The sequence below is a fragment of the Coregonus clupeaformis genome, unplaced genomic scaffold (genome assembly GCF_020615455.1).
Source record: "Coregonus clupeaformis isolate EN_2021a unplaced genomic scaffold, ASM2061545v1 scaf0079, whole genome shotgun sequence".
Classification (NCBI taxonomy): Eukaryota; Metazoa; Chordata; class Actinopteri; order Salmoniformes; family Salmonidae; genus Coregonus; species Coregonus clupeaformis.
Genome location: NW_025533534.1, coordinates 214,712 through 341,807, shown reverse-complemented (window position 1 = coordinate 341,807; position 127,096 = coordinate 214,712). Strand labels below are relative to the sequence as shown.

The 127,096-nt window shown below is 44.6% G+C and overlaps 2 protein-coding genes and 1 non-coding gene across 6 annotated transcripts; 1 reads left to right on the top strand and 2 right to left on the bottom strand.

The window, feature by feature from the left end:
- Positions 1 to 6,716: 6,716 nt before the first annotated feature.
- Positions 6,717 to 14,764, top strand: LOC123483318 (INO80 complex subunit B-like). 3 transcript variants are annotated; one of them, XM_045213107.1, is made up of 5 exons: positions 6,717 to 7,291; positions 10,666 to 10,915; positions 11,252 to 11,391; positions 13,177 to 13,355; positions 13,604 to 14,764. In XM_045213107.1, the coding sequence occupies exons 1-5, from the start codon at positions 7,249 to 7,251 to the stop codon at positions 14,069 to 14,071; spliced, it is 1,080 nt and encodes a 359-aa protein (XP_045069042.1). In that variant the 5' UTR covers positions 6,717 to 7,248; the 3' UTR covers positions 14,072 to 14,764. The 3 variants fall into 3 exon arrangements, with proteins under 3 accessions (XP_045069042.1, XP_045069041.1, XP_045069040.1); XM_045213106.1 differs by having other exon boundaries at positions 6,719 to 7,291; positions 11,237 to 11,379; XM_045213105.1 differs by having other exon boundaries at positions 6,719 to 7,291; positions 11,237 to 11,391.
- Positions 14,659 to 65,522, bottom strand: intu (inturned planar cell polarity protein). Of its 2 annotated transcripts, none has more exons than XM_045213104.1 (17): positions 64,977 to 65,522; positions 60,810 to 61,399; positions 59,887 to 59,972; positions 41,126 to 41,344; positions 34,240 to 34,358; positions 31,722 to 31,811; positions 31,517 to 31,594; positions 28,910 to 29,093; positions 28,046 to 28,099; positions 27,587 to 27,649; positions 26,027 to 26,275; positions 25,501 to 25,715; positions 21,160 to 21,469; positions 20,877 to 20,971; positions 20,442 to 20,631; positions 17,887 to 18,026; positions 14,659 to 16,438 (listed from the first exon to the last, which is right to left on the bottom strand). In XM_045213104.1, exons 1-17 carry the CDS (start codon positions 65,066 to 65,068, stop codon positions 16,327 to 16,329), a joined length of 2,886 nt encoding a protein of 961 aa, XP_045069039.1. In that variant the 5' UTR covers positions 65,069 to 65,522; the 3' UTR covers positions 14,659 to 16,326. The 2 variants fall into 2 exon arrangements, with proteins under 2 accessions (XP_045069039.1, XP_045069038.1); XM_045213103.1 differs by lacking the exon at positions 64,977 to 65,522 and adding an exon at positions 64,032 to 64,311.
- A 176-nt stretch (positions 65,523 to 65,698) lies between these two features.
- LOC123483340 lies at positions 65,699 to 65,917 on the bottom strand. The gene has a single exon (XR_006658194.1). It is a non-coding gene; the product is annotated as a small nucleolar RNA U3 (small nucleolar RNA).
- Between the last annotated feature and the right edge of the window lie 61,179 nt (positions 65,918 to 127,096).

Below are 127,096 nucleotides of genomic sequence, written 5' to 3'. Positions count from 1 at the left end.
CAGTTCGGGAGAGCCGAGGTGGACTTATTCGCGTCACGCGTGAACGCGCATTGTCCCCTATGGTTCTCTCTGAGGGAACAGGACGAACCGCCACTGGGAAGGGACGCATTTGCGCACCAACCGTGGCTGAGAGTTCTTCTGTATGCATTCCCACCGCTGTCCTGCATTCTCCCACTGTTAGCCAGGGTGAGATCAGGCGGGCTGTCAATAATATTGGTGGCCCCCGATCGCCCAGGGGCTACATGGTTCGTGGAGATGAGTCAGATGTTGATTGCGCCACCTTGGCCAATTCCACATCGACGGGACACGTTGTCTCAGGCGGGAGGCTCGACAGGGCGATTGCCCATAATCGGCCAACCACTGAAGGCTTGGCTCCTGAGAGGGACAGGCTAGAGCACCGTGGGTTATCTGATTCAGTAATCAGGACCATACAGGGTTCACGTGCCGGTTCCACTTCCAGGGTGTATGCCAGTAAATGGAACGTCTTTTTCACAATGGTGTGTCACAGAGAATGTAGACCCTATGAACTGTCAGGTTGAGAGTGTTCTCTCCTTTCTGCAGTTTATGTTTGATAAGCAGCGAACGCCCGCCACCATTAAGATGTTTGCAGCGGCGATTTCAGCTTGTCACGAGGGGTTTGGCAGAGACACTGTCTTCAGCCACCCTCTAGTGAAACGTTTCTTATTAGGAATGTGGCGGCTTAGGCCAATGCCTAGAGCCACGCTTCCTCAGTGGGATTTGGCTTTGGTACTCGAAGCTCTCTGTGAGTCGCCGTTCGAGCCATTGAATCAAATACCCCTCAAGATGCTGACTATGAAGACGGCACTGTTGCTCGTCAGTGATTTGTGTGCTCTTTCGACGAGACCCGACTGCCTTGCCATTAATGGCGATTTGAGCAGAGCGGTGTTACGTCCTAACCCGGCATTTATGCCGAAGGTTATTAAGAGCTCATATAGATCACAGACCATGGAGCTGTGGGCTTTTCTCCCCCTCCCCATGGGGAGAGGAGAGAGGAAAGGCTCCATCGCCTGTGCCCAGTGCGCGCTTTGGCGTGTTACGTTGAGTGCACAGCAGCGATTAGGTCATCGCCTCAGCTGTTTGTGTGTCACGGTGCGGCTGCACTAGGTAGACCACTTTCGAAACAGCGTCTGTCTCATTGGCTTTGCGAAGGCTTTGAGACAGTTTATGAGGCAGCGGGGCGACAATTGCCTCAGGGTATTAGAGCCCACTCCACTCGTGGAGTAGCGGCTTCTACTGCCCTTTTCAGAGGAACAGGGGTAGAGTATATCTGTGCAGCGGCGTCGTGGTCGTCACCGTCTCCATTTATCAGTTTCTATCTCTTGGATATGTCTTCTAACTCTTTGGCTCAGTCTGTACTCAGCGTGGCTGAGGGAAGGACTTGAGCTAAGAGAGAGGAATGCAGGACCGAAGAGACAGGTCTCTTTCAGGTCCGCTTCTGATATAAGGACATATTATAGCATGATTCCTGACTGACATGTTCAGTACAGTAGAAGGCATGTATTGATCTGCCCACCAGTGAATAACTGGGTTGAGGCGGGATGATGAGGGATAATAGTAGTAACCTTGGTTACGGTACTATTAGACCGGTCATGACAATTTTGACGGAATGTGACGTCATCTATCTGCTTGTTCAGATTAGTATGAATCATGTAATCATGTTCTGGGATCTGCCCACTAATCTTTGGGGTTCCATTGATTGAGTGGGGCGGGCTACCGTGTACACAATGTAGAGTGACACTTTGTGTCATTCCATTAGTGGTCGGTATTGTTGTAACAGGATATTGAGGTACCATCTATCTGCTAGTACAGATTAGTATGGCCCGTATTCTGGTGATCTGCCCACTAGACATTGGTGTTGCCATTGGACTAGGTGGGGCGGATTTGGACCGATGACGCAGTATATTGTGACACAGTGTATTGTGATACAGTGGGTTACAGTACTGCGGGACTTGGTCGCAGCCATTGCTAGGCCCGACCTTTTCATTTCGATGGGAAGTGTTGGGCTCGGCAGGGAGTACATTTTGGAGTGTTGCGCTCCGCCTTAAACCAATAGGAGCAGAGCTCCCCTATGGGGTGGAGCTCCACGATATAGAACGATAGTTACCGGAGTGTAACTCCAGTTCTATGAGTGGAGCAGAGCCCCATAGGACTTAAGGCCCTGCCGACCCTCTCTAGTCTCGCTGAAGATAAATATCTCGGGAGGTTGATTGAGGGGAAGCGTCCCCTCTTATAGGGACACCTGTACTCCTATTGGCTGCAGGTGTGTGCATAATTTTGTCTCAGGCTGTTGCTGCCTTAGGGCAGTGGGTAAACCAATAGGAGCAGAGCTCCCCTATGCGGCTCCGCTCAACTCAGAACTGGAGTTACACTCCGGTAACTAATCGTTACACTCTGGTAACTATCGTTCTATTAGCTATGCTGACTATGATGTTACTTTAGCTAATATTTGGTGTGTTCGTAAATTCAGAGCGCTGTCAGATTGTCCGTTCTTAAATTCTGAGCGGTTAGCTCTCAGAGCGTTCAGAGCGCACACTGGACGCTCTGGCCGAGGAGCACGGTTGATCCAAGCGTTCTGACCTCACAATGGCAGTCAAGCACCCAAGCTAACTGGCTAACGTTGGCTAGCTACTTCCAGACACAATTGAGGGTTGGTATCATTTGATTTACACAACATGCCTACAATTTTGAAGATGCAAAATATTTTTTCTTGTGAAACAAACAAGAAATAAGACAAAAAAACAGAACTTGAGCGTGCATAACTGTTCACCCCCCCAAAGTCAACACTTTGTAGAGCCACCTTTTGCAGCAATTACAGCTGCTAGTCTCTTGGGGGTATGTCTCTATAAGCTTGGCACATCTAGCCACTGGGATTTTTGCCCATTCTTCAAGGCAAAACTGCTCCAGCTCCTTCAAGTTGGATGGGTTCCGCTGGTGTACAGCAATCTTTAAGTCATACTACAGATTCTCAATTGGATTGAGGTCTGGGCTTTGACTAGGCCATTCCAAGACATTTAAATGTTTCCCCTTAAACCACTCAAGTGTTGCTTTAGCAGTATGCTTAGGGTCATTGTCCTGCTGGAAGGTGAACCTCCGTCCCAGTCTCAAATCTCTGGAAGACTGAAACAGATTTCCCTCAAGGATTTCCCTGTATATAGCGCCATCCGTCATTCCTTCAATTCTGACCAGTTTCCCAGTCCAATTTTAGTCTCATCTGACCAGAGTACCTTCTTCCATATGTTTGGGGAGTCTCCCACATGGCTTTTGGCAAACACCAAATGTGTTTGCTTATTTTTTTCTTTAAGCAATGGCTTTTTTCTGGCCACTCCATAAAGCCCAGCTCTGTGGAGTGTACAGCTTAAAGTTGGCCTATGGACAGATACTCCAATCTCCGCTGTGGATCTTTGCAGCTCCTTCAGGGTTATCTTTGGTCTCTTTGTTGCCTCTCTGATTAATGCCCTCCTTGCCTGGTCCGTGAGTTTTGGTGGGTGGCCCTCTCTTGGCAGGTTTGTTGTGGTGCCATATTCTTTCCATTTTTTTATAATGTGGAGTGGAGTGCGATTGAGATTGCGTCATCTGTGGATCTGTTGGGGCGGTATGCGAATTGGAGTGGGTCTATGGTTTCCGGGATGATGGTGTTGATGTGAGCCATGACCAGCCATTCAAAGCACCTCATGGCTACTGATGTCAGTGCTACGGGGCGGTAGTCATTTAGGCAGGTTACCTTCGCTTCCTTGGGCACAGGGACTATGGTGGTCTGCTTGAAACATGTAGGTGTTACAGACTCGGTCAGGGAGAGGTTGAAAATGTCAGTGAAGACACTTGCCAGTTGGTCCGCGCATGCTTTGAGTACACGTCCTGGTAATCCGTCTGGCCCCGCGGCTTTGTGAATGTTGACCTGTTTAAAGGTCTTGCTCACATCGGCTACGGACAGCGTGATCACACAGTCGTCTGGAACAGCTGGTGCTCTCATGCATGCTTCAGTGTTGTTTGCCTCAAAGCGAGCATAAAAGGCATTTAGCTAGTCTGGTAGGCTCGCGTCACTGGGCAGCTCACGGCTTGGTTTCCCTTTGTAGTCTGTAATAGTTTGCAAGCCCTGCCACATCCGACGAGTGTCAGAGCCTGTGTAGTAGGATTCAATTTTAGTCCTGAATTGACGCTTTGCCTGTTTGATGGTTTATCTGAGGGCGTAACAGGATTTCTTATAAGTGTCCCACTTCTTGAAAGCGGCAGCTCTAGCCTTTAGCTCGGTGCGGATTTTGCCTGTAATCCATGGCTTCTGGTTGGGAAATGTACATACGGTCACTGTGGGGACGACGTCGTCGATGCACTTATTGATGAAGACGATGACTGAGGTGGTATACTCCTCAATGCCATTGGGAACATTTTCCAGTCTATGCTAGCAAAACAGTCCTGTAGCGTAGCATCCGCGCCATCTGACCACTTCCGTAATGAGCGAGTCACTGATACTTTCTGCTTTAGGTTTTGCTTGTAAGCAGGAATCAGGAAGATAGAATTATGGTCAGAGTTGCCAAATGGAGGGCAAGGGAGAGCTTTGTATAAGTCTCTCTGTGTGAAGTAAAGGTGGTCTAGAGTTTTCTTCCCTCTGGTTGCTGGTAGAAATTAGGTTAAACGGATTTAAGTTTGCCTGTATTAAAGTCCCCGGCCACTAGGCGCGCCGCTTCTGGATGAGCATTTTCTTGTTTGCTTATGGCGTTGTACAGGCTCCATTCATTTTCAACAGAGGAATTGCTGAGCAAACCAGAGGTAACTTATTTCCGGGTTTTAGGACTACAAACTGGCGAGCTCTATATAGAAACAAATAAGAACCTTATGCCAGACAAAATTAAATGGGCCTATTTATATAATGAATATGAATTTGGAGGGCAGAAATGATTAAATATTAAAGCATTAAACCTCTCGCTAATGGCTTCAGTCATTAAAAAGTTATACTTAAATCCGAACTGGTTCTCCAGCAGATTTGTAAGAATGTCTCACCCCATGTTCAAGAATGGCCTTTTTCCCTTTATTCAGATTACAACTAACTTTCGGTTATTTGAAAATGAAATAATCTCCAAAATATCACTATTCTTAAAACAAGCCATAGGAAGTTGGTTGCAATTTCAGTTTAATACACCAGAAAAGACAGAACAAATATTACAACAAATATTATGGTTAAACTCAAATATACTAATAGATAAAAAACCAATATGGTGGTGTTATGTCTCACATGCAGCTAACAAACATATATGGAAATGTCTGCTCTACTCAAATTACAACCAACTAATTACAGCATTACAGCAAAAATGGAGGAGGCAAGTAGAAGTGGGAGAAAGTAAGAAACTTGTTTGTTGGCCCTGCATTAAAGAGCAAAATTGGCTAAAGAAAATTGTGATAAGTATACAAGTTTAATATAAGGACCAAAAAATTGAGAGCTGTGCCATATAGATTGCAAAATAGTTGGGAAGAGATTTTCAATGTACCGATTCCACGGCACATGTTTTATGAACTGATACACAAAACAACGCTGGATTAAAAACTTAGAGTTTTTCAATTTAAATTATTATACCAAATTATTGCAACCAATACAACCACCCCAGCTCTGCAGAATTTGCTGCGAAGAGACAGAATCATTAGATCATTTGTTTTGGTACTGTCCATATGTAGCTTGTTTTTGGTCGCAGGTTCAAGAATGGCTGAAGAATTGCAACATTTATTTGGAGCTAACTCTGCAAATAGCACTGCTTGGTGATTTAAAAAGTAATAGTCAATCGATCAATAATATAAGACAACTCTTAGCCAAAATGTTTATCTTTAATTTACATGTAGAATCTATGAAAATAGAAAGGTTCAGAACTTTTGTGAAACATCACAGCACAGCTGAAAAAGATATGGCAAATATAAATCAAAACTGGATGGTGTTCAGAGATAGGTGGGAGGGGTTGAGTGGAGCTGAAGGATGGGACTAAAAACAAACAAAAGATAACTATGTAAAATATACTGTGTCCGTAAAATGTATATAGTATGAATAAGCTGGAAGTAGAAGCCTAAGAGTTGTTGTACATTAGTTTACTCCAATTAGGGGAGGGATGGTAGGGTTAGAGGAAAATAATAAAGGAAAATATATATAAAAATATATATATATATTTTATATATATTTACAAAAAAATATGGGCGATAGAAAATGATGCAGACCATTACATTGATGGAAGCCACAATCTATCTGCAATATGAAAGCTGATCTAACCCCCCAAAAAACAATAACAAATAAATAAAATAAAGAACAATAATGCACGGATTAAGACTGAAACAGTGCACAAAAATCGTATCATAGGAATACATTTGAGCAGACCATCAACCGATTAACGTTACAACCACGTTTGTTTTTTGACTGACCTTGCGTATTTTACGCTTACACGTACTGTGGCTACTGGATAAGGTCGTTTTCACTGGCAATTGTCCACTGGAGCGTGTGGACTTCATTACCCAGGGGTCAGAATAATAATAATATCATTTTGAGATTACTGTACAAGTAATTCTATGTAAATCAACTAACTGCATGAAGATTAAAAAAATAAAAGAATCCCTGATAATAAAATCGAAACAAATGATATCCGATAATTTATTAATGAATCTGATCAATGTAACAGTCAAGGCTAGACAGTACTTCCACCGCCGCACCGGTTGGTGGTAGCAGCGTACCCGAATACACGCAAATAATCGTATTGAAAGCCGCGAGGAAAAGATTCCCTTGCTGCTTGCACGTAGCTAGCTAGCTATTTGTTTTGATTTCTCTGTCTTGTGTATTTTCAAATAATGACTCAATCATTACTGTCCCGTTTGTACAAATAACTAGCAACTTAACCGAAGGAAAGCAGCTGCATCCGCACCGTGAATCATTGATTTGTGAGCAACTAATGTATCTAAAGGATGTTAGTTACAGTAGCTAGCTAATCATTCCAGCTAGCTAGCTAGTCAGTTGTGTTTTGTCACAGCAAATGTGCTTGCAAAGGCGTTCGTTAGCAAAGTATAATATTTGCAATTTACCAGGCTATCAAATCGTGTGAAAACTCTCGAGAAGGTTGCTCGTGCGTCGAGGAACTATCGCTTCAGCTAATGCGTTTGATAACACGACTCTTCCGCATATAGCTAGATCAAGGCCAACGACCGTGCTGGGATGTAAACTTGCAGAACACCTTTGCTTGTTTTGTCTGACATACAGTCGTTTAAATGGGGAAAAGGAAAGACATGATCCACCCAAGGTTTCTTTTAGGTGAGTTTTTATTTTTACTGTTAATGTTATGCTCCCATGACGCAAGTATGGTTGTTTTTCTTCTAGTCCCCACCCCCTCTCTCTGTTACTGGTCTAACCTGTAATCAATTGGATACAAATGCCTGGTTGGTTGTTTGTGAATTGAAGATTTGACACCATCATATTCACTAGACATAAGAAGCCATTAGCCATTATTGAGTCATACATGGCATTATTATAATAATATATGCCATTTAGCAGACGCTTTTATCCAAAGCCACTAACAGTCATGCAGTAGGGCTGACCCCCTTAGTCGACTGGTCAATTGTTTGGTCTATAGGCTGTTGGTCGACTGAGATTTCTTTAGTCAAGCAGTCAAGAGAGAAAAAAATCCATGGTGCACAAGACACCTGTCTGATTAGTGCCTGTCTCAGTGGACTAATCCATTGCAGAGGCCATGGGGATGACACAGTCCATCACTAAGAGACAGTTTAAGCTTGATCCGAAAATGTGGTCGGAGGCGCTGTATTGATGGTGTGACGCAATTGCGGAGCCTCCGGGGGCACGCAGAGGCCAAATTGAGCTCCATACCGCGTCGCCATGCGCCTCTCAAATTTTGTAGCAATGCAGAGGGCTCCATATAGCTAGGCATTAACATGATTGGTTGATGGTAGGTGAGGTCTGGAGGTCCTGTATAAACACAAACTCACTTCCTTGACAACTTACTTCACAACAGGTCTGCTCCGCAAAGCGCAAGAAGTATGAATGCTCTGACTTCTGTAGAGGCCGTATCACAGTAAATGCTGCACGGCCAATGCAGACGTCAGATTGACCATGCAGTGCCTTTTAAAGCCAATTTATGCTTGATCCGAAATATGCTTGATCCGCAATGTGGTCAGAGGCTTTCTATGGAGGGTGTGATGCAATTGCGGAGCCTCTGGAGGCATGCAGAGGCCAAATCAAGCTCAATACTGCTTCGCCATGCGCCTCTAATTTTGTAATAATGCAGAAGGCTCCACATTGACATGATTGGTTGACAGTAGGTGGGGGCGGAAGGTCCTGTATAAACACAAACTCACTTCCTTGACAACTTACTTCACAACAGTTCTGCTCCGCAAAGCGCAAGAAGTATGAATGCTCTGACTTCTGCGGAGGGCTGTACGGCCACTGCAGATGTCGGACTGACCATGCAGAGCCTTTTAGACATGTAATACTGAAATTGTAAATGGTCATACTATGTAAGAATAATGGTGCAACACTAATAAATGTAATATTATTTTATAACAAATGCGCTTTTGTCCCGCGATGGATCGCGGTTGCTGTCAGCGGTTCTGAAACTACATCTTCAGTGCACTGTTGAATTGGCACCTTTCCCTATATGACCTATGTACATATTTGTGTTGAGAACAATGCTGTGGAGGCAGCAGCAGAGTGAGGAGACAAGGAAACAGCCCTTGCCTTAATTGTCTAAGATAATTGAGGAGAGAGGAAACCTTAATTAGGTCTGTAATCAATAGCCTAACTGTTAAACGTGCCTGTCTTTATAAATCATCCATATATATCAACAGAAATAAGACAGATCCTGCATCTTTAGCCAGTTTAAGTGTTTGTTTAATAGCCTACTGATTCCGTGAGCACCAAGCCTCGTGCAACCGCAAAATGTTGGATAAAGCAATTTCACGAATTCGGCTGTTTTTAATATTTGCTATGCTGTAATAAAGTCTTTTTTTTTTTTTTTTTTAAACGTTAGAACAGACTCTCTGGTAGTACTTATAATTGATTTAGTGTTGTTTACACTGTTCCAAACAAGCAGAAAAATTATATTGTAATCTAACAGCACCTGTTTGTCACACATAATATTCACGCTGCTCTCGCTCCTATGCCCTCACTTTTCTTCATCTCCTTCTTCTTCTTCTTAAATTACAATTATTATTATGGTCATCATTATATAATAAGTAATGTCATTATTATTAGTAGGCTTAGTATAGCAGCCTTGTATAACCACGGTCGAGCTGTAGGCCTAAGAGCGCGTCCTGTTTAGTCTTAATACCGTAACTTACTTAGGCTTATATTTCAATATATAAGCTACTGTATTAGTCAATGAGTCATTCATTCGTTCATGTCATCACACAACATACAAGTCATTCATGCTGTGAAATGCAATCAAGCATTTTAGTTTAAAATGAAATAACAAAGGGAGCTTTGGATAATCAGCCTAAACAATAAATTAACCGCAATTCACGAATGCATGCAACTGTTTTTAGTCTTTGCTGTAATAAATGCGTCATTTTTTCTTTCTCCATTAGAACACTCTCTATGGTACATTTATACTTTATTTAGTGTTGTTTATACTGTTCCAAATGGTCAGAAAAATTATCATATTGTAATCTGAAAGCACCTGTTTGGCACACAATACTTATGCAGCGCTTGCTCCTATATACCCTCCTTTTTCTTGATCTCCAGTAGTTTCCACAACTAAGTCAAATGTCTTCCACACATCTGACTTCCCCTTTACCTCCTGAGCAGCCAGTAAACATTCCCCTGTTTCAAGTTTCTTTTTCACATCCTCCCCATCCATTTTGCTGTCACGTGTTACAGTGTCGGAGTTTGTTATAACCAATTTATTGATGTGATTATGATGGGCTATAGGTCAGGCCCTATTGGTCAAGTGCATGCGATGGTTACATGTTTCACGTAAAGAGAGCAGGGGTTGAGGGAATAGGGAATGTTTTTCCTAAACAAATGAGGTATTTCGGTAATATAACTTTTCAGTCAGAGAAACAAGTAAGAAACTGAATGACTGTAATTATGTTGCAGATACAGCATGGACAGTGCTATAAACACTTGCTGTGCTGTGGTGCCTGTTCGCTGCAGCAGGGAGGAGAGAGAGACAACGTGCGCCAGTCACACAGGCACTCGCTGTAAACATGTTTTAACACAGTGTGGCCATTAGGCTCCCCCTTGAGTCATTTGTGTGTCTTAATTATTTAATCAAACACTGCGCTTAATGCATCAGACAAGCTCAGTACATATAGTTGATTTTATTCAAACACATAGGGTGTGTCTATATATGACAGCCATACATACAATGTTCTGATGGGTGGCCCCAGCAGAAATCAAACCCACGATCCTTGGTGTTGCAAGCGCCATGCTCTACAAACGGAGCCCATAACAACACCAGTGGAGGCTGCTGAGGGGAGGACGGCTCATAATAATGGCTGGAACGGAATGAATGGAATGGAATCAAACACGCTCCAGCCATTACCTCCAGCCCGTCCTCCCCAATTAAGGTGCCACCAACCTCCTGTGAACAACACTATATACACTTCTAAATAGGTCTGATTTCTCTTTGTCTCTATTTTGTCTACATCTCTATTGGTTATCTGTGACTACAGGTGATGGAGACCACCTGGGGTTACACAGCCTCCATAGGAGGAAACACAAGAAGCACAAAAAGCACAAGAAGAAGCATCACCGTGACGACGGGCACAACTCCTACTCCGAGGCCCTGGAGTCATCCTCTGGCATCCTGGTCAAGCCCCCCACGCAACTCCGACTCAAGCCCCCCACGCAACTCCGACTAAAGCCCCCCACGCAGCTCCGACTCAAGATCAAACTGGGAGGCCAAACACTGGGAACCAAAAGGTGAGACCTCGCTGGCTTCTACTTTAAGAGTGACACAGGATGAGACCACTGAGCTTAACAGGGGTAAGTTTCTCCAAAAACATAAAGATCATCTTTAGCATTAAGATCATGGTTCGCCCATTGCCTACCAATGGTTTTAAGATGATCTTAGTGCTAAAGATGATCTTTATATTTTGGAGAAACTCACCCTGGCCCTAAACAGTTCCTATTGACTTCAACATTGATTGAGACATCTGATACAAAATATAGGTCCAGCGTTCACGTGACCTGATATTCGAACCTCATAGGTTCTCGTTATCTCTCCTTTTTTTAATGAACCAGTGTGCCAACATTCAGTGTGATCCCTGGTGTAGCCCGCTCCCCGTCTCCTCTGATGATCGTGGACGATGATGACGACTCGGATGATGATGACGATGAGGAGCCTTCTGAGGGCGTCCCACTCGAGCAGTACCGGGCCTGGCTTGGTGAGTGCCAAGGTCTGTCTCTTAATCTCATCATGTCCAATCATATTCAATATAAAAGTCATTTCCTGCTTAATGTGATTGATTTACTATTTACAGTGCCTTTAGAAATTATTCATACCCCTTGACTTATTCCACATTTTGTTGTGATACAGCCTGAAATCAAAATTCATTAAATATATTTATTTCTCACCCATCTACCCAATAATGACAAAGTGAAAACATGTTTTTAGAAATGTTAGCAAATTTATTGAAATACAGAAATATCTAATTTACATAAGTATTCACACCCCTGAGTCAAATCATGTTAGAAACACCTTTGTCAGCGATTACAGCTGTGAGTCTTTCTGGGCAAGTCTCTTAAGAGTTTTGCACACCTGGATTGCACAATATTTGCCCTTTATTATTTTCTAAATTCTTCAAGCTCTGTCAAATTGGTTGTTGATCATTGCTAGACAACCATTTTCAAGTCTTGCCAATAGATTTTCAAGCAGATTTAAGTCAAAACTGTAACTCGACCACTCAGGAACATTCACTGTCTTCTTGGTAAGCAACTCCAGTGTAGATTTGGCCTTGTGTTTTAGGTTATTGTCCTGCTGAAAGGTGAATTCATCTCCCAGATTTTGCCTGTGCTTAGCTCCATTCCATTTATTTTTTAATCCTGAAAATCTCCCCAGTCCTTAGAGATTACAAGCATATCTATAACATGATGCAGCCACCACTATGCTCGAAAATATGGAGAGTGGTACTCTGTAATTTGTTGTATTGGATTTGCCCCAAGCATAATACTTTGCATTCAGGACAAAAAGTTCATTGCTTTGCCACATTTTTTGCAGTATTACTTTGTTGCAAACAGGATGCATGTTTTGGAATATTTTTTATTCTGTACAGGCTTCCTTCTTTTCACTCTGTCAATTAGGTTAGTATTGTGGAGTAACTACAATGTTGTTGATCCAGCCTCAGTTTTCTCCTATCAGAGCCATTCAACTCTGTAACTGTTTTAAAGTCACCATTGGCCTCATGGTGAAATCACTGAGCGGTTTCCTTCCTCTCCGGCAACTGAGTTAGGAAGGACACCTGTATCTTTGTATTGACTGGGTGTGTTGATACACCATCCAATGTGTAATTAATAACTTCACCATGCTCAAAGGGATATTCAATATCTGCTTTTATTTATTTTTACCCATCTACCAATAGGTGCCCTTCTTCTTTGCGAGGCATTGGAAAATCTCCCTGTTCTTTGTGGTTGAATCTGTTTGAAATTCACTGCTCGACTGAGGGACCTTACAGATAATTGTATGTGTGGGGTACAGAGATGAGGTAGTCATTCAAAAATCATGTTAAACACTATTATTGCACACAGTGAGTCCATGCAACTTATTATGATACTTGTTAAGCACATTTTTACTCCTGAACTTATTTAGGCTTGCTTTAACAAAGGGGTTGAATACTTATTGACTGAATACATTTCAGCTTTTCATTTTTTATTAATTTGTAACAATTTCGAAAAACATAACCCCACTTTGACGTTATGGGGTATTGTGTGTAGGCCAGTGACACAAAATCTAAAATGTAATCGATTTTAAATTCAGTCTAACACAACAAAATGTGGAATAAGTCAATGGGTGTGAATAGTTTCTGAAGGCACTGTATAAAATATTGGAATTAAACCTTATGCACTTCTGTAATAATAAGTACACGATGCAAATGGTTAATGTGAAATTTGTGGATTTCATGGATCGTAGCCATGTCTTTCTAATATCTTGACCATGCACTTTTCTTTCTGTTCCTTGTCTCTAGATGAGGACAGTAACCTGGACCCGTCTCCTCTGCCAGACATGGACTCTGACTCCCTAGGGGGACTGGGGGGGCCGGTGGACGAGGAGGAGAAGTGGCTGGACGCCCTGGAGAAAGGCGAGCTGGACGACAACGGAGAGCTGAAGAAGGAGATCGATGAGTCCCTGCTCACAGCCAGACAGGTAACAGGGTCCGGACAGACAGACCGAGCAGGGCTCCAGGCCTAGGCTAGTCTGACATTATGTAAAGTAGAGTTCTGAGTTTTTCTCGAAAATGTGATTTAAGGTTACGATATGATCTGAGAAATTGCTATTGGTTAAAAACTTGGAAGATTACAGAAATGCCCTAACCCTATAGATTTATGTAAAGCTTTAGGTCTACATCCTACTGTACTTGACTATGTGTTTGTGTGTGTGCTTATGCCTTACAGAAAGCCCTCCTGCACAAGCAGCAGAACCAGCCTCTCCTGGAGCTGCCCATGGGCTACAAGGAGAAGGAGATGACCGCCGAGATGATGCAGAAGAGGGAGGAGCGCGCCCGCAAGAGGCGCCTGCAGGCTGCCAAGAAGGCAGAGGAGAACAAGAACCAGACCATCGAGAGGCTCACCAAGACCTCCAAGGCCAAGATCAAGAGCATGAGGGAACGCAAGTCCAAGCAGGCCCAGTGTCCCATGGTCCGCTACTGCGACTCGGCCCAGGGAATGGGGATTTCCTTTCCCAAGGGGCTGCTAGCCCCCACCCCTGCTCCCCTGTGCCCCCCTCCACCGGCACCGGTAGGGTGCGGGGTAAACGGGTGCAGTAATCTGAAGAGGTACTCGTGCTCCAAGACGGGGATCCCTCTCTGTAGTCTGGAGTGCTACAGGAAGAATCTGGTCCTTGTTGTGGAGAGCGCCACTTGAACTTCACCGCTTTGGAAGGTTTAGGCTTGCTGGCCGTACAGACTCTAGGGCTAAAGGACAAGGTGGATCTTTTTTATTTAGCAGAATTATAAAAAGGTGTTGTTTTTTTGTGACATGTCCAGAAATGGGTCATTCCTCTGCATTTCTGGTGGCGAACTAATGACATAATTATGTGTTCTTACAAAAGAGATGAGCGTTGTTCAAATCAATGCATCAGTCAGACAGACAATTTAGCCCTGATAACACACATCATAATGATGAAGGCTACAGCCACATCCGGCAGTGTGCATTTCATTTCTAGATCCTCTGTTTGTGGAAATCCACTTGATGTAGCTTGTATAAGAATTTAACAAGGCACCCTTGTTTTGTGAAATGAATCTGCTGAAGTAAATCAGCTTTTTCCTAAAATTAGAGTGCTCTTTTGCCTGTTGATCATGAAGGACTTTCATTTGTGTAAATATATCGTTAATGGTTTTGTATTCATTTTGGAAGCCTTAAAGCACTGTGTAACACAGCGGCATGTTCATTTAACATGTTACACTCTTGTTTGTTTGATCAATTGAGAAAATTACCCCAGGAAACCAAAACAAGTTTATTTTATTTTAATTAACAGCCACAAAGGTGCATTTGTATCACAAATTATTTGACTTCTATACAAAATACTGTACATCTTAAATAAAAGATCAAACATTTCTCTCCTCCTCCCAAATCAACAACATATAGGAATAGAACTCCACTTAAGGCTGTTGCCATGCCAACATGGAGAGGATAGCAGGCAAGAACAGTCACATTATTTGGTCAGGCACACTTAAAGGTGCTACACATAGGAGTTTTGCATTGCAATTTCAGAAAATGTCCATAATATATCTGCAGTAATAGTGGAATGATTATGTGAGGGAAAACAAGCGTTGAATAGTGTAGGGAATCATTGTACCATCTAAATCGCTGTGAAATATGTTTTCAATAAGAGAAAATATTGTTTTTACAGCTGTTTGAGTACTAGTCTCTGCCATGTTACGGGGAAATGGAATGCGGGGGAGATTTGTTTTGAATGCAGCCTAGTGCTAAGTGAATTGCAAGATATTTCACAGCGATTTAGATTGTACAATGATTCCCTACACTATCCAGTGCTTGTTTTCTCACTTTAACTGAAATTGAGCGAACAGTGTAGAATTCTTGCAACCAGGAAATGACAGAGCGATTTCCACTAGATAACACAGCCAAAGTCAGAACCGCTTTCCCACTTTGACAACAGATGCTGCTCCGGCCGGACAAAATCAATAGGCAAATATCACAGCCAATCACAACACTGGCGGGTAAATAGTACTGTGAAACACTGTCATTTCACTATTACTGCAGATATATTATGGACATTTTCTGAAATTACAATGCAAACAAAAAATAAAAATCCTATGTGTAGCACTTTTAAGCGAAAAGCAATGTCAGTACGAACCACTGAACTAGAATGACATTCTATTTCTATGGTCAGAACAGCAGCAAAATGCTTTCCCTGCAGTCACATCTGCCCTTTATAAAAAATAAAACCCAGCCTGTTTTCCGAGGTGTTATTGAGTTTAGTGGCTTGTCCTACCTTCGACACTCATGGCACACCATTCTTACATAGTGCACTACTTTTGACCAGATTCAAAAGCTGTGCACTTAATATGGAGTAGGTTGCCATTTCGGACACAAAATTGTTGCATCCAGTAAACCCAGGGCTTTGTTCAATAGGCAAGTGTAGTGGGACGTTACAGAGAGAAATTCCATGAATAGAGCTGACGTGATTCCTTACAATAATATTCTACATGTCAGAGAGGTATGTTTGTTCTATTTAATATAGTTCTATCTGAATGTTCCACAGCGTTGTGCCCTGCTGTTCCACTGGAGCTGGTCCAAGGCTAACTGAGAACAACCTTGTTCTTTCCTTTTATCTGCTGTCAGGTGATCAATGTCTGTCTGGAACAAGGCACAAGAGGGAGTCTTAGTTCCTGCAATATCTCAGACAGACAGTAAGCAGGCGTTGAGGTCGACTATGAAACTTTGAAGGCCAGGGTCGTGTTCATTAGGGTGCACCGTAGTAAAATATTTTGTGAAACATAAACAAGCGGTTCTTATTGGAGTTTAGGTAGCCCCTCCCTGTTTCCATCAGTTTTCTCCCGTTTGGTGGCTAATGAACAGAACCCAGGGTTGTGCACCTCTGTCTGTAGGTAGTAGTGTTATCAGAGTTCATTAAGAGACTGTTGGCAGACGGCTCGTCACAAGGCCAGGCCGAAAGATAGGCGGAAGGCCATCTCCACGGGAACCTCTGCCACGGAGTCATGGAAACACACATAGAATTCCTGAGGGACGGGTTCTAGAAGCATCCGGCTGGAACACAGAGAGACAACACAGAGCTTCAAAGTGAGAAAGAGGAGGAAAATAGCAGAGTGGGTTTCTGGGGCATCCTAAAAATATCTACATTCTCCTGAAGTGTGCACTTGTTCACTTCCCTTCATGGATTTTAAAGGAAATTACTGGTGTATGGAAACGCCCTCTAGTCCATGCCTCCACCAATCCAAAGCTTTTAATTTTGTGGGGAATAGTGAACGAGTGCACACTTCAGGAGGAAGGAGATATTATTGGGACAGACCCAAGGTAGAGGAGCATAGGTAGGCAGGACATATAATTGCTGAGTGATTTAAAAAATCTAACAAAAAGCCCTAGAGGTCAGGAGAGTAGGCAATATAGCACCACCTTGATGAATGAAGATCTCTCTGCCCAGTATGTCTGACTGCCACTGAAACCTAGAACCCAGCTATTACATGGTGACCTGTTACTCCAAGCCTCTCACTCAAAGTTAACTCCAGTGTTTTACTTCCCTTCTGTACTCTGCCACCCAGACAGTTTTACTTCCCTTCTGTACTCTGCCACGCAGACAGTTTTACTTCCCTTCTGTACTCTGCCACCCAGACAGTTTTACTTCCCTTCTGTACCACTCCAACAGACCTCTCTCCCTGAGGGCCAGCTGTAATCGCACACACACACACACACACACACACACACACACACACACACACACACACACACACACACACACAGCCCTCTCAAACCTAGGAGCATGTCCAAAGTCAACAGCCGAGACAGACCCAAAGTGCCATCAGTCCGTTCTACAAGGACAGACCACCATCCCTACACTACAAACCCTACATTCATTACAGACATCACTCATAATGTTGCCAACACACACAAAGCCATAACTCATAACACTGACCCTGTATAGCAACAGAGGCTAAATAAATATCATAATTAATAGGAGACTCAATCATATACAGTGGCATTGGGTGGGCTCTCACACTATGTAAGCTAAGCACAGACACAGTTGGTTATGTAGCTCAGTTGGTAGAGCATGGCGCTTGCAACGCCAGGGTTGTGGGTTTGTTTCCCACGGGGGGCCAGTATGAAAATGTATGCATTCACTAACTTTATGTCGCTCTGGATAAGAGCGTCTGCTAAATGACTAAAATTTAAAAAATTTAAAATGTTATGTCTTAAATGGCACCCTATTCCCCATATAGTACATTGGCTAGATCTCTAAACTGTGCACTACATAGGGAATAGGGTGCCATTTAAGATCAGACTAGAAACACTTTGTTCTCTCACGTACACTATTCACCATATGCTGTACTCTACATATGACCAGAGCGCCCCAGTGTGCACTGGTAGTGCACTATATAGAATAGGATGCCATTTGAGATAGCAGTATTGACTCTTCACACATTTTAAATAGTGCACTACATAGAGAACGGTACCATTTAGTATTTTATACTGTCATATACCCTATCACCCAGTAGGTCATGGTGGGAGCAGGCTTCCTCTGGTCGATCCAGTTCTCAGGTTTACATTGGAACAGAACCCCGTGTTCTTTCACTGGGCCCAGCCCATGGGTCCCCTGGGGTCTGTCTGCACTCCGCCTGCCCTGTTAACAGAGATAAACACACATATATAGAGAGAGAAGTCTATGATTTTATACATAAACACACTACCTTTGTTTTGGAGAATGTTGTATTTCAAAAACGGTTTGAATGGTTTGCTGGCGCCCAGCTGCAAGATTTTGATAGGATGTTACATTTCAAGAACCCTCCCCCACACGCCCATAGAAGGGGTGCTGTGTGTTATGTGCGTCACTGTCTGCGATTTAAATATATTGAAATTGAGAGTGGATTACGCTGGTAAAGTCAAACGTCCTAGCACGTTCTAAACCGCTCTGGTAACAAACTTACTTTTTTCCTTGTCTCCATTTATGGCTGCCCATTATTTTGTTTTTGTAAGGAGCAAAAAAACAGAGGCAATGGGAGAACCTATTCAAGTAAGTAAATACATGTTTTAAATGTTAAAAAACAATGCATTATTCACTAGCTAGCTGGCTACAGTAGGCCACTTTGTAGGCTAACTTAACTGAGCTGCTAGCTAGCTAACTTTACACACTGTTTAGCTAAGTTAATTAAATGTCATCAACTAGCTAACTTCCTATTAGCTAGCTATCTTGATGTAATTATTATACATTAAAAACACAGTCTCCAAATGTATTTGTAGATAACAGCCATGGGTGAAATTGCAGCTCCAGCTGTCAGTAAAGGCTACTGGATAGGGAAGGTAATTTTGTGGGAGGACATTATGAAAATATTCTCCAGTTCCAGTCCCTAGAGAGGACAACTTTGAGGACAGAGAGATAATAGCAACATAATATTCAGTCAGTGCTGTCTAATTTGAGTATAATGAAACCTGTTTCTTTGTGATGTTTTGTGTCCTCAGATATGGAAAGCTGTGAAAGCCTGTTTGCAGATGAAGAGAGAGGTCCCAATGAATATCCCAAGAGACTAAGGGTATATCCTACATATTAGCAAATGTTGTATACAAAAATACAGTTAAACATTACACACAATGTATAAACCTATTAGAATTGGAGCAGGCCAACCCTGCTGGAGGTCTGCTGGGTGTGCAGGGTTCTGTTTCAGCCCAGCAATAACACACCTGATTCAACATATCAAATCTAATGAGTTGATAATCAAGTGTTCTATTGATGGGCTCGAATAGAAGTCTTCTCACCCAGTAGATCAGGGATCAGCGGAGCAAGGTTGGCCATTACAGGAATGAGCATTACAGGTATGTTTTTATTTTTAGCTTACGGCACCTGGTATTCCCAGGCGGTCTCCCATCCCAGTACTAACCAGGCCCTGAACAGGCCACAAGCGTATATTTGTTTTACCCCGTTTTCTCCACAAATTAGGTCCCTTGGCTTATCTCTGCAACTCCTCAATGGGCTCGGGAGAGGCAAAGGTCGAGTCGTGCGTCCTCCGAAACATGACCGGCCTGGCCGCCTACTTCTTATCACACTGCTCCCTTAACCCGGATGTCAACTGCACCAATGTGTCGGAGGAAACACCGAAGTCAGCTTGTAGGCGCCCGGTCCTGTCACAAGGAGTCGCTAGAGCACAATGAACCAAGAAAAGCCCCAACGGCGAAATCCTCCCCTACCCCGGACGGCGCTGGGCCATCCTATGTGGCTCCTGGTCACAGCCGGTTGTGAAACAGCCTGGGATCGCCTGCGGTGCAGTGCTTTTGACCGCTGCGCCACCCAGGACCCCTACAGGTAACATTTTATGAGGTTTATTTTATTTTATTTCATTCATTTTAGCAATGTTACTTGCAAAATGATTGCAGTTGTTCCCATAGATAGACAGCACATGGTTGCTCTATGTATCACTGACCCTGGATAAGCTAGCAACTGGGCTAACACAGCTAACCTTTTAGGTCAATAATATGCTGTTTTTATAAAAAATGTGTAGGCTTTATAATCGTGAGAGAAATTTAACTAGCTAGTAGCTAGCTAGTTAGTTATACCTAGGTAGCTTACAAGGTTAGCTCACTTTTCTCAAAACAAACCGCATTGTGGCAAGCTACTTCTTGTTCCTCATGCTAGCCTTTACAGCCAAATATTGATATGGTCAGCATTGTAAGCCATTTCTCTCCTCTTGCTGCAGCTTTAGCTCATCTCGAAATAACAGAGAAATGTTGCTCCTACAGCACTAATTTGATTGGTTTGACATGTTATGAGGCATCACTGATTTACACCGGGTTCCGACCCCTCTTTAGCTGATTTCTGCCATGGAACTTCCCCAGGCTTCCCGTTTTAGGGAAACCTGGTTCGCGGCGAGGCTATTTTGTATACAACTCAGACACATTGTTACATATGAGGATGTGTTGTGTTTGTGTGTGTGAAAGAGAGAGAAAGCGTGAGTGTGTCTGTGTGTGTGAGAGCATGCGCACGAGTGTGTCTGTGAGTATGTGCGTGCATGTGCATGTACAAGCCTGTGTGTGTGTTGTATCTCACCCTGAGCGGTAGACTCTGCTGGAAGGCGGCCCGTATGGAGAGGCAGCAGTGGTGGAAGTTACGTATGAGCTGAGGGTGGATGGAGCCGCTGAGCTGGGCCAGCTCCCTGTGTGTAGGAGCTATGAAGATACCCTGCACTGTCTCCATCAGCACATAGTGGAACAGAGTGTTCTCTGCCCCAGACGTCAACCTGGGAACACGGCACAGAGAGAGAGTGGAATGGGATAGAATAGTATAGAATGGATGGAATAGAAATGAATGGAATAGAATGGAATAGAAAAAATGGAATGAGATGGAATAGAATGAGAGAGAATGGAATGGAATAGAAAATAATGGAATGGAATAGAATGAGATTGAATGGAATGGGGGGTTAGAGCATTATTACAACAAGGAAGGATAAACTAACTTCTAACACTGCTGGCCTGTTTCACTCACTTAATAGTGTGGTACATCTCCTCTGTCTCTCTCTCTGTCAGACTCTTCTTCAGGGTGCCCAGGTAGAACGGGTTAGGGTGCTTCATCCTGGGAATCTAGGGGGACAAATAAACAATAAAAGGTCCATTGGTAAATGACAAAAGCCATAGAGTCCCATGCATACTGTGCTCACTAAAAACTCTCCTTTCTCCTAGTGGTGTATGCGTGTGTACCAAATGTAATGTATCAAAGTCAATACAGGTGATGGAACCTTAGCAAGGAGGAAGGAAAGTTATGACGCTACCTTGAAAATACTTCCACTGCCTCCACTCCCTTCAGATCCACCAGAACCCAGTGAGTCTCTCCGCCCACACAGCTTCCTGGCTGAGTCCGGGGTGGAGTGTGGACTGAGACCCGTCTGCCCTCCTACACCCCCCTCCGGCTGTCCCTCGCTCCCACTGTCCGACTGACTCCTCTGGGGGCTAGGTCTCCGGGCACCCCCTCCGAAGAGGCTCCTGCCCACTCCCTTCCCCCCTCCCTGGGCAGAGGACTGTGGCTTCACAGCCCCGGCCAGTTTACTGAAGACAGGGGACGATGCGGCCATGGTGTCCAACCTGAGGACCACAATGGAAGTACGTTTTCTGACCTTTTTGTCTCATCCTGGATGATTTTATTTAGGCAGACTTTGTACCAATGTCGGATCTTAATTTGATCACCCTGTTGCAGGAGAACTTTCCTGCAATGCAGGAAATGTAAAACTTGCAGTGTACAGTACATTCGTAAAGTATTCAGACCCTTTCACTTTTTCCAAATTTTGTTAAGTTACAGCCTTATTCTAAAATTGATTAAATAGTTTTTTCCCCTCATCAATCTACGCACAATACCCCATAATGACAAAGCAAAAACAGGTTTTTATGACATTTACATAAGTATTCAGACCCTTTACTCGGTACTTTGTTGAAGCACCTTTGGCAGCGATTACAGCCTCGAGTCTTCTTGGGTATGACGCTACAAGCTTGGTACACCTGTATTTGGGGAGTTTCTCCCATTCGTCTCTGCAGATCCTCTCAAGCTCTGTCAGGTTGAATGGGGAGCGTTGCTGCACAGCTATTTTCAGGTCAATTTGCTCCGCTCATCTTTCCCTCGATCCTGACTAGTCTCGCAGTCCCTGCCACTGAAAAACATCCCCACAGCATGATGCTGCCACCACAATGCTTCACCATAGGGATGGTATTGGTCAGGTGATGAGCGGTGCCTGGTTTCCTCCAGACGTGATGCTTGGAATTCAGGCCAAAGAGTTCAATCTTGGTTTAATCAGACCAGAGAATCTTGTTTCTCATGGTCCGAGACTCCTTTAGGTGCCTTTTGGCAAACTCTAAGCGGGCTGTCATGTGCCTTTTACTGAGGAGTGGCTTCCGTCTGGCCACTCTACCATAAAGGCCTGATTGGTGGAGTGCTGCAGAGATGGTTGTCCTTCTGGAAGGTTCTCCTATCTCAGGGGTGTCAAACTCATTTTAGCTCAGGGGCCACATGGAGGAAAATCTATTCCCAAGTGGGCCGGACCGGAAAAATCATGGTATATATAACTTAAAAACAACAACTTCAGATTGTTTTCTTTGTTTTAATACGATCAACATACAACATAAAGCTGGAGCCTGAGGACAGTGTGTCCAAAATAGTACAAGCACAACATCACTATTAATCATAAAACACGTCAAGTTTATTTGAAAATTCTAACGAAAAAGAACACACAAACACACAATGCCTCAGTGATTAACATAACTGTTTCACAGATCACAGGGTGTCATTTCTCAGGCAGAAATGTAGATAAAAATAATGAAATCCTGTTCCCCAAACAAGTGCAAGAACCACAGAGTCAAGAATAGGTTAAATATACAAATAAAATAAAATCAATTAACAACAATAGCACATCAACATAAAAACATATAAACATAAATCTGAAAGCGTTGCTCAAACTCCCGTAACAGTCCCGTTATTTTATCTTTGAACCGCTTCATGTCTGCCACATGTTGGGTCGCGCACACATTTTTCAGACAGGGGAAGTGAGCTGCATCACCACCGGCAAGTTGCGTCTCCCACAATGACAGCTTCAACTTGAAAGAACGTATGCGGTCATAATACTGCGTGACAACTTTGTTGCGCCCTTGCAGCTGTTTGTTCAAGTTATTCAGGTGCTCTGTAACATCCACCATAAATGCAAGGTCCGGCATCCATTCTGCGGAATGAAATTCTAACACTGGTTTGCCCTTTTCTTCCATGAACTGTTCAATTTCTTCTCGTAAATCAAAGAAACGCCTCAGCACAGCACCTCGGCTTAACCATCTTACCTCAGTGTGGTATGGCAGGCCATAGATGTGGTCTTTCTCTCTGAGAAGGCTGTCAAACTGACGGTGATTCAGGCTTCTGGATCGGATGAAATTAACAGTTTGGATGACCACCTTCATGACGTTATCCATCTTTAATGACTTGCAACACAAAGCCTCCTGGTGCAAAATACAGTGAAAAGTCAAAAAATCATGTCCTCCATTTGCAGATTGCACTTTCTCTCTGAACTTTGTCACAACGCCTGCTTTTTTCCCGATCATTGAGGGCGCACCATCTGTAGCCAGGCTGACAGCGCTGGACCAGTCCACTCCGACCCTGTCCAGCGCGCCGACGAGTGCGGTAAAAATATCAGCTGCTGTCGTTGTATCTGTCATCGGCACCAACTCCACGAACTCCTCGGTGACGGTCAATATGTCATCAACTCCGCGGATGAAAAAATGGCCAGTTGTGCAACATCTGTAATGTCCGAGCTTTCATAAATTGCAACCGAAAACGCAATAAATGACTTTACTTTTTGCTTCAACTGGCTGTCCAAATCCACCGAAAGATCGGAAATCCTGTCTGCAACTGTGTTTCTTGTCAGGCTGATATTTGCAAAAGCCTGCCGCTTTTCAGGGCACACAATCTCCGCTGCCTTCATCATGCATGTTTTTACAAATTCACCCTCACTAAATGGTTTTGAAGCCACTGCGATTTCATTAGCAATGAGGTAGCTAGCTTTCACTGCAGCGTCACTGATGTCTCGGCTGTGAGTAAACACAGACTGCTGTTTCTTCAGACCCGCCAACAGTTCATTCACCTTCTCTCATCTCCGCTGTCCTTGAAAGTTGTCATATTTGTCGGCATGAAGACTCACATAGTGGCGGACGAAGGTTATATTATTTCAGCACTGCAACATGCTCTGAACACACCAAACATACAGCTTTCCCATTCAATTCCGTGATTAAATAGGATGACAATTTTTCTTGGAACACTCTGCACTCTGCGTCCACTTTTCTCTTTTTTGACAGAGACATATTGGGGCAATGAGGGTGCCAAAGCACATAATGTTAAAAGTAGAAGCCGTAATAAATATCGCGGGCAAAACAAAGTAGCTCATTGGCTGCACGTGCTTGACCTACTTGCTCTGCCCCGGTATAAACAGTTTGCTTGCTTAACACAATTGCTATTGCGCCATCCAGTGGACGCAATTGGAACAGCAGTTTATTTTATTGAAAAATTGCAGCGCATTTTTATACTTTACAAAAACATTATTTATTTTATTTTACTTTTTTATTTTTTCAAAATCATCTCGCGGGCCTAATCCGGCCCGCGGGCCGTACGTTTAACACCCCTGTCCTATCTCCACAGAGGAACTGGAGCTCTGTCAGAGTGACCATCGGGTTCTTGGTCACCTCCCTGACCAAGGCCCTTCTCCCCCGATTGCTCAGTTTCTTGATAGTTCCAAGCTTCTTCCATTTAAGAATGATGGAGGCCACTGTGTTCTTGGGGACCTTCAATGCTGCAGACATTTTTTGGTACCCTTCCCCAGATCTGTGCCTTGACACAATCCTCTTGGAGCTCTACGGACAATTTCTTCGACCTCATGGTTTGGTTTTTGCTCTGACATGCGCTGTCAACTTTGGGACCTTATATAGACAGGTGTGTGTCTTTCCAAATCATGTCCAATTAATTGAATTTACCACAGGTTGACTCCATCTCAAGGATGATCAATGGAAACAGGATGCACCTGAGCTCAGTTTTGAGTCTCAAAGCAAAGGATCTGAATACTTATCTAAATATGGTATTTCTGTTGTTTCTGTTTAATACATTTGCAAAAAAATTTACAAACCTGTTTTCACTTTGTCATTATGGGGTATTGTGTGTAGATTGAGGGAAAAAAGTATTTAATACATTTTAGAATAAGGCTGTAACGTAACAAAATGTGGAAAAAGTGAAGGGGTCTGAATACTTTCCGAAAGCACTGTATTTCAGGTTTAAAAAGGCTTCTGAAGTTTGTAATTTCCACTTTGAAATTTCAGACTTGATTTTCCCTTACGAAAAAGGTATCAACCCCTACAAAAATGTCCATTAATTATATTCTTAATTTATATTCTTAATTATTATTCATTATTAATATAATTCACATTTCTTGTTGCTGCAAACTTATTTTCCTGCTGTAGCAAACTGGCTCAAATTAAGATCCTACATTTGTATGTGTGTTTTACTACTAAACTAAACGTAACTACTAACTAAAGTCAAATACTTTACAACAAATTCAACTTAACAAACTAAACTTAACTACTAAACTAAAACGAACCTGTCCCGGGCGGAGGAGGGGAGGAACCAGTCTGCACAGGAGAGGCAGGGTGCGGGCGGTGCGGCCAGGCGTTCCTCCATCCCTACGTCCAGCCCCTCCAGTTGCAGGAGGGTGGCCTTCACCTGGTCCACGTACACACAGTCAGGCCTCGGGGCCCCCAGGGCAGGGGACGCACAGCCCCCCGCCTCCAGGAGGACGCACTGCATGAAGTGCCTCTGGGGGAGAAGGAGAGAGAATGTGTGGGTTCACAGAAGTGTCTGGGAGGAAAAGGGTCAACTCATTGACAGATGGAATAGGTTATAGGAGTTTAAGTTGATAATGGCAGCCACCTTGGTCAGGGATCAAGTCTAACTAGATTAAATGTCAGGAGAGGCAGAGAAGAAATAATTTATTCCTTTTAGTAATGCAGAAGAAAATAATATGTTTCTAGAATGAAAGCTTTCCAGACCAAGATGGCTGTCATTTTAGTGCTGTTGCCGGGATACCAATGTCCATTGTAGTGTTCTATTTAATACAACGATCTTACCAGTCCCACTATGAGCAGGAAGTAGCGTCCCTGTGGCTGGCAGTAGCCTGGCCTGGTACAGTGGTTGCTATTGGTCTGGTGGGTCTGGGTCTGGTGGTTCTGGGTGCGGTGTCGTGGGAACACCTCTCTCCAGATGACCAGCTGGCCCACGCGCTGCTCTGCAGCCAGGGGGAGGAGACAGTAGTGCTGGCAGTACAGACACACGTCCAGCAGATCTTCCTTGGGGAGGTGGTTGGCTATCAGGTAGCCCTGTAGAGAGACGGAGAACACACACCCACAGCAACAAATACACACACACACACACACACACACACACACACACACACACACACACACACACACACACACACGTAGACAGACAGAGACACAGAGAACGCACACACACACACAGGAACGAAAGAACGCACGCACAGATAACACAATGAATATAAAATAGTGTTCATATTATTAGAGTGCCACACTTTCTTTACACTAAAGCTGATGAGGATGGAGACTGGAGTCTACTGAACGATCTACTTCTACGCATCGTTCATATGTCAGCATTAGTTGTTAGGCTGATGGCGTTTCAGCATTAGTTGTTAGGCTGATGGCGTTTCAGCATTAGTTGTTAGGCTGATGGCGTTTCAGCATTAGTTGTTAGGCTGATGGCGTTTCAGCATTAGTTGTTAGGCTGATGGCGTTTCAGCATTAGTTGTTAGGCTGATGGCGTTTCAGCATTAGTTGTTAGGCTGATGGCGTTTCAGCATTAGTTGTTAGGCTGATGGCATTTCAGCATTAGTTGTTAGGCTGATGGCGTTTCAGCATTAGTTGTTAGGCTGATGGCGTTTCAGCATTAGTTGTTAGGCTGATGGCGTTTCAGCATTAGTTGTTAGGCTGATGGCGTTTCAGCATTAGTTGTTAGGCTGATGGCGTTTCAGCATTAGCCTTTAGGCTGATGGCGTTTCAGCATTAGTTGTTAGGCTGATGGCGTTTCAGCATTAGTTGTTAGGCTGATGGCGTTTCAGCATTAGTTGTTAGGCTGATGGCGTTTCAGCATTAGTTGTTAGGCTGATGGCGTTTCAGCATTAGTTGTTAGGCTAATGGCGTTTCAGCATTAGTTGTTAGGCTGAAGGCGTTTCAGCATTAGTTGTTAGGCTGATGGTGTGACATCCAGGGAATGAACATCCTGGGTGATGATATGATATCTATGTCGGGTGTCGGGTTTCACCGTGGGCCCAGGTGTGTGTGGAAAGGAGAGAGCTCCAGCAGACAGGTGTGTGTGTGTGTGTGTGTGTGTGTGGAAAGGAGAGAGCTCCAGCAGACAGGTGTGTGTGTGTGTGTGTGTGTGTGTGTGTGTGTGTGTGTGTGTGTGTGTGTGTGTGTGGAAAGGAGAGAGCTCCAGCAGACAGGTGTGTGTGTGTGTGTGTGTGTGTGTGTGTGTGTGTGTGTGTGTGTGTGTGTGAAAGGAGAGAGCTCCAGCAGACAGGTGTGTGTGTGTGTGTGTGTGTGTGTGTGTGTGTGTGTGTGTGTGTGTGTGTGGAAAGGAGAGAGCTCCAGCAGACAGGTGTGTGTGACACTCACCTTGTAGAACAGACAGGAACCCAGTGTCACGTAGAGACGCCTCATGCCATAGAAGTCCTCTGACTACGAGAAAGAGAGAGAGAGAGAGAGAAAGAAAGAGAGGACTATCTCCATTATCAGTTTTAGAAGTTCAGACATTAATGATTAAGTAGCCTGCTGCTCTATCCTCCCTCTCTCTCCCTCTCTCTCTCGCTCTCTCAGCCCTGCTTAATTTAAGGACGCAGGTATAAAGATGATCTCATCCTCCATTACTGGCTCATTAAATATACACAGGCAGGTCCAGAAATAGATCCACCTTCTCCTCTCACGACTACGCCCTACAGAGGGAAGGAGCCAGCTGGTGGCTCTGTCTAATGGGAATGGGGATAAGGATTGGACCTTCTCTGCGTCTGAAATGGCACCCTACTTCCCATAAAGTGCACTGCTTTGACCAAAGCCCTATGTAACGATTTGACTTACCATTTCTCCAAAATCTGATGATTCAAAGTCTGAGAGAACAGTGTCAACCTCCATCTGTGGATACATATTACATATTAGTCATTTAGCAGCCGCTCTTATCCAGAGCGAGTTACAGTGAGTGCATACATGTATTTTTTTTTTTGCTTGTTTTTTTCATACTGGCCCCCGGTGGGAACCGAACCCACAACCCTGGCGTTGCAAGCGCCATGCTCTACCAACTGAGCTACACAGTGCCTAGACAGATGATCAGAGACGATCGGTAGAATTCTGACATACAATTGTAATTCTACATCACAGACGTAGTGACTTATTTCTGCATTAACAACGGCTGCAGAGTCAACCATGCTCTGGAGCATCTAGACATGGAAAAGAGTCTAGCAGGACCACTTGCCATTTTTTACCGCTAGACAGCAGAGGGCAGCAAAGATGAGACATAAATCGATAAAGACGTCCATCAAGATCATAGATGGGCAACGTCAGTCCTCGGGGCCTGATTGGTGTCACACTTTTGCCCCAGCTAACACACCTGACTCCAATAATCAAATAATCATGATTTTCAGTTTAGAATGCAATTAGTTTAATCAGCTGTGTTTTGCTAGGGATGGAGTAAAAAGAGTGACACCACTGGCCCCAGAGGACTGGAGTTGCCCATCCCTGATCAAGATGGAAAAAATCTCATTCATATTATAGCAAGAGCAAATTCCTAAACTTATCACTGACTTGAGTCTAAAACACTTTCATAGAACAAGAACGGTAGTTAAAACATGAGAAAGCACAAACACCAAATGGGTAAGATACAAATGAACAGGAGTTCCTAAAAGTGTTTCATCACATTCATGGCCCGAAGCTGTGGCCCATCCAGACCTTTATCTCAGGAGGCAGGGTGAGCCACCGAACCGCCGGCAGTCCGTCCAGGAAGAGAGTCCCTGAGACGTCAGGGAGCATGGCCACAGAGCTGTCACTCAACCTGGAGGGCTGGATCAGCTGCTGGAAGAACAGGCAGAAGAAATGGTCCAGTCTGGGGGCGTGATCCGCCTGGCAGAACGCACTGTGGAGGAGAGGAAGAAGGGACAGAGGGAGGGACGGAGGGAGAGAGAGAGAGAGAGAGGGAGAGAGGGAGGGAGGGAGGGAGGGAGGGAGAGAGATGGAGGGAGGGAGGGAGGGAGATGGATAGAGGGGAGGGAGGGAGGGACGGGGAGGGACGTAGGGAGAGAGAGATGGAGGGAGGGAGGGAGAGATGGAGAGAGGGAGGGAGAGATGGAGAGAGGGAGGGAGAGATGGAGGCGGGAGAGATGGAGGGAGAGAGAGGGAGGGAGGAGGGAGGGAGAGAGATAGAGGGGAGGGAGAGAGATAGAGGGGAGGGAGGGACGGGGGAGGGACGTAGGGAGAGAGAGATGGAGGGAGGGAGAGATGGAGAGATGGAGGGAGGGAGGGCGAGATGGAGGGAGGGCGAGATGGAGGGACGGGGGAGGGAGGAGGAGGGAGGGAGGGAGGGCGAGATGGAGGGAGGGAGGAGGAAGGGAGGGAGGGAGAGATGGAGGGAGGGAGGGCGAGATGGAGGGAGGAAGGGAGGGAGAGATGGAGGGAGAGAGGGACGAGGAGGGAGGGAGGGACGGGGGAGGGAGGAGGGAGGGAGGGACGGGGGAGGGAGGAGGGAGGGAGGGACGAGGGAGGAGGGAGGGAGGGACGGGGGAGGGAGGAGGGAGGGAGGGAGAGATGGAGGGGGAGGGAGGGACGGAGGGAGAGAGAGTTGGAGGGAGAGAGAGATGGAGGGAGGGATGGAGGGAGGGAGGGAGGGCGAGATGGAGGGAGGGAGGGAGGCGAGATGGAGGGGAGGGAGGAGGGCGAGATGGAGGGAGGGAGGGAGGGAGGGCGAGATGGAGGGAGGGAGGGAGGGCGAGATGGAGGGAGGGAGGGAGGGAGGGAGGGAGGGAGGGAGGCGGGAGGGAGGGAGGGAGGGAGGGCGGGAGGGAGGGCGAGAGGGAGGGAGGGAGAGATGGAGGAGGGAGGGAGAGAGGGAGGGACGGAGGGAGAGAGAGATGGCGGGAGGGAGAGATGGAGGGAGGGAGGGATGGAGGGAGGGGAGGAGGGAGGGACGGGGGAGGGATGGAGGGAGGGAGGGAGAGATGGAGGGAGGGAGAGATGGAGGGAGGGAGGGATGGAGGGAGGGACGGGGGAGAGAGGGAGGGAGAGATGGAGGGAGGGAGGGAGAGATGGAGGGAGGGGAGGAGGGAGGGAGGGACGGGGGAGGGACGGAGGGAGAGAGAGATGGAGGGATGGAGGGCGAGATGGAGGGAGGGCGAGATGGAGGGAGGAAGGGAGGGAGAGATGGAGGGAGAGATGGATGGAGGGAGGGAGGGAGAGATGGAGGGAGGGAGGGAGAGAGGGACGAGGAGGGAGGGAGGGAGGGACGGGGAGGGAGGGAGGGAGGGACGGGGAGGGAGGAGGGAGGCGAGATGGAGGGAGGGAGGGAGGAGGGCGAGATGGAGGAGGGAGGCGAGATGGAGGAGGGAGGGAGGGCGGGAGGAGGGCGGGAGAGAGGGAAGGAGGGAGGCGGGAGGGCGAGAGGGAGGGAGGGAGGGAGAGATGGAGGGAGGGGGAGGGAGGGAGAGAGGGAGGGACGGAGGAGAGATGGAGAGAGGGAGGGACGGAGGGAGAGAGAGATGGAGGGAGGGAGAGATGGAGGGAGGGAGAGATGGAGGGATGGAGGGAGGGGAAGGGAGGAGGGAGGGACGGGGGAGGGATGGAGGGAGGGAGGGAGAGATGGAGGGAGGGAGAGATGGAGGGAGGGAGGGATGGAGGGAGGGACGGGGGAGGGAGGGAGGGAGAGATGGAGGGAGGGAGGAGGGAGGGAGGGACGAGGGAGGGAGGGACGGGGGAGGGACGGAGGGAGAGAGAGATGGAGGGATGGAGGGAGAGATGGAGGGAGGGAGGGAGGGAGGGAGGCGAGATGGCGGGAGGGAGGGAGGCGAGATGGAGGGAGGGAGGGCGAGATGGAGGGAGGGAGGGAGGGAGGGAGGGAGGGAGGGCGAGATGGAGGGAGGGAGGGAGGGAGGGCGAGATGGAGGGAGGGAGAGATGGAGAGAGAGATGGAGGGAGAGATGGAGGGAGAGATGGAGGGAGGGAGAGATGGAGGGAGGAAGGGAGAGAGGGACAGGGGAGGGAGGGATGGACAGGGGAGGGAGGGATGGACGGGGGAGGGAGGGAGAGAGAGATGGAGGGAGGGAGAGAGGGAGAGATTGAGGGAAAGAAAGAAGTGTAAAAAAGGCAACAGCCTATTTAGGTTTGATGTAATATAACAGTATAAATTATCTTTCTTCAAACAGGAAGCCAGAAAGACTGGGACAGCTTGAACCAGGAAATCAAACATGCATCCGAAATGGCACCCTATTCCCTACATAGTGCACTACTTTTGGTCAAATTTAGGATGCATCCCTAGTCCGTGACCAGGACTGGAGATTGTCAACAGACCTGCCCAGACAGCCGTACATCACGTTGAGTGTCCTGACCACACCTCCCACTACCGTCTGCAGAGAGAGCAGAGGAACCCTGGAGGAAACATGAGAACACAACACACAGTCAACGAGGAGGAGGACATCAAACACCTATTATTAGGGCACATGGTCAAGAAAAGCTATAACATTTAGCTGACACATGGGATTGACTGAGACGGTACCTCTCAGCAGGCAGGCCGATCACCAGCAGGTTGTTGCTCTCCTTCCAGTAGCCCACATGGACCAGCTGTTTACTGAGCAAGAGAGACGAGCTGAGGAGGGGGAGGGAGGGGAGGAGGAGGAGGAGAAAAGAAGAAGAGAAGATGGGTAGAGTGCAGAGAAAAAAAGAGGGGGAATGAGACAGAAGAGGAGGGGGAGGGGAGGAGAAGAGAAGGCAGAAGGTTAGAGCACAGAAAAAAAGAGGGGGAGACATGGGAGAGGAGGAGAGGAAAGCGGGAGGAAGAACAGGTGCAGGAGAAAAGAGAGCAAGAGGAGAAATATAAATCATGGCATGAATGGATGGAATTTCCATTTTTAGTAGTTACAGTGAGGGAAAAAAGTATTTGATCCCCTGCTGATTTTGTACGTTTGCCCACTGACAAAGAAATGATCAGTCTATAATTTTAATGGTAGGTTTATTTGAACAGTGAGAGACAGAATAACAACAACAACAAAATCCAGAATAACGCATGACAAAAATCATATAAATTGATTTGCATTTTAATGAGGGAAATAAGTATTTGACCCCCTCTCAATCAGAAAGATTTCTGTCTCCCAGGTGTCTTTTATACAGGTAACGAGCTGAGATTAGGAGCACACTCTTAAAGGGAGTGCTCCTAATCTCAATTTGTTACCTGTATAAAAGACACCTGTCCACAGAAGCAATCAATCAATCAGATTCCAAACTCTCCACCATGGCCAAGACCAAAGAGCTCTCCAAGGATGTCAGGGACAAGATTGTAGACCTACACAAGGCTGGAATGGGATACAAGACCATCGCCAAGACCATCGCCAAGCAAGCAACTCTCCCGAGTGGCGCAGTGGTCTATGGCACTGCATCGCAGTGCTAGCTGTGCCACTAGAGATCCTGGTTCGAATCCAGGCTCTGTCGTAGCCGGCCGCGACCGGGAGACCCATGGGGCGGCGCACAATTGGCCCAGCGTCGCCCAGGGTAGGGGAGGGAATTGCCGGCAGGGATGTAGCTCAGTTGGTAGAGCATGGCGTTTGCAACGCCAGGGTTGTGGGTTCGATTCCCATGGGGGGCCAGTATGAAGAAAAAAAAAAAAATGTATGCACTAACTGTAAGTCGCTCTGGATAAGAGCGTCTGCTAAATGACTAAAATGTAAATGTAAAATGTAAGGTGACAACAGTTGGTGTGATTATTCGCAAATGGAAGAAACACAAAAGACCTGTCAATCTCCCTCGGCCTGGGGCTCCATGCAAGATCTCACCTCGTGGAGTTGCAATGATCATGAGAACGGTGAGGAATCAGCCCAGAACTACACGGGAGGATCTAGTCAATGATCTCAAGGCAGCTGGGACCATAGTCACCAAGAAAACAATTGGTAACACACTATGCCATGAAGGACTGAAATCCTGCAGCGCCCGCAAGGTCCCCCTGCTCATGAAAGCACATATACAGGCCCGTCTGAAGTTTGCCAATGAACATCTGAATGATTCAGAGGAGAACTGGGTGAAAGTGTTGTGGTCAGATGAGACCAAAATCGAGCTCTTTGGCATCAACTCAACTCGCTGTGTTTGGAGGAGGAGGAATGCTGCCTATGACCCCAAGAACACCATCCCCACCGTCAAACATGGAGGTGGAAACATTATGCTTTGGGGTTGTTTTTCTGCTAAGGGGACAGGACAACTTCACCGCATCAAAGGGACGATGGACGGGGCCATGTACCATCAAATCTTGGGTGAGAACCTCCTTCCCTCAGCCAGGGCATTGAAAATGGGTCGTGGATGGGTATTCCAGCATGACATGAGCCAAAACACACAGCCAAGGCAACAAAGGAGTGGCTCAAGAAGAAGTACATTAAGGTCCTGGAGTGGCCTAGCCAGTCTCCAGACCTTAATCCCATAGAAAATCTGTGGAGGGAGCTGAAGGTTCGAGTTGCCAAACGTCAGGCTCGAAACCTTAATGACTTGGAGAAGATCTGCAAAGAGGAGTGGGACAAAATCCCTCCTGAGATGTGTGCAAACCTGGTGGCCAACTATAAGAAACGTCTGACCTCTGTGATTGCCAACAAGGGTTTTGCCACCAAGTACTAAGTCATGTTTTGCAGAGGGGTCAAATACTTATTTCCCTCATTAAAATGCAAATCAATTTATAACATTTTTGACATGCGTTTTTCTGGATTTTTTTGTTGTTATTCTGTCTCTCACTGTTCAAATAAACCTACCATTAAAATTATAGACTGATCATGTCTTTGTCAGTGGGCAAACGTACAAAATCAGCAGGGGATCAAATACTTTTTTCCCTCACTGCAGCTATATTTAATTGGGGCTTTGTATATTCACTCTACCGCTGTGGTAGTCTTACCTGACTAACCTAACCCTCTATTTGCTGTTCCCAATAAAGTTATTCAGTACTTTTGGAGGCCACGGCAAACAGTGAGTGGACATTTTTTTATTTCCGTGGAAATCTTACTGAGCTCCCACAATATGTATATGATTGTACAAACTTTGTTTACCTGACTATCTGTCCCCCGGTGACATTCTCCAGCATGTCAGACAGAGTAAGGAAGATCCCTCTGACTCCCTTCAGCTGGCTGGATGCCTCAGACACTGGGTACTGGTACAGGATCTCCTGCTGAGGGGACATGGAGGTACACACACAGACAGACAGTCTGTTAGAGAAGAGAGAGCACAGGGCAGGTTCCCTGTATTGTCTTTGATATTAGTATTCTCCACAACATGCTGTCTGCTATGAAGGTTGTGGAGCGGACCACTTCAGGAGAGAGCCGGGGGAGGTTGGGCCGACCACTTTGGACAGGGGCCGAGGGGAGGGGGGTGAATGAGGAGTAGGGCCTCATAGCCCTGGAAACAAGGACAAAAGCTGGGAGAATCCTTAAAATGCCAGACATTCACCTGTGGGTCAATAACACACCAACACTCGTACCACAGACAAAGTTATATTCAGGCAAGTTAGCTGGCTAACTCCTTGATCCTGCTTTGTAGTATACCCCTAAGGCACTGAAACTAGTGGCTTGCGAAAGAATTCACCCCCCTTGGCATTTTTCCTATTTTGTTGCCTTACAACCTGGAATTAAAATTGATTTTTGGGGGGTTTGTATCATTTGATTTACACAACATGCCTACCACTTTGAAGATGCAAAATATTTGTTCTTGTGAAACAAACAAGAAATAAGACAAAAAAACAGAAAACCTGAGCATGCATAACTATTCACCTCCCCAAAGTCAATACTTTGTAGAACCACCTTTTGCAGCAATTATAGCTGAAAGTCTCTTGGGGTATGTCTCTATAAGCTTGGCACATCTAGCCACTGGGATTTTTGCTCATTCTTCAAGGCAAAACTGCTCCAGCTCCTTCAAGATGGATGGGTTCTGCTGGTGTACTGCAATCTTTAAGTCATACCACATATTCTCAATTGGATTGAGGTCTGTGCTTTGACTAGGCCATTCCAAGACATTTTAATGTATCACCTTAAACCACTCGAGTGTTGCTTTAGCAGTATGCTTAGGGTCATTTTCCTGCTGGAAGGTGAACCTCCGTCCCAGTCTCAAATCTCTGGAAGACTGAAACAGGTTTCCCTCAAGAATGTCCCTATATTTAGCTCCATCCATCATTCCTTCAATTCTGACCAGTTTCCCAGTCCCTGCCGATGAAAACATCCCCACAGCATGATGCTACCACCACCATGCTTCACTGTGGGGACGGTGTTCTCGGAGTGATGAGAGGTGTTGGGTTTGCGCCAGACATAACGTTTTCCTTGATGGCCAAAAAGCTCAGTCTCCCACATGGCTTTTGGCGAACACCAAACTTGTTTGCTTATTATTTTCTTTAAGCAATGGCTTTTTTCTGGCCACTCTTCCGTAAAGCCCATCTCTGTGGAGTGTACGGCTTAAAGTGGTCCTATGGACAGATACTCCAATCTCCACTGTGGAGCTTTGCAGCTCCTTCAGGGTTATCTTTGGTCTCTTTGTTGCCTCTCTGATTAATGCCCTCCTTGCCTGGTCTGTGAGTTTTGGTGGGCGGCCCTCTCTTGGCAGGTTTGTTGTGGTGCCATATTCTTTCAATTTTTTTATAATGGATTTAAGGGTGGGATGTTCAAAGTTTCGGATATTTCTTTATAACCCAACCCTGATCTGTACTTCTCCACAACTTTGTCCCTGACCTGTTTGGAGAGCTCCTTGGTCTTCATGGTGCCGCTTGCTTGGTGGTGCCCCTTGCTTAGTGGTGTTGCAGACTCTGGGGCCTTTCAGAACAGTTCTATATATACACTGAGATCATGTGACAGATAATGTGACACTTAGATTGTACACAGGTGGACTTTATTTAACTAATTATGTGACTTCTGAAGGTAATTGGTTGCACCAGATATTATAATGGGGGTGAATACATATGCACACACCACTTTTCCGTTATTTTTTTTTAGGATTTTGTTAAACAAGTTATTTTTTGCATTTCACTTCACCAATTTGGACTATTTTGTGTATGTCCATTACATTGAAATCCAAATAAAAATCAATTTAAATTACAGGTTGTAATGCAACAAAATAGGAAAGACGCCAAGGGGGGGTGAATACTTTTGCAAGGCACTGTATGATTAGTTTCCTAGTAACAAACATTTCTATCCAGCACAGTCTTCAAGGTGCCTCTGTTATTGTTCTGACCTAACGATCAGCTTCCACCATATTGCTTTCGTCTGTCAAGTCCTTCTTCTTCCATGAAACTAAATATAGAAACACTCACACTGTGTGTGTGCGCCTACCCACAGAAACACAAACACAGATTTCAAAATGCACACACACAGGCTACATGGCCGGCTACACACAACAACTTCTGTCATTTCTCCTACTGTAAAATCGGCGGACTAACAAAAAAAATTGTGCACTATGCTGTCATTTAAAAAACATGGATGCCTGTCAACTAGCTGATGTGGCATCGACTTCCAAGTTCACACCCTCTCCTTCTCCCACCCGTGGCCTGGAAGAGAAGGCCCGCAGAAATACAGAAAGAAAACATCAACGTCTGCATTGAGAGAGAGAGAGAGAGAGAGAGAGAGAGAGAGAGAGAGAGAGAGAGAGAGAGAGAGAGAGAGAGAGAGATCCCATGACCATTCATTCCTTGAAGTATTTACAGTGTATATAACTACAAGTAATACAGTGCTTTCGGAAAGTATTCAGACCCCTCTGCTTTTTCCACATTTTGTAACGTTACACAGTTTTTCCCCCTCATCAGTCTACACACAATACCCCATAATGACTAAGCAAAAACCGGTTTTTAGAAATGTTTGCAAATTGTTTAAAAATAAAAAACTGAAATATGATATTTACATAAGTATTCAGACCCTTTACTCAGTACTTTGTTGAAGCACTTTTGGCAGCGATTACAGCCTCGAGTCTTCTTGGGTATGACGCTACAAGCTTGGCACACATGTATTTGGGGAGTTTCTCCCATTCTTCTCTGCAGATCCTCTCAAGTGCTGTCAGGTTGGATGGGGAGCGTCGCTGCACAGCTATTTTCAGGTCTCTCAAGAGATTCATCGGGTTCAAGTCCGGGCTCTGGCTGGGCCACTCAAGGACATTCCGAGAGTTGTCCCGAAGCCACTCCTCCATTGTGTTGGCTGTGGGCTTAGGGTCGTTGTCCTGTTGGAAGGTGAACCTTCGCCCCAGTCTGAGGTACTGAGCGCTCTGGAGCAGGTTTTCATCAAGGATCTCTCTGTACTTTGCTCCGTTCATCTTCCCCTCGATCCTGTCTCTCTAGTGGTTCCAAACTTCTTCCATTTAAGAATGATGGAGGCCACTGTGTTCTTGGGGACCTTCAATGCTGCAGAAATGTTTTGGTACACTTCCCCAGATCTGTGACTCGACACGATCCTGAAATTAAGTGTAGCTACTATACTGAACAAAAATATAAACGCAACATGGAACAATTTCAAGGATTCTACTGAGTTACAATTCATATGAGGAAATAAGTCAATTGAAATACATAAATTAGGCCCTAATCTATGGATTTCACATGAATGGAAATACAGATATCCATCTGTTGGTCACAGATACCTTAAAAAAAAAAAAGGCCTCAGGATTTCATCACGGTATTTCTGTGCATTCAAATTGCCATCGATAAAATGCACTTGTGTTAGTTGTCGTAGCTTATGCCTGCCCATACCATAACCCCATTGCCACCATGGGGCACTCTGTTCACAACGTTGATATCAGCAAACCGCTCACCCACACGACACCATACACAAGGTCTGCGGTTGTGAGGCCGGTTGGACGTACTGCCAAATTCTCTAAAACAACGGAGGCGGCTTATGGTAGAGAAATTAACATGAACTTATCTGGCAACAGCTCTGGTGGACATTCCTGCAGTCAGCATGCCAATTGCACGCTCTCTCAAACCTTGAGACATATGTGGCATTGTGTTGTCACGATCGTTATTAGAGGCAGACCAAGGCGCAGCGTGATAGGCGTACATCTTTTAATGAGTACTTTACACCAACAACAAAACAACAAAACAATACGTGAAGTCTAAAGGTTCACCAACACAAACCTATACAGAACAAGATCCCACAAACAACTGTGCAAAACAGGCTGCTTAAGTATGGTTCACAATCAGAGACAACGAGCAACAGCTGCCTCTGATCGGGAACCACCCTGGCCAACATAGATCTAAACGATCTAGACAGAAAACAAGGAACAACTAAACATAGGAATTAACACCCTGGCTCAACATTAAAGAGTCCCCAGAGCCAGGGCGTGACAGTACCCCCCCCCCAAAGGCGCGGACTGCGACCGCGCCAACCAAACACCACAGGGGAGGGGCCGGGTGGGCATTCCGCCTCGGAGGCGGATCCGGCTCCGGGCGTGACCACCACTCACTCTCTCGCCCTCGTGGTCTGGCCCTGCTGGCCGGAGCTGGACTGAACACCGGTGGAGCGGATTGCTCTGGCTCCGGCGTGGCACGGGCTGTGCCGGACTGACGACGCGCACCACTGGCTTGGTGCGGGGAGCAGGAACAGGCCGGACCGGGCTGGCGACGCACACCACTGGCTTGGTGCGGGGAGCAGGAACGGGCCGGACCTGGCTGACGACGTGCACCACTGGCTTGGTGCGGGGAGCTGGAACGGGCCGGACCGGGCTGACGACGCGCACCACTGGCTGGGTGCGGGGAGCAGGAACGGGCGGACCGGGCTGACGACGCCGCACCACTGGCTTGGTGCGGGGAGCAGGAACGGGCCGGACCGAGCTGACGACGCGCACCACTGGCTTGGTGCGGGGAGCAGGAACAGGCCGAACCGGGCTGGCGACTCGCACCACTGGCTTGGTGCGGGGAGCAGGAACAGGCCGGACCGGGCTGGTAACGCGCACCACTGGCTTGGTGCGAGGAGCGGGACTGGGTTTCCTCATAAACCTCCGCTCCCTCTGCTGCCTACTCAGTTCCTCTCGCCGTGCCTCCACACTCTCCTTCTCCCTCATGACCAGTGACCCCCGTAACCTAGCGGCCTCCTCTGCTAACCGGCTGAACCGCTCTATCGCGGCCTCCTGCTGCCTCGTCGTCCACGGCGTGAGCCCCCCCCTAAAAATGTTTGGGGCTTGTCTCTCCCCCGTGCTCATGGCCTCCATCCCTCTTGCCAGACTCTCACTCATCTCCTCCCAGGTCCATCCTCTCTCCTCGTCACGCTGCTTGATCCAGTCGAGGTGGGATCTTCTGTCACGATCGTTATTAGAGGCAGACCAAGGCGCAGCGTGATAGGCGTACATCTTTTAATGAGTACTTTACACCAACAACAAAACGATACGTGAAGTCTAAAGGTTCACCAACACAAACCTATACAGAACAAGATCCCACAAACAACTGTGCAAAACAGGCTGCCTAAGTATGGTTCCCAATCAGAGACAACGAGCAACAGCTGCCTCTGATCGGGAACCACCCTGGCCAACATAGATCTAAACGATCTAGACAGAAAACAAGGAACAACTAAACATAGGAACTAACACCCTGGCTCAACATTAAAGAGTCCCCAGAGCCAGGGCGTGACATGTGTTGTGTGACAAAACTGCACATTTAAGAGTGCCCTTTTATTGTCCCCAGCACAAGGTGCACCTGTGTAATGATCATGCTGTTTAATCAGCTTTTTTATATGCCACACCTGTCAGGTGGATGGATTATCTTGGCAAAGGAGAAATGCTCACTAACAGGGATGTAAACAAATTTGTGCACACAATTTGAGAGAAATTAGCTTTCTGTGCGTATGGAAAATGTCTGGGATCTTTTATTTCAGCTCATGAAACACTTCACATGTTGCGTTAATATTTTTGTTCAGTGTACTTTACTTTCCCACAGAGCAAGAAAACATAGCCCTTCACTACAGGTCCACTGTCCTCTGACCTCTGCTGAGTCTGCTCCAGCGTGGCTTTCTTCCGCAAAGCTAAAGGGACAGTTTCCCGGACACAGTTTAGGCTTAGGTTTATTACTAGACTTTGTCTATTGAGCCTTGCTCTGTGTGCGGAAAACTGGCCCAAAAAGTATAAATTAATATTATGTATCTATGAGGTGTGAGTTCACCCCCTTACAATGTAAAACACTTTGAGCACTTGGAAAAGCGTTATATAATCCAATTAATGTATTTTATTGAAGTCAGTGAAACTAACGTTAATCAATTCAATCCTTGTGCAATTATTGGTATTTATTTATCCCATTACTAATGTAATGGTTATGTATTATCAAGGGAGATATTATCAAGAGGAACTAACTTTATTCTTCACATCTTTCTCCTGTTCTCCTGTTTCTATTTTTCCACTGTGTGTGTGTGTGTGTGCACATTTTGGATGTTGTTATAAAGAGCCAAAGGCCCTTGATCTGGAAGCCTACCAGAGCAGTAGTTATGTTCTCTAAAGCTTCTGCTTTGTGTCAGAAAACACAGAGTGTGCCAACAAGCTTTTTAAGTGCTGCGCTAGGGATTTCCTACACATGGGTATTTTTTAAAACATTTAATTACTCTTAATGCAGTTAAGTACTCATTCATTGACTGTAGAAAAATGTATTGTACCCATGAGGTGCTTTTCACTGGGTCTCAAGAAAGCACTTAGCTAACATTGAACTACAGTTAGAGGCACAATAAGTACATTTAATTTCTGGTTTTGCTTCTTGGTCGAATGTTTTCGTACTATCTCGACTTGCAGATGGGGTGACAAAACTTAAGGATTGCACCTTTAATGTAGATTTGCGTTGGTGAATGTAAAGAAATATCAAGGTAGAGGTTACCTTTAACCTCAGACCGTAGATCAGATTACCGTACCCCCAGTCCTACACTTTACCTATGGGATCTGGTCAAAAGTAGTGCACTACATAGGGAATAGGGTGCCATTTCTGAGACCTACTGAACTGACCTCTTCCAGGGGGGAGTCTGAATCCAGTTTGAGAGACAGGTACATGACGATGTGAGGGATGTGTCCTATAGACATCTGGAGCTCCACCGTGTCCTCGCCCCACAGCAGGCGTACCAGCTGGCTGACTGGGGGAGAGGGCTTGAGCCTGGGGGCAGAGGACACGTCCACACCCCCCTCCCCTGGTCCTCCTGGACTGGCTGTCTCCAGGGTCAGCTTCACCTGGGTGGGCGGGGGGGAGGAGGGAGAGAGAGAGGGGAAGAGAGGGGAAAAGAAAGAAAGAGGGAGAAAGAAAGAAAGAGATCATCATCTTTCCACCACATTCTACATCGTTTTTCCTTTTTGAAACACTTTTAAAAAAGGCCCATTGTGGGTTTGGCTGCAGAACATAAGCTAGCAGTGAGTTTGTAGGAGTCTGAAGAATCCCTGTTGGCCAGAATCAGCAGGGGAACTACACTGTGATCATAATATGGTCATAAACGGCATTTAATCCCGTCCATTAGCGTAACTCATATGCTCCCCATTTCATGGTTTGGCCTGGTGCTACAGGAAAGGGTTCAGTTAAACCACATATACAGAGCCATCAGTGATGTGATTGTCAGAGAGAGAGAGAGAGAGAGAGAGAGAGAGAGAGAGAGAGAGAGAGAGAGAGAGAGAGAGAGAGAGAGAGAGAGAGAGAGAGAGAGAGAGAGAGAGAGAGAGAGAGAGAGAGAGAGAGAGAGAGAGAGAGAGAGAGAGAGAGAGAGAGAGAGAGAGAGAGAGAGAGAGAGAGAGAGAGAGAGAGAGAGAATTCCTCCTGACCACTGAAAGTGAAGCGACATGGATGCGTGTGAGTGCGTGTGAGTGAATCAGAAACAGATCCCACCACAAGGCAGGCCCCAGAACAGTGACAGAAGAACATAGAGCAGCACAGCCCTCTGTCATTCTCAGAGCCTATTCCACACTGCATCGCCATTCACACTGTACAACACACACACACACACACACACACACACACACACACACACACACACTTTACAAACCAACCCAGGCAGACAGGTACACAAATGGAAACACACAGAAACAGTATGGTGGAGAGATTCATGCTCGACATATTTACAGATTAATATTAATGTCTGTCATTCTCACATTTCAAAAAGACCCCAAATACTATGGCCTACACACGCGCAGCCTCAAACTCAAACACACTGTACAAATGCCAAAAATAATTGTGTACACACACGAGATGCGCATACGCACAGGGCTGGCTCTGGGCAGTAACCTGTCACCACTTGAGAGGTCTGCTAAGGATTTCTGGTTGACGTTAATCAAGGCAAATCAGGACCAGAGACCAGATGTGTGTGTGGATGCGTGTTCAACACTGTGACACTGGCAACGGTCTGACTCTCTACCTCTCCAAGAACTGTTCACTGCCCTAATGGAGTACAAATGAATGGACTGGTGTCAGAAATATGGTAGAAAGTCCATGCTTACACCAATCCAACGCTTTGATTTGTATTGTTTTTTATTTTGTTAGGTTCCCATTAGCCGACGCCAATGGCGACAGCTAGTCTTACTAGGGTCCGACACATAACGGAAAATACATTACAGATCAAATACTTTTCAATTTACATACATTTAAAAACATTAACATGTAGTGTGCATACATTTATCAGTTACACGTACATGTCAGTACATACACACAAAAAGTAGGTCACATAGTAGTCCTCCCGTGTGTCTCAGCTGGTAGAGCATGGCGCTTGCAACGCCAGTGTTGTGGGTTCGATTCCCATGTGGGACCAGTACAAAAATGTATGCACTCACTACTGTAAGTCGCTCTGTATAAGAGCGTCTGCTAAAATGTAGTATTGATATCAGCCCTCTGATTACAATGAAGAGCAAAACGTGCGGCTCAGTTCTTGGCCAGCTGCAGCTTAACTAGGTCTTTCTTTGCAGCACTTGATCATATGACTGGACAATAATCAAGATAAGACAAAACTAAAGCCTGTAGGACTTGCTTTGTGGAGTTTGGTGTCTCATTATCACGGACAGATCTCTGCCCATCGTTACAACCATTGAATCAATATGTTTTTAACAGCAACAGTTTACAATCTAAGGTAACACCACGTAATTTAGTCTCCTCAACTTGCTCAACAGCCACATCATTCATTACCAGCTGAGGTCTAGAAATTAGGGAATGATTCGTACCAAATACAATGCTCTTAGTTTTAGAGATGTTCAGGATCAGTTTATTACTGGCCACCCATTCTAAAACTGACTGCAACTCTTTGTTTAGGGTTGCATTGATTTCATTAGCTGTGGTTGTTGACGTGTATAGGGATGAATCATCAGCATACATGGCCACACAGGCTTTGTTTAATGCCAGTGGCAGGTCATTGGTAAAAATAGAAAAGAGTAGAGGGTCAAGAGAGCTGCCCTGCAGTACACCACACTTTACATGTTTAACATTAGAGAAGCTTCCATTAAAGAAAACCCTCTGTGTTCTATTAGATAGATACAGTGTGGAAAAAAAGTATTTAGTCAGCCACCAATTGTGCAAGTTCTCCCACTTAAAAAGATGAGAGTGGCCTGTAATTTTCATCATAGGTACACGTCAACTATGACAGACAAATTGAGAAAAAAAAATCCAGAAAATCACATTGTAGGATTTTTAATGAATTTATTTGCAAATTATGGTGGAAAATAAGTATTTGGTCACCTACAAACAAGCAAGATTTCTGGCTCTCACAGACCTGTAACTTCTTCTTTAAGAGGCTCCTCTGTCCTCCACTCATTACCTGTATTAATGGCACCTGTTTGAACTTGTTATCAGTATAAAAGACACCTGTCCACAACCTCAAACAGTCACACTCCAAACTCCACTATGGCCAAGACCAAAGAGCTGTCAAAGGACACCAGAAACAAAATTGTAGACCTGCACCAGGCTGGGAAGACTGAATCTGCAATAGGTAAGCAGCTTGGTTTGAAGAAATCAACTGTGGGAGCAATTATTAGGAAATGGAAGACATACAAGACCACTGATAATCTCCCTCGATCTGGGGCTCCACGCAAGATCTCACCCCGTGGGGTCAAAATGATCACAAGAACGGTGAGCAAAAATCCCAGAACCACACGGGGGGACCTAGTGAATGACCTGCAGAGAGCTGGGACCAAAGTAACAAAGCCTACCATCAGTAACACACTACGCCGCCAGGGACTCAAATCCTGCAGTGCCAGACGTGTCCCCCTGCTTAAGCCAGTACATGTCCAGGCCCGTCTGAAGTTTGCTAGAGTGCATTTGGATGATCCAGAAGAGGATTGGGAGAATGTCATATGGTCAGATGAAACCAAAATAGAACTTTTTGGTAAAAACTCAACTCGTCGTGTTTGGAGGACAAAGAATGCTGAGTTGCATCCAAAGAACACCATACCTACTGTGAAGCATGGGGGTGGAAACATCATGCTTTGGGGCTGTTTTTCTGCAAAGGGACCAGGACGACTGATCCGTGTAAAGGAAAGAATGAATGGGGCCATGTATCGTGAGATTTTGAGTGAAAACCTGTCATTGCCAACAAAGGGTATATAACAAAGTATTGAGAAACTTTTGTTATTGACCAAATACTTATTTTCCACCATAATTTGCAAATAAATTCATAAAAAATACTACAATGTGATTTTCTGGATTTTTCTTTCTCATTTTGTCTGTCATAGTTGACGTGTACCTATGATGAAAATTACAGGCCTCTCATCTTTTTAAGTGGGAGAACTTGCACAATTGGTGGCTGACTAAATACTTTTTTCCCCACTGTAGCTCTTAATCCACGATATGGCAGATGTTGAAAAGCCATAACATACCTTTTTTCAACAACAGGTTATGGTCAATAATATCAAAGGCTGCACTGAAATCTAACAGTACAGCTCCCACAATCTTCTTGTTATCCATTTCTTTCAACCAATCATCAGTCATTTGTGTCAGTGCAGTACATGTTGAGTGCCCTTCTCTATAAGAATGCTGAACGTTTGTTGTTCATTTGTTTACAGAGAAATAGCATTTATTCGGTCAAACACCATTTTTTCCCAACAGTTTGCTAAGAGCTGGCAGCAAGCTGATAGGTCGGCTGTTAGAACCAGTAAAGGCCACTTTACCATTCTTGGGTAGCGGAATGACTTTGGCTTCCCTCCAGGCCTGAGGACAAATACTTTTCTCTAGGCTCAGATTAAAAATATGACAGATAGGAGTGGCTATAGAGTCAGCTACCATCCTCAGTAGATTTCCATCTAAATTGTCAATGCCAGGAGGTTTGTCATTATTGATTGATAACACTTTTTCCACCTCTCCCACACAAACTTTACAAAATTCAAACTTACAATGCTTTTCTTTCATTATTTGTTTTTTTTATGCATGAATACAATGGCTCACTGTTCGTTGCTGGCATTTCCTTCCTAAGTTTGCCCACTTTGCCAATGAAGTAATCATTAAAATAATTGGCAACATCAAGTGGTTTTGTGATGAATAAGCCATCTGATTCGATGAAAGATGGAGCTGAATTTGTCCTTTTGCCCATAATTTCATTTAAGTACTCCACCATTCTTTATATCATTGATCTTGGCTTCATAATAGAGTTTCTTCTTCTTTTTGTTGAGTTTGGTCACATAATCTATCAATTTTCAGAAGTCAGATGTGCAGCCAGACTTATTAGCCACTCCTTTTGACCAATCTCTTTCAACCATACACTTTTTAAATTCCTCATCAATCCATGGAGCCTTAACCGTTCTAACAGTCAATTTCTTAACAGGTGCATGTTTATCAATAATTGGAAGAAGCAATTTCATAAATTCATCAAGTGCAGCGTCTGGATGCTCCTTATTAATCACATCAGACCAACAAATATTTGTAACATCATCCACAAGAGTCACAGCAAAATATTTTGTATGATCTGTTATACACTATTTTAGGCCCAGCTTTTGGAACCATGGCTTTCCTGGATTACTGCATCCAATGGGTACGGACACAGCTTTAGAACAAAGTACTACAGTATTAGTAAAAATGTGATCAATACATCTGGATGATATAGTTCCTGTAGTGTTTGTAAACACCCTGGTAGGTTGATTAATAACCTGAACCACATTACAGGCACTGGTTACAGTGAGAAGCTTTCTCTTGAGCAGACAGCTTGATGAAAACCAGTCAATATTCAGGTCCCCAAGAAAGTAAACCTCTCTGTTTATATCACATAAACTATCAAGCATTTCACACACATTATGTGGTCCTCTGTAGCTCAATTGGTAGAGCATGGCGCTTGTAACGCCAGGGTAGTGGATTCAATCCCCGGGACCACCCATACGTAAAAATGTATGCACACATGACTGTAAGTCGCTTTGGATAAAAGCGTCTGCTAAATGGCATATTATTATATTATATTACATTATCTAGATACTGACTGTTAGCACTAGGTGGCCTATAGCAACACCCTAAAATAATAGCCTTTAGATGAGGCAGGTGAACCTGTAACCACAACACTTCAATAACACTTGACATGAGATCTTCTCTAAGCATTACAGGGATATGGCTCTGAATATATACAGCAACACCTCCCCCATAGGCATTCCTGTCTCTTCTGTAGATGTTATATCCTTGTATTGCTACTGCTGTATCATCAAAGGAATTACCTAAGTGAGTCTCAGAAATGGCTAATATATTAATGTTATCTGACATTAGCAAGTTATTGATTTCATTATCCTTATTTCTAAGGCTACATATATTAATATGGGCTATTTTTAGCCCTTTCCTGGGTAGCTTATCAGAGCTAGGCATAATATGGAAAATAACAAACAAAGCAACAACAACAAAAAACATTCAGCAGTCCATCAATCAGTTGGTGTGTGTAAGTGTGTATGTGAGGCTTGGCTCCCTCATCCCTTCTAGGCTTTTGGGAGGGATGGTGGACAATGAGCCTGTCATAGCGGATGTAAGCAATGAGCCAAGCCCCACGTGCTCTGGCAGCTTTCATGGCTGGGAAGATTTGCATTCCTCTCAAGTTCTTGATTCTTTCCAGAACAGCTACCTTGTCCTTGAACCTCGGGACCTTGGCCGGTGGTGGGGTTTCCAGTCCTCTGGGCGTGATCCACCTCAATCTTCCTGTGGTCCATATTCAGTTTCTCAGTGATCATTTCCCTCACTTTGTCCTCAGACTCCGTCCAGGTCTCATGGGGAGATTTTGCAATTTTGTCCACAACAATGTTGTTCCGCCTTGATTGTCCCTCGAGGTCATCTGATTTCTCCGTCATTGTTATCATGGATTCACACACAGAACTGATGTCCTCTCTCAATGACTTACAGATTGCTGTCATCTTGCTGTTCTCCTGTTTAAACTCATCGAGCTGACCCTGGGAGAACTGCAAACTGTTCTTCAGGTCCTGGACCTCTCTGGTCAGATCGTCCATTATTTTATTAGTTGACTCCACCAGTATTTGGACACAACACTTGAAGCTATTTTCTTGTTGTTGTAACAACTGCTTGTAGAACTCTTTTTTTTTTGTTTAAAAGATCCCTCACCTGTGACAGAGAGACACCACTGTCCTCAACGGTACTCCCACCGGCATTGGTCTTTGTCATGGTAGCAACGTAGAATACGCTGTTACTCCTTGCAGTTCCAGACAGGTCAGGTCACACAGGGAAGATGGAAACAGCAACAAACAAACATCAGGGATTCAAACAGTCACACTCTCGGGACAATCCATGCTTTAACTAAGCAAGAGCGTGCATATGTGTGTCCGTGCTTTAACTAAGCAATCCGTGCTTTAAATAAGCATTTATTTATAGTATTTTTCACCCGTGTTTTAAATTAATCCATTACTCTAGGGTGAGGCCATAACATCTCCAGACGCTGTCAGCAGAAACACACAAACTGTTGAGCCGCACCAGGGCATGCGCCAGTCCTTGGCCGGACGCCATCTTGGTTCTGCAGGGAACAGTAGCCTGTTATTAGAAGGGCCTAACAGTGATGAGTGAGTCGCTCTAAGTCCCGCTGACATTCTGTAACTTACTCTCACAGTACGTCTGACTGCTTCTCGAGTCCCAGAGCAGAAGAGAACAGGGTCGTGTTCAACAGGGAGAAAACATTTGGAAACGGGTCGGTTCTACCACAGCCTGTCTAATGGAGGACACAGATTTTTGGTTTATGTTGAAAAGTGTTTTGCTACGGTGTGTCATCCTGAACATGACCCAGAACAGAGGACAAGCCCACACTATCCTCTCATCAACCTCTCAGCAACTAGAGGGTGTTGAAGAGTGTTGAAGGACCATATGGATCAACTCAACTGTCATTCTCCATATTAGGGCAGTCCCGTGTAACTCAGTTGGTAGAGCATGGCGGTTGCAACGCCAGGGTTGTGGGTTAATTTCCCAAGGGGGACCAGTATGAAAAAAATAAAAAAAATGTATGCACTCACTAACTGTAAGTCGCTCTGGATAAGAGCGTCTGCTAAATGACTAAAATTTTACATTTTAAAATGTAGGGCTGTCCCAGACTAAAAAGATCCTTGTCTACCGAGAGTCATCCTGTTCTTTCGACCAATTGATTGGTCGAAATGTTTAAACATATTTTTCCATATATAGACACACACCCTATGCATTAGAATAAAACCAACTACATATGCACTGAGCTTGTCTGATGCTTTAAGCACACTGTTTGATTCAATAATGAAGACACACAAATGACTCAAGAAAGAGCCCAATGGTCGCACTGTGCTAATGCCTGTGTGACTGGCACACGTTGTCTCTCTCTCCTCCCTACTGCAGCCAAAAGGCACCACAGCACAGCAACTGTTTATTGCGCTGTCCGTGCTGAATCTGCGACATAATTTGTTTAGGAAAAACATTCCCTATTCCCTCAACCCTTGCTCTCTTTACGTGAAACATGTAAGCATCGCATGCATGTGACCAATAGGGCCTGACCTATAGCCTATCATAATCACATCAATAAATTGGTTATAACAAACGCCAAACACAGTAACACGTGACAGCAAAATGGATGGGGAGGATGTGAAAAAGAAACTTGAAACAGGGGAATGTTTACTGGCTGCTCAGGAGGGAAAAGGGAAGTCAGATGTGTGGAAGACATTTGACTTAGTTGTGGAAACTACTGGAGATCAAGAAAAAGGAGGGTATAGGAGCAAGCGCTGCGTGAGTATTATGTGCCAAACAGTTGCTGTTAGATTACAATACTATAATTTTTTCGGACCATTTGGAACAGTATAAACAACACTAAATAAAGAAGTGTACCAGAGAGTCTGTTCCAATGAATAAAAAGAGAGTACACAGTAGCAGAATACCTGATCACTGTGACTGACCCAAACTTAAGAGAAGCTTTGACTATGTACAGACTCAGCGAGCATGGCCTTGCTATCGAGAGAGGATGCCATAGGCAGACCTGGCTCTCAAGAGAAGACAGGCTATGTGCACACTGCCCACAAAATGAGGTGGAAATTGAGATGCACTTTCTAACCACCCACCAAATGTATGACCATAATAGAAACACACATTTCCCACAGACCCACAAATAATCTAATTTTGATCAACTCCCATATCTATTAGGTGAAATACCACAGTGTGCCACCTCAGCAGCAAGATTTGTGACCCGTTGCCACAAGAAACCAGTGGAGCACAAACAACATTGTAAATACAACCTATATTTATCTGTTTATTTATTTTCTCTTTCATACTTCAACTATTTGCACATCGTTACAACACTGTACGTAGCCAATAATATAACATTTGAAATGTCTCTATTCTATTGAAACTTTTGTGAGTAATGTTTACTATTAATTTCTGATTGTTTCTTTCCCCTGTTTATTTCCCCTTTGTTTATTGTCTATTTCACTTGCTTTGGCAATGTAAACTCATGTTTCCCATGCCAATAAACCCCATTGAATTGAATTGAGAGGGAGAGAGTAAAGTACTACTGATGATACTATACTATGAGGGTAAGCAGAGGGCATGGTGGTCCAAACCTTTATACAAACTGCTGCTACGCCCATGTAATAGCTACTGTCTACCATGCTTTACCTGGGAGGGCGGACGTTCACACACACAAAAGTGCCCACATACATACAGCCGGCCAGCCACGCACGAAGCCACACACAGACACACACACACACACACACACACACACACACACACACACACACACACACACACACACACACACAGAGAGAACCACCACCAAAGTTGAAGTTTCCTGAGTATGCCAGTTCTACAGTAGCATGGTAAGCCACGACGGACCGACAAGGCCTTGTTTTTTCTCCTAATCTTTTCTCTTCCTCCTCTCTTCTCTACAGTGTAATTTGCTATCTGGCCGAGTCTTCTAATCAGCTGTACTCTCAGTGGCCGCAGCGTAATGGTCGTTTTCCTGTGGTTATCCCAAACAACCCCCGCCGCAGTCTGGCTTCTCTTGCTCTCTCTACCTCTGTCTCCCTCTCTGTCTGCAAACGCCATCACTCCCGCCAACACTGTCAATTACAAATTCCACCTTCTTGAGGCCCTGTTTTGACTGTGTGAGGAGACGAATGAGGAAAAAGCTTGAGCGGTTTTCTGAATGGCGATCAAAGCGTCATTTCTCAGAACTTGACAGTTTTCCTCATATAGAATGGTGAAGATTGTTACCTGCTATATACGTTTTGACAGCCGATCGAAGCCAAACGGAATGGGAGAAGATGTCTGTATTCAGTGGTGAGCGCCATTCTACTCAACCATTCGTCCTACAATGGATTTACAGAGACTTAAAGAAGTCTTTCTGTATCCAGGGAGCATATTAAATATGGACAAACATCAAACTCCTAAAACAGTCACACACACTGAGATTATAGATACAGTGCCTTCAGAAAGTATTCACACCCCTCAACCTTTTCCACATTTTGTTGTGTTACAAGGTGGGATTAAAAATGAATTTAATTGTCATTTTTTTTGTCAACAATCTACACAAAATACTCTGTAATGACAAAGTGGAAGAAAAATTCTAACATTTGTAAAGAAAATTATGAAAAATAAAACACTAACATATCTTGATTACATACAGTGGGGAGAAGTATTTGATACACTGCCGATTTTGCAGGTTTTCCTACTTACAAAGCATGTAGAGGTCTGTCATTTTTATCATAGGTACACTTCAATTGTGAGAGACGGAATTTTTTAAAAAATCCAGAAAATCACATTGTATGATTTTTAAGTAATTAATTTGCATTTTATTGCATGACATAAGTATTTGATACATCAGAAAAGCAGAACTTAATATTTGGTACAGAAACCTTTGTTTGCAATTACAGAGATCATATGTTTCCTGTAGGTCTTGACCAGGTTTGCACACACTGCAGCAGGGATTTTGGCCCACTCCTCCATACAGACCTTCTCCAGATCGTTCAGGTTTCGGGGCTGTCGCTGGGCAATACGGTCTTTCAGCTCCCTCCAAAGATTTTCTATTGGGTTCAGGTCTGGAGACTGGCTAGGCCACTCCAGGACCTTGAGATGCTTCTTACGGAGCCACTCCTTAGTTGCCCTGGCTGTGTGTTTCGGGTCGTTGTCATGCTGGAAGACCCAGCCACGACCCATCTTCAATGCTCTTACTGAGGGAAGCAGGTTGTTAGCCAAGATCTCGCGATACATGGCCCCATCCATCCTCCCCTCAATACGGTGCAGTCGTCCTGTCCCCTTTGCAGAAAAGCATCCCCAAAGAATGATGTTTCCACCTCCATGCTTCACGGTTGGGATGGTGTTCTTGGGGTTGTACTCATCCTTCTTCTTCCTCCAAACACGGCGAGTGGAGTTTAGACCAAAAAGCTATATTTTTATCTCATCAGACCACATGACCTTCTCCCATTCCTCCTCTGGATCATCCAGATGGTCATTGGCAAACTTCAGACGGGCCTGGACATGCGCTGGCTTGAGCAGAGGGATTAAAATTCATACAATGTGATTTTCTGTATTTTTGTTTTAGATTCAGTCTCTCACAGTTGAAGTGTACCTATGATAAAAATAAAAGACCTCTACATGCTTTGTAAGTAGGAAAACCTGCAAAATCGGCAGTGTATCAAATACTTGTTCTCCCCACTGTAAGTATTCAACCACCTGAGTCAATACATGTTAGAATCACCTTTGGCATTACAGCTGTGAGTCTTTCTGGGAAAGTCTCTAAGAACTTTGCACACTTGGATTGTACAATATTTGCAAATAAAAAATATAAAAAAGTAAAGCTCTGTCAAGTTGGTTGTTGATCATTGCTAGGCAGCCATTTTCAAGTCTTGCCAGAGATTTTCAAGATTTAATTCAAAATTGTAACTAGGCTACTCAGGTACATTCAATGTCGTCTTGGTAAGCAACTCCAGTGTATATTTGGCCTTGTGTTTTATGTTATTGATTGTCCTGCTGAAAGGGGAATTTGTCTCCCAGTGTCTGTTGAAAAGCAGACTGAACCAGGTTTTCCTCTAGGATTTTGCCTGTGCTTAGATGTATTCCGCTTCTTTTTATTTAAAAAAATCCCTTGCCGATGACAAGCATACCCATAACATGATGCAGCCACCACCATGCTTGAAAATATGAAGAATGGTACTCAGTGTTGTGTTGTGTTGGATTTGCCCCAAACATAACACTTTGTATTCAGGACATAAAGTTAATTTATTTGCCAAATTTTTAGCAGTTTTACTTTAGTGCCTTACTGCAAACAGGATGCATGTTTTGGAATATTTGTATTCTGTTCAGGCTTCCTTCTTTTCACTCTGTAATTTAGTTTAGTATTGTGGACTAACTACAATGTTGTTGATCCATCCTCAGTTTTCTCATATAACAGCCATTAAACTCTGTAACTGTGTTAAAGTCACCATTGGCCTCATGGTAAAATCCCTGAGCGGTTTCCTTCCTCTCCGGCAACTGAGTTAGGAAGGACGCCTGTATCTTTGTAGTGACTGGGTAGATTGATACACCATCCAAAGTGTAATTAATAACTTCACCATGCTCAAAGGGATATTCAATGTCTGTCATGTTAGACACTATTATTGCACGCAGAGTGAGTCCATGCAACTTACACTGCTCAAAAAAATAAAGGGAACACTTAAACAACACAATGTACTCCAAGTCAATCACACTTCTGTTAAATCAAACTGTCCACTTAGGAAGCAACACTGATTGACAATAAATTTCACATGCTGTTGTGCAAATGGAATAGACAACAGGTGTTAATTATAGGCAATTAGCAAGACACCCCCAATAAAGGACTGGTTTTGCAGGTGGTGACCACAGACCACTTCTCAGTTCCTATGCTTCCTGGCTGATGTTTTGGTCACTTTTGAATGCTGGCGGTGCTTTCACTCTAGTGGTAGCATGAGACGGAGTCTACAACCCACACAAGTGGCTCAGGTAGTGCAGCTCATCCAGGATGGCACATCAATGTGAGCTGTGGCAAGAAGGTTTGCTGTGTCTGTCAGCGTAGTGTCCAGAGCATGGAGGCGCTACCAGGAGACAGGCCAGTACATCAGGAGACGTGGAGGAGGCCGTAGGAGGGCAACAACCCAGCAGCAGGACTGCTACCTCCGCCTTTGTGCAAGGAGGAGCAGGAGGAGCACTGCCAGAGCCCTGCAAAATGACCTCCAGCAGGCCACAAATGTGCATGTGTCTGCTCAAACGGTCAGAAACAGTATGAGGGCCCGACGTCCACAGGTGGGGGTTGTGCTTACAGCCCAACACCGTGCAGGACGTTTGGCATTTGCCAGAGAACACCAAGATTGGCAAATTCGCCACTGGCGCCCTGTGCTCTTCACAGATGAAAGCAGGTTCACACTGAGCACATGTGACAGACGTGACAGAGTCTGGAGACGCCGTGGAGAACGTTCTGCTGCCTGCAACATCCTCCAGCATGACCGGTTTGGCGGTGGGTCAGTCATGGTGTGGGTTGGCATTTCTTTGGAGGGCCGCACAGCCCTCCATGTGCTCGCCAGAGGTAGCCTGACTGCCATTAGGTACCGAGATGAGATCCTCAGACCCCTTGTGAGACCATATGCTGGTGTGGTTGGCCCTGGGTTCCTCCTAATGCAAGACAATGCTAGACCTCATGTGGCTGGAGTGTGTCAGCAGTTCCTGCAAGAGGAAGGCATTGATGCTATGGACTGGCCCGCCCATTCCCCAGACCTGAATCCAATTGAGCACATCTGGGACATCATGTCTCGCTCCATCCACCAACGCCACGTTGCACCACAGACTGTCCAGGAGTTGGCGGATGCTTTAGTCCAGGTCTGGGAGGAGATCCCTCAGGAGACCATCCGCCACCTCATCAGGAGCATGCCCATGCGTTGTAGGGAGGTCATACAGGCACGTGGAGGCCACACACACACTACTGAGCCTCATTTTGACTTGTTTTAAGGACATTACATCAAAGTTGGATCAGCCTGTAGTGTGGTTTTCCACTTTAATTTTGAGGGTGACTCCAAATCCAGACCTCCATGGGTTGATAAATTTGATTTCCATTGATAATTTTTGTGTTATTTTGTTGTCAGCACATTCAACTCTGTAAAGAAAAAAGTATTTAATAAGATTATTTCATTCATTCATTCAGATCTAGGATGTGTTATTTTAGTGTTCCCTTTATTTTTTTGAGCAGTGTATTATGTGACTTGTTAAGCACATTTCTACGCCTGAACTTATTTAGGCTTGCCATAACAAAGTGGTTGAATACTTATTGACTCAAGACATTTCAGCTTTTCATTTTTTATTAATTTGTAAACATTTCTAAAAACATATTCCACTTTGACATTATGGGGTATTGTGTGTAGAAAAGTGACACAAAATTTCATGCATGTCTCTCATTGAGGTCAATTAATGATTTACTTCACTTTTATCTCAGCTCTGAATCAGGCCATCTCAAGGCATTCTAGCCTTATGAATGTGTGACTTTGGTCAGAGCTATAGCATCCATTGGGTTTATGCTAACACGGTGCAGTGGCATCCTAGACCTCACTTTTAACGTGTGGGGCAGTGGAATGATCCTGACACACAGTCTTGGTCTGCCTTACGTGTCTGCCTTGCGTCTTAGTGTGTGTGTGTCTGCCTTATGTGCACCTGCCTGCCTTGAGTGTGTAGAAACCAGCTTCTAACACATTTGAGCAGAGCAGACGTGTTGGTTAGAAAAAAGGAGTTTGTCTGTAATGGAGTTAATGTGAAGGACTTCCCTTTCTTTGGCTGCTGTTGCTGTTTCAGAGGCTACGTCCCAAATGGCACTCTAATCCCTACATAGCACACTACTTTTGATCGGCGCCGGGTGCCATTTGGGACACAGAGACGTGTGTGTTTTATGGGGTCTCTTCATGAAGAAAATGAACTCTTCATGTAGAAAACCAAGAGCTGAGAAAGATACATGATCATGGAGCTCAATTAATGTGAATAGGGCTCAACAAACAACATCTAATCTGTTGGAGGTCTTTGGCATACTTTCACATGTGAAAGCAGCATTACAACTCGTAATAATACACTTACCTCGAATACAACACACAACAGTGCATACTTCTCTCTAACTACTGTTCTTTTAATACGGCAGTAAGGAGTGGAGTGGGTGGTCTTGGAAACACACACACACACACACACACACACACACACACACACACACACTGGACATTGATTAATCACTGGACATTGATCACCGGATATTCGGCCAGTCTGCACAGCGCGTTATCGACCCAGAACATATCAGTTTTTCCGCCGGAATCACTGAATCACTGGACCTTTAACTCCGGATTCGTCGCTACCAGCTAGCTACAACAAAACGGACGCTGGGGTCTGGCTAATCATCCTGAGCTAGGCCCATCTCCCGGCTATCTACCTCTCTGTCAACCGGACGGGACCACCTAGTGTTGACACGGAGCCCCGCCGATCCTACACGACTGGTCTGCCGACGAAATCGTCTGATGTGGTTACGACGTTAACCACGAAGATTCCATCCATCTGCTAGCCCTGGTCCGCTAGCACACGCTAGCCGTGGCCTCTTAGTCACTAGTACTTCACCACCGGACCTTATGATAACTCAGCTATACAGCTGATATCTGGTGGACTGTTCCTTTTTACGGTACTACATCCTGTTTATGTTTAGCCTCAGCCCAAACATGGTTAGTTTATTGTTGTTTCGGTTATTTCTAATTGTACTATATCACTGTAGACCCCCCAGCCTAGCTAAACCTGCCTTAGATAGCTCCTTTGCCCCTCCCCCAATACACGCGGAGACCGACTCAATTGATGCCTCCAGCGATGCTATCTCTTTCATTGTTACCCAACGCTTAGGTTTACCTCCACTTTACTCATATCCTTCCATATCCTTGTCTGTACATAATGCCCTGAATCTTTTCTATAACACCCGGAAATCTGCCCCCTTTATTCTATGTACCCAACGCACTAGAAGACCAGTTCTTAAAGCCTTTAGCCGTATCCTTATTCTAGTCCTCCTCTGTTCCTCTGGTGATGTAGAGGCTAACCCAGGCCCTGCAGCCCTCAGTATCACTCCTACTCCCCAGGCGCTATCATTTGATGACTTCTGTAATCGCAAAAGTCTTGGTTTCTTGCACATAAATATCAGAAGTCTACTTCCTAAGTTTGAGTTATTCACTGCGTTAGCACACTCTGCCAACCCTGATGTTCTAGCAGTGTCTGAATCCTGGCTCAGGAAGGCCACCAAAAATTCTGAAATTTCCATCCCCAACTATAACATTTTCCGTCTAGATAGAACTGCCAAAGGGGGTGGAGTTGCAATCTACTGTAGAGATAGCCTGCAGAGCTCTATCATACTATCCAGGTCTGTGCCCAAACAGTTTGAGCTTCTACTTCTAAAAATCCACCTTTCCAGAAATAAGTCTCTCACTGTTGCCGCTTGCTACAGACCCCCTCAGCCCCCAGCTGTGCCCTGGACACCATATGTGAATTGATTGCCCCCATTTATCCTCAGAGTTTGTACTGCTTGGTGACCTAAATTGGGATATGCTTAATACCCCAGCCATCCTACAATCCAAGCTAGATGCCCTCAACCTCACGCAAATTATCAACGAACCTACCAGGTACAACCCTAAATCCGTAAACATGGGTACCCTCATAGATATCATCCTGACTAACATACCCTCTAAATACACCTCAGCTGTCTTCAACCAGGATCTCAGCGATCACTGCCTTATTGCCTGCGTCCGTAACGGGTCCGCGGTCAAACGACCACCCCTCATCACTGTCAAACGCTCCCTAAAACACTTTAGCGAGGAGGCCTTCCTAATTGACCTGGCCCAGGTATCCTGGATGGATATAGATCTCATTCCGTCAGTAGAGGATGCCTGGTTGGTCCTTAAAAGTAATTTCCTCTCAATCTTAAATAAACATGCCCCATTCAAAAAATACAGAACTAAGAACCGATATAGCCCCTGGTTCTCCTCAGACTTGACTGCCCTTGACCAGCACAAAAACATCCTGTGGCGTACAGCATTAGCATCAAATAGCCCCCGCGATATGCAACTTTTCAGGGAAGTTAGGAACCAATATACACAAGCAGTCAGGAAAGCAAAGGCTAACTTTTTCAAACAGAAATTTGCATCCTGTAGCACTAACTCCAAAAAGTTTTGGGACACTGTAAAGTCCATGGAGAATAAGAGCACTTCCTCCCAGCTGCCCACTGCACTGAGGCTAGGAAACACTATCACCACCGATAAATCTACAATAATCGAGAATTTCAACAAGCATTTAGCTACAGCTGGCCATGCTTTCCATCTGGCTACCACTAACCCGGCCACCAACTCTGCACCCTCTGCTGCAACTTGCCCATGCCCCCCGCTTCTCCTTCACACAAATTCAGACAGCTGATGTTTTGAAAGCGCTGCAAAATCTGGACCCCTACAAATCAGCTGGGCTAGACAATCTGGACCCTTTCTTTCTAAAACTAGCCGCCGAAATTGTCGCTACCCCTATTACTAGTCTGTTCAACCTCTCTTTCATAACGTCTGAGATCCCCAGAGATTGGAAAGCTGCCGCGGTCATCCCCCTCTTCAAAGGGGGGTGACACTCTAGATCCAAACTGCTACAGACCTATATCCATCCTGCCCTGCCTTTCGAAAGTATTCGAAAGCCAAGTTAACAAACAGATCATCGACCATTTCGAATACCACCGTACCTTCTCCGCTATGCAATCCGGTTTCCGAGCTGGTCACGGGTGCACTTCAGCCACGCTCAAGGTCCTAAACAATATTATAACCGCGATTGATAATAGACAGTACTGTGCAGCCGTCTTCATCGACCTGGCCAAGGCTTTCGACTCTGTCAACCACCGCATTCTTATTGGCAGACTAAATAGCCTTGGTTTCTCAAATGACTGCCTCGCCTGGTTCACCAACTACTTCTCAGATAGAGTTCAGTGTGTCAAATCGGAGGGCCTGTTGTCTGGACCTATGGCAGTCTCTATGGGGGTGCCACAGGGTTCAATTCTTGGGCCGACACTTTTCTCCGTGTATATCAATGATGTCGCTCTTGCTGCTGGTGACTCTCAGATCCACCTCTACGCAGACGACACCATTTTGTATACATCTGGCCCTTCATTGGACACTGTGTTAACAAACCTCCAAACGAGCTTCAATGCCATACAACAATCCTTCAGTAGCCTCCAACTGCTCTTAAACACTAGTAAAACTAAATGCATGCTTTTCAATCGAACGCTGCTGGCACCCGCCCACCCGACTAGAATCACCACTCTCGACGGGTCTGACCTAGAGTATGTGGACAACTACAAATACCTAGGTGTCTGGTTAGACTGTAAACTCAACTTCCAGACTCACATAAAGAATCTCCAATCCAAAGTTAAATCTAGAATCGGCTTCCTATTTCGCAATAAAGCCTCCTTCACTCATGCTGCCAAACATGCCCTCGTAAAACTGACTATCCTACCGATCCTCGACTTCGGCGATGTAATTTACAAAATAGCCTCCAACACTCTACTCAGCAAATTGGATGTAGTCTATCACAGTGCCATCCGTTTTGTCTCCAAAGCCCCATACACTACCCACCACTGTGACCTGTACGCTCTTGTTGGCTGGTCCTCACTACATGTTCGTCGTCAAACCCACTGGCTCCAGGCCATCTATAAATCACTGCTAGGCAAATCCCCGCCTTATCTTAGCTCATTGGTCACCATAGCAGCACCCACCCGTAGTCTGCGCTCCAGCAGGTATATCTCACTGGTCATTCCCAAAGCCAACACCTCCTTTGGCCGCCATTCCTTCCAGTTCTCTGCTGCCAATGACTGGAACGAATTGCAAAAATCTCTGAAGCTGGAGACTCTTATCTCCCTCAATAACTTTAAGCATCAGTTGTTAGAGCACCTTACCGATCACTGCACCTGTACACAGCCCATCTGAAATTAGCCCACCCAACTACCTCATCCCTATATTGTTATTTATTTTGCTCTTTTGCACCCCAGTATCTCTATTTGCACATAATCTCTTGCACATCTAGCATTCCAGTGTTAATACTATTGTAATTATTCTGCACTATAGCCTATTTATTGCCTTACCTCCATAACTTGCTACATTTGCACACACTGTATATATATTTTCTGTTGTATTTCTGACTTTATGTTTTTTACCCCATATGTAACTCTGTGTTGTTTTTATTGCACTACTTTGCTTTATCTTGGCCAGGTCGCAGTTGTAAATGAGAACCTGTTCTCAACTGGCTTACCTGGTTAAATAAAGGTGAAATAAATAAAAATAAAAAACACACAAACACACACCTGTGTAGGCCCAGGAATGCAGGAGAGAACCCTCTCAATGTTCTCTGTGGTAACATCCACATCATCCACTGCTACTAGGTCATCACCTGGGGAGGAGGAGGAGGAAGTCAATGGATAACAGCAGCATGTTAACGTAGATAACAACAATAAGCGTAAATAGTTATATTTCTGCAAACGTACTCAATTGAGTCTGTACTGTAGGCTATGCAAATGAATGTTTGTATGCGTGTATCTTTTCATCCCCGTTTTTAATGAGCTGCATTAAGTCGAATTCCTAACAACTTTGGTTGGTACGGCAAAAAAGTATTGTGTTATCTGTTTTACAAATAGTATGGTTTTGTAGAGGAGCACAGTCTAGAGATATAGTCAGCGGATATAGAAATAGCCAAATGTGCTGTTGTTTCTTTTTGTATATCAAGGAGTTTCACCTGCCCCTGTGCAGACTTCTATTCATTCCTATCTCCCTAACAAAGACTTCACCTCAATTGTTTCAGGTATTTAACGAGTCTAGGCTAATTGTTTTAGCATGGAGTGGTAGGCTACATGAAAGGCATGGCTTTAAACACTAACTCATGTGGAGTTTCTTCGCATTCCTTGGTCTGCCCACAACAACTGTGTCGACGTCAGTCTCCACAAACATAAGAAACGATTTGCTGTAAAACACAACTTTATAAGTAGTTAATATCATGTCAATTATGTCAATAAAATTGTTTCTTGCAGTCTTGCTGGGATTTCTGCCAGTGCCCATCCAAAGGTCAAGCAATGTGTATATGACAGACACATTGGGTGAGTCTGAAATGGCACCCTTATTCCCTTTAAAGTGCACTACTTTTGACCAGGGCGATTATGGTCAAAATGAGCTGGCTATATAGGGAATACGGTGCCATTTCTGACGTCCCCACAGTGAGTTTTTGAACACTCACCGATCAGTATCTGTGCACACTTGATGGCGGGGCTGTTGGGCACCAGGCCGTGGATGGTGATCTTCTCCCCCCTTCTCCCTGTAGGGTCTCCCTGGCCCCTGCCCCAGGACGGGCGATGCACCACCCCCAGCAGAGCCTCCAGTAGACCCCCTCTCTCCAGGGGAGGAGGGGAGCAGCTGCCCAGTCGTTTGGGGTTCAGGTAGACACACACCTCCTTCAGCTGCTGCTGCTGGACCACCAGCCCCGCCCTCTGCCCCGCCTGGTTTTTCAAGATGGATGCCGGAAGCGATGACGAGTCTTTGGCTCCTCCGTCGGGCTCACTGCGCAGGGATGGCCGCCTCTTCCTCCGTAGGATCCTGGCCAGTCTTTTCAGCTTGGGCTCTCCTTTGGTTGGAGCGCCATCAGGATGCTTCCTGCACTCCTCGCTGATGATCTCCGCCTCCTTCTCGCTGAAGCGCACGTGATTGGTGGAGAGGCCGTGATTGGCGGCGGCCTGAGCTAATGCCGCCTCCTCCTCGCCCTCGCTCAGCTCCAGGTAGAAGAGCTCGCCGTTCTTCTGGACGTCGTCCAGCCATTCTGGCTCTAGGTCACTGGAAATGAACAGACAAAAAGCATAAAGTGGGTGAAAATGTTTGAGAGCAGAGCCAAAAGTGATGGTTTGCCTGCCCACTGAACCCATCAGATAGGGGTTGTCAGGTTAATTTGGCAAGAACTACAGTGTAGAGACATAAGGCTCGCTTGAGGATTAAAAGTGCATATATTGTCATTAATTTAGAGCATATTGGCTTTCATCACAATTTGTCTGATTAGCCCTCAATCCCCATCTAAACATGAATCTTGTATGATGCTATTCAAACGGGTTAGTAACGCAATTATACTACTGTGTAACAAGTGAAACTCTGTCAAACAGCCCAAAAGTATGATAGCCCATCTTGTATTCTGTTCTGGGTCAGTGTATAACTACAGTCAAGGAGAGAGTGATGACTGAAAGGCAGATGTGTAATAGGACAACCATCATGTAGGCTACAGGTGTAAAGGTTTATGGCATACAATGCTGTTTTCATTTAATAATACTTCACAACAGCTACATTTACATGACGTTTTATTATCCCCTAATCCTCTATCTTACTCATTCCCAGTGGAGTGCTTTTCTGTTCTAATTTATCGTGTGGCATTTGGGGGGAGAAAGAAAACCACACGGCTGAAGAAAGACTAGAAATTGCATTTTTTGAGACAAGCAGAGACGAGAAAAAGCTAAACCCACACCCCCGCCCCGAGAGACAAAATGCCCTAACTCTGCAAAAAAATATAAAAAATTATGTCGGTCGGTCTCCTTCTAAACGAAGCTGTGCTGCCTCTGTGGTAGACTCTTGGAAAACACATCCATAAATTCACTAAGGATGGTGAATACCATATAATTGTTTATGAAGGTTAAGTTTCCAAATTGGAAAAATACATTTCCCAAAACTTTGATAGAAAAAAGAGGGGAGAGTAGTATACTATGCCCAGAATAGCGCAACTACACTGATTGTTCCTTTTGCTTTTGCCTCATCCATCTTTTCTGTTTCAATACAAAGTCTGTGTCCCCAATGGCACCCTATTCACTATATAGTGCACTACTTTTGACCAGGGCACATAGGACTCTAGGGAAAAGGGTGCCATTTGGACGCATTCCATGGCTTACAGTTGAGTTCTACTTTAATTGAGTAAAGATGACGACCTTCTTCGAAAGGTGATATGGCCAGATAAGATAGCAGAGATAGTTATCTGTCCATACCAGTGCTGCAGTGCAGATTGAGCTCTGATCCCTTATCCTCAAAACATCTCAGAGTAGGAGTACTAATCTAGGATCAGGTCGCAATCAGTCCATATAATGTTATTCATGATGATCTAAAAGGCTAAACTGATCCTACATCAGTACTCATACTCTGAGAGGATTTTTGGATACGGTGAACACAACATTTAAACTGAAGGTATTTGGATTGCTTGGAATTGGTAGACTAGAGGCAAACAATGGACAGTCATCAAGTCAACAAGACGGCCAGACAACAATAAAAACATACAAATAAAAATAAATAGTTGCCATGGCGCCCTAGTAGCAGCCTAAGCACAGACCTCCTGTAAATGTGTAGCTACATATTTAGCTATTTTGTTGGTGTTTTTAATTATAGATTTTTAATCAGCTCTTTTATTTTTGAGAACATACGTTTTTATTGTAAATACAGTATCTGGTGTTTTTGAGCCACGGATTTACACTTTTTGGCTTGGCTAGCTAGTTAGCTGGTTAATGTTTTTGTTTGGAAGAGAACCTGAAGCATGAGAGGAATGGGAGATAGAGGACTACAGCAGTGCTGAGGCAGAGGGCTCGTAGTGAGGACAACTGGCTACTATTCTGAACTTTGTGTGGTGACCTTTCTGGTACCCAGAGCTACGGAGGCATCACCCAAGTGGGTGCTACACAGAGTGGAAGAGGAGAAGTCCAGTGTCTATAAGAGTCAGGCTGGTTCCCAGACTTGCCCTCTACAAGATCATCAGCAGACTCCATCATCTAGCATCCTCTAACCAGCTCTCTCCACTTAAGACATGAACTGACTTCTCCATCTTCGGAGGATGCAGCTTTCAAAGACTTGATCTCTATTGGTTGCCCTGTCATGATATATTACTTGTTTCTTTTTGGCTCTTGAAGCACTTTGAGATTCTATGAAAAGCGCTATAGAAATTTAATAAATTATAATTATAAACTTTTAAACTAATCTCATAGAATCAATATACTAAACAGACTTTGTTGGGTGAACATAGCATAGGCCTACCTTGCCTTTATAATAATAACGCATGCCATAAGCTTTATGAACACATAAAAAGAGTTTCACATAAAAAGAGTTTGGATGTTATGAAACAGATGTTGATACAGCAAAACCATGCATCGATCACTGTCCACACATAGGTGAAGAATAACAGTAGCCAGTAAGCCACCACTAGACCACTTTACAGTGAGTGTGGATCCTGCTTCACCTGCCCAGTCGCTTCCAGTGAGCTGCCTCGGTTGTCAAGTTATAAAGTTGAGGTGGCAACTGATAAAGACGACTAGACAGCTGAGGTCGCAAACATTGTATTTTACAAACAGTCAGGCAGCCCTTTAATACCATAACGTTAGTACCTCTCAAAAAGAGGTTTTTCTTTCTCTTCGGAAGCAACATGCAATAATGTACAGGGTTATCTTACTCGGAGTAGTCGGACTGACTGTAACTTGATGATGTTGATTCACTATCATTCCCGTATTCATGCAGTTCCTCCCTGTCGTCGACCTCCCGTATCGGGTGCTTACGCACAGCTGCATGCGTCTCGAGCATCCCGCAAGAATCTTTAGTAGCCATCATTCCATTCATTAAATGTGTTCGACAAGATGATACCAGTCAAAACTCAAAACGTTAAGATAATATGTTTTAGCTACTTGCTACTTTGTCTTTGTGAGCATCCGCAGTCTCTCGCCATGTTTTCTGCATACGGGCTCTTCAACTATGCCACGTGACGCAAATTGTCTCAGTGTGGTTGGCTGATGTTCACGTTTCCCTGACAACATGGAAGCTTTCCGTTTGCAGGATAGAAAACAGACAAGGGAGTAGGGGCACAGCATCACCCGTGCCCCATCTAGCCGCTAATACACGTGCAATAAAAAGAGGTTGACTGAATAAATGTTTCAATGCAACAACTTTGATAGTAACAAAAAAGTAAACTAGTATTAGGTACATATTCTTGACTATGCCTAAACTAAGCAAACAACATAAGAAATTGTCTGAAACACTCTGGAAATATGAGATACTCTGCAAATTTGAGACACATTTCTTTCTAATAAAATCACAAACGCAGCCAAATCTAAATATTGCAACATTTTAACAAGCTATCTCCCTCTGAATAGATGGGCATGAGCACCACTTATGTTTAGTTCGCCCCCTCCCTCTCCTCACGAACTGCACGAGGTCTTTAAATCCCCTATGGCATTCAGAGTGCTTTGGACTTTGGACAAAGCAACAACAGTCAAACAAACGTGCAATGAATGCGAGAAGGAACACAAAGAAAGTGCAAATAGTTTACCAAAACGTCTACAAGACATTTTCATATAAACTCCCTTCGTCATTGCCATAGCATAGCAAGTATCAATATACTGACCTGTATAGAAGCACACTGCGTATGGAATCAAAATCCTCTAAATTATTAGCGAATGACCTGGACGTTCCTCTATATGTAGCAATGTTAAACATTATTTATGTTTCATGTTTTCACGGATAGGGTGAGTTCAGCACAGATCATCAAGGCTTTACGACGATACTCTCTTTGAGCATTGACAACATTTCCATTCCGGACAAAAGTCCTGACTCACGGCTTGGGATGAATAGTGCCGTTTTGGACGAGTCGTCTGCCAGCAGTCTTCTTCTACATTTTCAAATGCATTTTAAATGTTTAAATCCTCTGTCATGGTCCGGTGGTGAATGTAGAATCCTTGCGCTAGTCAGAATGAATAGCCTAATGCTGCTGTCGATCTTAAAAAAAGTATTAACTTCTCCTCCCGATTTCTCACGTCAATCTCTGACTCAAGGACATGCAGTTCCCTCCCTATGCTTTTGAAAACGAGAAGAAAGCAGTCCTGAATACTTCTCCAGACTCCAGTCGGTAAGCGAGCGCAGGCAGCACATGCACGAGTTGAACCGCTTCTGGTCTAGCGGGTGCACTTGGCAGGTGGCGTAAAACGCCGCCTCTTTTGCTCAATAGATGTAGTTACGAATACACTATAGGCTATACAAGCTTTTGTTGTAGGACTTGACCATTATTTGAGTCTCATATTTTGTCAATAAAGTGTTTTTTCTGTATGACTTTGACAAATATATAAGGCTACTGCTCTGATCATACTCCCTTCCTCCATGCCCCCAGAAGAGATACAGAACGGGCATCAAAAGCAGAGGTAGGAAGAATACATTCTTCAACCTCTGCCCGCTTCGCGCTCTGAAAGGAGTGTCAAATCACGTCATCGTGGACAGTGTAACGGGACCAAACACTTCGGAACCACACTTCTCAAGTCAAACTACAGAAACCATCCCTGAAAGTATAGTGTTGCCCAGTAACTGCATTCGCAACAGGTCTTGTACCACGAGCATACTCTTTTCATTCATGGTGATAACACCAAATCTGAGCAGTTCACAGATTAAAACACTGACAAAACGTTTTTATAATTTTTCTTCCGAAAAAACATCTACATTATTGGCTACGTTAATGATAAAAGTCAGATTTTTCAAATACCCACAACGCTATCTGGTAGCACGCCCAATGCATCACACATTTCATTGGTTACTGAGCACTGTGGACAAGTGAGGGTAGTCAGCGTGATAGCTAGGTCCTTGTGGGCGTGAAGCTAACTGTGGCTCGGATGAAAATCTAACATCAGTTTAATGGTTTTGTGTTCATGGATCAGTCATAAGGTGGCTGCATACTTCAAAAATAATATCCTTATCCAGAGTACTTTTTCATAAAGAAATGAGGGGGGAACTACATTTGAAGTTTGTTAGCGACAAGCCTGCGCTCACACTGAGGTATAAAGAACGCTCAAACAGGTGTAAATTAAAAACGTGTCCGGCGTAGAAACAGATTCTCTTCTTCTTCTTTGGTATCGTGGCGTTCGCACATTTGTTGTGCATGCCGCCACCTACTTTGCGGGAGTGTGTGGGCGATCACGTTAACACAAAGTTTCTAAACGCAGAGGCGCAACATTGCAAGACTTCCGGGAACGCTTGCGAAACAGACGAAACTGAAAAGGCCGGGGTTTAGAGTTTGAGGAGTCAATGAGAGAAGTGAAAAATCTTCCTTAGTTGTTAATTTTCTGAAAATCTAATGGCACAACCTAGATTCAAGCCAATGTCATAAGTAGTTGAACATATTTTTACTACAATTTCGTGAAAGTGAGAAACTGATACGTTTTCAGTTTTGTCAAATACTATTTTATATCGAAGGAGTGCCATTTGACGCATGCACATGCGCAGTTCAGCGCGAGACGACCGTTACCCCGAGGTGACGTGTTTCTACGCAAGATTTTAGCTAGCCTACAATGGCGAAAAAACATATTGTCCGTCAACATCTCAATTTCTCTCAGAGATTATCAACAAAACTTTCTTAGACTTTATATGGAAAAATAAACAACACAAACTTAAGAAGTCTGTAATATCAAACCAAAGACCTGATGGTGGGCTTGAAGTACTAGATTTCATTGATATCAACAATACCTTTAAAGTAAATTGGATACAAAGATGTATGCTTAGCTCTGAATCTAAATGGTACTTCATTCCCTGTCATATTTTTCATGAAATTGAGTGGTCTTCATTTTTTATGGAAGTGCAACTATTCTCCAGCAAGATTACCCATCAAACTGTCCAAATTTAATGAACAAGCCCTTTTAGCCTGGAAACTTTGTTATGTCCACAACTTCTCCCCACACAAAGATATTGTTGTTAAAAACAACTCTTTGTTCTTCCCTAAGTGGTTTGAAAGAAATATTATATTTGTGCTTGATTTATTTGATAAAGAAGGAAGCATACTCTCTTATAGAAAGTTATTTGAAACATAGAACTTCCCAATACATTATAAATAATTTAATTATATGCAAAGCACTGCCTTTAGGATTTACTCAATTAATGAAATCTCATTTGTGTTTGGAGAACATATCAAGATAGATGTACAATTTATGTTAGAAGGTTGCCCCCTGCTGGATAAGAAATGTAATAATACGTTCTTAAGATAACTTTTTAACTCCAAGAACAAGACCTCTCCTAGAGGGAAATTCTTCTGGAATGCATATATTACTGAAATTGAATGGGAAAAAAGCTTGGTTTCTCCCTCACAAATTGTGTATATCAAATAAAGTAAAATAAATTAACTTTAAAATCTTGCACAAAATATACCCTTGCAATAAATTGTTGTCTAAATTCATGGATTTTGAGGACATTTGCCTTTTCTGTGATAAAGAAGGGGAAAATATTATACACATTTTTTATGAGTGTGACTCTGTGAAGTTATTTTGGAGAGAGTTAAGTAATTACATTTTTCATTTAATTAATAAGACCCATGTATTTACAATGAAAGATGTAATATGTTATTATTCAAATGAAAATGAAATGACCGAATTAGTTGTTCATTTCTTCATTCTCTCTGGTACATTTTATATACACCAAAGCAAATATTTGAAATCTGTCCCCAAATGCAATATAGTTTTACTTACATTTACATTTTAGTCATTTAGCAGACGCTCTTATCCAGAGCGACTTACAGTTAGTGAGTGCATACATTTTCATACTGGCCCCCCGTGGGAAACAAACCCACAACCCTGGTGTTGCAAGCGCCATGCTCTACCAACTGAGCTACAGGAGGCCTAGACACCATACTATGCAGACACCACACTATGCAGACACCACACTGCACAGTTTATCAGATGACATCCAGGTAAGCCTGAGAAACTGAAACATATGACAATTTATCATAGAGCCAGTCTGTCTGATGCTCTTGGCAGCCTGGTCAAGTGATAGACTACTTATATAAGAATGTGACACTTTATCAGTCAATTAGTCAGCAGCAGCAGACACTTTAACGTGCGACTACTCATCATAGAGCCAGTCAGTCTGTGGTGCTGATGGTTGATTCCAGGACCAGTGTCACAGAGTAAAAGCCATGCCTGACAGTTCCATAAACACAGCCCAGAAACAATGAGTCATAAAGGATTAAAGGATGCTGAACCTCAAAGTTAACCAATTAGATCTGCAGCCTAGATTCATCATCCTGCTGCTACTCAGGATCATCATCCTATAAATCAGCATAGGCTGCATAACATACTGGCACAGAGTGTCATCAAGTGTTGAGTAGCCAATCTATGGTTCTAGCCCAAAAGGTACCCTATTCCCAATGGGTCCTGGTCAAAAGTAGTGAATAGAGTGCCCTTTGGGACACATACTATGTATTCCTGGCACACAGAAAGTGTGTAGTCCAGTGTGGAGTGGCATGCTGTTATGTAGCCCATGGCTGGCATGCTGTGCGTTCAAATCAGTGGATTTAGTTTGTATTGTCAGTCACACCTCAAAAGACAGCAGAGGAGAGAGAACAGTGAGTTATGTGTACAGTTAAAAGAAAACATAATTTTGAATCCAGGACATAAAATTAACTTTTTGGTCCACCAGCCACTGTGGCAGGTAGATTTCAAAATATTTTTTTTACTCAAAGATTACACTAACAAAGCACACAAAAAACGATAAGCATGCTTTGTACTGTTTCATGTATTACTAGTAAGAGGTAATGTGGCATATTGTTTAATAAAAAAAATTGTGACCTGAGTCTTTTAAGCAAGCAAGCAAGTTTATTTATATAGCACAATTCATACATCGAAGCAATTCAATGTGTTTTTCAAAGATGTTTATCAAAAGTAATGAAAACATCATAATAATAAAAATACAAAAAAAAAAAAAAGACATATAAAGATTAAAAATTAAAAATGGGATAAAAACATAGGAAGCTATAAGGCTAAACAGTGTGGTTAAGTTTAAGTGCTCAGTCGTAGGCATGTGAAAAGAGAAGTGTTTTTAACCTGGATTTAAAAATGGATACGTTTGGGGCACATCTAAGATCTTCTGGTAGTTTATTCCAGTTGTGTACAGCATAAGTGCTAAACGCAGCTTCTCCATGTTTAATAGGCCCTTTTCACGATGACGTCATCTAACTTCCGCCTTTCCGCGTAGCAGGTTAACTTCACTTCCGTTCGCCCGTAACCTGAGACTTCTCAACGAAAATACAACTGTTGACCACTAACTAGCAAGCTAGCTACTTGAAGAAATTCCAAAAGGTACGTTTAAGTTAAATTAGTAAAGTTAATAGTAATAATGTTTACGTATATGCAATGGTTTGTAACTTGCTAACGTTATTGTTAATTCATAATTGTTCACTGCCTTAGTTACTTAAAAGTGGGCTAACGTTAGCTAACAACAACTTAGTACCAGATACCGATAACGTTAAAAGGTAGCGTTACATTGCTGCCTGGCTGTAATGTAACAAGTTTACTTAGCTAGCTATCTAACCCTTTGTTAGGCAGTTAGTTTATTCATGAATGTATAGTAACTCACCTATTCAAATACTGTTGTGCATGATAGCTAGATAAATATTGATTCCTGGTCAAAGCTGAATGTTAATTTAGCTGTTTCTTTTCTCCCGGTGTCTGTATCGCAACAGTATCCCATCCAACACCGAAGCATGGCACAATCTTCGAGAAGATGCTATTGCAGTGTACCATTTTGTTCAAACAACAAACAGAAATTCCCGTATCTGAGTTTTCACGATTTCCCTGTTGATGGAGAAATACGTGCCCGTTGGGTGAGGGCGATCAGGAGAGATGAGGGACCAAGTTTTAAGATTCTTCGTGGGAGCACCTTTGTTTGCAGTCAGCACTTTCCCCCTGAGGATAGATACACATCGGCCAGTGGACGGATCCGTATTAAACAGGGATCAGTGCCGTCTAGATTCCACTGGAATGATTGGGGTAAGGATAGGTAGACAGCGTTAAACGTAATACTACTGTAATCCAATAATATATTACTTGTACAAAATGTTTAATAATTTAATCCTGATGCAATATAGCTGCTACATTTTGTCATTTTAGGGACTGAAAAGTGATTACCAAAATGTATCATGACAAGCATATGGTTAATTTCACACATATAGGAGGCGGCTCACAAGCTCGGAGTCAGTTTACCAGCGAGCAAGAAAGCGTCTTGGTGTTGCTGTCCTGGATGATTCTGATCATGAGATGCCTGACAGCACAGAGGGTGCTTTGCCTGCAGTGACAAACGATCACGACTATGCCTGCCGTCCTTCTCCTGGTTAGTATTACAAATAAGAGTAACCATGTATCTGTTTGGCAAAAAAAGTAAAAGTATATGGCAGTTAAGTAAAAATACTATTTTATACTACGATTTGGAGTAACTGGTCTCTCTTATCATAATGTTAGAGAACTGTTTATCTGAGAAACCTGAAGCCAATGAGCCTCCTCATTTTTCTTCATGGACCTGTAACATCGCCCTCTCACTGTCACCTCACCGTTAACTACACTTGAGACTGTTTCAATACAGTGATTGGGAGAAAGGGCGCAGCATTAGCCATTAATACATTACTGACTCTTATCTTACGGTCGATACAAACAGCAGTAATATTAAAAAGAGGCTGCAAAACAGAAACTCGTCAGCTCATAACCTTCGCTAGCATAGGGCTAATTTAAGCTAAATAAAGATAAACACGTACCTTCATAATCAAACAGGTAACCTTCAACGAAGAACTTGTAGCCTTTATCAAGCTTCGATCTTGAAGTAAGGGACCACTTGTCAGCAAGTCGTTCTACGTCGTTAAGTCGTATTGGTGGCAGATGTGAAAGGGACTGGGTGAACTCCATAATGATGTGCTACTAGCTAAGCGTTCCTAAGCGACACCGGATGTAAACATAACCTGCATCGCGGCAGAACGGAAGTTGTCTGACGTCACGTGAAAAGGGCCTATTTGGGCTCTGTGCTCTACTAGCTGACCTGTGTTCATGGATCTAAGAGCCCTGCTCGGTTTATATTCTTCAAACATATCAGACATGTACTCGGGTCCTAAACCATTCAAAGATTTATAAACTAAAAGCACCATTTTGAAATCAATTCTGTAACTGACTGGAAGCCAATGTAAAGATTTAACAACCGGAGACAGGCGAGACAAAAACGTTCACCTGCCCCTTTAAGGGCGGGAGGTTACCGTGGTAGCGGGAATCCAGTCATGTTTGTGCCTGTGAGATTGAGTCTGACGAGTAGAAGCGTTGTCTTCTCTTCTCTAGCAGTTGAAACTCAAACATAGAAAAACGACTGCGCTTGTGAACAAAACAATGTAAATAGCCAAGAAACACAAGGACAAAGTCTCACTTTAGTAGACTTTCATTTCAAGTAAATTAGACCAACTTTTATGCCTGTGAGCTGCGCTTCTAAAAATGAATCTTTCACTCAGCTCTTCACGTGCGCACAGCCCCCGGCCAGGCAGCACAAGGTGGAATAGGCTATATAGGATTCGTAGTTCTTTGACTTTGTGCAATTAATTTAGCAGCTATGAAACAAAACGCCAGAAATACTTTGAAAACAGCTACTGCAACATTTATTTGACTATAAACGTGATTATACTTGACTATTTATTAGTAAGGCACTTAACCCTAATTGCTCCTGTAAATCGCTCTGGATAAGAGAGTCTGCTAAATGACTAAAACGTAAATCTATTCACATCGCTATAGAGATAGTAGATGCCATGGTCACATGACAATACAGACAACACTATACAGATCATACTTGACCATTTTTATTCACAAATGCGACAAATACTAGCACTGTGGAGCCCTGACCACACGCCAACGTGGCTGGTGAAATAGACATCTTACCCACCAATGCCAAAATCTACCTGCATTTGGCAGGTGTTCATTTTAGGCCCTGTTTGAATCCCTTTTGAGTGATGCCGATTATTCAAAACACTGTTAGCAAAATTCATGACATACCTGTTCCACCGTTGGAGGTGGTACATGGTTGTATTCATCAGGCACCAAATAGAAGAAAATAGACTGGTGGAGGTGGACTACCTGAACATGTCCAATAAGAATCACCCGTTTTCCACTGCGCATTGCTACGTGTGCTCTAACCAATACCCATTAGGACAGTGTTACCATCCCCCCATCGAGGGAGTAGCTACCTGTGTTGAAGTCCAGCTTGGACACCTGCAGGGCGTAGGCCTCACACTCCTTCTTACTGAAACTGAAGATGATAACCAGCTGGAAGTTCTTCTCCATGATCATCTTCACTATCTTGAACACATTGGACGGCCCACGTGTTCCTCCTACTTGAAATCCAGTATTTAATAAAATCTCTAGAATTAGTCAATAACAAAAAAAAAAAAACCCCACTGTATTCTTACAACTCTATCATAGGTTTATACAATTGTAACCCCTGACCTTATTTTATTTGAGGTACTTTAACTTTGAAACTCAATTCATGTGTAGTGATTTTTATTTAATTTTGTACTTTTATTTTATTTTATGTTTCTTCAGAGAAAATATACCTGTAGTGATGTCCTATGTTAATTTTTTTTATTGTATTGTACTTTTTTATTTATTTATAAAAAATAAATAATAAAATAATGGTTGCCTGCAAGTGTGATCGGGGATTTCTATTGCAGAAGCCGTTTTAGCCTATCTTCCTACTGTACTGTCTATGACGTTACATGTTGTGATATTTTAGATAGTTCCTATGTCTGTCAAAATTGTCCGACTGCAACAAAACTTCACAAAAAAGGACAAAAATAAAATTAAAATAAAACTTCACAAAGTTAGCTATATAGCAAGTCAAATGTAGTCAATGTTTAAAATGCAACTGATTGAATGGTATCATCAGTGTTGGGGAAGCTACTCTGAAAATATCATTTTCACACTGGAAGACGTTAAGCTACACTAAAGCTAACCTTAAGAAAATTTACTTTGAAAAAGTAGTTCACTACATCCAAACAACTTGGTGATAAATGATCATATCTATCTGAAATGTCATAAGATTGTCAGCTTCCTGCCTCCTGTTTGTCTCCGGGCCTCTAGAGGTCATCTGTGTTCCCCTCTGCCTTAGTTCTTCCTCGTGTGTCCTTATTAGCTTGATCCAGGTCACCTGTGCCTTGTTTCACCTAGAGTATTTTAGCTGTGTTTTTTCCCCTGTTCCTCACTTGGTTTTTGAGTCCTGGCTATGTGTCTCCTGCTTTGTCCCACCGTGTCTTTCCAAGTAAGCTTTTCTAAGTTATCTTTAGTTTGTTTTTCTCCCCTCGTGGAGTTATTTTGTTTTGCCTCCTGTTTTGTTACTCTACCTCTGTTAATATACCTCTTTCTGAGAAGAACTTTTGTTGGACTATTTTTGAAGTGCAAAGAACCTTTTTGTTACATAAAATCTACTTACCTGGAGTATTGCCTTGGGTGTTTCATTTGGGTCCAACTATACCTCCTCCGTGGCTAAGGGGTAGAACCCCCAGCTCCCCACATCTGAGACCGGAGTTCTAGCCCAGCTTGTGACAGAAAAACCAAGTCAATCATGGACCCAGAAACACTCAGTTCCCAGGACCTGTTGGCGGTGATCACTCGACATGAGGCATTTTTCCAGCGCCATGAAGCCGTTCTCAGCCGACAAGAAGAGCTGATGGCTAGTCATTCTCAACTCCTGGCCGAAATGATGAGTTCCCTCCACCAGCTTTTTGAACGCCTCCCTGGTCCTCTCCCTTCCTCCAGGTCACCCCCCAAAACCGACAGGCCTTCTCCAGTGGCGGAGCCCCGACTACCACCTCCCAAGCCCTTTTCTGGGGATCCAAGCTCTTGCCAGGGTTTCCTCACCCAATGCTCCCTCACCTTCGAGCTCCAACCCTCAAGTTTTCCCACAGACCGTTCCAAGATTGCCTACATCATTACCCTTCTTTCAGACAAGGCGCTCGCCTGGGCCTCTGCGGTGTGGCAGTCCCAGGAGGCCTGTTGTGACTCCTACGCTGCATTTGTAGAAGAGTTCAAGCGGGTGTTCGATCATCCTGTCAGTGGGCGGGAGGCTTCCAAGCGCCTACTGTCTCTCCGTCAGGGTCCCCAAAGCACGGCAGATTTTGCCATTGAATTCCGGACCATAGCAGCAAGGAGCGGATGGAATGATGAAGCGCTGAGGGTCTGTTTTCAGGGAGGGTTATCTGAGCCCCTTCAAGATGAGTTAGCCACCCGAGAACCAGCTGAAAATCTCGAGTCCCTCATAGCCTTGGCCATCCGCCTGGACAATCGTCTAAGAGAGCGGAGAACGGCTCGCCGCCAGGTGTCTCAGTCCCAGGTTCCTCTGAGCAGCTCTGTTTCTCCTGTTTGGACTCCGTCATTCAGAGCTTCCCCGGCTCCTGAACTGCTCCAGGATTCCCCGGAGAGCATGCAGTTAGGCCGTTCCAGGCTTTCTCCCAACGAAAGGGAACGTCGCATGAGGGAGCCGTCAGTGCCTCTACTGCGGGGTTGCCGGCCACTTCCGCTCCACTTGCCCCGGAGCTTTCGTGAAACGCCTGTCCCCGCCCAGCTACAGGAGGGTTGTGATGGGGAAAATTAGAGCTCCTCCTACTAACGCTGTCCTAGCTATTCCAGCCACTCTGTCCTGGGAGGGCCACCAGCATCGGGTCCAGGCTATGATCGATTCCGGTGCCGCAGGTGATTTCATGGATGTAACCTTGGCTAAGGAACTCAAGATCCCTACCCAATTACTTCCTCAACCCCAGGCAGTTACAGCCTTAGATGGCAGACCTCTGGAACCAGGAAAGGTTACTGAGGCGACTCAGTCCCTGCGACTTACTATCTCTCAACACCAGCAGGAGGAGACCTTCTATCTCATTGACTCTCCCGAGTATCCTATTATCCTGGGTCACCCTTGGCTATGCAGACATAATCCCCAGATCGACTGGCCTACTGGCACCATTCTAAACTGGGGTTCCACTTGCCAACTCACCTGCATGCTTCAGAGTCCCTCAGCCCCTAGTACCCAGTTTCAAGTGTCTGTTGACGTCTCCCGAGTCCCCAGTGTTTACCATCGGTTCAAGGCAGTGTTCAGCAAGGCCCTGGCTACTTCCTTACCGCCTCATCGCACGTATGACTGTGCCATTGATCTACTCCCTGGTTGCTGCCCTCCTAGAGGTCGGATCTTTTCCTTATCCTCCCCCGAGCAAGCAGCTATGGACACCTACATTAAGGAGTCCTTGGCAGCCGGCCTCATCTGTGCCTCTACTTCCCCGGCTGGGGCGGGCTTCTTTTTGTTGAAAAGAAAGACGGGGGTCTTAGGCCTTGTGTTGATTACCGGGGACTCAACAAGATCACGGTTCGGAATCGATACCCCCCTTCCTCTCATGGCCACTGCTTTTGAGCTGCTTCAAGGGGCTTCCATTTTTACTAAACTGGATCTCCGCAATGCTTACCATCTCGTGCGGATCCGGCAAGGGGACGAATGGAAGACGGCGTTCAACACGCCCACGGGGCACTATGAATATCGGGTGATGCCGTTCGGGCTCACCAATGCCCCCCGCAGTATTCCAAGCCCTGATTAATGATGTTCTCCGGGATATGCTTAATCTGTTCGTCTTCGTGTACCTGGACGATATCCTCATCTTCTCGAGGTCACTGAAGGAGCATGAGGGGCATGTTAGCAGGGTTCTCCAGAGGCTCCTTGACAATCACCTCTACGTTAAACCTGAGAAGTGTGAGTTTCATGTTTCTCAGACTCAGTTTCTCGGGTTTATTGTCACTCCCGGCCACCTAGAGATGGATCCCAAGAAGGTCAAAGCGGTCCACAGCTGGCCCACACCTGCCACGGTCAAGGAGGTTCAACGGTTCATTGGCTTTTCTAACTTCTATCGGAAGTTCATTAAGAATTTCAGCTCTGTGGTAGCCCCTTTGACGACGCTTACCAAGGGAGGAGGGACCAAGATTCACTGGGGTCCGGAAGCAGCAGGGGCCTTCGAGGATCTCAAGCGCCACTTCACTTCTGCTCCGATTCTGGTGATCCCTGACCCAGAAAGACCTTTCGTGGTGGAGGTGGACGCCTCAGAGGTGGGGGTGGGAGCCGTCCTGTCACAGAGGGGTGAGGATGGGAGATTACACCCTTGTGCCTTCATGTCTCGCCGCCTGTCTGAGGCCGAGCGCAACTACCACGTGGGGGATCGAGAGTTGCTTGCGGTTAAGCTGGCCTTGGAAGAGTGGCGCCATTGGCTGGAGGGGGCTCAGCATCCTTTCCAGGTTCTCACAGACCACAAGAACCTGGAATATCTCCAACAGGCTAAGCGGATGAACCCTCGGCAAGCACGATGGTCCCTTTTCTTTAATCGATTCCAGTTCCTCCTGTCTTACCGACCTGGCACCAAGAACGTCAAGCCGGATGCCCTGTCTCGAGCCTATTCTCCCGAGGTACAAGAGAAGCCCTTGGCATCGATTATTCCGAGGTCTAGGATCGTCGCACCTCTTCAGTGGGAACTTGAAAGAGGGGTACGAGAGGCCCTTGTCCATGAGCCCGATCCAGGCGGTGGTCCTGCCGGTCGCCTGTAAGTTCCTCTCTCTGTTCGGGCCCGCGTCTTGCAGTGGGGTCATGAGTCGCCCTTGACATGCCATCCAGGCAGTGCTCGCACACTGGAATTCCTCCGACGGCGGTTTTGGTGGCCGTCCATCAAGAAGGACGTGCAGGTCTATGTTGAGGCCTGCCCTGTGTGCAACCAGGGAAAGTCGACACGCCAGCGACCCCAGGGACTGCTCCATCCCTTACCTGTTCCTCGAAGGCCATGGTCACACCTTTCTCTGGACTTTGTTACGGGACTTCCTCCATCCCAGGGCAACACCGTCATCCTAGTGGTGGTAGACCGGTTCTCTAAGGCTGCCCGGTTTATTCCCCTGCCCAAGCTGCCCTCGGCTAAGGAGACTGCTGAGCTCCTCATGAACCATGTCTTCCGGATATTTGGTATTCCCCTGGACGTGGTCTCCGACCGAGGTCCCCAATTCTCGTCCCGGTTTTGGGGGCCTTCTGCAGGCTTATTGGGGCCACAGCCAGCCTATCGTCGGGGTTCCATCCAGAGTCTAATGGCCAAACGGAACGGATTAATCAGGATCTGGAGACCATCCTGCGGTGTATGGCGGCCAGTAATCCCACGTCTTGGGCCACCTATATCATTTGGGCTGAATATGCCCACAACACCCTCCAGTCCTCAGCCACCGGATTGTCCCCCTTCGAATGCCAGTTCGGTTACACCCCTCCATTATTTCCAGAGGAAGAGGCGCAAGTTGGTGTTCCCTCGGCCCAGCGCTTTGTCCAACGCTGTAGGCGGACCTGGAAGAAGGCCAGGCGTACCCTCCTTCGGACCTCCCAGAGATACCAAAGTCAGGCTAATCGCCGCCGCCGGACGGCCCCTAGTTTCCGAGCTGGTCAGAGAGTTTGGTTGGCCACTAAGAACCTGCCCCTCCGGGTCGAATCCAAGAAGCTCTCCCAGAAATACATCGGCCCTTTCCGCATAGCAAGAAAGGTTAACCCTGTTTCGTATCGTTTGGTTCTCCCTCGCTCCCTTAGAATTAACCCCACTTTCTATGTTTCACTACTTAAACCTGTCTTGTCTTCTCCCTTTGCCCCCCCACGCAGACCCCGCCACCTCCCAGGATCATTGACGGCCAGCCAGCCTACACAGTCCGCCGGATACTGGACTCCCGGAGGGTCCAGAACTCTCTGCAGTATCTGGTGGACTGGGAGGGTTACGGGCCAGAGGAGCGCTCCTGGGTTCCAGCCAAGGACATCCTGGACCCAGGTTTGATCCGAGAGTTTCGCACCCTGAGGCCAGGGTGTTCTGGAAGGAACGTCAGGAGTCGTTCCTAGAGGAGGGGGTCCTGTCAGCTTCCTGCCTCCTGTTTGTCTCCGGGCCTCTAGAGGTCATCTGTGTTCCCCTCTGCCTTAGTTCTTCCTCGTGTGTCCTTATTAGCTTGATCCAGGTCACCTGTGCCTTGTTTCACCTAGAGTATTTTAGCTGTGTTTTTTCCCCTGTTCCTCACTTGGTTTTTGAGTCCTGGCTATGTGTCTCCTGCTTTGTCCCACCGTGTCTTTCCAAGTAAGCTTTTCTAAGTTATCTTTAGTTTGTTTTTCTCCCTCGTGGAGTTATTTTGTTTTGCCTCCTGTTTTGTTACTCTACCTCTGTTAATATACCTCTTTCTGAGAAGAACTTTTGTTGGACTATTTTTGAAGTGCAAAGAACCTTTTTGTTACATTAAATCTACTTACCTGGAGTATTGCCTTGGGTGTTTCATTTGGGTCCAACTATACCTCCTCCGTGGCTAAGGGGTAGAACCCCCAGCTCCCCACATCTGAGACCGGAGTTCTAGCCCAGCTTGTGACAAAGATAGATGTGAATATTCTCAAATCTGCATGAAGAAAATATGCACATTTCCCCACCAGTAGTGTGTTTCCACCAAACAGACTTGTTGCGGAAACAAATGTAATATTGTGCACACAAAATGTACTTTTTCGCTTAAGGTTTCATGTACCAAACAAAAATCTAAAGTTCAAAGTGTTTCCATCGCATTTTCAACTCTACGGATAGTTTTGTCACAATTTTCTTTGCTTTAAATAGCCGATGTGCCTACTCTGGTCTTGGCAGGTGCGCTCTAGCCAACAGCTCGCAGATACAGTGCAGGTAGGCTAGGCTACATGATGAGATTAAGAGCGAGAATATTTTTATTTGTCAAATTGCAGTCAAGCATCGATCATCATGTCACCAGAATAAGACCTCAATGTTTATTGGAAAGGAGCATCAAGCTCATCACCGTGCACTTTCACCACCCTGTGAAGTTCATCATACCTTATTTCATCTGTAGCCTAATAAACTGCATGGTTTCCCGAGTGGTAGTGGGAGGACCACACACCACATCATTGCATGACTCCAAGTGCGTGACTCCAAGTTTACTTCGATATGATGGTTACAGTGCATTCAGAAAGTAGTCACACCCCTTGTCTTTTGCATATTTTGTTGTGTTACAGCCTGAATTTAAAATTGATTAAATTTAGATTTTTTTGTCACTGGCACATTGTCAAAGTGGAATTATGTTTTTAGAAATGTTTACAAATTAATTTAAAATGAAAATCTGAAATGTCTTGAGTCAATAAGTATTCAACCCCTTTGTTATGGCAAGCCTAAATAAGTTCAGTAGAAATGTGCTTAACAAGTCACATAATAAGTTGCATGGACTCACTTTGTGTGCAATAATAGTGTTAACATGATTTTTGAATGACTACCTCATCTCTGTACCTCACACATACAATTATCTGTAAGGTCTCTCAGTCGAGCAGTGAGTTTCAAACACAGATTCAACAACAAAGACCAGGGAAGTTTTCCAATGCCTCGCAAAGAAGGGCACCTATTGGTAGATGGGTAAAAATAAAAAGAGCACATATTGAATATCCCTTTGAACATGATGAAGTTATTCATTACATTTTGGATGGTGTATCAATACACCCAGTCACTACAAAGATACATGCGTCCTTCCTAACTCAGGGATTTCACCATGAGGCCAATGGTGACTTTAAAACAGTTACAGAGTTTATTGGCTGTGATAGGAGAAAAGTGAAGATGGATCAACAACATTGTAGTTACTCCACAATACTAACCTAAATGACAGAGTGAAAAGAAGGAAGCTTGTACAGAATAAAAATATTCAGAAACATGCATCCTGTTTACAACAAGGCACTGAAGTAATACTGAAAAAATGTGGCAAAGCAATTAACTTTTTGTCCTGAATACAAAGTGCTATGTTTGGGGCAAATCCAATCCAATACATTACAGAGTATCACTCTCCATATTTTCAAGCATAGTGGTGGCTGCATCATGTTATGAGTATGTTGTAATCGTTAAAGACTGGGGAGTTCTTCGGGATAGAAAATAAACGTAATGGAGCTAAGCACAGGCAATGGCCCGCTGTAGCACGCCATCAGCCAGCCGCAGTCTCCCATACTTTGACCACAACTCTTTGGCCGCAAGTGAGAGCGCTGGCACCTCTTCCCACGGTGGCACTGGCTGTAGGTCTGTGTCCCGTCCCTGCTGCTACCCCCATTCAGCCACGTTGACAGTCTGCAGCTCACAGCAGACAGGCCCGCTCGCCCGACACACTGTGGCACAGACCCCCTCCTCCACACACAGCTCTCTCTCATGGCCCTCTCTCCGCTCACAGTGGCGGCACCCGTCTGCAGTCCAGGGTCGACGGGACATGGCGTTGGAGTGGCGTGCCCCTGCCCTGTGTACCACTGTGAAGTCGTACGGCTGAAGCTCCTCCAACCAGCGTGCAACCTGCCCCTCTGGCTCTTTGAAAGACATGAGCCACTGGAGAGCAGAGTGGTCAGTCCTTACAGTAAAGGGCAGGCCACCCAGGTAGTACTTGAAGTGTTTGATGGAAGCCACAACAGCGAGGAGCTCCCGCTGGGTGACACAGTAGCGGCACTCATGTTTGTTGAATGTTTTGCTGAAGTATGCCACCACTCTCTCCCCCTCTGGCCCCACCTAGGCCAGCACCCCACCCATGCCCACATTGCTCGCGTCTGTGTCCAGGATAAAGGGCAAATTGAGGTCAGGGGGGGCGAGCACGGGGGCCTCGATCAGTGCACGTTTGAGGGTGTTGAAGGCCTCCTCGCACTCCACTGTCCAAATGAAGGCCTTGTCCTTCGGCAGCAGGCGGTTCAGGGGAGCAGCAACGTTGTACGAGGCCAGGCCCAGGAAGCTCTTCAGCTGATGCTGGTCGGTTGGGGTGGGCCAGTCTCGGAGACAGCCCCCACTTTGTTCTCCATGGTGCTGATACCCTCCTCCCCCACTTGGTGGCCCAAGAAGGACACCTCTTTCCTCATGAAGTGGCACTTCCCGGGGTAGAGCTTCAGGCCTGCGGCAGCCACCCTCTCCAGCACACGCCTCTGGGGAGAGGGGCACCTGCCAGTAGCCACTGCGGATGTCTAGTGAGGAGAACCAGGAGGACCCCCTAACCAGGTCCAGCGACTCAACGTGGTATGAGTCCTTCCTGGTTACCTCATTCTGCCGCCTGTAGTCAGCACAGAACCTCAGCTTGCCCCCCTTCTTAGGAACCATGACGACTGGTGCCGTCCAGGGGCTGTCTGATGGCTCGATGAAGTCTGCCCGCTCCATCTCCAACACAGCCTTGTCTGCCGCATCCTGGCGTGCCAGCGGGATACGGTGGGTACGCATCTTGATGAGCATCACCAGTGTCGATCTCATGCTGCACCAGATGAGTCTGACCCACCTCTTCCTCACTCAGCGCAAAGCTGTCTCTGAATTCAAACAGCAACTGCCACAACCGTTCCTGCTGCTCGGGGTCAAGACCAACACAGTTCCTCTCCCATATCTCCCTCACTGCAGACAGTGTCCTCTCCTTTCCTATCTGGGGTAGCCAGGCTGGGGGGCACACAGATGTGGGGGAGGGGGGGCAGCCATGAGTCTCTGCTGCTTTAACTGTTGGAGTAAGTAACTGTTGGGTTGTGTGAATGTGACATTGGGGGGGCCATGGTTAATGCCGGCCCTCCCTGGAAGCTCAGTGTGCCCCCATTTAGGTCTAACTGGCAGCCTGTGCTCCTAAGAAAGTCCAACCCCAGGATACAAGGGTCCTGCACAGCCGTTTTGTACAGTGTATACAGTGGGGAAAAAAAGTATTTAGTCAGCCACCAATTGTGCAAGTTCTCCCACTTAAAAAGATGAGAGAGGCCTGTAATTTCCATCATAGGTACACGTCAACTATGACAGACAAAATGAGAAAAGAAAATCCAGAAAATCACATTGTAGGATTTTTTATGAATTTATTTGCAAATTATGGTGGAAAATAAGTATTTGGTCAATAACAAAAGTTTCTCAATACTTTGTTAGATACCCTTTGTTGGCAATGACACAGGTCAAACGTTTTCTGTAAGTCTTCACAAGGTTTTCACACACTGTTGCTGGTATTTTGGCCCATTCCTCCATGCAGATCTCCTCTAGAGCAGTGATGTTTTGGGGCTGTCGCTGGGCAACACAGACTTTCAACTCCCCCAAAGATTTTCTATGGGGTTGAGATCTGCAGACTGGCTAGGCCACTCCAGGACCTTGAAATGCTTCTTACGAAGCCACTCCTTTGTTGCCTGGGCGGTGTGTTTGGGATCATTGTCATGCTGAAAGACCCATCCACGTTTCATCTTCAATGCCCTTGCTTATGGAAGGAGGTTTTCACTCAAAATCTCATGATACATGGCCCCATTCATTCTTTCCTTTACACGGATCAGTCGTCCTGGTCCCTTTGCAGAAAAACAGCCCCAAAGCATGATGTTTCCACCCCCATGCTTCACAGTAGGTATGGTGTTCTTTGGATGCAACTCAGCATTCTTTGTCCTCCAAACACGACGAGTTGAGTTTTTACCAAAAAGTTCTATTTTGGTTTCATCTGACCATATGACATTCTCCCAATCCTCTTCTGGATCATCCAAATGCACTCTAGCAAACTTCAGACGGTCCTGGACATGTACTGGCTTAAGCAGGGGGACACGTCTGGCACTGCAGGATTTGAGTCCCTGGAGGCGTAGTGTGTTACTGATGGTAGGCTTTGTTACTTTGGTCCCAGCTCTCTGCAGGTCATTCACTAGGTCCCCCCGTGTTGTTCTGGGATTTTTGCTCACCGTTCTTGTGATCATTTTGACCCCACGGGGTGAGATCTTGCGTGGAGCCCCAGATCGAGGGAGATTATCAGTGGTCTTGTATGTCTTCCATTCCCTATTAATTGTCCCCACAGTTGATTTCTTCAAATCAAGCTGCTTACCTATTGCAGATTCAGTCTTCCCAGCCTGGTGCAGGTCTACAATTTTGTTTCTGGTGTCCTTTGACAGCTCTTTGGTCTTGGCCATAGTGGAGTTTGGAGTGTGACAGTTTGAGGTTGTGGACAGGTGTCTTTTATACTGATAACAAGTTCAAACAGGTGCCATTAATACAGGTAACGAGTGGAGGACAGAGGAGCCTCTTAAAGAAGAAGTTACAGGTTTGTGAGAGCCAGAAATCTTGCTTGTTAGTAGGTGACCAAATACTTATTTTCCACCATAATTTGCAAATAAATTCATAAAAAATCCTACAATGTGATTTTCTGGATTTTTTTTCCCTCAATTTGTCTGTCATAGTTGACGTGTACCTATGATGAAAATTACAGGCCTCTCTCATCTTTTTAAGTTGGAGAACTTGCACAATTGGTGGCTGACTAAATACTTTTTTTCCCCACTGTATCTGACCCTGTATCAGTGGTTAACATGCAGGGCCTACTCCTGTAAGCAGGTGGTGGTACTTAAAAAGCCACTATAACCTACTTAGTGGAAGTTTTGGTTAAATAAATAAATGAAGAGGGATTGCCGGGTGAAAGTAGTTTTATGTTTATGTTGTTATCCCAGTAAATCTTGTTTTGTTTACTTGTTGTAATCTTGTGAAATACTTGAAGCAATAAACTTGGGAGTATCTAAGATCACTTCAAGTCTCTCAGTGCTTTTATATGTGAGCCTTGACATTGGATTGTGTGTAATGTTTATTTTATTAGTATTTTTTCTGTGTATTTATACAGCTAGATTGCACATTAACTAATCATCCTGTAGTCTATTTGCCAAACTAAGGTTGCATGAATGGAGTCCTCATTCCTGTTACTTTTCAGTAACCGTTTTAATTGTTTTATTATTACTTCCTTTCAAACCTGTCTAGTCTGAAGAGACGGGTAAGATAAACCTATAACTCAGGTTTACCCTACTGGCGGCCCACGGGTGAGCCCCCCAAAAATATACAGTGCCTTCAGAAAGTTGACGTTTTCAAAATGTTTGTTGTGTTACTGCCTGATTTTAAAATTGATTAAATTGATTAATTTACACTTCTTGGATTCAGCATCGTCACGGGTAAACACCCGACATGATAAACATCACCAAAGCTATGTAGTAGGGACTAATCTAGACACTCAGAACAATATTAGTTTCTGTACCTAGTTTTCTAAACACACAAAATGCACAGAACCACACAGGGCCTTTCAATAGCAGCACACGATTGCACTGATGTTGTCCTTAAAATGCTGCTAGTCTCTAGTGAAAGGAAAGTGCACTGCCATTATACCTTAAGTTCAACTGCTATGTTATGGTGATTGCCATCTAGTGAAAGGAAACTGCACTGCCATTATACCTGAAGTTCACCTGCTCTGTTATGGTGATTACCAGCAGAGAGATGTCCAATAAATAGTTAATGGTCCTCAAAAGTCTTTTGATGACGTGTTTTTATACTACTTTTATGTGATAGCAATCTGCTCATTTGTTTTAGATCATGATTCAATCCAGTGTTCTAGTTTACACACTTCACACATTATTGTTTTTATTGAAATAATGTATACACCACAGGTGGCTGGTGGCACTTTAATTGGGGAGGACAGGCTCATGGTAATGGCTGGAACAGAATGAATCGAATGATATCAAACCCATCAAACCTGTGATTCCATGTGTTGGATACCATTCCATCAGTGGAGGCTCCTCAAAGGAGGAAGGGGAGGACCATCCTCCTCAGTGAATTTCATAAAATTAAAATGGTAAAACTCTTGGTTCTCACCCCCTTCCATAAACTTCACTGTCTTGATGTGCTTAGACCACGTTAGTTTGTTGGTGATGTGGACACCAAGGAACTTGAAGCTCTCAACCTGCTCCACTACAGCCCCGTCGATCAGAATGGGGGCGTGCTCGGTTCTCTTCTTTTTCCTGTAGTCCACAATCATCTCCTTTGTCTTGATCATGTTGAGGGAGAGGTTGTTGTCAATGGCACCACACGGCCAGGTCTCTGACCTCCTCCCAATAGGCTGTCTCATCGTTGTCGGTGATCAGGCCTACCACTGTTGTGTCATCGGCAAACGTAATGATGGTGTTGGAGTCGTGCCTGGCCATGCAGTCATGAGTGAACAGTGAGTACAGGATGGGACTGAGCACTCACCCCTGAGGGGCCCCCGTGTTGAAGATCAGCGTGGCAGATGTGTTGTTACCTACCCTTACCACCTGGGAATAAGTCAAGAGGTGTGAATACTTTCTGAAGGCACTGTATAAATGTTTTATATATATATCGTTTTCATTGTTGGACATAAAAGACTGTAAAAACACCAGGAAATCAGCTCCAAGTTATTTTAATTGAGGAAATCTGCTCCCAAGTACTTCAATGAATAATAGAGAGACACGTGATCTTATACAAACGTAAGCAAGGTTTTAAATGATTGCTTTAGTCAGATATTATATCTGTTTGGGCATCTTGCAGTCAATTTGCAGTCTATAAATTATTATTAATTATGTTCCAGCCCCCCTACCATCCTCTCAAGAAAAAAACGGCCTGCGGCTGAATCTAGTTGATGATCCCTGCTATAACTTATAAACATTTTACCTGTACGGAGTGGCTGCGCGACCTGTGTTCCTCCCGTCCCCAGGAAACCTTTTTCCATGCACTAAACAACCTTACATTCTGTGTATGTGTTACTTAATGCAAAAAAAGCACTCCCTCCGCTGCTCCCTCCCCCTCCTCACTTACCTACAATTTGAATGAACATTCCAAAGAATTAGGACAATATGATCGACAAGTTGAACAAACTTCTTTGTCTGTTGTAAATATCAGGATATTCAAATCGAATCACATTTTATTGGTCACATACACATATTTAGCAGATGTTATTGCGGGTGTAGCGAAATGTGCAGTAGTATCTAACAATTCAAAACAATACACACAGATCTAAAAGTAAAAGAATGGAATTAAGAAATGTATAAATATTAGGACGAGCAATGTCATTGTGGCATTGACTAAAATAGAGTAGAATACAGTATCTACATATGAAATGAGTCAAACAGTATGTAAACATTGTTAAGGTGACAAGTGATTCCATGTCTATGTACATAGGGCAACAGCCCCTAAGGTGCAGGGTTGAGTAACCAGGCGGTAGCCGGCTAGTGATGGCTATTTAACAGTCTGATGGCCTTGATATAAGCTGTTTTTCAGATTCTCGGTTCCAGCTTTGATGCACCTGTACTGACCTCACCTTCTGGATGATAGCGGGGTGAACAGGCCGTGGCTTGGGTGGTTGATGTCCTTGATGATCTTTTTGGCCTTCCTGTGACATCGGATGCGGTAGGTCCTGGAGGGCAGGCAGTGTGCCCCCAGTGATGCGTTGTGCAGACTGCACCACCCTCTGGAGAGCCCTGCGGTTATGGGCGGTGCCCGATACAGCCCGACAGGATGCTCTCAATTGTGCATCTTTAAAAGTTTGTGAGGGTCTTAGGGGCCAATCCAAATTTCTTCAGCCTCCTGAGGATGAAGAGACATTGTTGCGCCTTCTTCACCACACTGTCTGTGTGGGTGGACCATTTCAGATTGTCAGTGATGGCACCACTCTGCCAGGGCCAGCACCTCCTCCCTGTAGGCTGTCTAGTCATTGTTGGTAATCAGGCCTACTACTGTTGGATATTACTTAACTGTATCCAGTGGTAATACCTTGACATGACTCTCCTGACAGTGGATGAAAGGACCCATCAGCTAGGCAAATGTTTGAAGATAGCCAGACCCCCTCTCTCCCACAGAAGAGGGGAAAGGGGGATGTGCCGGTCTTGACACCTTAACGCTGGGTCCTAAATTTAAGCAGGAGGGAACTTTCCCTCTCTGCCTTTCAGTACCCACCAAAGAAATCTCTTTGTTACAGATAGACTCTTGCTGCCTAAGAACTCTAACGTCAAAAGATTGGACATTGGAACATTATTCCTGACACCAAAATGTTTGGAATGGTTGGTGGGGATCTAAAGAATAATCATGTCATATTGTTTATTATTTTGTGATGTCATTAAGGATGGTATAACAAAATAACTGTGGCTCTGAGGGTGTACACATTCTAGTTGTCAGGGATGCACTTAATATGTTGTATAAAATATATGATTAAGTATGAGAATACTTTTGTGAAGGTAGCAGTGTGATTTTAGCCTTCTAAATGAGAATAGTTTTTCATGTAAACTTGTGCCCAATCAGTAATCACGCCCAAGTGAGCATAGACATTGTGTCGGCGTGATGGAACGCCCCCTTTTTACCCGAGCATAAAAGCCTTGAAACGAAATTTACATTAGACCAGAAAACGTGAGAGTGGCGACTGCACGTTTAGAATGGTTAGCACTTTGAATCAGAGACCAGAAAGTGTGGAGCTGTGGCTACACGGCTTAAAATGGTTAGACCAGAAAGACCAGCCGATGTGTAGTGGGAGCTGAACTTTACAAATGGTTGACACTCTAAGACCAGGAAACGTGAGACGTTAGTCCACACATTTGAAACGGTGAGAAACTCTGAAACTCTCAATCTCTACCCAAGAAGAAGAAACTCACTAGACCATAGCATTACCAGTCTGCAGCTGGCATGTAAAGTAGACTAGAACTTTCACTAAAGACACGAGTTGGGAAGGACAATCCCATCTCAGACAACTGTTGGTACATCAGAAATATCTATCTAACGAACACTCCATTCGAAGACAAGCCGAGTCTCACCAAAGTGGGATAGAACACTCAAACCCTTTTTGAGAAAGTGGCTCAACAGAGAGACAACGATCAAGGACAGCTACACGTAAATATGCATTGCATTTCTTGTCCGAATGAGCGGTGGTTTCCAAATGTCACGATAGTTGAATCTCTTTGTTTCTCCCTTTCCCTCTCGTTCTGATTCCGCCATCTTTTTATAACCGAACAGTCATGCTATTGTTAGTGCTGGTGACACTGTCTGTGATTTATTTAGAATTCAAGGCACACTTAACCAGCATGGCTACCACAGCATTCTGCAGCGATACGCCATCCCATCTGGTTTGGGCTTAGTGGGACTATCATTTGATTTTCAACAGGATAATGACCCAACACACCTCCAGGCTGAGTAAGGCCTATTTGACCAAGAAGGAGAGTGATGGAGTGCTGCATCAGATGACCTGGCCTCCACAATCCCCCGACCTCAACCAAATTGAGATGACTGGGATGAGTCGGACCGCAGAGTGAAGGAAAAGCAGCCAACGCGTGCTCAGCATATGTGAGAACTCCTTCAAGACTGTTGGAAAAGCATTCCAGGTGAAGCTGGTTGAGAGAATGCCAAGAGTGTGCAAAGCTGTCATCAAGGCAAAGGGTGGCTATTTGAAGAATCTCAAATATAAAATATATTTTGATTTGTTTGACACTTTTTTGGTTACTACATGATTCCATATGAGTTATTTCATAGTTTTGATGTCTTCACTATTATTCTACAATGTAGAAAATAGTGAAAATAAAGAAAAACCCTTGAATGAGTAGGTGTGTCCAAACTTTTGACTGGTACTGTATATATCTATATATCTTTTTAAGAGTTTAATGTGGGAGATGGTAACTCATTATACAATTTCTTCCGTGGTGCCCCAAAATCCTAATGAGTTAATTTAATCGAGTGACAATTAAACATATATATATATATATTTTTGTTAGGGGTTAGATCAGCTTTAATATTGCAGATAGATTGCAACTTCCATCAATGTAATTGTCTGCATCACTTCCAATCCCCCATATGTTTTTTTTTATTTTTCTCGCATATATATATACACACATACACATACATACATATACGCATATACATACATATACTGTATATATACATACATATCCTTTAAAAATATATATATTTCCCTTTATTACTTTCCAACCCCACCATCCCTTCCCTAATTGGAGTAAACTAGTGAACAACAATGCTTAGGCCTCTACTTCATGCTTATACATACTATATACATTTTATGGACACAGTCACTAATTATATTTTGTTTGTTTTTACTCCTGAACTTCCTCCGATAATTTTTATGATGTCCATCTGGTATGCTTCTATATGCCATATCTTTCTAACTGTGCTCTTTCACAAAAGCTCACAATATATAACCTATATACTTATTATGGACACAGCATGCCTTACACTAGTTATCTTGTTGTTATTAGTTGTTGTTATTAGTCCCATTCTTCAGCTCCATTCAACACCTCCCATCTATCTCTTAACACCATCCATATTGGATTTCTATTTGCCATATATTTTTCAACTGTACTGTGATGTTTTACAAAAGTTCTGAACCTTTCTATTCTCATTGTTTCTACAGTTTGTGAATTGAAAATAAACATCTTTGCTAAAAGTATTATTATATTATTGATCGATTGACTATGACTTTTCAGATCACCCAGTAGTGCTATCTGCAGGGTCAGCTCCATGCAAATATTGCAATCCTTCAGCCATCCCTGGACCTGAGTCCAGAAACAAGCTACAAAAGGACAGTACCAAAACAAATGATCTAATGATTCTGTCTCCTCGCAGCCAAATCTGCAGAGGTGGGAAGATTGTATCCCCCATACAAATAACATTCTATTGGTAGCAAGAATTTTATATAATAATTTAAATTAAAAAAGTGTAAGTTTTGAATCCGGCGTCGTTTTGCGTTTTGCTAGAGAACCATGGAATCGGTACGTCAAAAATCTCTTCCCAACTATTTTGCAATCTATATGGGACGGCTGTCAATCTTTTTGGTTCTTAAATGAAACTGGTCAACTTTTTTATTTATCACAATTTTCTTTAACCAATTATGTTCTTTAATGCAAGGCCGACAGTGGGATCTTGTTCCGTGTTGGTTTGTGTATGTACACAAGGACTTCACGTATCGTTTTGTTGTTTTTGTTCGAGTGGTGAATTAAAATAAAAGATGTTCGCATTCCACGCTGCGCATTGGTCCACTCCTTTCAACGATCGTGACAGAAGATCCCACCAAAACTGGACCAAGCAGCGTGTGTCGGAGCAAACGCCGGGTAGGGAGCTGGAAAAGTTGGCGATGGCCCAGGTGGGCCAATGGTGGTCCTGGGAGGACATGTTCGAGGGCAGAGGACCATGGGCAAGGGTTAAAGCCCTGGCGAGAGAGGAGGTACGGCGCCAACAGTGTCGTCGTCGGACAGACGAGAGGCACCCCCAAGACATTTTTAGGGGGGGGCACATGGCATGGGCGACGGGGCTGCTGGAGGCAGAAAAAGGGCGAGTTAGTGGACGAGGAGAGAAGGCCACCGGGTTACGGGAGCCATTGGTGAGTAGAGGGAGGGAAGTGTAGAGGCACGGCGAGAGGTACTGAGGTGTGTTGCCAGTCCGGTCCGGCCCGTTCCTGATCCCCGTGTAAGGCCAGTGGTGTGTGTTCCCAGTGCGGTCCGGCCTGTTCCTGTCCCTCGCACCAAGCCTGTGATGCGCGTCGCCAGCCCGGTCCGGCCTGTTCCTGTCCCTCGCACCAAGCCTGTGATGCGCGACGCCAGCCCGGTCTGGCCTGTTCCTGTCCCTCGCACCAAGCCTGTGATGCGCGTCGCCAGCCCGGTCCGGCCTGTTCCTGCCCCTCGCACCAAGCCTATGGTGCGCGTCGCCAGCCCGGTCCGGCCTGTTCCTGCCCCTCGCACCAAGCCAATGGTGCGCGTCGCCAGCCCGGCCCGGCCTGTTCCTGCCCCTCGCACCAAGCCAATGGTGCGCGTCGCCAGCCCGGCCCGGCCTGTTCCTGCCCCTCGCACCAAGCCAATGGTGCGCGTCGCCAGCCCGGCCCGGCCTGTTCCTGCCCCTCGCACCAAGCCAATGGTGCGCGTCGCCAGCCCGGCCCGGCCTGTTCCTGCTCCCCGCACCAAGCCAATGGTGCGCGTCGCCAGCCCGGCCCGGCCTGTTCCTGCTCCCCGCACCAAGCCAATGGTGCGCATCGTCTGCCCGGTCCGGCCCATTCCTGCTCCCCGCACCAAGCCAGGAGTGCGCGTCGTCAGTCCGGCACAGCCCGTGCCCGGTTCACCGGTGCCTGGTCAGGTACCGGTCAGCTGCTCCACACCGGAGCCTAAGCAATCCGCTCCACTGATGTCCAGTCCAGCTCCAGCCAGCAGGGCCAGACCAGACCAGGGGCACTACGGGGGGGTTATTAGAGGGTGGTGGTCACGCCCGGAACCGGATCCGCCTCCGAGGAGGAATGCCCACCCGGCCCTCCCCTGTTCGGTTTATGTTTGGCGCGGTCGCAGTCCGCGCCTTTGGGGGGGGGGGGGTACTGTCACGCCCTGGCTCTGGGGACTCTGTTATGTTGAGCCAGGGTGTGTAGAGTCTATGTTTTGTGTTTCTATGTTCAGGATCTAGTTCATTGTGTGTCTATGTTGGCCGGGGTGGTTCTCAATCAGAGGCAACGAGAATCAGCTGTTGCTTGTTGTCTCTGATTGGGAACCATACTTAGGCAGCCGTTTGGGCATTTGTGTTTGTGGGATCTTGTTCCGTGTTGGTTTGTGTATGTACACAAGGACTTCACGTATCGTTTTGTTGTTTTTGTTCGTGTGGTGAATTAAAATAAAAGATGTTCGCATTCCACACTGCGCATTGGTCCACTCCTTTCAACGATCGTGACATTGGTTGTAGTTTTGAGTAGAGCAGACATTTCCATATGTTTTTGTTAGCTGCATGTGCGACATAACTCCACCATTCCTACCGATAATATCATTTACGAAGATTATACCTTTTTTAAACATTTTCTCAAAAAATAAAGTATTTTTTATAAATTAGTATATCTGAGTTTAACCACAATATTTGCAATATTTGTTCTGTCATTTCTGGAGGATTAAATTGAAATGGCAACCAACTTTCTATGGCTTGTTTTAGAAATAGTGATATTTGGGAGATTATTTCCTTTTCAAATACCTGAAAGTGAGGGGTTGTAATCTGAATAAAGGGAAAAAGTCCCTTCTTTAACATTGGGTGAGACAATCTTACTAGTTTGCTAGAGAACCAGTTTGGATTTAAGTATAATTTTTGTATGACTGAAGCTTTTAGTGATAGGTCTAATGCTTTAATATTTAACAATTTCTGTCCTCTGAATTCATATTCATTATATAAATAGGCCCGTTTAATTTTGTCTGGCTTGCCATTCCAAATAAAATGGAATATTTTTTTCTCATATAATTTAAAGAACTGTTCGATAGGCGTAGGCAAGACCATGAGCAAATAGGTAACCTGGGATAATACTAAAGAGTTAATCAGGGTGATTTTTCCACAAATTGACAGGTATTTACCTTTCCATGGTAGCAAGATCTTATCTATTTTTGCTAACTTTCTATTAAAATGTATTGGAGTGAGATCATTTATTTCATTTGGGATATTTATTCCTAGTATATCCACATCACCATCAGACCATTTTATTGGTAAACTACATGGTAATGTGAAAATTATATTTTTTAGTGATCCAATACATAATATAGTACATTTATCATAGTTTGGTTGTAATCCAGAGAGGTTAGAAAATGTATCTAGATCCTCTATGATGCTGTGGAGGGACTCAATGTCAGTAGCTGAGTGTAGATGCGGTGTGGAAATCAAGCGCAGGAAACACGGGCGTTCGTGAACAGACTTTAGTAAAATAAAGGCAGCACCAAACAGGCGAACAGCCAACCCAACCGGGAGGCAAAATACAAATTACGCACAAACAACAACGTGCGTAAAAGGACAATAGCGCACACAGTGCGGACTCTCGAAAACAACAAAACACGAGAGAAATAACGAGAGCAACAGCTAGACAATAACCAATCACACATAACACCTGACCCAACACACGATAACTAAATAGGAAACCAAATCAAACACTAACAAGGGACAGGTGTACCAACAGACAAAACCAAACAAACATGAAACATCGAACGGTGGTAGCTAGTACTCCGGGGACGACGACCGCCGAAGCCTGCCCGAACAAGGAGGAGGAGCAGCCTCGGCCGAAACCGTGACAGTACCCCCCCTTGACGCGCGGCTCCAGCCGTGCGCCGATCCCGGCCTCGGGGACGACCAGGACGACGCGGAGCAGGGCGCGTAGGATGACCCCGATGGAACTCGGTCAGCAGGGACAGGTCTAATATGTCCCTCCTCGGCACCCAGCACCGCTCCTCCGGGCCGTACCCCTCCCACTCCACGAGATATTGGAGACCCCCCATCCGGCGTCTCGAATCAAGGATGGACCTCACAGTGTACGCCGGAGCCCCCTCGATGTCCAACGGGGGCGGAGGAGTCTCCTCTATCTCATAGTCCTGGAGTGGACCAGCCACCACCGGCCTGAGGAGAGACACATGGAACGAGGGGTTAATATTTCTGTAATCAATAGGCAGTTCTAACCTGTAACACACCTCGTTCAACATCCTCAGGACTTTGAATGGCCCCACAAACCGCCGACCCAGCTTCCGGCAGGGCAGGCGGAGGGGCAGGTTTCTGGTCGAGAGCCAGACTCGATCTCCAGGTGCGTATACAGGCCCCTCACTGCGGTGGAGATCGGCGCTCGTCTTATGCCGACGGATGGCCCGCTGCAGATGTACGTGAGAAGCGTTCCATGTCTCCTCCGAGCGCCGCACCCACTCATCCACCGCAGGGGCCTCGATCTGGCTCTCGTGCCAAGGTGCCAGAACCGGTTGGTACCCTAACACACACTGGAAAGGGGTTAGTTGGGTGCAGGAGTGGCGGAGAGAGTTCTGTGCCATCTCGGCCCACGGAACGTATCTCGCCCACTCCTCCGGCCGGCCCTGAAAATAAGACCTCAGAAACCTACCCACATCCTGGTTGACACGTTCAACCTGCCCATTACTCTCCGGGTGGTAACCCGAGGTAAGGCTCACCGAAACCCCCAACCGTTCCATAAAGGCTCTCCACACTCTGGAGGTGAACTGGGGGCCTCGATCAGACACTATATCCTCGGGTACCCCGTAATGCCGGAAGACATGGGTAAACAGAGCCTCAGCGGTCTGTAGGGCAGTAGGGAGACCCGGCATGGGAAGGAGACGACAGGCCTTCGAGAACCGATCCACAACGACCAGGATGGTAGTATTCCCCTGTGAGGGGGAAGGTCTGTAACAAAGTCCACCGAGAGGTGGGACCAGGGTCGTTGTGGAACGGGCAGGGGTTGTAGCTTACCCCTGGGCAAATGTCTGGGCGCCTTACACTGTGCACACACCAAACAGGAGGAGACATAAACCCTCACATCCCTGGCTAACGTTGGCCACCAGTACTTAGTGCTAAGGCAGTGAACTGTCCGGCCGATACCTGGATGTCCAGAGGAGGGGGACGTATGAGCCCAATAAATGAGGCGATCGCGTACCTCGAGCGGAACGTACGTCCGACCCACTGGACACTGTGGAGGACTTGGGTCGGTGCGTAACGCCCGCTCGATCTCTGCATCGACCTCCCATACCACCGGTGCCACCAGACAAGACTTTGGTAGTATGGGAGTGGGCTCAACGGACCTCTCCTCCGTGTCATACCGCCGAGACAGGGCATCTGCCTTCCCGTTCTGGGACCCAGGGATGTAAGTGATTTTAAACACAAACCGGGCTAGAAACATAGTCCAGCCGGGCCTGGCGAGGATTCAGTCTCCTAGCTGCCCGGATGTACTCCAGGTTACGGTGGTCCGTCAAAATGAGGAAAGGGTGTTGAGCCCCCTCAAGCCAATGCCTCCACACCTTTAGGGCCTGTACCACGGCTAACAGCTCCCTGTCCCCTACATCATAATTCCGCTCCGCCGGACTGAGCTTCTTAGAATAAAAAGCACAGGGGCGGAGCTTAGGTGGTGTGCCAGACCGTTGTGAGAGGACGGCCCCAATACCGGCCTCGGACGCGTCTACCTCTACCTGGAATGGTTAAGCGGGATCCGGATGCGCCAACACCGGTGCCGAGGTAAACAGGTCCTTCAGTCTCCCAAAAGCCCTGTCCGCCTCAGCTGACCACCGCAAGAGCACCGGACCCCCCTTCAACAGAGACGTTATGGGAGCTGCCACCTGTCCAAAACCCCGGATAAACCTCCGGTAATAATTCGCAAAACCCAAGAACTGTTGCACCTCTTTCACAGTGGTTGGGGTTTGCCAATTACGCACAGCTGACACCCGGTCAACCTCCATCTTCACCCCTGACGCAGACAACTGATAACCCAAAAAGGAGACCGACTTCTGAAAGAACATACATTTCTCTGCCTTGACATATAGGTCATGCTCCAACAGTCTCCTCAACACTCGGCGCACCAGGGCTACATGCTCAGCTCGGGTAGAACTGTACACCAGAATATCGTCTATGTACACGACTACTCCCTGCCCCTGCATGTCCCGGAAAATCTCATCTACAAAGGATTGGAAGACTGAGGGAGCATTCATTAACCCATATGGCATGACGAGATACTCGTAATGACCGGAGGTCGTGCTAAATGCTGTCTTCCATTCATCGCCCTCTCTAATGCGCACCAAGTTATATGCGCTCCTGAGATCCAATTTTGTGAAGAACTGAGCACCGTGTAATGACTCCGTCATAGTCGCAATCAGAGGAAGTGGATAACTGTACTTCACCGTAATCTGATTGAGACCGCGGTAATCAATACACGGGCGCAAACCTCCATCTTTTTTCTTCACAAAAAATAAGCTTGAGGAAGCGGGTGAAGTGGAGGCCCGTATGTATCCCTGTCTCAGAGACTCAGCGATGTAAGTTTCCATCGCCTTCCTCTCCTCTTGAGACAAGGGATACACATGGCTCCGCGGGAGTGCTGCTCCTAACTGGAGATCTATCGCACAATCCCCCCGTCTATGAGGCGGCAGCTGCGCCGCCCTTGTCTTACTAAACACCAGTGTCAAATCCTCATACTCGGGGGGAATATGCAGTGCGGGCATTTGATTTGGACTCTCCACCGAGGTCGCCCCTATGGAAACACCCAGACATAGCGCCTCACACTGAACAGACCACCCTTTAAGAGCTTTCTCTCGCCACGAAATAGTAGGATCATGGGTAATCAACCAGGGAAGTCCCAGCACCACCGGATACGCAGGAGAGTCAATCAGATAGAGCTGAATCGTCTCCTCATGACCCCCCTGCGTCTTCATCCTAAGGGGCGCTGTGACCTCCCCAATTAACCCAGATCCTAACGGACGGCTATCTAGGGCATGTACAGGGAAAGGCTTATCAACGGGAAGGAGAGGAATCCCTAACTCTACACAGACCTGGCGATCTACAAAATTCCCAGCTGCGCCTGAATCTACTAGCGCCTTATGCTGGGAACGAGGTGCAACCTGTGGAAAACAAACAGGCAAGGTTATGTGAACGACAGAAAGCTCTGGGTAAGTAGGGCGCCTACTCACCTGGGAGGACTCCCCAATGCGTGGCCTGCCTTCACCTCCACCGGGGAACCTTCCCCAACACCTAGCCGCGGTGTGCCCTCCACGGCCACAGTTGGTGCAGGGAACGGCCCCCCTCGGGTTCCTACTCCTCCGTTCTCTAGCGCCAGCACCTCCGAGCTCCATAGGGCTCGGCTCGGAGGTGCCGGAAGGTGGAATGGGCAACCCCCCGGGACGTCCCACGGGTGGCGAGCAGGGTGTCCAGCCGAATGGCCATGTCGACCAGTTGGTCAAACGACAACGTGGTATCCCTGCACGCCAACTCTCTCTGGACGTCCTCCCGGAGGCTGCAGCAGAAGTGGTCTATGAGGGCCCGCTCATTCCACCCTGCATCTGCCGCTAGAGTCCGGAACTCCAAAGCAAAATCCTGTGCGCTCCTCATCCCCTGTCGGAGGTAGAATAGACGTTCCCCCGCCGCCTTCCCTTCTGGTGGATGGTCAAACACGGCACGGAAGCGGCGGGAGAACTCCGCGTAGGTAATAGTAGCGGCGTCTATTCTCCTCCATTCGGCGTTGGCCCACTCCAACGCCTTGCCGGTGAGACAGGAGATGAGGGCGGAGACGCTCTCGTGTCCCGAGGGCGCCGGGTGTACGGTGGCGAGGTAGAGCTCCACTTGCAGCAGGAACCCTTGACACCCGGCAGCGGAGCCGCCGTACGCCCTCGGGAGCGAGAGCCGTATCCCGCTGGGTTCCGGAAGGGGGACAGGAGGACTGACCGATGGGGATGGTCCGGTAGGTGGGGGCGTGGGTACCCCGCTGCTTTCCCATCGGTGGAGAGTGTTCATCACCCGATCCAGGGCGTGACCGATCTGGTTGATCCTGTCCTCCTGCCCACGCAGACGGTCCTCCATGATGTCCGTTGGCGCGGTTGCTCCTGCTGATTCCATGGGTGGATGTGTGATTCTGTCAGTAGCTGAGTGTAGATGCGGTGTGGAAATCAAGCGCAGGAAACACGGGCGTTCGTGAACAGACTTTAGTAAAATAAAGGCAGCACCAAACAGGTGAACAGCCAACCCAACCGGGAGGCAAAATACAAATTACGCACAAACAACAACGTGCGTAAAAGGACAATAGCGCACACAGTGCGGACTCTCGAAAACAACAAAACACGAGAGAAATAACGAGAGCAACAGCTAGACAATAACCAATCACACATAACACCTGACCCAACACACGATAACTAAATAGGAAACCAAATCAAACACTAACAAGGGACAGGTGTACCAACAGACAAAACCAAACAAACATGAAACATCGAACGGTGGTAGCTAGTACTCCGGGGACGACGACCGCTGAAGCCTGCCCGAACAAGGAGGAGGAGCAGCCTCGGCCGAAACCGTGACACTCAAGTTGTGGGTTTAAAATAAAACATAAATCATCAGCGTACAATGACACCTTTGTTTTTAAGCCCTCGATTTCTAATCCCTTGATATTATTGTTGGATCTGATTTTAATAGCTAACATCTCGATGGCCATAATAAATAGATATGCCGATAGTGGACAACCTTGTTTCACTCCTCTTGACAGTTTAAAACTTTCTGAGAAACAGCCATTATTTACTATTTTACACCTAGGGTTACTATACATGTATTTAACCCAGTTTATAAAAGATTGTCCAAAATTGAAATATGGGTGGTCCTCTGTAGCTCAATTAGTAGAGCATGGCGCTTGTAACGCCAGGTTAGTGGGTTCGATCCCCGGGACCACCCATACGTAAAAATGTATGCGCACATGACTGTAAGTCGCTTTGGATAAAAGCGTCTTCTAAATAGCATATTATTATTATTATTAAATGCTCCAGACATTTATATATAAACCCCAGTCGTACTTTATCAAATGCCTTTTTGAAGTCTGCTATGAATAGCAGGCCTGGTTTGCCAGATTTCTCATAGTGTTCTATTGTTTCCAGTACCTGCCTTATATTATCTCCAATGTATCGCCCATGTAAAAAACCTGTCTGATTTGAATGAATAATGTCTGACAATACCTTTTTAATTCTATGCGCTATACATCTTGCTAACATTTTTGCATCACAACACTGAAGTGTAAGGGGCCTCCAATTTTTAAAATCTTTATATCTTTATATTTTCCACTTGTATCCTGTTTCAGTAATAATGAAATCAGACCTTCTTCTTGAGTGTCTGATAATCTACCATTTACATAGGAGTGGTTAAAACATGCTAATAACGGTCCTTTGAGTATATCAAGAAAGGTTTGGTATACAAGTAATCCTTCTACCCCACCCCCACAAAATATATAAAAATAATAATAATAATAATTATTATTATTATAATAACAATAATATTAATAATATAATAATAATAAAAATAATAATAATAATAAAAAAGAATTAAAAAAAGAATAAACATTGTAAAGTGGTTGTCCCACTGGCTATCATAAGGTGAATGCACCAATTTGTAAGTCACTCTGGATAAGAGCATCTGCTAAATGCCGTAAATATGTAATGTAAATGTATACCTCGACTGGTATGCTATCCAACCCTGGAGTTTTCCCGGACTTAAAGTCTTTAATTGCATCCAGAAGTTTCTCCTCTTTAATTTCACATTCACATGAGTCTTTCTGTATGGCTGTTAATTTTACATTATCAATAGAAAAAAAATCTCTACAATTTGCTTCAGTTAGAGGAGATGGAGGCGACTGAAACGAAAACATATGCTTAAAGTACTTTGTTTCCTCCTTCAAAATATAATTTGGTAAATCATGGGTGACTCCGTCATTTGTAACTAGTTTCAATAAATTATTTTGGGTAGCATTCCTATGTTGAAGATTAAAAAATAATTTGGTGCATTGTTCACCATATTCCATCCAGTTTGCTTTGTTTTTATAATATATTGCACTTGATCTTTCTTGAATAAGTTTCTCCATTTCTTTTTGTTTTTCCTCTAATTTATTGAGTCGCTATGTTACAGTTTTTATTGCTATCTATCTGTTCTGTTAGACCTTCTATTTCCTTTGTTAGTATGGACTCTTTTGACCTAAATTGCTTTTGTTTTCGAGATGAGCACTGAATTGCATGGCCTCTAAAGGTAGATTTAAAGGTGTCCCATACAATAAGGGGATTTGCTGTACCTACAGTGGGGAGAACAAGTATTTGATACACTGCAGATTTTGCAGGTTTTCCTACTTACAAAGCATGTAGAGGGCTGTAATTTTTTATCATAGGTACACTTCAACTGTGAGAGATGGAATCTAAAACAAAAATCCAGAAAATCACATTGTATGATTTTTAAGTAATTAATTTGCATTTTATTGCATGACATAAGTATTTGATACATCAGAAAAGCAGAACTTAATATTTGGTACAGAACCCTTTGTTTGCAATTACAGAGATCATACGTTTCCTGTAGGTCTTGACCAGGTTTGCACACACTGCAGCAGGGATTTTGGCCCACTCCTCCATACAGATCCTTCAGGTTTCGGGGCTGTCGCTGGGCAATACAGACTTTCAGCTCCCTCCAAATATGTTCTATTGGGTTCAGGTCTGGAGACTGGCTAGGCCACTCCAGGACCTTGAGATGCTTCTTACGGAGTCACTCCTTAGTTTCCCTGGCTGTGTGTTTCGGGTCGTTGTCATGCTGGAAGACCCAGCCACGACCCATCTTCAATGCTCTTACTGAGGGAAGGAGGTTGTTGGCCAAGATCTTGCGATACATGGCCCCATCCATCCTCCCCTCAATACGGTGCAGTCGTCCTGTCCCTTTTGCAGAAAAGCATCCCCAAAGAATGATGTTTCCACCTCCATGCTTCACGGTTGGGATGGTGTTCTTGGGGTTGTACTCATCTTTCTTCTTCCTCCAAACACGGCGAGTGGAGTTTAGACCAAAAAGCTATATTTTTGTCTCATCAGACCACATGACCTTCTCCCATTCCTCCTCTGGATTATCCAGATGGTCATTGGCAAACTTCAGACGGGCTTGAGCAGGGGGACCTTGCGTGCGCTGCAGGATTTTAATCCATGACGGCGTAGTGTGTTACTAATGGTTTTCTTTGAGACTGTGGTCCCAGCTCTCTTCAGGTCATTGACCAGGTCCTGCCATGTAGTTATGGGCTGATCCCTCACCTTCCTCATGATCATTGATGCCCCACGAGGTGAGATCTTGCATGGAGCCCCAGACTGAGGGTGATTGACCGTCATCTTGAACTTCTTCCATTTTCTAATAATTGCGCCAACAGTTGTTGCCTTCTCACCAAGCTGCTTGCCTATTGTCCTGTAGCCCATCCCAGCCTTGTGCAGGTCTACAATTCTATCCCTGATGTCCTTACACAGCTCTCTGGTCTTGGCCATTGTGGAGAGGTTGGAGTCTGTTTGATTGAGTGTGTGGACAGGTGTCTTTTATACAGGTAACAAGTTCAAACAGGTGCAGTTAATACAGGTAATGAGTGGAGAACAGGAGGGCTTCTTAAAGAAAAACTAACAGGTCTGTGAGAGCCGGAATTCTTACTGGTTGGTAGGTGATCAAATACTTATGTCATGCAATAAAATGCAAATGAATTACTTAAAAATCATACAATGTGATTTTCTGGATTTTTGTTTTAGATTCCATCTCTCACAGTTGAAGTGTACCTATGATAAAAATTACAGACCTCTACATGTTTTGTAAGTGGGAAAACCTGCAAAATTGGCAGTGTATCAAATACTTGTTCTCCCCACTGTATGTTATGTCGGAAAAAGTCAATTATAAATTCCTCTGTCCTAGTTAAAAACAAGTTATCATCCAATAGGCTTTGATTACATTTCCAATATTCTCGCCCACGTGGAAATTCAGTAAGAGTAATGTATATGCCAATTATATGATGGTCTGAGCGCATTCTGTCTCCTATCAACCCTTTTTTAACTTTTGGTGCCAATGAGAATGACATAAGAAAGAAGTCAAGACGACTAGCTTGATTGAGTCTCCGCCATGTATATCTCACTAGATCAGGATATTTAAGCGTCCATATATCTACTAGTTCTAATGTATCCATCACATTCACGATTTCCTTAAGAGCATGAGGATGATTGTTTGTAGTGTGATTTCCTTTACGGTCCATTGAGCTATTTAAAACGGTATTATAATCTCCCACCATATTAATAGAGTCTTGAATTGCTTGCAAGGTTGATAATTTATTATATATTTTTTCAAAGAAGTGTGGATCATCATTATTTGGTCCGTAAAGGTTAATGAGCCATATTTGTTTATGGTCCAATAACATATTTAAAATAATCCATCTACCTTCAAATCTGTTTGGACAAATTGCACATTCGGGTCAAAATTACTATTAATATCATCACCCCTTTTGAGTTTCTTAGCCCATGGGAGAAGTATATTTCGCCCCCCCCACGCAACTTCATCTAGAATTGTTGAATGGGTTTCATTTAAACAATAGATATTATATTCCTTCTCTTTGAGCCATGTAAATATAGTTTTTCTTTTGTTATTATCTGCTAAGCCATTACAATTATAACTGGGTATACTTATTTCACCACATACCATAATGAGATACAAGTTTCAAATCTATTTGTCATTATATATGTTTGTAAATTTACCAATAGAAAATACCATAGTGATTGAGTGTCCATATAGGTATACCATGATATTTGCAATGTTACAAAATAACCCTCCAATTGTTCTCCACTAATTCCCCCTCTAAAACCCCTCCCCATCCCAAGTTAGGCCGTCATCCCAGTGATCAGCATACCACCCCTGTCCCCCCGGATCCCTATGCCCCCGAGGGGCCAGGACCCATCCATCGAAAACAGCACATAGTACCACCCACAAAACAGAAGCAGGTCAACCGCCAAAAGCATTTCCAATGCTCTCACCTCAATATATTTATATAGCTATTTAAAAAATATCTATTCAAATATCTTGCATATCTTATTTTCCATCATAATCAATTAATGTGCGTAATAATGTCGGCAGTTCATGCGTAGGATTTTAACCTATAACCCGAATTGCCATTGTATTACATAACATTTTTAACAAGCAACTACCACTTCAGCAAACAACCACTGTGATTCACCCCCCCACAACCAGCCGCAAGATCAGATGCTCAATGGTTGATACATCCCAGAGCCCAACTCAAGAAAGGACCTGAGTTACGAATGCATATACAGTTACAGCCGTTTGAGAAAGCATGCAAGATTGAGCAAAAGTGAATAACAATGTGAGATTTGATTAATCTATTTAATCTATGTCAAGTCCTAGGTGATGGAAATCAGATCCACCCTCTTCACCTGAGACACAAACACTCTGGTCCCCCGTTGTAACCATTTTCCCAAGCATGTCAGTGCAGTCATACCGTTGATTATTTTGTGCCACTTGGGCCACAATAGTAAGCCCCCTCTCTGATTGTCCGAGTGTGACCCCCCTCCCCATGGGTTACTGCAGCCAGTGTTGCCAGCACTGCCACTACCTAGGTGGGGGTACCCCACCCAAATCCCCACCGGCTATGTACAAGGTCGTCAAGGTTCTCATTAGCAGCTTTGAGAATTTCCTTGTACATTATGCTCCCCCATCGGGGGCTCTGGCTTTGTAGGACCACCCTGCCAGGCAGGCTCAGAATCTTGAGAGGGCGGTGCTGCTCAAGTAGGTCTCTGACCGCATTTATTTGTCTGTTTAGGCTGCATAAAGGCAATTCACAGCAGGTCCATAAAACAGATGGGAACTTCTCTTTGGTGTAGTTAGTTGATTCGATAAATAACAGTCATCAGATTAATGAAAGTCACGTCACGACAACCTGGTTAATGATAACATTACTGGTTAATACTCTAGTTATGACCAGAAAATACTATTTTTGGATAACATTTTGGATGTTCATACGGTTTGCACTCTAAAAGTGAACCTCACTGCTGAGATTCTTTATGACATATTCAGGGGTGGGAAATGACCAAAAATATCACTCCGGGAACACTCAAATATTAGGTGCACGTCTTTACAGGTCAAAATAACCCAACTTCCATCTGGGATTTCGCTCCTAGAAGACAATACTCCCCATTTCCACCCCTGCACATAGTTGGCAAAGTATCGGCAGTACATCAGTTCTTAAGAAATTACACAACCCCCCCTCCCTCCAGTCTCCCACAAGTCTCATATTACACATCAACTGTCAAAGGCAATGAACTGCCTTTGAATATATTCCTTTCCCATGTCTTACATAAACAAGAACTGATTAACTGTGATAGTCATGGTACCGGTATTTGTATTCTTCAGAATTTGAAAGCCTCACTTGGAATTCATGGCGATGACCAAGTCATATAAATACTAATCTGGCTCCTACTCCACAGCACTCTTTGTTGAAAGATAAAGGATAGATAATGACATTTGGGTTATTGCAACCTGCAAGTTCAACTGAATGTAATAAAGCAGAAAGACTGTTTCTTTATGGGTCAAAGAAACACTACTGAAACTTATTCCAGGAGATAATCTAAAATCTGTCACGCTTTATGGTGCTCTATCACCATTATTTTGTCAGCTTCATTGTGTTGATATGAGCAGGAGGCGAACTGTTTGTTTCATAAGCAGTATACAGTATAGGCCTATTATATTATCCCAAAAAGAATTCAGACAAAAAATAGAACAATCCCATTTTGGTTGATATTTGATTGAGTTGACAACCAATGTAAATTATACTTGGAATAAACCAACCCTTGACACCCTGATTTTGATTTGTGGTTGAAATCTAGGTTGACATTAGACAAAAACTGTGACTTAAAATAGAAATTCAACCACCCAGCTTTACTAATGGTTCTTTGAAATAGGTTGGATGATAGAAGACCAGAACTACAGATTAAAAATAATAACGATTAATTTATAGATAGCTTCATCCTTTCTGTGACTGCCTCTGGACGATGAAGCGAGCGAGTTTCTTCACCGAGCCACAGTGAGGGTCAGGTAGATCCTCTATCCACTCACCAGACCAGCACTGGAAAGCAAGACACATTCACTGTGGTTATTGTTAGGAATTGAAAATTGGTCAAAGTGTGGAGAAATGCTGGATGTGAAAGATATTTAAGAATTGTACTAGACAATAACTGTGCACATTTTCAATGCCCTAGCTGAGGGAAGGAGGTTCTCACCCAAGATTTGACGGTACATGGCCCCGTCCATCGTCCCTTTGATGCGGCGAAGTTGTCCTGTCCCCTTAGCAGAAACACCCCCAAAGCATGTTTCCACCTCCATGTTTGACGGTGGGGATGGTGTTCTTGGGGTCATAGGCAGCATTCCTCCTCCTCCAAACACAGCCAGTTGAGTTGATGCCAAAGAGCTCGATTTTGGTCTCATCTGACCACAACACTTTCACCCAGTTCTCCTCTGAATCATTCAGATGTTCATTGGCAAACTTCAGACGGGCCTGTATATGTACTTTCTTGAGCAGGGGGACCTTGCGGGCACTGCAGGATTTCAGTCTTTCACGGCGTAGTGTGTTACCAATTGTTTTCTTGGTGACTATGATCCCAGCTGCCTTGAGATCATTGACAAGATCCTCCCGTGTATTCTCATGATCATTGCAACTCCACGAAGTGAGATCTTGCATGGATCCCCAGGCCGAGGGAGATTGACAGTTATTTTGTGTTTCTTCCATTTGCGAATAATCGGCCCAACTTTTAACACCTTCTCACCAAGCTGCATGGCGATGGTCTTGTAGCCCATTCAAGCCTTGTGTAGGTCTACAATCTTGTCCCTGACATCCTTGGAGAGCTCTTTGGTCTTGGCCATGGTGGAGAGTTTGGAATCTGATTGATTGATTGCTTCTGTGGACAGATGTCTTTTCTACAGGTAACACACTGAGATTAGGAGCACTCCCTTTAAGAGTGTGCTCCTAATCTCAATCTTTCTGATTGAGAGGGGGTCAAATACTTATTTCCCTCATTAAAATGCAAATCAATGTATAACATTTTTGACATTTTCAAATAAACCTACCATTAAAATTATAGACTGATCATTTCTTTGTCAGTGGGCAAACGTACAAAATCAGCAGGGAATCAAATAATTTTTTCCCTCACTGTATATGCTGTTCCTACAGCACCTCTCACAACCTTAAAAGTCTCTTTTGTTATTACTCCCAATGTAACAGCAGTAATTATTGCTCTCGCTTTAACTCTGTCTCTCTCAGTGACTTGCATCACTGGCTTTACCGTTCGATCTATGATTGAGTTCGTGAGATATTCTCTGCCTTTTTCCCAGTCCTCTCCTAACGTTTTCCTGACCAGCTTATCTATTGCCTCCTTATGTTGTTCTACAGTAGGGTCTGGCGGGTAATAATTACAATTACTCAGATCTGGATCACATCTCTCATCCCACGGCATACCCAACCCCCCAGTAAACACTATGGCCTTGGTTTTCGGGATACCCTGGAGAGGGCTTACAGTGGCTTGCGAAAGTATTCACCCCCCTTGGCATTTTTCCTATTTTGATTTTTGGGGGTTTGTATCATTTGATTTACACAACATGCCTACCACTTTGAAGATGCAAAATATTTTCTATTGTGAAACAAACAAGAAATAAGACAAAAAAACTGAAAACTTGAGCGTGCATAACTATTCACCCCCCCAAAGTCAATACTTTGTAGAGCCACCGTTTGCAGCAATTACAGCTGCAAGTCTCTTGGGGGATGTCTCTATAAGCTTGGCACATCTAGCCACTGGGATTTTCACCCATTCTTCAAGGCAAAACTACTCCAGCTCCTTCAAGTTGGATGGGTTCCGCTGGTGTTCAGCAAACTTTAAGTCATACCACAGATTCTCAATTGGATTGAGGTCTGGGCTTTGGCTAGGCCATTGCAAGACATTTAAATGTTTCCCCTTAAACCACTCGAGTGTTGCTTTATCAGTAAGCTTAGGGTCATTGTCCTGCTGGAAGGTGAACCTCCGTCCAAGTCTCAAATCTCTGGAAGACTGAAACAGGTTTCCCTCAAGAAGTTCCCTGTAGTTAGCGCCATCCATCATTCCTTCAATTCTGACCAGTTTCCCAGTCCCTGCCGATGAAACAAGTTATTTTGTTCATTTCACTTCACCAATTTTGACTATTTTGTGTATGTCCATTACATGAAATCTAAATAAAAATCCATTTAGATTACAGGTTGTAATGCAACAAAATAGGAAAACGCCAAGGGGGATTAATACTTTTGCAAGGCACTGTATGTAACAAGATATACAGTGGGGAAAAAAAGTATTTAGTCAGCCACCAATTGTGCAAGTTCTCCCACTTAAAAAGATGAGAGAGGCCTGTAATTTTCATCATAGGTACACGTCAAGTATGACAGACAAAATGAGAAAAAAAAATCCAGAAAATCACATTGTAGGACTTTTAATGAATTTATTTGCAAATTATGGTGGAAAATAAGTATTTGGTCAATAACAAAAGTTTCTCAATACTTTGTTTTATACCCTTTGTTGGCAATGACACAGGTCAAACGTTTTCTGTAAGTCTTCACAAGGTTTTCACACACTGTTGCTGGTATTTTGGCCCATTCCTCCATGCAGATCTCCTCTAGAGCAGTGATGTTTTGGGGCTGTCGCTGGGCAACACGGACTTTCAACTCCCTCCAAAGATTTTCTATGGGGTTGAGATCTGGAGACTGGCTAGGCCACTCCAGGACCTTGAAATGCTTCTTACGAAGCCACTCCTTCGTTGCCCGGGCGGTGTGTTTGGGATCATTGTCATGCTGAAAGACCCAGCCACGTTTCATCTTCAATGCCCTTGCTGATGGAAGGAGGTTTTCACTCAAAATCTCACGATACATGGCCCCATTCATTCTTTCCTTTACACGGATCAGTCGTCCAGAAAAACAGCCCCAAAGCATGATGTTTCCACCCCCATGCTTCACAGTATGTATGGTGTTCTTTGGAAGCAACTCAGCATTCTTTGTCCTCCAAACACTACGAGTTGAGTTTTTACCAAAAAGTTCTATTTTGGTTTCATCTGACCATATGACATTCTCCCAGTCCTCTTCTGGATCATCCAAATGCACTCTAGCAAACTTCAGACAGGCCTGGACATGTACTGGCTTAAGCAGGGGGACGCGTCTGGCACTGCAGGATTTGAGTCCCTGGCGGCGTAGTGTGTTACTGATGGTAGGCTTTGTTACTTTGGTCCCAGCTCTCTGCAGGTCATTCACTAGGTCCCCCCGTGTGGTTCTGGGATTTTTGCTCACCGTTCTTGTGATCATTTTGACCCCACGGGGTGAGATCTTGCGTGGAGCCGCAGATCGAGGGAGATTATCAGTGGTCTTGTATGTCTTCCATTTCCTAATAATTGCTCCCACAGTTGATTTCTTCAAACCAAGCTGCTTACCTATTGTAGATTCAGTCTTCCCAGCCTGGTGCAGGTCTACAATTTTGTTTCTGGTGTCCTTTGACAGCTCTTTGGTCTTGGCCATAGTGGAGTTTGGAGTGTGACTGTTTGAGGTTGTGGACAGGTGTCTTTTATACTGATAACAAGTTCAAACAGGTGCCATTAATACAGGTAACGAGTGGAGGACAGAGGAGCCTCTTAAAGAAGAAGTTACAGGTCTGTGAGAGCCAGAAATCTTGCTTGTTTGTAGGTGACCAAATACTTACAGTGGGGAGAACAAGTATTTGATACACTGCCGATTTTGCAGGTTTTCCTACTTACAAAGCATGTAGAGGTCTGTAATGTTTATCATAAGTACACTTCAACTGTGAGAGACGGAATCTAAAACAAAAATCCAGAAAATCACATTGTATGATTTTTAAGTAATTAATTTGCATTTTATTGCATGACATAAGTATTTGATCACCTACCAACCAGTAAGAATTCCGGCTCTCACAGACCTGTTAGTTTTTCTTTAAGAAGCCCTCCTGTTCTCCACTCATTATCTGTATTAACTGCACCTGTTTGAACTCGTTACCTGTATAAAAGACACCTGTCCACACACTCAATCAAACAGACTCCAAACTCTCCACAATGGCCAAGACCAGAGAGCTGTGTAAGGACATCAGGGATAAAATTGTAGACCTGCACAAGGCTGGGATGGGCTACAGGACAATAGGCAAGCAGCTTGGTAAGAAGGCAACAACTGTTGGCACAATAATTAGAAAATGGAAGAAGTTCAAGATGACGGTCAATCATCCTCGGTCTGGGGCTCCATGCAAGATCTCACCTCGTGGGGCATCAATGATCACGAGGAAGGTGAGGGATCAGCCCAGAACTACACGGCAGGACCTGGTCAATGACCTGAAGAGAGCTGGGACCACAGTCTCAAAGGAAACCATTAGTAACACACTACTCCGTCATGGATTAAAATCCTGCAGCGCACGCAAGGTCCCCCTGCTCAAGCCAGCGCATGTCCAGGCCCGTCTGAAGTTTGCCAATGACCATCTGGATGATCCAGAGGAAGAATGGGAGAAGGTCATGTGGTCTGATGAGACAAAAATATAGCTTTTTGGTCTAAACTCCACTTGCCGTGTTTGGAGGAAGAAGAAGGATGAGTACAACCCCAAGACCACCATCCCAACCGTGAAGTATGGAGGTGGAAACATCATTCTTTGGGGATGCTTTTCTGCAAAGGGGACAGGACGACTGTACCGTATTGAGGGGAGGATGGTTGGGGCCATGTATCGCGAGATCTTGGCCAACAACCTCCTTCCCTCAGTAAGAGCATTGAAGATGGGTCGTGGCTGGGTCTTCCAGCATGACAACGACCCGAAACACACAGCCAGGGCAACTAAGGAGTGGCTCCGTAAGAAGCATCTCAAGGTCCTGGAGTGGCCTAGCCAGTCTCCAGACCTGAACCCAATAGAACATTTTTGGAGGGAGCTGAAAGTCCGTATTGCCCAGCGACAGCCCCAAAAACTGAAGGATCTGCAGAAGGTCTGTATGGAGGAGTGGGCCAAAATCCCTGCTGCAGTGTGTGCAAACCTGGTCAAGACCTACAGGAAACTTATGATCTCTGTAATTACAAACAAAGGTTTCTGCACCAAATATTAAGTTCTGCTTTTCTGATGTATCAAATACTTATGTCATGCAATAAAATGCAAATTAATTACTTAAAAATCATACAATGTGATTTTCTGGATTTTTGTTCTAGATTCCGTCTCTCACAGTTGAAGTGTACCTATGATAAAAATTACAGACCTCTAAATCGGCAGTGTATCAAATACTTGTTCTCCCCACTGTATTTTCCACCATAATATGCAAATAAATTCATTAAAAATCCTACAATGTGATTTTCTGGATTTTCTTCTCTCAATTTGTCTGTCATAGTTGAAATGTACCTATGATGAAAATTACAGGCCTCTCTCATCTTTTTAAGTGGGAGAACTTGCACAATTGGTGGCTGACTAAATACTTTTTTCCCCCACTGTATATACACTGCTCAAAAAAATAAAGGGAACACTTAAACAACACAATGTAACTCCAAGTCAATCACACTTCTGTGAAATCAAACTGTCCACTTAGGAAGCAACACTGATTGACAATACATTTCACATGCTGTTGTGCAAATGGAATAGACAACAGGTGGAAATTATAGGCAATTAGCAAGACACCCCCAATAAAGGAGTGGTTTTGCAGTTGGTGACCACAGACCACTTCTCAGTTCCTATGCTTCCTGGCTGATGTTTTGGTCACTTTTGAATGCTGGCGGTGCTTTCACTCTAGTGGTAGCATGAGACGGAGTCTACAACCCACACAAGTGGCTCAGGTAGTGCAGCTCATCCAGGATGGCACATCAATGTGAGCTGTGGCAAGAAGGTTTGCTGTGTCTATCAGCGTAGTGTCCAGAGCATGGAGGCGCTACCAGGAGACAGGCCAGTACATCAGGAGACGTGGAGGAGGCCGTAGGAGGGCAACAACCCAGCAGCAGGACTGCTACCTCCGCCTTTGTGCAAGGAGGAGCAGGAGGAGCACTGCCAGAGCCCTGCAAAATGACCTCCAGCAGGCCACAAATGTGCATGTGTCTGCTCAAATGGTCAGAAATAGACTCCATGAGGGTGGTATGAGGGCCCGACGTCCACAGGTGGGGGTTGTGCTTACAGCCCAACACCGTGCAGGACGTTTGGCATTTGCCAGAGAACACCAAGATTGGCAAATTCGCCACTGGCGCCCTGTGCTCTTCACAGATGAAAGCAGGTTCACACTGAGCACGTGACAGACGTGACAGAGTCTGGAGACGCCGTGGAGAACGTTCTGCTGCCTGCAACATCCTCCAGCATGACCGGTTTGGCGGTGGGTCAGTCATGGTGTGGGGTGGCATTTCTTTGGGGGCCGCACAGCCCTCCATGTGCTCGCCAGAGGTAGCCTGACTGCCATTAGGTACCGAGATGAGATCCTCAGACCCCTTGTGAGACCATATGCTGGTGTGGTTGGCCCTGGGTTCCTCCTAATGCAAGACAATGCTAGACCTCATGTGGCTGGAGTGTGTCAGCAGTTCCTGCAAGAGGAAGGCATTGATGCTATGGACTGGCCCGCCCGTTCCCCAGACCTGAATCCAATTGAGCACATCTGGGACATCATGTCTCGCTCCATCCACCAACGCCACGTCGCACCACAGACTGTCCAGGAGTTGGCGGATGCTTTAGTCCAGGTCTGGGAGGAGATCCCTCAGGAGACCATCCGCCACCTCATCAGGAGCATGCCCAGGCATGGAGGGAGGTCATACAGGCACGTGGAGGCCACACACACTACTGAGCCTAATTTTGACTTTTTTAAGGACATTACATCAAAGTTGGATCAGCCTGTAGTGTGGTTTTCCACTTTAATTTTGAGGGTGACTCCAAATCCAGACCTCCATGGGTTGATACATTTGATTTCCATTGATCATTTTTGTGTGATTTTGTTGTCAGCACATTCAACTATGTAAAGAAAAAAGTATTTAATAAGATTATTTCATTCATTCAGATCTAGGATGTGTTATTTTAGTGTTCCCTTTATTTTTTTGAGCAGTGTATGTACATACATATCCTTTAAAAATATATATATATTTCCCTTTATTACTTTCCAACCCCACCATCCTTTCCCTAATTGGAGTAAACTAGTGAACAACAATGCTTAGGCCTCTACTTCATGCTTATACATACTATATACATTTTATGGACACAGTCAATAATTATATTTTGTTTGTTTTTACTCCTGAACTTCCTCCGATCATTTTCATGATGTCCATCTGGTATGCTTCTATATGCCATATCTTTCTAACTGTGCTCTTTCACAAAAGCTCACAATATATAACCTATATACTTATTATGGACACAGCATGTCTTACACTAGTTATCTTGTTGTTATTATTCCCATCCTTCAGCTCCATTCAACACCTCCCATCTATCTCTTAACACCATCCATATTGGATTTCTATTTGCCATATATTTTTCAACTGTACTGTGATGTTTTACAAATGTTCTGAACCTTTCTATTCTCCTTGTTTCTACAGTTTGTGAATTGAAAATAAACATTTTTGCTAAAAGTATTATTATATTATTGATCGATTGACTATGACTTTTCAGATCACCCAGTAGTGCTATCTGCAGGGTCAGCTCCATGCAAATATTGCAATCCTTCAGCCATTCCTGGTCCTGTGTCCAGAAACAAGCTACAAATGGACAGTACCAAAACAAATGATCGAATGATTCTGTCTCTTCACAGCCAAATCTGCAGAGCTGGGAAGATTGTATCCCCCATACAAATAACATTCTATTGGTTGCAAGAATTTTATATAATAATTTAAATTGAAAAATTCTAAGTTTTGAATCCGACGTCGTTTTGCGTATCAGTTCCAAAACACTATGCCATGGAATCGGTACGTCAAAAATCTCTTCCCAACTATTTTGCAATCTATATGGGACGGCTGTCAATCTTTTGGTCCTTAAATTAAACTGGTAGACTTTTTTATTTATCACAATTTTCTTTAACCAATTATGTTCTTTAATGCAAGGCCGACAGGCAAGTTCCTTACTTTTTCCTCCTTCCACTTTCCTCTTCCATTTTTGCGGTAATGCTGCAATTATTTGGTTGTAATTTTGGGTAGAGCAGACATTTCCATATGTTTTTGTTAGCTGCATGTGCGACATAACTCCATCATTCCTACCGATAATATCATTTACGAAGATAATACCTTTTTTAAACAATTTCTCAAAAAAGAAAGTTTTTTTTAATCAATTAGTATATTTGAGTTTAACCACAATATTTGTTGCAATATTTGTTCTGTCATTTCTGGAGGATTAAATTGAAATTGCAACCGACATTCTATGGCTTGTTTTAGAAATAGTGATATTTGGGAGATTATTTCCTTTTCAAATACCTGAAAGTGAGGGGTTGTAATCTGAAAAAAGGGAAAAAGTCCCTTCTTGAACATTGGGTGAGACAAACTAACTAGTTTGCTAGAGAACCATTTCGGATTTAAATATAATTTTTGTATGACTGAAGCTTTTAGTGATAGGTCTAATGCTTTAATATTTAACAGTTTCTGTCCTCCGAATTCATATTCATTATATAAATAGGCCCGTTTAATTTTGTCTGGCTTGCCGTTCCAAATAAAATTGAATATTTTTTTCTCATATAATTTAAAAAATTGTTCACTAGGCGTAGGCAAGACCATAAGTGAATAGGTAAACTGGGATAATACTAAAGTGTTAATCAGGGTGATTTTTCCACATTTGACACGTATTTACCTTTCCATGGTAGCAAGATCTTATCTATTTTTGCCAACTTTCTATTAAAATTTATTGGAGTGAGATCATTTATTTCATTTGGGATATGTATTCAGAGATCCACATCACCATCAGACCATTTTATTGGTAAACTACATGGCAATGTAAAAATTGTATTTTTTAATGATCCAATACGTAATATAGTACATTTATCATAATTTGGTTGTAATCCAGAGAGGTTAGAAAATGTATCTAGATCCTCTATGAGGCTGTGGAGGGATTCTAGTTGTGGATTTAAAAGAAAACATGAATCATCAGCGTACAATGACACCTTTGTTTTTAAGCTCTGGATTTCTAATCCCATGATATTATTGTTGGATCTGATTTTAATAGCTAACATCTCGATGGCAATAATAAATAGATATGCCGATATTGGACAACATTGTTTCACTCCTCTTGACAGTTTAAAACTTTCTGAGAAATAGCCATTATTTACTATTTTACACCTAGGGTTACTATACATGATTTTAACTCAATTTATAAGAGATTGTCCAAAATTGAAATGCTCCAGGAATTTATATATAAACCCCAGTCGTACTTTATTAAATGCCTTTTCGAAGTCTGCTATGAATAGTAGGCCTGGTTTCCCAGATTTTTCATAGTGTTCTATTGTTTCCAGTACTTGCCTTATATTATCTCCAATATATCTTCTATCTAAAAAACCTGTCTGATTTGAATGAATACCTTTTTAATTTCTATGCGCTATACATAGAGCAGGTTAGTTTGAGCAGGTTAGCTCAGAGAGGATCTAGATACATTTTCTAACCTCTCTGGATTACAACCAAATTATGATAAATGTACTATATTACGTATTGGATCACTAAAAAATAAAATTTCAACATTACCATGTAGTTTTTGCATCACAACACTGAAGTGTAAGGGGCCGCCAATTTTTTTAATGGACTGGATCTTTATATTTTCCATTTGTATCCTGTTTCAGTAATAATGAAATCAGACCTAACTGCGCTACATGGTCAATCCGACGTCTGCATTGGCCGTACAGCATTTACGGTGATAGGGCCTCTGCAGAAGTCAGGGCATACATAAGTCTTGCTCTTCGTGGAGCAGCACAGAGCTGTTTTGAAAGAAGTTGTTAATGAAGTGAGTGAAGTGAGTTTGTGTACAGTGGGGAGAACAAGTATTTGATACACTGCGATTTTGCAGGTTTTCCTACTTACAAAGCATGTAGAGGTCTGTCTTTTTTATCATAGGTACACTTCAACTGTGAGAGACGGAATCTAAAACAAAAATCCAGAAAATCACATTGTATGATTTTTAAGTAATTAATTTGCATTTTATTGCATGACATAAGTATTTGATACATCAGAAAAGCAGAACTTAATATTTGGTACAGAACCCTTTGTTTGCAATTACAGAGATCATACGTTTCCTGTAGGTCTTGACCAGGTTTGCACACACTGCAGCAGGGATTTTGGCCCACTCCTCCATACAGACCTTCTCCAGATCCTTCAGGTTTCGGGGCTGTCGCTGGGCAATACGGACTTTCAGCTCCCTCCAAAGATTTTCTATTGGGTTCAGGTCTGGAGACTGGCTAAGCCACTCCAGGACCTTGAGATGCTTCTTACGGAGCCACTCCTTAGTTGCCCTGGCTGTGTGTTTCGGGTTGTTGTCATGCTGGAAGACCCAGCCACGACCCATCTTCAATGCTCTTACTGAGGGAAGGAGGTTGTTGGCCAAGATCTCGCGATACATGGCCCCATCCATCCTCCCCTCAATTCGGTGCAGTCGTCCTGTCCCGTTTGCAGAAAAGCATCCCCAAAAAAGTATGTTTCCACCTCCATGCTTCACGGTTGGGATGGTGTTCTTGGGGTTATACTCATCCTTCTTCTTCCTCCAAACACGGCGAGTGGAGTTTAGACCAAAAAGCTATATTTTTGTCTCATCAGACCACATGACCTTCTCCCATTCCTCCTCTGGATCATCCAGATGGTCATTGGCAAACTTCAGACGGGCCTGGACATGCGCTGGCTTGAGCAGGGGGACCTTGCGTGCGCTGCAGGATTTTAATCCATGACGGCGTAGTGTGTTACTAATGGTTTTCTTTGAGACTGTGGTCGCAGCTCTCTTCAGGTCATTGACCAGGTCCTGCCGTGTAGTTCTGGGCTGATCCCTCACCTTCCTCATGATCATTGATGCCCCACGAGGTGAGATCTTGCATGGAGCCCCCAGACCGAGGTTGATTGACCGTCATCTTGAACTTCTTCCATTTTCTAATAATTGCGCCAACAGTTGTTGCCTTCTCACCAAGCTGCTTGCCTATTGTCCTGTAGCCCATCCCAGCCTTGTGCAGGTCTACAATTTTATCCCTGATGTCCTTACACAGCTCTCTGGTCTTGGCCATTGTGGAGAGGTTGGAGTCTGTTTGATTGAGTGTGTGGACAGGTGTCTTTTATACAGGTAACGAGTTCAAACAGGTGCAGTTAATACAGGTAATGAGTGGAGAACAGGAGGGCTTCTTAAAGAAAAACTAACAGGTCTGTGAGAGCCGGAATTCATACTGGTTGGTAGGTGATCAAATACTTATGTCATGCAATAAAATGCAAATGAATTACTTAAAAATCATACAATGTGATTTTCTGGATTTTTGTTTTAGATTCCGTCTCTCATAGTTGAAGTGTACCTATGATAAAAATTACAGACCTCTACATGCTTTGTAAGTAGGAAAACCTGCAAAATCAGTATCCAAGATGGCGTAGCAGTGCGGTCGCTTTTATTTCATCGTCCTGTGTAAATATCCCGTTTCTTGTTTTTTTTGTCTATTTTGTATATATTTCTCAATTTTTACTTCCATTCTTTAACTAAATATACTTTCCTGCAACCCGCCTCACCCAACGTGGAAAGGATTCTATTATTTCTTTATAACTTTCATCAAGAACCGTAAGCTGAAACTAGTGTAGCCGCAATCTGAATGGCTACCTGCTATTAGTCACCGTTAGCGTCTTCACCACTGTCCGTGGCCTACACTATCCACCAGCCAGCTCTAGCTCTAGCCTGGACAATTCGTCGGCCAGTCTGCACAGCGTGCTATCGACCCAGCGTGCTATCGACCCAGAGCTTATTGGACTTTCTGCCGGAATCACTGGACCCTAGCGCCGGATCATCACAACCAGCTAGCTAGCTGCAACCTGTTGTTGGCTGATTACCATTGCCCTATAGCAAGCACCAGTTAGCCTTGAGCTAGCCTCAGGCCCATCTCCCGGCTATCTACCTATTTGTCAACCGGACGGGACCTCCTAGTGTTGACACTGAGCCCCGCCGATCCAACACGACTGGTTTGCCGACTAAATAGTCTGATGTGGTTTCAACAGGTTTCCCGTTGCGACGACCACGAAGATCCATCTGCCAGCCCCGGCCCGCTAGCACACGCAAACTACAACTGTGCTCCCTGCTAGCTGTGCTGAAGCACCAATTTGAACTGCTCTCGGACTCACATTTTGCTGTTCACTGGACCTTATGATCACTCAGCTGCACAGCTGATGCCTGCTGGACTGTTCCTTTACACGGTACCCTGTCCTGTTTATTCTGTTTAGTCTTAGCCCAAACGTTATCGCTATTTCTAGTTGTGTCTTAGCTCTCTCTAATACACCTGTGACTGCTTTATGCCTCTCTCCCATGTCAATTATGCCTTGCCTATTGCTGTTTGGGTTAGTTCTTATTATACAATTTCACTGTAGAACCCCTAGTCCCTCTCAAACTGCCTCATATAGTTCCTTTGTTCCACCCCCATACACGCGAGACCGGCTCAATCGGTGCCTCCAATGACGCTATCTCTTTCATTGTTACCCAACGCTTAGGGTTACCTGAACTGTACTCATATCCTTCCATATCCTTTTCTGTACATAATGCCCTGAATCTTTTCTACAACGCCCGGAGAACTGCCCCCCTTTATTCTATGTACCCAACGCACTAGAAGACCAGTTCTTAAAGCCTTTAGTCGTATCCTTATTCTAGTCCTCCTCTGTTCCTCTGGTGATGTAGAGGCTAACCCAGGCCCTGCAGCCCCCAGTATCACTCCTACTCCCCAGGAGCTATCATTTGTTGACTTCTGTAACCGTAAAAGTCTTGGTTTTCTGCACATAAATATCAGAAGCCTCCTTCCTAAGTTTGAGTTATTCACTGCGTTAGCACACTCCGCCAACCCTGATGTTCTAGCAGTGTCTGAATCCTGGCTTAGGAAGGCCACCAAAAATTCTGAAATTTCCATCCCCAACTATAACATTTTCCGTCTAGATAGAACTGCCAAAGGGGGTGGAGTTGCAATCTACTGTAGAGATAGCCTGCAGAGCTCCATCATACTATCCAGGTCTGTGCCCAAACAGTTTGAGCTTCTACTTCTAAAAATCCACCTTTCCAGAAATAAATCTCTCACTGTTGCCGCTTGCTACAGACCCCCCTCAGCCCCCAGCTGTGCCCTGGACACCATATGTGAATTGATTGCCCCCCATCTATCCTCAGAGTTCGTACTGCTTGGTGACCTAAATTGGGATATGCTTAACACCCCGGCCATCCTACAATCTAAACTAGATGCCCTCAATCTCACACAAATTATCAACGAACCTACCAGGTACAACCCTAAATCCGTAAACATGGGTACCCTAATAGATATCATCCTGACTAACTTACCCTCTAAATACACCTCCGCTGACTTCAACCAGGATCTCAGCGATCACTGCCTTATTGCCTGCGTCCGTAACGGGTCCGCGGTCAAACGACCACCCTCATCACTGTCAAACGCTCCCAAAAACACTTCAGCGAGCAGGCCTTCCTAATTGACCTGGCCCAGGTATCCTGGATGGATATAGATCTCATTCCGTCAGTAGAGGATGCCTGGTTGTTCTTTAAAAGTAATTTCCTCTCAATCTTAAATAGACATGCCCCATTCAAAAAATACAGAACTAAGAACAGATATAGCCCCTGGTTCTCCTCAGACTTGACTGCCCTTGACCAGCACAAAAACATCCTGTGGCGTACTGCATTAGCATCAAATAGCCCCGCGATATGCAACTTTTCAGGGAAGTCAGGAACCAATATACACAAGCAGTTAGGAAAGCAAAGGCTAACTTTTTCAAACAGAAATTTGCATCCTGTAGCACTAACTCCAAAAAGTTTTTGGGACACTGTAAAGTCCATGGAAAATAAGAGCACTTCCTCCCAGCTGCCCACTGCACTGAGGCTAGGAAACACTATCACCACCGATAAATCTACAATAATCGAGAATTTCAACAAGCATTTTGCTACGGCTGGCCATGCTTTCCACCTGGCTACCACTACCCCGGCCACCAGCTCTGCACCCTCCGCTGCAACTTGCCCATGCCCCCCCCGCTTCTCCTTCACACAAATCCAGACAGCTGATGTTCTAAAAGAGCTGCAAAATCTGGACCCCTACAAATCATCTGGGCTAGACAATCTGGACCCTTTCTTTCTAAAACTAGCCGCAAATTGTCGCAACCCCTATTACTAGCCTGTTCAACCTCTCTTTCGTAACGTCTGAGATCCCCAGAGATTGGAAAGCTGCCGCGGTCATCCCCCTCTTCAAAGGGGGTGACACTCTAGATCCAAACTGTTACAGACCCATATCCATCCTGCCCTTCAAAAGTTTTTGAAAGCCAAGTCAACAAACAGATCACCGACCATTTCGAATCCCACCGTACCTTCTCCGCTATGCAATCCGGTTCCGAGCTGGTCATGGGTGCACTTCAGCCACGCTCAAGGTCCTAAACGATATTATAACCGCGATCGATAATAGACAGTACTGTGCAGCCGTTTTCATTGACCTGGCCAAGGCTTTCGACTCTGTCAACCACTGCATTCTTATTGGCAGACTAAATAGCCTTGGTTTCTCAAATGACTGCCTCGCCTGGTTCACCAACTACTTCTCAGATAGAGTTCAATGTGTCAAATCGGAGGGCCTGTTGTCTGGACCTATGGCAGTCTCTATGGGGGTGCCACAGGGTTCAATTCTTGGGCCGACTCTTTTCTCTGTGTATCTCAATGACGTCGCTCTTGCTGCTGGTGACTCTCAGATCCACCTCTACGCAGACGACACCATTTTGTATACATCTGGCCCTTCATTGGACACTGTGTTAACAAACCTCCAAACAAGCTTCAATTCCATACAACACTCCTTCAGTAGCCTCCAACTGCTCTTAAACACTAGTAAAACTAAATGCATGCTCTTCAACCGAACGCTGCTTGCACCCGCCCACCCGACTAGAATCACTACTCTCGACGGGTCTGACCTAGAGTATGTGGACAAATACAAATATCTAGGTGTCTGGTTAGACTGTAAACTCTCCTTCCAGACTCACATTAAGAATCTCCAATCCAAAGTTAAATCTAGAATCGGTTTCCTATTTCGCAACAAAGCCTCCTTCACTCATGCTGCCAAACATGCCCTCGTAAAACTGACTATCCTCCCGATCCTTGACTTCGGCGATGTCATTTACAAAATAGCCTCCAACACTCTACTCAGCAAATTGGATGTAGTCTATCACAGTGCCATCCGTTTTGTCTCCAAAGCTCCATATAATACCCACCACTGTGACCTGTGCGCTCTTGTTGTCTGGTCCTCACTACATATTCGTCGCCAAACCCTCTGGCTCCAGGCCATCTATAAATCACTGCTAGGCAAATCCCCGCCTTATCTTAGCTCATTGGTCACCATAGCAACACCCACCCGTAGTCTGCGCTCCAGCGGGTATATCTCACTGGTCATCCCCAAAGCCAACACCTCCTTTGGCCGCAATTCCTTCCAGTTCTCTGCTGCCAATGACTGGAACAAATTGCAAAAATCTCTGAAGCTGGAGACACTTATCTCCCTCACTAACTTTAAGCATCAGTTGTCAGAGCACCTTACCGATCACTGCACCTGTACACAGCCCATCTGAAATTAGCCCGCCCAACTACCTCATCCCTATATTGTTATTTATTTTGCTCATTTGTACCCCAGTATCTCTATTTGCACATCATCTCTTGCACATCTATCATTCCAGTGTTAATACTAATTGTAATTATTTTGCACTATAGCCTATTTTATTGCCTTACCTCCATAACTTGCTAAATTTGCACACACTGTATATTATATGTATTTCTGTTGTATTTTTGACTTTGTTTTGTTTTACCCCATATGTAACTCTCTGTTGTTGTTTTTATCGCACTGCTTTGCTTTATCTTGGCCAGGTCGCAGTTGTAAATGAGAACTTGTTCTCAACTGGTTTACCTGGTTAAATAAAAATAAAAATAAAAATAAAAGTATCAACCAATCATGTCAATGTGGAGCTATATGGAGCCCTCTGCATTGTTGCAAAATTTGGGAGGCACTCGGCAATTCGGTACAGAGCTCAATTTGGCTTCTGCATGCTCCGCAATAGCGTCACACCCTCCATGCGGAGCCTCCGACCACATTTTTGGATCAAGCTTAAATTGGCTTTTAGGGTAAGGGTTACTGCTGTAAATACAATGTAACAATGAGTAGTAGTTACAATAATTATTACACTGTATAAACATGCACTGTAAAAATGGAAAGTCTAAAAATACCATGATTGTGTAATGAAACCATGAAAGGTAGTGCACCTAATCTGAGATCTGGTGTTTGAATGTAAACCTAATGTAGACTAAGTGTTTTAATGCACAGAATGTGTTTTAAAACAGAAATTAAGTACTCTGAAACACCCAAAGTGGTTCTTTAACCTTAATAATGGTGTTTTTAAGAGAGTGTTGTGAGGGTTTCGGTGCATGTAAAAGGCAGTATTAAAACACAAAAACGATGTTTCTCATACAATCAATGGTTTAGAAATGCAAATGTTTATAGCAAAAATATTGATTCATGATAAGGGCCTATGGAAAATATTTTTTGCTGGAATTCCACCTTTATTTTTTCAATGCTTTATTTAGACATTAAAAACAGGAGAGGCAGTAAAATGGTACATTTAGTTGGAATTTTACTCACTCACACAGCTACACTGTAAAATTATTCTGGGGTGAATTGAAATGGACAACAACAAATACTTGATGCAAGTTGTGCAGACCCTGTGATCTATCGATCAAGCACACGGCTTAGACACGTCACCTCTCTCCCCACCGAAGACTGGAGTTAAATTTCCCTCTCCAACCCTTCAATTGGTTTCTCCCACCTATATGTATCCCCTCTGTCATTTCATGTCTCAATAAAGTGTCAAAATACCCCCAAAATATGTTTTTTAAATTATGCAAGTCATTTCAATGATTTGTTAATTTAATTGTACACAGTAATCTAAGGATAAATCAAACTAAATATGTTGCTCAAAATGTAAGTATATTTCATGAGGATAACCAAAGAAAGAGAAAATTGAGTGATTGAACTCATTGGAAGTCTTTGGTTTGGATTGTGGGTAATTCGATTTTTTCATACGATGTTGTATACATGTTTGAAGAAAGAAGTCTATTTCTACATTAGTATTAAGTTGTTGTGCCATGAGGTGTAATGGATCATGATGATCGGATATCAAAACCGTCAGACAAATGGACGCTCAATGAGGACAGCACCCATTCCCACACTCAAAATTGTCAACAGGAAAAGTGCAGAATCCAACATTTTTGCACTTCAATCTCCAGCTAGTGTTGGTGGTTTGAACACTGAGCTTGAAAATACCTGCCAAAATGGTATATAAAAGTAAATCATCAAATACACAATGTTAAAGACACATGATTTAATTCTGCAAGAGACAGGATTTAAAACATCTGATACCATGGCATTGTTGAATATTCATATCTGATTGGCTTGAAGGACATTCTAGAGCGTGCATCATTTCCCTGTAGAACTAATTGGCTATATTTCATTCTTACATGTTCTATGTTTGAGCTGCTTTTGAAAGCAAAAGTCCAATTGAAAACATTGGCATTGTTGAATTCGATTTTTAGAATAGCTGACGGTTTGGTTAGCTAAACTAGCAAGTCTGTTTTTTGGTTACCAAGGCAACTACTGTAGTTATCTAGTAAACATGCTAGCTTATTTTCTACTGGCAAATGAACACATTTCTAGCGGCAAATGTGTTAAATTATAGCCATGGTATACAGTGGCTTGCGAAAGTATTCACCCCCCCTTGGCTTTTTTCCTATTTTGTTGCCTTACAACCTGGAATTAAAATGGATTTTTTGGGTGTTTGTATCATTTTATTTATACAACATGCCTACCACTTTGAAGATGCAAAATATGTTTTATTGTGAAACAAACAAGAAATAAGACAAAAAAAACAGAAAACAAGAGCGTGCATAACTATTCACCCCCCAAAGTCAATACTTTGTAGAGCCACCTTTTGCAGCAATTACAGCTGCAAGTCTCTTGGGGTATGTCTCTATAAGCTTGGCACATCTAGCCACTGGGATTTTTGCCCATTCTTCAAGGCAAAACTGCTCCAGCTCCTTCAAGTTGGATGGGTTCCGCTGGTGTACAGCAATCTTTAAGTCATACCACAGATTCTCAATTGGATTGAGGTCAGGGCTTTGGCTAGGCCATTCCAAGACATTTACATCTTTCCCCTTAAACCACTCGAGTGTTGCTTTAGCAGTATGCTTAGGGTCATTGTCCTGCTGCAAAAGGTGAACCTCCGTCCCAGTCTCAAATCTCTGGAAGACTGAAAAAGGTTTCCCTCAAGAATTTCCCTGTATTTAGCACCATCCATCATTCCTTCAATTCTGACCAGTTTCCCAGCCCCTCCGATGAAAAACATCCCCACAGCATGATGCTGCCACCACCATGCTTCACTGTGGGGATGGTGTTCTCGGGGTGATGAGAGGTGTTGGGTTTGAGCCAGACATAGCATTTTCCTTGATGGCCAAAAAGCTCAGTTTTAGTCTCATCTGACCAGAGTACCTACTTCTATATGTTTTGGGAGTCTCCCACATGCCTTTTGGTGAACACCAAACGTGTTTGCTTATTTTTTTCTTTAAGCAATGGCTTTTTTCTGTCCACTCTTCCGTAAATCCCAGCTCTGTGGAGTGTACGTCTTAAAGGGGTCCTATGGACAGATACTCCAATCTCCGCTGTGGAGCTTTGCAGCTCCTTCAGGGTTATCTTTGGTGTCTTTGTTGCCTCTCTGATTAATGTCCACCTTGCCTTGTCCGTGAGTTTTGGTGGGCAGCCCTCTCTTTGCAGGTTTGTTGTGGTGCCATATTCTTTCCATTATTTAATAATGGATTTAATGGTGCTCCGTGGGATGTTCAAAGTTTCGAAAAAATTTTTTATAACCCAACCCTGATCTGTACTTCTCCACAACTTTGTCCCTGACCTGTTTGGAGAGCTCCTTGGTCTTCACGGTGCTGCTTGCTTGGTGGTTTCCCTTGCTTAGTGGTTTTGCAGACTCTGGGGCCTTTCAGAACAGGTGTATATATACTGAGATCATGTGACAGATCATGTGACACTTAGACTGCACACAGGTGGACTTTATTTAACTAATTATGTGACTTCTGAAGGTACATGGTTGCACCAGATCTTATTTAGGGGCTTCATAGCAAAGGGGGTGAATACATACTCATACTGTATGCACACACCACTTTTCTGTTATTAATTTTTTCGAATTTTTTGAAATAAGTAATTTTCTTTCATTTCACTTCACCAATTTTGACTATTTTGTGTATGTCCATTACATGAAATCCAAATAAAAATCAATTTAAATTACAGATTTTAATGCAACAAAATAGGAAAAACGCCAAGGGGGATGAATACTTTTGCAAGGCACTGTGAAAGGGATAATCAAATCCGGAAAATAATGCAACTCTGTGGAAAGTTAGTTCCACTCCGCTAGCGCGGAGTTTGTTTTTCAACGGAAGTCCCGCCCCTGTGTCTACAACACATATATTCTAGTATCCCTTGTGGTATAAACACAAAAGAAATGGATGTTCTGCTACTTCACTTCTAGTACTTTTTTTTGTGCATTTATTTAGAGATTTGCTAAGCGCAAATATGTGTATGTCAAGTTTTGAGGAGCATCAGTGAGAGCTGGTGAGAAAATACGAGAACCTTTACAAACCTTCGATGCGGTTGTATTCGGACAGACACGCAAAAGACAACAGCTGGAGGGAGATATCACGAAATTTGAACACCGATACTGATATCAAAGAAACATGGAGACAGATTCAGTAACATGGAGTATGTTCGCAATCTGAAAAGGGTGAAGGAAATGAGGAGTGGGGCTGGTGTGTGTCCTGCCGATTGTCCAACAAGTGTATTGTCTTCGTGTTCATGTGAAACATCGTTAGACAGACACCAATATGCCAGATATAGTATGTACTCTTTTCATGCACCCGAGTCCTTTTGTACAATCTGTGTGTTTGTGATCCTATGTTTAGCAGACGTAATTAGAATGTGAAATCAGCTCTTTTCTGGATGGAGAAATTGTGAGTGGGAAATATTTATTGCAGACACTTCGGTATGTGTGAGTGTGCTAGTTAGATTGAGATGTTTATGAAATCAGTTATTTTGATTAAATATTTTACCTCGAAGCCCAAGGAGATGTTTTAAGATTGATTGCAATGTATTGTAATGTATAAGCCATCTGCTTGTAGATGTTGGAGGGGTGGTGGTGTTTTGGACAGCCCAGAGACAGAGCTGAGCCCTGAGGGCCTATCTACAGGTGGTTCATTGCCCCTTGGTTCATCATCTCTCTCCCCGGCCTGGCTCATCACCTCCCTGGCCCCTCTCCCCAACGCCCAGGCCCTTGAACCCTTGCTCTCTGCCCTGCAACTCCATCAACCTCCGCCCCATCTCCTCGACCCAGCTCCAATGACCGGAAGAGGAAGACAGCTGAGGATCCTTTGGACACTGACATTATGTAGCGGGTGGATGACTAAAAGAAAAGGCAGCAGGCAAAATAGAAAGCAGCAGCGTCCAGCAAATGACGTCTACGACATCATGATACCATGGATGGTATCTTCTTGCTGATCAATGTCTCGCGTTTGTCAGGGATATGATGATGTACTTTCACAGGACCATCAGTACTGTGTGTCTGCTCTTGAGTGAGACAGAGCCCTCCATCTCACCCCAAAAACTGGTGTTGTGTGCTTTTCTTATTCACAAGTTAGGGTGGTGGGTAATTGCTGGTGTTTACTTTGTGTTTTTGTCTCTTATTTCCCCTTTTATCACACTTTTCACCTGTATATTACATTGCACTATTTTCCTAAATAAATATCTAAAAGGTCTGCAAATGTATTTGTCTGGTTATTTGTACATGTGGCGTACAAGCAGGAAGGTCTCCATTGAAAGGCCACTACACATGACCATGTACCAAAGCAGGAAGGTCTCCATTGAAAGGCCACTACACATGACCATGTACCAAAACAGGAAGGTCTCCATTGAAAGGCCACTACACATGACCATGTACCAAAGCAGGAAGGTCTCCATTGAAAGGCCACTACACATAACCATGTACCAAAGCAGGAAGGTCTCCATTGAAAGGCCACTACACATGACCATGTACCAAGGCAGGACGTTCTCCATTGAAAGGCTACTACACATGACCAGCTACCAAAGCAGGAAGGTCTCCATTGAAAGGCCACTACACATGACCATGTACCAAAGCAGGTAATTCTCCATTGAAAGGCCACTACACATGACCATGTACCAAAACAGGAAGGTCTCCATTGAAAGGCCACTACACATGACCATGTACCAAAGCAGGAAGGTCTCCATTGAAAGGCCACTACACGTGACCATGTACCAAAACAGGAAGGTCTCCATTGAAAGGCCACTACACATGACCATGTACCAAAACAGGAAGGTCTCCATTGAAAGGCCACTACACATGACCATGTACCAAAGCAGGAAGGTCTCCATTGAAAGGCCACTACACATAACCATGTACCAAAGCAGGAAGGTCTCAATTGAAAGGCCACTACACATGACCATGTACCAAAGCAGGACGTTCTCCATTGAAATGCCACTACACATGACCAGGTACCAAAACAGGAAGGTCTCCATTGAAAGGCCACTACACATGACCATGTACCAAAGCAGGAAGGCCTCCATTGAAAGGCCACTACACATGACCATGTACCAAAGCAGGAAGGTCTCCATTGAAAGGCCACTACACATGACCATGTACCAAAGCAGGAAGGTCTCCATTGAAAGGCCACTACACATGACCAGGTACCAAAACAGGAAGGTCTCCATTGAAAGGCCACTACACATGACCATGTACCAAAGCAGGAAGGTCTCCATTGAAAGGCCACTACACATGACCATGTACCAAAGCAGGAAGGTCTCCATTGAAAGGCCACTACACATGACCAGGTACCAAAACAGGAAGGTCTCCATTGAAAGGCCACTACACATGACCATGTACCAAAGCAGGAAGGTCTCCATTGAAAGGCCACTACACATGACCATGTACCAAAGCAGGAAGGTCTCCATTGAAAGGCCACTACACATGACCATGTACCAAAGCAGGAAGGTCTCCATTGAAAGGCCACTACACATGACCATGTACCAAAGCAGGAAGGTCTCCATTGAAAGGCCACTACACATGACCATGTACCAAAGCAGGAAGGTCTCCATTGAAAGGCCACTACACATGATGATTGACCAAAGCAGGAAGGTCTCCATTGAAAGGCCACTACATATGACCATGTACCAAAGCAGGAAGGTCTCCATTGAAAGGCCACTACACATGACCATGTACAACCTTGTGTTATGTTGATTTGGTAAACGTCTCGAGGGTCTAGCCTCATTTTCTACAGCTGGACAGCCATTCCCACCCATATACCACCCATGCCGAGCAGGAAAGTCCTCAT

Excerpts from the sequence above, each read along its gene's own strand:
- LOC123483318 (XM_045213105.1), top strand. The coding sequence starts at position 7,249 with ATGGGGAAAAGGAAAGACATGATCCACCCAAGGTTTCTTTTAG. Across the intron at positions 11,392-13,176 it reads CTGGCTTGGTGAGTGCCAAG|ATGAGGACAGTAACCTGGAC; the intron begins GTCTGTCTCTTA and ends CCTTGTCTCTAG. Across the intron at positions 13,356-13,603 it reads CCCTGCTCACAGCCAGACAG|AAAGCCCTCCTGCACAAGCA; the intron begins GTAACAGGGTCC and ends TATGCCTTACAG.
- intu (XM_045213103.1), bottom strand. The coding sequence starts at position 64,195 with ATGAATGGAATGATGGCTACTAAAGATTCTTGCGGGATGCTCGAGACG. Across the intron at positions 34,359-41,125 it reads CAGACTCCCCCCTGGAAGAG|CAGGAGATCCTGTACCAGTA; the intron begins GTCAGTTCAGTA and ends ATGTCCCCTCAG. Across the intron at positions 16,439-17,886 it reads ATGACCTACTGGGTGATAGG|CCGGATGCTTCTAGAACCCG; the intron begins GTATATGACAGT and ends TCTGTGTTCCAG.